Source organism: Mya arenaria, chromosome 3 (genome assembly GCF_026914265.1).
Source record: "Mya arenaria isolate MELC-2E11 chromosome 3, ASM2691426v1".
Classification (NCBI taxonomy): Eukaryota; Metazoa; Mollusca; class Bivalvia; order Myida; family Myidae; genus Mya; species Mya arenaria.
In genome coordinates, this window is record NC_069124.1 from 57,793,835 (window position 1) to 57,938,013 (window position 144,179).

A 144,179-nucleotide genomic window follows, 5' to 3' on the forward strand; every position below is an offset into this window, starting at 1 on the left:
TTATCCTGTGTTGCCAATTAATAAATCTGTCTATTCAGAAACTTGATGCTAAGTTAACGAGCCATGTTTGTTTTTTTTATTTTCACATTCTTGTTAACCTGTTCAGCCAAATAAACTGAAGTGTTGTTTCATCTATTTTAGCCAGCCTATAGGAGCTTGTAAAAAACAAATCGTCAGTCCACACAAGAATCAACTAGACTACTGTGAAGGAGATCTCATTAAACAGAGAATGAGAAAAACATTCTAAGCCATAAATTGCCAAATCCCTCAGTAAGTTGATGTTTTTTTAAAGCACATTGAAAGATAATCATCCTGATTTAAAAACAAATATGGCACATGTGTGGAACTTATTTGCTATGCACATAGGTGACACCCTATGAATGTACTGTCCATGACAAAATCAATAAAATTAAACATGATTATTGTGTATAGTTTGGTTATTTTTCCCTATCCTTTTTTTGCAGTTACCATTATTCATCAAATAAAACATTTTGGAGTGGGGGGTGACAGACAGGAATGAGAATATTTTTTAAAAAAATCAGACTCAATAGAAATGAGCTTTTTGGTTTGAAAGAATATAGTAAGCGATCATGAATTAATATACCTGTGACATTGAAATTCGCACTGATTTAATAACCAACTCACCTTAAGTTATTGGCATTTTTTTGCAGTAAAAAATAATATTATAAATATTTTTCAGGTTGGAAGATGGATGTCAAAGTCTCAGACATAAGCCTCAACAGTTAAGAAAACGTCATGGTCGAATCATCTTTGTCATCAAATGTATTAAGGAAACGGACTGCAGTCTTCAGAGACTAATTGTGAATGTCAAGGACTGAATAAAGCAATATAAAGGGACCTTACTAATTGTGTAAGACAACCGCCATTTGAGAAAGAAAATGAGGAAATAGGAGGAACATATTACCGCACTGCAGTATAGAATCAACCCTGTCTTACAACTTCCATGTGAGTTGCTGTCGGCATCAACATTGATACACTGATGCCATTTTGTTAAAAAAGTTATGCCATCTTAATTAAAGAAGAAGTGAAAAACAGTTCCTGTATAGGGTAGGTTAACCTAAACTAGATGCTTAAAAAGTTTGTCATGTTGCAGTGATAAATAAATATGAAACTTACAAAAGAACCCTTTCAGCGAAATTCAGATGATATTCAGACCATACTTTTTCATGAGGGAAGTCTAAAATGTATAATAACATGAAGAACACCCCTTTATGAATATCTTCATAACAAATCAGAGTACATGTAAACAATAATCATTTATATAATTAGTATTAAATGTGTCTACTTTAAAGTGTGTTTTCATTTGCATTAAATTATTATATACCAGAAAAGCAATTATAAAAATCCTTAAATGTATAAGAAACTGAAGACAACAAAGAATAACACCCATTTATGAATATCTCCAAAAACAAATCAGTGGTCACCTAAACAATAATCATTCATATAATTAGAATCAAATGTGTCTAGTTTTTGTTTGTCTGTTCATTATCTTTAAATGAGCATCTTTAAAGTGAAACTCTTATTTGAAATCAATACATATAACAGGGCTTCCATTAAGAATTTGAAACTGGAAGTATAAACTTCCTGTCCATCAATTTTGGAAGTTTTACACTGAAATGTGGAAGTTAAAAATCTCCCGAATACAATATATTTTTCCACTATTTTTCAATTAGAATGTTAAAAATCAAGTAATTTGTAACTTAAACTTGCCAAATTCAAAGACTTATATTATAATAAATCATTTTATCTTAAGACTGATTGAAATTGTGACCATAAAAGTAATATTGACACAAGGTTTGAATATTTTGAACTTCCAAGCTTTCTACTTTGGTGGTTTTCTTCAAAATTATGGAAGTTTTTGTACTTCCTAGAAGTCAATTTTGAAAGTTTTAACCCGTTTCTAAGGAATAATATACTTCCAAACTTCCTTTAATGGAAGCCCTGCATATAATTGTATCTATAACACACATCAAATTGACTGATTAAACAATAAATACTTACTAAATAATGCATTTACTGAAATATTGTTTACTGATTTATAACAAGCTTGTAACCCGGTTTTTAATAGCAGAAAGCATGACAAATATTAAATGATTGGTGATTGCTAAAAGATTTACTGTGGTCTACTATAGTATCACAAGGCAGAAATACCATGTTTTATGTTCATTCTTATTAGCAAATTGAACTCAAAATCCTTCATTAGAAACATTGTTGTTGACATCTATCAACCCATTTTGTAAAATCAAAACAATAATATTAGTTGTGATAAGTCTTGTTTGGGAGTAAGAGTGCATCTTTAAAAATAGTGTGTGTGTTTTTTCACTTTATATGAAATATGTACCAATTCAATATGACAAATGAGACAAAAAATTTAAGTTAGGAAATAGAAGTAGTAACTGTACATAATACAAAACAACAACAAAATTGACAAAGCTCAATATAACAGGAAATCTATATGAAAACAAAAATCATTAAAGGCCATAATTATTTAAACTGAATTAAGGTATTTAAGTAATACACACTTTAATAAAAGCTTTCACCGACAACATAGTTATTATCAAGGTACACTATGGGACTTTTATCCAAATTTTGATATTTTACCGTGAATTAAAAAAGTTATTTAAGTTTCATTACACCCAACCCCAAACTCCAAGGGCTACAAAGAGCGACGAGTAAATATTTTGTCTATATTTGATTCTTGTTTCACATTATCAGAGCTTATGAAATAAACACGTCAATAGTTTCTGGTGAAATAAACTTCAGTTAACAGAAAACATAAGTTCAACCGAACAGCATTATTTATACACATGCAAAAAAATCATTTTGATTGATCTTGTGAGTCTTCTGAACAGAGCAGTATTTTGATGTTTGAAAATATAAAGCAGTTTTATAAATTCATAAAAAATAATTAATAATAAGACAACCTGCTGAAATCATTTTAAATATTTTCTATGATGTCTAATGAACAATTTTAAAGACAATTTATGATAGTTTACCGTTCAATTTTGAAGAAAATATACATAATGTAATGTAACCATACATTTTTATAGCTAATAAAATGCTTAAAAATCAGCCCTTTTCTTGTAAAAATTGATAAAGCTTTATTGGACTTATTCATGTAATCATTCAAATAAATTAATTTTACGTATGATACTAACAAAAACAATGAATGTAATTTCAAATTAAAATATGTAAAGAAACAAGAACACTATGTACATGTAGGCGGCAATGCCCCTCCAAAAATGTCAGAGTGAAAGTTCTCAACTAATTTGTCTTTTTAATATTATAACATGTAAACAGTCTCTGTAGGTAATCGATGTCTATTTGTTTTATTTTGTCAATGGTATTCTTACATTTATAATTTTTCACAATAAGTCTTCACTCTTCAACATTTGAAGTTTGATCTGTTCCCATGCGTTTGTACTTGTAGTGTATGCCCAGATGATAATTACTCAATGCTGAGGCAATGCTGATTTGGTTTTTATGCCCCTTCAGGTTCTTTACCCATCTAGAATGTTTAGTGTTGTAAAGGAAAAAAAATACTTTAAAAGCCTTTCTAACTTATTAGTATAGATAATAATACTGCCATACATATACAAAATAAAATATAAACAGTTTAATATTTCTCAACATCATTTAAAAAAACAACAACAAACTGATACATACATGTAGATAATATATAAAGAAAATTACTAAATTTATCAATAAAATTCATCATCATCATCATCATCATCACCACCACCACCACGACCACCACCACCACTTGATTATTGAATACAGTGAGTTTATAAAACAACAAACACCAACTCAAATATGTTTTATATGAAATACTCATATCATCTCTATCAGATGTGACTGCCTTGTGGATGACATGGATGTCAAATCTGTCTCAATGATCCAACATAGTATTTAATGCAGGCTGGAATTCTTCATATTAAAACCCCAATTTGTTGACTAATATTCAGTCATATTCCTACCTGAAAGAAATTAGACTCCTGATTATCAACCGGCAGAAACTACAACTGTGAAAGACAAATGCACATGTATCAATTATACATTCTGCACTAATACCCGTTTTAGCCAAGAGTAAGTTGGTAAGCACAAATGTGTAGTTGTGTAGCTGTGCATATGGTTGATAATGATTCACAACAGTATGGGGTTTTAACGAGACCTACACCAAGCAAATGAATGTCGCTAGTGTCAAAGCTGTCGTGGCTTCCAGCCCGAAACCATGTACGTCTTTTCTTACAGTTTTTTTTTTTGAAAATGTGCAGTTTGTAAACAAATAATGGGTATGTTCATGTATTATGGTATGTTAAAAATAGGTTACATACCAAAACACATCATGTTTAAACAAAATTCTAAGTCTTATATTTGTCTACGATAAAACAATCAAATAAAAGATTACATACTCATATCATATACATAAATAATGTGCATAAGTACATTTAAAAATATGAAACATGTACGTAATGCGCCGTCAATTGTAACCATGGCCCCCCAGGTCCGGGGTTATGCCGGGGATAGCCGGGGAAACGGGCTGTGTTTTTACCTTTCAGGTGGCCCTGCAGTGCCGGGTGAATGCGGTGGTTTTGTCTTCGAGCAAAATATAGCGGGGAATATGCCTTACCTAGGCTCCCTGGGGTGCGGGGGCATATGGCAGGGATTTGACCACCAGTTCGACCTTGCAGGACGAGGATTTTACCTGGGGTTGGCTGGACCGAAAGTCAAAGTCCCGGCTATTCCCCTGACCTGGGGGGGGGGGGGCGTGGTTACAATTGACTGTTGCATAAGTAGATGTAACATGTATATTTATAATAATATATAATTATTGTACATGTATGTAAAAATATTAACACGCTGTCTTAACATTTAGCAAATAAAAATGATTTAAGAATTCCAAAGATAAATTGAAAAACAAACATTTTTGAACACATCAACGTACAAAACTACTCAAAGATACTTACATACATAGCCCTTTGATACGAATATCCCAGTTCCATGCCGAATGTTGACATTCGTTTTTTCGACAGAAAATCTTCTCTTACGCGTATAATTCACTTATAATCCATGTTTTACTGTAATCACTCAAATTGTTAGGTGTATCGTAATCAACTGTCAGTGTGCACTTTTAGTGTTTACTTATTTTAAACGTATATTCATGATAAAATCATCACCAGAGTTTCCAACTACTACGATGTAGAAATTCCATTATTGACCTATGAATAGGCCTTTCTTAATATTATCTCATGAATAAAACATGAGGTGCCCAGAACGAGGCTCGGATGGGTCAGATGCAAATATTGCTGATAAGCAGAATGGCTTCCCATAGTAATCATGTATTATTCCAGACATAACCTTTTCTTTTTTTGAAAGATATAGAAAGGAAAATTAAATTTCTTCTGAGAATGAATTAATACATTCTAGCTACAAATTTTTCATCGAAGGATTTGTCCATAGTTTTAAAGGTAAGTACATTTCTTAAATCCTTAACATGTATACATAATGGAACTTTATTCACTAGACAATCTTATCATATTTAGAGAAAGTGGATGAGTATTTAGTTGTATTGATACAAAGCTCTAATCTCAAAATAAATACCATGACTAATTAGTGGCCATAAACCATCTATCTGATAATCTATTTACATTGAGGGCCTTGCAAATTGAATATTAAGGATATTTATCCTTCAATTAATCCAACATTAGAGTCTTGCATCTGCTGTATGTTTGTGTTAATAAATCACATTTCCATACCATTCAAATGCCATTTGTGTTATATCTTCCTTTCAGTTTAGCCACTTGAGTCAGTATGGAAGGTTTAAACTGGACGTCGTTACAAATCAAGAAGAAAGTCTTAAGATCCATATTATTGTCAGGTAGTTTAAATGTACATGTAGAAATATTAAAAGAAAACTGAGCGCTAAAATTGTTTGATATATATTTCAAGTGTTATGATATAAAATGAAATTTTACTTTAGACTCAGTATATCATTATTTTAATTTCAGATATAATTAAAGGAAAATGAACATGGCTCATGTGTAAATGTACAGTGTGAAACGGCGTCATTGCCCTGAATGTTTGCTGTGGACATGACTTTTTCATCTAGTGTGGAAACGACAATCACAATGAAACAATATACATAAATTCAGATTTGTGGGAAAATATGAAAAACAAAGTTGACATTTTCTTTTTCAATTACTTTATTTAGCTATCTATACATCGCCCGACGACCATGATTGAACAGTGAATAGAAGCGGATGGTTCTACACATTGATAACATGTTAGAAGCATTAAATATGAAGAGACTCCTGTATAAGTTACTTAGTTTGTCAGTAGTGCTCAGCATGTCATAAATCTCTCTCTGTTGATTATTATGTAATATTTATATTGTACCGGTATTTAATGTGAACTTTGATGATTATATATATAAACATGTTGAATAAAATATGTTTAAATCAATGTGTAAAGAGGTTGCTGTGCGAATGTCCTCCCTGCTTCCACCAGACTGAACATCTGATGTCAATGTTGCATTATCATCATCATCCAATTTTAATCTAAAATAACAGTGAATTGTCAATCAATGATGAAGTAATAAATACCCAGTTCTTGAATACAAGTGCGAATTGAATGTTATCCTTCAAGTGCATGATTGTAATTTACTGTTTGATAAAGGAATAGTTGCTTTGTGTTTATAAAAGGAGCAAAAATTGCAAAACATTTTATAGACTGCCGTTTGTTTTTACTTATAAAAATGTTTACCGTTAAGTTTTGGGTTATAATGTGGCAGTGGGCTCTCTCGTCAGCAATATTATTGGTGTCGTTTCCTCAATCCAGTCAGAAACTTTATGAACTGTTTCTTCCTTAGCCTTTGTGTCTATGAAGGTGTTCATCCCATAAAATCCTCTGTCTTAAAATGACAGATGGCTGTTGTTTTTGAAATCTGCGAGGAAAAAAGGACCAAAGTTGGATATGTATGTATAGTAACTGTACAACATTATTATTTTTTAATTTAAAGAAATAACACATATTTTTTAAGAATTTCTTTATCATATTTGACATCTGGGATAGCCAGCTAATACATATTGTCAAAGACATACAATATCCTGAATTGCATTAACCTCAAACAGTCAAAGTAATTGCTATGCTATTAATGAAAGAGCTTACCTGAAATTCTTTGCCTGCATCTCTTCTTATTTTCACCATCCATTGTTTTCTTTTATTCGTCTTATTCTTTTGAAAATTTATAATAGCTGATTCGTCCAATAGTATTACAGTTGTAATACACAACAATGATAATTAGAAATCTTGCAATCTCGCACACAATTACTCGGAATCACAACTTCACCTGAAGTAGCCATTGATATCAGTGACCAATGTTTACATCTGACCCATCTGAGCCTCGTTCTGAGAATGGAATGTTAAGCATGCATAAATATTGATAAAGGCCTATAGCGGGGAAATACCTTCTGGTTCTAAAAATAGCAACATCCGGTATGTGTTACAACTCGGTGACAATCGTAATAAATTTTTACTAATGTTACCTTCAACACATTAACAAATAAAGTTAGGTGAACATTTAATTCCAATATCGATTAGATTAAAGAAAAAAGATTACCTCATGGTTTATCAATGCAGTAAACATAACAAAACAACATAAAACATAATTATTCCCATTCACATAATTACCGGTCCACACATTTTACATTTCCGGCACATGATATTTCAGATATTTCAGGTAACCAATCGGAAAACGTAAACGAATCGGGAACAGTTATTAAACTTATTTGTCGTTCTTCCGAATTAATGTTTTGAAGATAAATTGAAGACTATCTATTCAACCATAAAAAGCATTTTAACACTCATGCAATTGCCACCCATTTGCATTTTTTAATCATTATAAAATAATAGTAAAACCCAACTGTCAACCAACTTAAAAACCGCTCCTACCACTAACTTAAATAAATTCCCATTCCATAATTGGCGCGCACTTCAGTGCGGCGCCAATAAGAACATTGAAGCCAGGTCTATTATGCTTGGGCAATTATTCTTTTTTGGAACCACTTGCTCTGAATGAGAGTGTATTTCTGATTAAAGTATCCCGTCTGTGCCATCCCTTAATTGTCTTAATTAATAAAAAAAAATATGTTTGGCAGGAACTGTAATGCAATAGGAAGCATAATATTGCGTATATTTGCCATTCTTAGCATCTATATATAAGAAAATGGCTGTTACACATTCTACAATTTACTAGATTGTGAACATAGTATTTATGTTCAGAGAGAGTACGGAACATTTATGCATGTTTCATTTTAAGTTAACAAACTATATCAAGAACCATCTAAACTTTGGTTTATATATAGTAACTATATACACATTCATCTAAAACAATTTTTAACAACTTGAAATATGTCATTTTAAACATTGTCTGAGTACATATTTTTTACAACGATGAAAGTTATTGGTATATGATATACTTTTATGTTTCTATTTCATTCCATTCCATCCAAAACATATATAGTTTATTATTTGTTATTTATTTATCATTTAATATTATTTATATTTATTAAGGGTAATAATTCACGATCAACACATGGATAGATGTGCCCCAGACGGGATAATCGAATTGTTTTTGACAACACCTATTTATTGCATATAATATTAAATCGCCTAAAGTTAATATTGCATGTAGGATACATTAATGAAAGTGGTCAGTAAAAAAGGTTAATGCAATTCATGAAATGCACGTATAAATTGTGCAGGACAATATATTTGCGTAAGCAATTTCTTTTCAATATGAATATCTCAGATCAATAATTCATTCAAATTGTTCACAGATGTAACTTTAGGCTTAATCGGCAATCAAACTTCACAACACCTCCTCACAAAGATATGCTAGGCCAGAGTAAAAAAAAACAAAGTTAAAATTTCAGTCAAATATGAAATGTAAAAAGCTCTGGAAAAACCCCTCTTTTTTATGTATTTTCAATTTAAACATATACAGAGCGGCATCAAATTTAAAGCACGTTATATAAATAATATCCATAATTTTTTTCGAACTCTTTGAGCACACCAAAACGCTCTTAAGGTTAAAAAGCGCAAACGAAGTCGTAAATCATGGCAATTTGATGTCTCTTGAAGTTAGAGATGTCTGTCACTTTTAGCGTGAATTCTGACGGCGGTCACTTCATCCATTCAAAACCTTAACACCGAGGAGTATTCGTACAAGATAGTTTTCGTCCACATAGGTAATGCCGACGTTGAAATGTTATGTTCAACTGAAACGAAACTAATTCAACCATTGAGACACTTGTTCTATACAATTCGTTTGAACTGTACCAATATGTGGTTGTCTTCCTCAGTACTATTTACTGGTTCCCTAAAATATCGGAAAACAACAACCACAACAACAACAACAACAACAACAACAACAACAACACATTAATGTATCATTAATGTTATAATAAATGCCAAGCTGAAAAGATTACATTGCAATAGACATGAGACAGGATTCAAACAAAGTATGCAACAGAAATACCATGTATTGACATTCAAAATCAGAGAAATTTGACAATTTGCAATACGATGTGTATTGTATCCCGTCTGGGTGTCGAATGACCAATTCAATACAAATGATCCACGAGGAAACCTTACCACCGCACGAATCTCCGAACCGGTTGTAATCCTATACCGCAGATATAATAAATGCATTTATACCAAAATCAAATGATTCGTTCTTTAGGAACAATATTGATACAGTATATACCAAGATCTCCATGCAGCATTATATGAGGTGTACGTTTCAAATGTAATATGTCGGTACGCAATAACAAATTGCATCTGAATAACCCCAAACTTTACATCCATAAGTCGAAAATTATCCGAACTTAATTACACACAGATTCCAATGTTGGTTAGGTTTTTGGAGTTTTGTTCTTAAAATATCCATTTTGTTGCTGAAAATGTATTGCAGTTGTACATTTTCTGAAACTGAATACTATTCTGAGAAGAATGCATGATGTTTGGGGACAATTGGTTAAAAAATAAGTTACGAAAACACCATCGTCTGTACGAGGGTCTTAACATGTCAAACTTTAGTTAGAATATCAGTATTTTGGGGGGAGAATATCTTTGTTTTTTTGGTAGACATTTAGAGTTTTGTGATAGTTGATCATGTTCCAAATAATTTTGGCCTTGAAAAAAATGACTAATTGTTCAAGGAATGGTGTGGCCATAGAGTGGGTCATGTCAACGCAACTGCCGCTTGTGATAAAAAATATTAATTTCTAGAATAGTTTACTTGACATATTAATGTAAATAAATTATGAACAACAATTATGTCTCGACAAGATGTTTCATTACTAGAAACTAGCTAAAATAAAATTGCAGTAAAATATGTTCGTACCATGAGCAAGACTATAAAGAACTGTTATCTTTTAGAGAAGATGATTCAGCTTCAGTAAAACATATATTTTGTTACCTCGTGATTGGTTCCTGTTTAAGCGAATAGCTGAAGAGCGCATCCCGGATCCGGCAGGTGTTGCATACTCAAAAGTACCTCCGCAGATCTGTGAGACGGTAAATAAACGGTGTTCTTGGCAGAGTTATTAAAGAAAGTAGAAAAATGCGACTAGTTAATGCTTGTTAAGCTAGTGCACCTTGGATATAACTTCCTTCTGAACGCCAAGTATACAGAACGTTGTTTTATTGAAAAAATCTTCTAGATCTGAGCTCGTATCCGTACATATATGTCTAAATCCGAAATCTGCTAATCTACATAACTTGTGAATGATAAAGATTGTATGAAATATTAAAATATTTAATATGTAAAAATATACTACCAAAAGTGGATTATGTGTTTATTATGTGTATCGTACAGTACAAGAACACATTTTTTTTTATAATTCTCATCCGATCTGCCTTTCTTCCTATGTATACCTCTATTAAATCGTGTTATTTGAAGATGTTTATTTTCATGGACAACTTTATTGGACTTTTAACATTCATTATACCATTAAATGATTTACACATAAACTGAATTGATAAAACCGGTGAGTAAACTTACACCAGCCCTTTTTCAATGCAGTACTCGCTATGTTCTTATGAGTACAATTTTGACGGTCTACAGAAAATAAAGCGGAAGTACCTCGGTCGCATTCTAACATGTAATAAATGTATCAACGACTTGAACTTGGTCGCCATTTACAAAGGTAAATCTATTTCTACGAACTCGGTCACCAAACACCATAATCTTAGTTTTGTCAAAAGAGTACAACACTTGTCGGTAGTATAACTATCAGTTTTGGGTACATAACTAGATTGTCATTAGATATAATTACATATATGTGTGGTGAGGTATATATTTTACAGATTATTCCAAAAAACAAGAAACAAAGTATCGGTGATGATTTTTCATCCTGCTGTTATGCATTCCAAACAATTTATAACGTTACTTTAGTTCGATTAGGTTGAATGATTCATGAGACAAATTTCTTGATGCGTTTTAGATCAATGCAAGTGCATTTTGCGTAATAATATGTAAAATGCCAAAGAATCTCAACTGGGCCAGAGAATATGGAGGCTATTATTTGCCAAAAGTCCAGACGTGTAATTCCCACAATGTGCTTCTTAATCGTACTAAATATCTCTTACATTTGTCAATGTAGACGTGCTATTTTTTGTTTCTATTCGTCAGTTTTTCCGTATTGATTTGTCATTTGTCATTATAGTAGTCAAAATGTATATTTGTCAGATCGACCCTGTATAAACTCACTAAAACATAGATCGTATAACTTGCCTTTAACAATATGATGATGTAATTTAGAAAGCCGAATCATGCATATGTAAAACTGCAATCCTACAGTCGACACTCGCATTCGTAAAATGAACATTTGCAGTCCAACAAGTCCAGGTTTACAAAAGTCAATTGACAAGTTCAGAATAACAAGGATGGACGATTTAGCCTATACCTTATACGGTAAATGTCACCGAAAGAAACGAAGGTGAATGGGCGGAGCTAACGAATCAGATTTTCTTTCGTTTATTTCCGTCGAAGAGCCCGAGGGATAACATCTTCGCCTTCCTCTTGTAAATTCCCGGTTGTAAGTCCGAGTACTCTCTCTTTATTTCACAACAAAAACTAAAATTAACTTCATCTTTTATTTTATTTTGACGATCAATGTTCCTAAATGAGTTAAAAATCACCATATTATTTAGTCAATTGCAGTTGGGTGGAGCTGGGCTCACGGACCCAGATTTATACTGCCACTGTCAGTTGTTTTTTTACCTATATACCCAAGCAAGCAAAAATTGTTCATTTATTGTATTTACAAGTGGACCATGGGCGGGTCGTTCAGAGGGGGGGGGGAGCTGTAGGGCCTGTGCCCCCCCCCCCCCCCAGTTGGCCCGCAAGTAAACTTAAAGGTTATTTTTTTTGTCAATATTTCTCAGAAAAAAAATACTTAATTACGCCATAATGCACCAATTCAGACTAAAAATATTTAAAATATTCTAGGGGGAGTACCCCTAAACCCCACTTGCCACATTTTAAACGTATTAATGTCATGCCCACTCGAGGGATCATGTCCAAAAAGTTGTGCCCCTAAGTAACGCCCCTCTAACGCAAGTCCCTGTTCAAAACCTGCTCCAGCAAACCCACGAAACTTTTGATGGACATCATAATGATATCCACCTAGTTTTGTCTGATGTTATACATTTACTATCTTAATAAGCATGTATGGTGTAAACGTGTAATTTCAATACATCATTGAAACAAAATATCCATGTGGATGAAAGAACAGCCCTCCAACCCACTTGTGTCCCCCATTTATGAATTACGGGAACTGCCACTGTGAACCATAACAATCAAGTGGGGGATTTCAAGAACATGAAAAAATAGATATCGTGAGTATTAGATTAGAAAAACAAACGCGCGATTTTTCCCCTCCAAAAGGGCTAGGTCCGCTTCACCTAAATGTGGAAAAAAGCCCTGACTGTTGAGTGTGGGTGGGGTATAAAAGGTAGCAGCAAGCAAGTAATAATTGTTTATTAGCAATAAATTGACTTCATCATTAAAATACTTTATTAATTACCTATAAAATAATATTCGTTACAGTATAATGTACGAATCATATGGAGTTGTAATCTAAGTGTATTTTATCCATACAGTTCCAGCTACCAGGTAAGAAACCTCTGGGGCATCTTAGTGAATAATTTCAACTTAATGAAAATTTAGATGTGTTTCTTCGTAAATTTAAAATTATCTAATATTACTTGCAATCTTAAACATTGCAAAATGGCAAGGAAGTGTCCTCTAATGGTAGAATTTAAAATAGTGTTTATAGTAATTTAAAGCTGCACTCTCACAGATTGACAGTTTTGACAACCTTTTTTTGTCCCAGACTCGGCTGATTTTGGCACCAATGCTTTCTATACAAATAATAAGATTACTCACACTAAAACAGATCTAAATTGTTTGGAAAACTGCCGGCATTTTTCATTTTTCTAAAAACGTTACTGTAGTATCACTTTTAGCCATAAAGCATCAATTTGCGAACGTAAAACTGAAAAACTGTATCTGATCTTTTGTCAGCAGTCTTATACCACTGGTATCCAGACATTTACGCAGAAATTGGCTAATTCCAAAACAAAAAATAAAAATAGTTGTCTACACGGTCAATCTATGAGAGTGCAGCTTTAAAAGAAAAATAAGACAATGGGACTTTTCATTCTTGAAGTATATTTAATGCTAATGACTTACACTGGGGATGAGCAAAAAAAATCACGTGACCACAAATGCAAACGCCAGTAGTATTTTGGCTCGATTGATCGTCAATCAAGGTAAGTTTCTTATCGATATTTTTGTTATAAGCGAGAGTTCGTTCAAATGACAAAGCGCAGAAAAGAATGCATTGTTTTGTCTTTCGATCGGTGTATTGATCACCATTCATGTCTGCATAGTTTCCGAGAACACTTCGATACAAATTGTGTCGATGAATGCAAACGCACGTAGGTAGTGATAAAATGTCACATATTAAGATAAATTGCCACATTTTTTCAATTGTTCTGACTTTCAGCTGTTCAAAAATGGCTTTTATTTGTTTTATGAATATTTTGTGCGATGCAATTTGTACAAACAAATGCATTTTCTGAAGTATTAAATTTGGCAAACGGACGTTGGCATTTTCATAAGGCAAACGCACGTAGTATACATAAAATGACAAACGCACGTAGGCTATTGCTGTAAGATTTTTGAATTTATATTTAATTATTATTATGATCATAATGCTTACGGTCATATGCATAAGGGAAAGTGAAACGCTTTATGTCGTTTTACTTAGCTAGATAAGCCATCTTTTAAGATATTAATAAGCGTTTGTTTGCACGAGACGTATTTTGCATGAAAATGCCTTTACAGATGATATTCTTTTAACAAACTACAATTTGTGTAATATATTTTGCGAAGTAAATCAAGTGGCGCTTAATTAATTAATGACAGTGTCTGTTTCAGTGGTGTCATTTGTTTGCCACGTTTGTGGGAATGCGTTGAAAACGACATGGGGGCTGATATTGCATGAGCGCCGCCATGACGATGTCAAAGCATTTTCATGCTGTTAGAAACAGTTATACACCACGGAGAGCTTGACGCGCCATATGGAAGTGTATTACAGTATTAAAAAATGCTTATATTATTCTTGTTTTATTCTATATCATTCTATAATGAAGCAATTATCTACCAGTCACAAGCTCAGGCGTTTTTTATTAAAGGTTACCAAAATATTGCAATTACAAGTACTTTAATTGCATACTTTTAAAGCATACATGTATTTATACAGGTACACCACACATGAATCAAATAAGCAGTTTCTGTGCCCGAAATGCATGCAGGAGGTCACCACACATACATACCTGAACAGGCATTGGCGAGGAGAAGATGGCACGACACGTTATACGTGCGAAGTGTGTGGGATTTCAATGGAGGAGAAATAGTCCTGAAGGCTCATATGGACGGCCATACTGGCGAGAAATCATACCAGTGCGCTGAATGTGGGAAATGTTATCGGCATAGAAGTAGATTGTGCAAGCAAAAGTTATTAAACACACCAAATAAAACATCAAATTTTAGATAATGAGTATCTTTCATGGCCGAGAGTGCAAGGTTCATCCCAACCTGAACATAGAGTGTATTGCGGAAGCGGGGTTTACCGTGTTTCCGCAAAACACCCTGCGAGAGGGGTGAGATGAACCTATCTTACACGAGCGGCGATGATCCTGGAAAAACCTGGAAATCTTTTGTGCGTAGTGAATATAATGCGCGTATAGATTTGTAATAATTCGTGGTTGTTATGGATATGCGTGCAGTGATTCAGATTATGTTTATGTCATGATTAAATATTTATAGTTCTAAAAAGAGGACAGCGTTATTTCTTAAATGGAGCCGAAATATTTTCTATTGCTCCATTTGAAGCGAGAAATAATCAATTTTGATGTTTAAAATTGCCACGAGACAATGTTTGCATGATGCTACAAACGACAGTCGTCTACAAGGGAGGTAATTGTGTGATGACGATTGAAAAAATGAATTTCATACGGGTACTTGTTTTATCTTGGCCCTTGACAAATTTTAAGGTCAACTTATCTGATGTGGAAGAAAGTAGAATCTCAGGCAGATCATAACAAAATTGTTTATTAATTAATCGTTATGTTATTTGATTATTTGAAAAGTCACCACCATACAATGTACTTTGTAGAACTACGAACTGAAATCTGTCTTCTTCACACCGCAATGTAAAAGTCGGCAGGTGACTTTCACAGAATGACGTGTGTTTAACATACACAACTTTATAAACACGACTGAATCGTCTTTTGAATAGATGCAACGAGAATAAAACTCCAATTGGTACAATGAAAAATGAAAATGTGTAGTGTAAAATGTAAACATACAACCGATGAGTTGGCGGTTGTAAAATGTAAATTGGTAAATCATCAATGTTACAAACCCAAAATACACACATACACGTTTGGACTTTTGGCAACGAATAGCCTCCATACGAGAAGGGGTGTCCTAAAATAACACAAACTTACTCTCAATAATAGACCTCATTTCGGTGATTTATAGATACTTGCCTGTGTATCAATAAATATTCGTTGAATATTCACGTCAGAGGTAATTTTTCAACTTGAAAATTTGCCCTGATAGAATTTGAACATTAGATTTCGTTCAAAACTGATCAGGGGGCCGTGGTTACAATTGACTAGTGCATTATGAGCGGGGGGTAGAGCTAGCGCGTTTTAGCGCATTACCGATCGACCACGAACATCCTCTAATTACGAATGATTCGGCGCTAGTCTGGTAAACAAAAGAAATACTAGCTTTTCACGACGTTTGTATTCTAAACAAATACAAGTATTTCAAACTATATCCAAATCCCTTTCGACATTGGCAAAAGTTTAAAAGCCCTAACGCTCTGCGAGACTGAGAACATATATGTTCCGAACTTCGGAAAATCATAGCAAAAGGGAGAAACAAGGCTAAATTGGTTCGTTTTGTAGATAGAACCCCACTTTGCTTCACTTAATGTTTAGTTATATACCTTTGTTAGTTTATCTGATAGCCTAGATACTAATGCATACAAATCATGCTTCCTTTTTTCCAGACACTAATTCCTGAGTGTACGAATTTTGTATCCTTTTAGTCGGTAATCTAATACATTATAAAAATAATAGAATGCACAGCGACTATTTTTCCGGTCATCGAACTAAACCAGGGGCGTAGCCAGCGTTACGCACTTACGCATGTGCAAAACATCAATTTGAAAAATGGCATCAAAGTCGAGTGCTATGCTCAAAATTGATAAAAGGAAGATCGGCTAAAGTAAGCATTGCTTCTCTGTGCTAGAAAGCTTTCTGAGCCTTAATCAAACACTTGGTAACTACAAGGTCAGCGGCCTCGAACCTATAAATCCACCCAAATACACATCAGAGCTCAACATGTTAGTTCCATTTGTCACTTTTTTCCCCCTGGGAATCCCCCGAACCCCACACTGGCTACAGGGATATCCCCACACCTCCCCCGTTTCGTGCGTAACATTCAGTTAAGCCTGGCTACGCCCCTGTAAACTGATCATTCATTTCCATAAGGAGTAATGTTTGTGATATGGCCCAATATAAGCTAAAACATAATATCAGCTTGTTGCATACTATTTCAAAACAGCTAATACTTACAATTACTATGCAAATGTTTATCGAATGAAAGTTGTACCGCATGGTCATAAGTAGCACGGTGTCAGTTTCCATACGAAGAAACATGATCTGAATACAGAGCAGTTGATATTCATGATAAGTCTTAATTGGATCTAAGATTGGTATAGCCAATCGGACTGCGTAGTATGAATATCCCATGTATACAATTGATAATTCAGTGGCTTAGGTTTGACTAAGTTTGATATAGAATACCATCTAATGTCACTTTTCAACAAATCTCTACTGTTTACTCAACGAAGGGTCATTAAACAACGGTCGGGTCAATTTTCAAAGTTGAAAATTCATTCCCCACTTTGCCTACATCCATTAGACTAGATGTGGTATTCAAATACCAGAAAAAAATCTGCGGGAATATTGAATATGAAAAAAGTTATCAAACCAATTAATCTATTCTATTTATGATTGTTTCAATTTTATATATCTTTAAAATCTGTCTAACACATACAACTACTTGTGGTGGTTTTTGGCAAGTTTTTGTTAAGGTGTTACGATTTGGCATTTTCACTAAACATTCTTACACAGTGGTAGGTGCTGATATTGTCAGGACAGTGGCCGGGCAGGAATTTGGATGGGTACCTGCAGGTAGGAATCGGCTTGACCCAATTATAGCTACTGTTTCTGATAATATCAGCAAAATCTAGACAGTAGTTATTAAAGTGACACTCTTATTCAAAATCAATACATGCACATGTATAACAAACATAAATTTTGACTGATAAACCTTTAACTACTTACTGAATAATGCATTTATGGAAAATATTAATTACTGATAACAAGATTGTAACCAATCTGAACAATTGTTTTCGACATGTATTCATCCTTTTTGGAATATTAAACAAAATATATATATTGTGGTAAATCTTATCTGGGAGTAAGAGTGCATCTTTAAATAACATGATAAATGAGTACCTCCCTTTATACCAACAACACATCACTGTAACATACTGTAAATCCCATGTGCATAATGCTACTTGCAATTTTGCTGTTTAAATTGTATCTAGGCTTATCTTTAATTAATACTCTTGAAGAAGTTGAGCGCGTGGATTGCCGGTAGAGCCAGGAAAACTAGTTGATGTTATCACTGTATACAGTGCTCTAACCCATTTTACTTTTTCGTGGTTTTATTAATGTATATATTAAGAAACGGCTTTTTCTTAATTGTACCTATTTAAAACTATGTGATTTTATTTCCTGGCTACCAGCTCTTTGTTATGTTTTGATATGCTGCGTATGTTTGTTATTAATGTCGGAAAATAGTTCATTGGGCTAATGTTTCTGGTAAGATTTAAGATTTAATATTGTATCTTCTAACCTGTCATGCGTTAAACAATGACTCAAAGGTTAATATTCATCAGGGACAAAATTGACTGTAACACCGGAAACTGAGCGGTCCTGACTCACATGAGGTTGCACTTCCTGCGGTAATAAAGACTTGAAGTGTCATATAAACGAACACTGGTATAATTAACTATAATGAGAGTAATTATTCTTATCTCATTAATTAGAAGATTCCGACCTCTCCGCATCAACACGCCAGTGGTTATAAAGCCTAGGGCATCCCGTCTCTGTATACATTGATAGGTCAGTGTTATTTTCGATACAGGCGAGATACTTAGTATATAGTGAACGGACCGATAAGGGAAACTTCTTCGTTAGAGATCATATGTTCAAACAAGTGAGATACTTAAGTTTATAGTTGGAATATACGAACAAATTGTATTGGATACTTCAGTATACAGTTGGAACATATAATGAACTAATGGCTGCATGAAAAAAGTGGTCAATACAATATGTATTGAACACAGCTGTGCGTATTGGAGTTATATGTTTTCGTGTGCGTTAGATATGTGAACATCATCACCAGCACAGTTGGGAATATACTTACAAATCAATCGTTAAAAGCTAAACTCATTCTACATTAATTAATCTGAGTAACTTTCAATACTGTGATTGATAACACGTGTCTTTGATTGCTTACTTTCTCTTATGCTTGCGTCATCGGTGTGAGATCCGTGTTATGGTTATACATATACCAGGAGGTTGACATTTCTTATACATTTCCCCGTCATGCGACATTGATATGTTACACTATAACATTTGGGGATTGCTGTCATCAGGAAGGTAGGACATGTTATGTTTTATTTATTATGTTACCGTAGGCATTGTAAATCAAATTGTGATCAACTTCTTTTTCATCGTCGTTGGCCAGGAAACCGTACTGTATTACGGTGTTTTTAGTTCATTTTTTGGTTAATTTACGTTTGGCTATTAATTCATGCTTAAATGTCAAGTTCACATGATAAACTGACACTTTGAACTTCACAGTCCTTAGTTTGTTTTGGTTTGTTGTTTCCTGTTTAATAAGACAAAACTAGTGCACCACTATCTCGGTTGAGTTGACTCAAGATTAAAAATCATTTGACATTGGACGAAGTACATGACGGACATTTGGTAATAAGTTTCATTTAAACTGATCTTTTCAACTGATAGAGCATTATTAATGTTTTAACAATCTTCATTTTCATTTCTATATAATCATTATATTTGACTTGATAATGAAAATGTTATTACGCAAAGATGTAGAAAGCATGCTCAGGTGTCAATTTTAATAACTTCCAACTGTCCATTAATTACCATGTGTGTTTTTAATGATGCTGAATTTTGTTAGATTAACTCAGTGTGACCGACAACTTTTTAAACTATGTTTTATCGTGCGTGAAATTATGGTTTTAAAATTGTTTTTATTTTGGAGACTTACACGCCCGATGAGCTGGATGTATTTATTGTGTATAAAATTCAGGTTGTTGCAAAATGTCATATTGTTACATTTACATACATAAATCACTTTACCTGTTTATTTCATGTATTGCAGGTGATATAGGTGATCGTGATTAGGAAATGGTCACCAGTTCACCGCCAGACGCTAAAAAACATTATGATTTTGAGCCGGAAGCGGAAGCGGTTGCTGCTAGTATTCCTTTTGTGTTCGTCGGCCATATACATATTCATATTGGCGCCAATGGACACCGGATATGAGGCGGCTGACGAGAGATCTTGGGTGGACTTTCCTGTCAACTACTCGCACTTGATAACCCGTTTTAATTTTGACGTCACAAAGGAAATAAGAAGCGGTGATACCGGGGAGAGAAATTGGGCTCTCGGGAATTGCTCACTGGAGAGTCCAGAGTCTATCCGTAAGGATGTTGTGGATTTGAGGGTCATTGTGATAACCTATAACAGGCCACAATCTCTAGATAGGCTTTTGCAATCCCTAAATAAAGCCGAGTATGATAACGACAACGTGAAGTTTGAGATTTGGCTGGACAGGTCAATATATGGCCAGATATCAAAGGATACCCTCACAACAGCGAGGAATTTTCGGGTATCTTATGGTCGCTGCTCCATTATCGTTCATTCTACACATGTGGGCATACAGGGGCAATGGCTCAATGTAAGTATGTATTAAACTCTCTCCACCATGCCCGAACTAGTATAGATCCAGCTACCAATCCAAATCAGATTGCAAGTGCATGAAATATTCAGTGTCGTTGTGTGGAAATTGAGGTTGCATTTCTTCTCATCTGTGAAAATACACGTTATGTATCAGGTTGAATAATGGGATGAGCTATTTTAAAGTATTGATCACTGTTAAATGATTTGAATATGCATTTAGGGGCGTTAGCTCAAATGTGAAAGAAATTTAGAATGCTGAAAAAATCGAAGACAATTGTTTGTTTAAGTGTAAGCTCGCAATTATATCTTCGAGATAATTTACTTTTTGTGCCCACGAGGTGAGATATATTGCGGTCCTACACTGATATAAGCTTGTATTTGTTTTATATGCCTGAAAGGGATATAAAATTATGCGAGTAATCGTAGTAAACAAAAGTTAAAAGCATGCCCCATATAGATTCACATTTAATCCTTAAGAAGAGCTTTAACAACAAAAACTCTGTTAAGCAGATTCAACAACCGCCAAATTTCCATAACGGCATTTAATTGCTTTATTAAGTGAGTTATTTAGAAGCTTGCGCATGCGCACAAGCTAGTTGCGAGGCACATGTTGCTTAACACTAAGGAAGTTTACATTTATAAATGGTCTTCGAAACGATTAAATCATTAAGGAAACACTTACTTTTACTAAGTGATGCTATTGTAAAGTCGTTGAGAATGGGATTGCGAACCATGGCGATCTTAAAACATTTCCGATGTCTCGCCCGTCATAAATGGCTATATACATCTAGAAACAAACGTATCATAAATTGCCCTTACACTCGGCGGCTTAGCGTGTCGGTTTGCTATCGAGTACTCCAGCTAAATCCCATGGCACATCTTGCCATTTTCGTCATTAAATTATATGTCTCTTAATGCCATTTATACGCGGCCTGAATCTTAGTTAATGTAATTTAAATAATACAGTTCTGGGTCATTTTCGAAAGAAGTTAAGTCTATCTTTGGACTATTGTACATGGCATTAAGGGTTTCATAAGGGGAAGTGGGTGCGGTGGTTGGGGAGTGTAAACAAAAATGGCAATATTATATATTTAACAGTAACTGAAATGAAAAGGTTGTTCTCAGTGAACGGTTGTAGTATTAAATTTGTTTAACGCATTTGTTCTTGAAGTTAATCAACATAAATAAATTTGAATCAATAGCTTTAGACTCACAATCAACATATTGTTACCCATCTAGTGTCCTGTATGTTTGTCGCAGATGTCACTAATTAATGCACCAGTCAATTGTAACCACGGCCCCTTATCTGGGATAGCGGGAAAAATGGGATGTGTATTTATCTTCTATATGGCCCCGCAGTGCCGGGTGAATGCGGTGGTTTTGTATGCGCCAAATACAGCGAGTAATGGGCCTTACCTAGGGTCCCTGTGGTGTGGGGCATTGTAAACGCCACCGCCACACTTATCGGTGGTTGAAAGAAAATGAGCTGTCGACACTTCCGTTGTGCAGCTGTGCCTTCTTACTGGGTACCATATTCATCGATTTTGGATATCTGACCTTTCAATAAAATAATCAAGTAAAATATGAATCACTTTCATGTGTGTGTAGAAGTAAACACAAGGCAAAACTGCACCACGAGAGTTTTCTCATTTTTTCCCCACATCTTCCTTGCGTGACAACCGATAAGTGGTGGAGCTGGCGCTTATCAGGCGTGTCTTAATTCTTATAAAATCGAATATTAACCGTCTTGAAACTCATATGTAAAGGTAGACGTACATTATTTTCAGTCCTGATCTAATTTCAACATGAGCGTATGTGTTTTCATCTTTATCAAATTATAAAAAAGAACAACAATAAGTCGACAACATTGTATGTTCAATATGATATCGATCCTGATTCCCAAAAGCAAAAGTCATGCAGAAGACAAGCGGCGAAAGTAAAAACGTGGTCGCATTGGGGGTTTGAACCCCAGACAGAGAAAACACCCAGCACCTGTTCCAATTAGAGTGGAGTCGCGAAAAGCTTTTTAGGCCTGGTGACCTCGCATTAAATGGGTTTAAATTTCGTGCGCGGTAATTCGTGCACCACGTTTCGCTGATCGTGACGTCATACGTAATCTACTTCCCTAAGTTTCAAGTCGGTTATAGTTCACGTGTTATATATAAATTTGGTCGATTGATCAAAGTTTGCAGTAAATACTTATTATACGTAGTAGTCCTCTGAAAGGAAGAGATATCGACGAAAAGATCAATTTTAGACATACAAACTTCAAGGATTTATATTTCTCCCACCTCAGATAAGTAGATCCAATAGTTTAATCATGCTAGAAATTTTTATCTTGTCCACGGGCGAAGATAAAATGCCCGTATGGAACTCCTTTTTAATGGTCACCACATTGAAGTTACCTCCTTTGTTGAAGACAGTCGTCTGTAGCATCATAGAAACCTTGTCTTGTGGCAATATTTAGAATGCTAATTAACTATTTCTCGCTTCAAATGTCAACATAAAAATGTTTCACGCACCTTTCATGAAATAATGCTCCACTCTCATCAGTACTATTTAAAGACCGCTTTGATTATTTACATAATCTGAATCAATGCGCGCATATCCATGGCAACCACGAGTTATCAAATATCTATACGCATTATTTTAACTACGCACAAAAGAGTTCCAGCAAAAAAAACCATTTTTACTTAATTTTGTTTAACTGAGGTGGAAGAAAAAGCATCTACTATAGCCGGACGTGTAAGATAGGTTCATCCCGACCCTCGCGCAGGATAAACCTCGTTTCCGCAAAACACCTTACGCTCGGGTCGGGATGAACCTATCTCTCTGCCATGGAAGATACTTATAATCATGAGTCTTATATATCATGGTATGCTCCAGGCCTTTCTATGTGCTATCGATTCTGATTTCCAATTAATCACGCATACTTAAATAACGTTCTCGTATTTGTGGGAAATGAAAGCTTAATGCGAATATAACAATGTTGTTTTATTATAGATAAGCCTTGCAAAATGAATATTCATTGGTTTCGATTTTTTGTATCATATTTCCACGTTTTCCTAGTCCCTTGTGAGGATTGTAACATTTGGAGAAAGCATATTGACATTTGGAGAAAGCATATTAAGAGCTCTAGTTGCTTTAATTATATATGTACTCGCGGTCTTGGAGTGGATTTAAAAGGGCCTGAAGGTTAAATACATTAAAATTTTATTATTCAATCGCTTATATACAAATACTATACATCAGCCGGCATGCATCCTCGGCACGCCAGCGTATTCGTAACCTATATGATATTGTTTATAACCTATATGATATCATATAGGTTATGAATAAGCTGGGGTGCCGAGGATGCCGGCATGTGGCATACACCGGAATGCATCATGTTGAATCTGAAAAATACAATCTTCTAAAATCTTCTTAATCCTGCGTTTCATCATTAGGATTAAAATACATAAAAAATACAATTGCGTTTAGGCTGAACCATCTAAAAGCCGATGGCAGGCTCAGAACTTATCTCGCAGCCTCGCACTTGCATCGTCCGCCTAACATCTGTGCAAGCGTACGGTTCAACCGTTCTGCTCCTCGACAATTTCTTTCAACGAATCCGCCTCAACCTCTTTTTTACGGAATGCCGTTAGGGCCATCGCCTATGAAGCTGTTCATCTGAAACGCGATACTCGATAGTACGATGATGAAAATGTTAAATCACGAAACTACGATAACGAATACGCGACAGTACGATGATGAAAACGTGATAGTATGATAACGAAAATGCGACAACAGGACAATACGATGATGAAAACGCGACAGTACCATGATGTAAACGCGACAATATGATAACGAAAACGCAACAAAACGATAACGAAAACACGACAATACGATGATGAAAATGCGACAACACGACAATACGATGATGAAAACGCGACAACACGACAATACGATGATGAAAACGTGACAGTACGATAACGAAAACGCGACAGCACGACAGTACGATGATGAAAACGCGACAGTACGATAACGAAAACGCGACAGCACGACAGTACGATGATGAAAACGCGACAACACGACAATACGATGATGAAAACGCGACAGTACGATGATGAAAACGCGACAGTACGATAACGAAAATGCGACAGCACGACCGTACGATGATGAAAACGCGACAGTACGATAACGAAAACGCGACAGCACGACAGTACGATGATGAAAACGCGACAGTACGATAACGAAAACGCGACCGCACGACAGTACGATGATGAAAACGCGACAGAACGATGATGAAAACGCGAAAGTACCATGATGTAAACGCGACAGTACGATAACGAAAACGCGACAACACGATAACGAAAACGCGACAACACGATAATACGATGATGAAAACGCTACAGGACGATAACGAAAACGCGACAACACGACAGTACGATGATGAAAACGCGACAGAATGATGATGAAAACGCGACAGTACGATAACGAAAACGCGACAACACGATAACGAAAACGCGACAACACGACAATACGATAATGAAAACGCGACAGTACGATAACGAAAACGCGACAGCACGACAGTACGATGATGAAAACGCGACAGCACCATGATGAAAATGCGGCAGTACGATAATGAAAACGCGACAACACGACAGCACGATGATGATTATGCGATAACCTATATTGTTTTCACCATCGTATTGTTAAACGTCATAACAGTTTTTAAACGTGTCAGCATTATTGAGTTAAAGTATAAAATCCTGTTCCAAAACAATAGAAATGAATTGAATTATTGTTTTATTGCATGACAACAAAAAGAAAATATATGGGAGGGGTAAAACAAAAAACGAACGCCCCTGATGTCAGACAGTTGGTTCTTGTTTCAATAAAAAGTTAACGATTATTTACTATGAAATTGAAAGCTTTCATCATGTTACATGTATTTTGATATGTTTTCAGACATGGGAACCAAGCGCACAGAGCCGGGAAATGGCTGTGATATTGGAGGACGATTTGACGGTGTCCCCATTTTTCTATAAATATCTCAAACTGGTGCATAATAAATACGACAGCCGTCGTGACGTCAGTGGGTTTTCCCTTCAAGGGACAAGTTTACGCCACAGCGACGGACACTGTTGCTTGAACGTTGCCACGGAGAACAAAGTATTTTTATATCCAACGTTAGGAACTACGGGATTTTCTCCTAAACGAGACAGCTGGTTTATGTTTAAATCATGGTTAAACCATATCACCAGTAATGGGCAGCGACCTCCTTTGATTAAAGACCACGTGGCAGTAACGTGGTACGAAGATCTCAGACGCTTGGGCCACGAGGAAAGCATGTGGGAGATGGGATACTTGTACTATACGCGGATGCAAGGGGAATACACGCTCTATCCAAATTTTAAAGGTACGGAATTATGTTTTAACAATTTTCAGTAATGCACCAGTCAATTGTATTGTAACCACGCCCCCCGGTCCGGGGAATAGAGGAGACTTTGAATTTCGGTCCAGCCAAGCCCTGGTAAAATCCCCGCTGGCCTGCGGGGCGAACTGCTGGTTAAATCCCCGCCAAATGCCCCCGCAACCCAGGGACCATAGGTAAGGCCCATTCCCCGCTATTTTGGGCGCAAAGACAAAACCAACGCATTCACCTGGCACTGCGCGGCCACCTGGAAGGTAAAACACGGTCATTTCCCCGTCTATCTCCGGAATACCCCCGGACCTGGTGGACGTGGTTACAATTGACTGGTCGATAGGTTTTGAACCTTCAAATTGGTTGTCTTTTGTATTTTACCAATAGAGACAGTATCATTGTTTAAAAGTGAGTGCGCAAACCGCTGCGCTAACCGGACAACCTTTAAATGATGAAAGGGTTGTCCGGTTAGCGAACTAACTTTTGAATCTCGGTCTGGGTGCATATGAAATTGATTTGTGATCACCAAACCCATTCTCATTCATCAGAGGTTCGATAATGATAAGTCTAACAATGTGTTACACATAGCATCACCGCTCTGGTGTACGAGAATGACCAAACCAGACAAGTTGGATTCCTCCGGGTACGCCGGTTTCTCCAACAACTGAAGAACAAGCTCCAATATCACGAAACATACTTGAGTCTACCTCAACTAGTTCACCACATGGATCATAATGATTCATTTTTTCTACGTTTGCAATACTTTTTAAGTGCATTTTCCTCATAAAATGTGTTGATAGAAATCTATTTTCAATAGTTCAAAGAAAAATAATCAAGCAAAACATTTACTTTAGTAATTGCTCAAAACCAATGAGTTGTATTTAATTAAAATTATTTGCTGTAGAAAGTTTTTCTTATTATGTTGATCAAAGCTATTGATCAAATGGGATTATGCACTTTTAAAAAAAAATCTTGATATAATATTGGGGCTCAATCTAAGAAATTAAAGCTATTGACTTTGAATATTAATACGCCATGAAAGCAATTCGATATAGTATATCCTTCAAGAGAAATTGAAGATTAAGCGAATTTATGATTATAAGAGTAATGTAAATACTATATTCATTAGCCGCTGACCGATAACACGATTGATTGACATGTTTAAACTTATTTACCGCAACTTGTTTTCAAATTTCATCTTAGATCATTTAAGAAATAAAAGCGTTGAAAACGGTCATCAGTATGTTCTCTCTGTACGTTTATAGACTGATTTACATGTAATTTAAAGGGAGTTATAAAAATAATTTGTCATTTATTAAACAATTATCAAACAAACATGTATACTGATCGATCACTCAAACAAAATGCAACATGTTTGTAGTGTGTAGCCGGCATTGCAATCCTCACGACTTAATATCTAACGGCACCAATAATTCGCGAACGCTGTCATTTTCTAAAAATTGTTAAACCGAAATATCGTTATTCCGAATTGTGACTTCGGATTAACGGTGTTTAAATGTATACTGATAAAGGTTTTGTTACATTACAGATCATCAAGGATTGACCGTTAACTGGTTTGAAGTTGGTCTTCATAACAAAGGTAAAATGGAGGAGGATTCGAATGGTAAACCGGAAAATGGACTTCTTCGATCATGGAATCCGCAATACGATCAGCTGCCTGATGAGCCCATCTACGTGAATAATAATGGTGACGTCATTAGCTGATGTCTAGCATACTGTAGACTATGCTCAGTGATATTCGATAGTAACACTTGAATTCTTAAGCCTGAAAATATGCAACTTTTACCTTGTCTCTATTCATAAGTTCATGTTGAATTGAACTTATTATGGCTTTATATACATGTATCAAGTTCACGTTTGCCTATTTTACCGTCTCGTCAACTCAGCCCAGCGCTACATATTTGTTGCGTTTGTTTTCTTGTGTTTTCTTTACTTCATGTGCACATAATGCAGCTGCCCTTTACAGCATTTTCCTTCATTCAGTAGTTTAATTTCTTTATTTTTATTCGCCCTTAAACGAAATTTAATGGCAGAGGGGTAAAGGAGCCACCATAATTTCGGTTTCTTTGTTGGTCGGTCGGTTTGCTGGCAAAAGTTAGTTAAAGGAACTTCATGTACTCCCACAGTTTTAAAGTTATGACTCTGATGTTTGTCACACATCGTGACCCACAGACATTTGTTCTGTAAGAAAGTGCCCATGAATTAGTTCCACACTTCCGGGTTTTTCGAGTTTGCGGGTGAAGAGGTGTCGACCTGAGACTAAATGTGTCAACGTTATCATGGTGTGGCTAGTAGCGAATGGCTACATTTGTGACCTACTGCCATTCATCTTTGAGTGAAGTGCCCTTGAATATGATTTTATCTCGTTTGAATACATCGGCGTTTGCGGATCGAACAGAAACTTGTACACTACCAACTTTATTGCTGATAAAGCCTGACATATTTTGTGTGACCTACAACCAGGTTAACTTAGTGTTGTGTGACCGTGAATAAAACTTTTATACATTTGCTTCTTTCGAGTTTTGGAACGATCTTCTCCGAAAGATTTATATTCGGGACACCTCGGCCATTTTTCACCGAAAACAACTGTATGCCGGTTCCTCTGTAGAAGTAGTTCGTGAATTATGAAATAATAGTATTAATCAATTGTATCAATTGTATTGTTTTAATGTGAATTATGTATATATAAGTTTAAATGGATTGCTAGTGAAGTGTATTAATGCATGACATATTCAGATTCCAAAGAGCACAGTCATTAATATTAACTACGAAATAGAAATGACTACCCATTGTAAACTGTCCATATACATCCAATCTTGTTTTTGATGGAAAATGGCGTTTCAAAAAATGTTTTCCTTAATCCTTTGTATAGCTCGTTTAAACTGAGACCGGCCAACCATTTCTGATGTATGTGCCTTTGAACATTTAGTTCAACACTTTTGCTATATCGAAGATTTTTTATTGATATTGTGACACATAAGAATTACTTTCTTTTATATAATCTTAAAACATGTATTATGATTTGTATTGCAATACTTTATTCACATGCTTGTATAAGTAATTTCTGTGTAAAGGCGGCGTGGTGGGGTAGTCATCACGTCTATGGTAGCCCAAGTTGTATATCGAGGGGTGAATGCGAAAAAGTTCTAAGTGACATTAAATAAAGAAGAATATAAAACCTTTTCGCTTACACCCCTCGAGATGTTTAGTGCAATTGATACCATTGGTTTCAGCAGTAAGTTGAATTATGACTTAGCTTCTATCGAAGTATCATGTTTGTATAAATACGCTATGTGAAAATAGAGATTAAATAATTAATATGTGTATTCCTTATAGATCAGCGAATGAGCAAATATTGTTGCAATGTAAGTAACCTCGGAGCGCATATAAGTTTAATTATGGCTTTGCTTCTATCGAAATATCATGTTTGTATAATTACTCTATGTGAAAATAGAGATAACATAATTAATAAGTGTATTCCCTATAGAGCAGCGAATGAGCAAAGTATTGTTGCAATATAAGTAACCTTGGAGCGCATAAGTCGGGAGTGGGGAGGGGTGTGTAGGAGTAGCTATATATGGATCGCCATGAAGATTGTGATATTTTATTTACAAAGACTATTTAGTGTATACTGCCAATACATCTGTCAATACTCTTCTATAATATTGATGATATTGTGCCATGCCAGGGTTCCATGGTTCCATATTTAATTGTACATTTTTCAACATTATTCAATGTATGTGTTGCACCAAATTGAACCATTCAGGTATTCATAACCATATGATGTTTTACTTTGTAAAGTAGAGAAAATAATGTCAATTATCATCTGTGTTTTAATGTCTTCAAAGAAATTATTGTACTGTACTTAGTTTGTTTTCGTACATTTTGAGATAAAAAAACTCACACTATGTATTTAAATTCTCGTTTGTGTAAATCAACTAGAATGTCATTTATGAACTAAAACGTTTAATGGCCATTGCCAGCAACACTGGCTCATCTTATATGAACGAACTCTAATGGCCATTGCCAGCAACACTGGCTCATCTTATATGAACGAGCTCTAATTGCCATTGCCAGCAATACTGGCTCATCTTATATGAACGAGCTCTAATTGCCATTGCCAGCAATACTGGCTCATCTTATATGAACGAGCTCTAATTGCCATTGCCAGCAACACTGGCTCATCTTATATGAACGAGCTGTAATCGCCATTGCCAGCAACACTGGCTCATCTTATATGAACGAGCTCTAATGGCCATTGCCAGCAACACTGGCTCATCTTATATGAACGAGCTGTAATTGCCATTGCCAGCAACACTGGCTCATCTTATATGAACGAGCTCTAATGGCCATTGCCAGCAACACTGGCTCATCTTATATGAACGAGCTCTAATGGCCATTGCCAGCAACACTGGCTCATCTTATATGAACGAGCTCTAATTGCCATTGCCAGCAATACTGGCTCATCTTATATGAACGAGCTCTAATGGCCATTGCCAGCAACACTGGCTCATCTTATATGAACGAGCTCTAATGGCCATTGCCAGCAACACTGGCTCATCTTATATGAACGAGCTGTAATCGCCATTGCCAGCAACACTGGCTCATCTTATATGAACGAGCTGTAATCGCCATTGCCAGCAACACTGGCTCATCTTATATGAACGAGCTCTAATGGCCATTGCCAGCAACACTGGCTCATCTTATATGAACGAGCTGTAATTGCCATTGCCAGCAACACTGGCTCATCTTATATGAACGAGCTCTAATGGCCATTGCCAGCAACACTGGCTCATCTTATATGAACGAGCTCTAATGGCCATTGCCAGCAATATTGGCTCATCTTATATGAACGAGCTATAATGGCCATTGCCAGCAACACTGGCTCATCTTATATGAACGAGCTCTAATGGCCATTGCCAGCAATATTGGCTCATCTTATATGAACGAGCTCTAATGGCCATTGCCAGCAATATTGGCTCATCTTATATGAACGAGCTGTAATTGCCATTGCCAGCAATATTGGCTCATCTTATATGAACGAGCTGTAATTGCCATTGCCAGCAACACTGGCTCATCTTATATTAACGAGTTCTAATAGCCATTGCCAGCAACACTGGCTCATCTTATATTAACGAGTTCTAATAGCCATTGCCAGCAACACTGGCTCATCTTATATTAACGAGTTCTAATAGCCATTGCCAGCAACACTGGCTCATCTTATATCAACGAGTTTTAATTATCTCTATGAGGCGTAGAGCTTACACGTTGATAAGATGGGTCCTTTATCTGTATACGGCGTCTCAGAGCTTACACGTTGATTAAATGTGTCCTATATCTGTACACGGCGTCACGGATCTTACTCGTTTATAAGATGGGTCCTATATCTGTATACGGGGTCACAGAGCTAATACGTTAATAACATGGGTCCTATATCTGTATACGACGTCACAGAGTCTAGACTAGCTAGAGATCTTGCAGACTCCAAAAGTATTTTTATTTTTTAGCTTTGTTTATTGTGTACAATAAGTGTTGCCTCTGTGTATGCGTTTAGTACTTACTTTATGATAATATGCCAAAAGGTAAAACAATTGTTTATAGCCTTTGTATTTATATGTACTTCAGTCTTTTGATAAAAATGATTTATTTATTGTTTTAAAATCATTTACTTAAAAGTAAAAAAGTAAAAATAAAATTAAAAAAACTGCAAATTAACTCTCGTTGTTTAAATGCCCTGAACTTGCGATATTGAAAAAGTCAAATAAACATTTTAGAAAGTTTTGATAAACGATTCCAAAAAAAATAGAAATAAAATCAATTTAAAAATAGCTAAACAGAACATAGAAAAAGAATAACAGCAAAACTCGACCTCGGAACTTCTGGTTTACTAGAGGTGGTTTGTGTTTGGCAGGGGTGGGTCCAGAAATTGACGTAAGTGGTGGCGTGAAGGAAACTTGGACGATTTAGGGCGCCCCCCTCCATCCCCCTCCCCCTAAATTCGTAAGTGGCTGAACTCAAGGCAGCCATATTTATAACGCTATAAACTTTAAATTACTTATCAGTGTATCGGTATTAAAGACATTACTGTAGCAATGCTACAGACATTACTGTATCCGTGTAACAGACGTTACTGTATCCGTGTAACAGACCTTACTGTATCCGTGTAACATACGTTACTGTATCAATGTTACAGACATTACTGTATCGGTGTTACAGACATTACTGTATCAATGCTACAGACATTACTGTATCCATGTAACAGACGTTACTGTATCCGTGTAACAGACGTTACTGTATCAATGTTACAGACATTACTGTATCGGTGTTACAGACATTACTGTATCAATGCTACAGACACTACTGTATCAGTGTTAGAGACATTATTGTATCAATGTTAAAGACATTACTGTATCAATGTTACAGACATAACTGTATCAATGTTACAGACATTACTGTATCAATGTTACAGACTTTACTGTATCAATGTCATAGACATTATTGTATCAGAGTTACAGACATTACTGTATCAATGTTACAGACTTTACTGTATCAATGTCACAGACTTTACTGTATCAATGTCACAGACACTACTGTATCAGTGTTACAGACATTACTGTATCAATGTCACAGACACTACTGCATCAGTGTAACAGACATTATTGTATACAGACATTACTGTATCAATGTCACAGACATTACTGTATCAATGTTACAGACATTACTGTATCAATGTCACAGACACTACTGTATCAGTGTTACAGACATTATTGTATCAACGTCACAGACACTACTGTATCAGTGTTACAGACATTACTGCTTCAGTGTCACAGACACTACTGTATCAGTGTAACAGACATTATTGTATACAGACATTACTGTATCAATGTCACAGACATTACTGTATCAATGTTACAGACATTACTGTATCAATGTCACAGACACTACTGTATCAGTGTTACAGACATTACTGCTTCAGTGTTTGAGACATTGTTGTATCAGATATACAGATATAACTGTATCAATGTTGTTGTATCTTAAAGGTACACATGCAAAGAAATCAAACATTTTTTTGTATTTTTATTCATTTAGCATATGTTTCTTTGTTACAAACACTGTTTTCACATTCGCTAGTGGGTATATCGTTTTTCGAATATCAAACTTGCAGAATGTAGAAAAATACTGAAATAAAACAGTGTTTGTCAGGAAGATATATTTGTGACGTGATTTCTTCACATGTGTAACTTTCAACCATAAAACATGACAAAATCTGAATTAGTTGTTAGATATTCGCAAATGAAGAAGTGGAAATGGTCGAGTAGCTAAATATCAACATCTTACTACACTGTAGTTGATTATTCGAATTCAAAATTGCCAACAAGAAGGTACATGTAGTTGAATTTTCGAATACAAACTACCAACTAGTAGTTAGATGGATATTCGAACCCACAACTGACAACTAGAAGGTACATGCAGTTCAACATTCGTATAACTAACTGCCTCCCAACTTTAATACCATGTACAACAGCTTTCGAAAGTATCTCAGATTGCTGATAATATACCATAATCTTATCTTTGTAATCTTGTAAATCAGCAACATGATGGACCTGTGGTGCATTTTAACTCACCTTGACTAGTAATTAGGTATGATGAAGCATGTACTTATTTTCATTGTTATTATCTTAATCTGTGTCATTACTTTCAATGTCCTGATGTGTTTATATATAACCTACCTGATACGTGTGTCCAGACCGTACATAGACGACTTTATTGAGACCTTGACGTTATCAAATCTGAAAACCTTTTGAAATGTACTGTGTTTTGTGGGATTGAACCGTAATTTTCACATATACATGATATATTCATACAAATACCTCAGACGTGGGTGACAAATTCGTACAAATATATTACAAGTAGGCGTTGTGGCATATTCGTACCCCCTTTTGTCACTACCTCATAGTACAAACGAATTTTTCACCGTGATTTCGTTTTAATCGCTCGTTTATTAATTTAAGCTACCAGCCGCCGAATCTTATCAGCTCGTATGTGTTTCCTAAATTAAAAAGCACACCTCTATCTAAGTAAGTGGTGCACCTCTTTATTAAAAAGTGCAGTTCTGAAAACAGAGGTGCTCCTCAAATTTGGAAATACAAAATAGAGGTGTACCTCTATATTTAGAGGTGAGTCTATATATTTTAGGTGTTAACGTGTGACGCATTCGAATGTGTGAAAATGACGTTTCAACAGTGCTGTATAAGTTAAAGTTTCAGGAAGCTTAAGTCAGCCGCACGTGTTGGAAACTTGATACTTAAAACCAAAAGGCACAGCTGGCAATAAGAAGGCGATCGATTTCCATGAACAACTTTGATATAATTCATACTGATACAAATTTAAACGCTTCTTTGTTGAGGGAGACGGTGATTTATAACGCAAAAATGTTTAATGAAATTGGCAGTTATTTATTGCATGATAATGAAACTTTCTGATCTTATTCATAAATTATATCTTTTCAGCTGAAAGCAAATACATTAAGTGTTAAGCCTACACGTAACAACAGAACAAACTTGAAACGAACATAAAATACTATTTACCTTTGTATGTTTTAATGTTTTAATGATGTGAATATTTGAGATTTTATTTAACGTTTTCAGGAAATTAAAAAAATCTACGCATTTCATTTCAGTTCATTCAATAACGACGATAACGTATTAAAAAAAAGATGTGCCTTTAAAATTGATATACGGATGTGAAGTAATGAAAAGTTAATGTCTGTGTGAAAGGTTTCGTGTTTAATTTAATTCCCAGTTTTCAAAATATAAAATTTTCTTTCAACGATACTTGTGTTTATTATTCCGAATGTAACCGGGTTGTTGAAATGTACATGAAGTAAAAGACGACCCGGACTTTAAAGCAACACCCTCATTGGAAGACCTTTTTGACAATTATTTATTTTTCTATGATATTGACATATATTATATCTGATATAATGAACAATTCTTTTTCAAAAAGGATTGTGCTTGACCACATGTCCAAAACCAGTTTCTGAGAGTCTCTGGTTCCTTACTACAGGCATTTCATGTTGTTTGACTATCCGAGTAAGTTCAGTTTAAGTTCACAAACAACTTTAGGTGTACACATTTGAAATAAAGTTGTTTGGCTTTAGGATAAACCTGTGTCTTGTGAAAAAATGTTCAAAAGAAGCTCACGCGAGAGAGTATTCTTCAATTTGGTTTCACACACGCACGCACGCACGCACGCACGCACGCACGCACGCACGCACACCACACACACACACACACACACACACACACACACACATATATATATATATATATATATATATATATATATATATATATATATATATATATATATATATATATATATATATATATATATACATATATATATATATATATATATAATATATATTTGAACTTCAGTTTGAAGTTTAAAAAAATGCCAAAAAATATCGAGAGGCCACAGCGAATTTACTGCAGATTAAAAATGTCAGAAAATCTCAAAAAGGCATAAATATCTATCGCGAGACTCTTGACTAGCACAATCAAATAATCATTCATTTCAATATTACACTTCAATTCACAAAATGGTAATCCAGTTGACGTGCTAGCTGCTTCTCTCCATAATAAATAAGGGTAATATATAAATGTCGTCAAAATTAGATTATGAAGTTTCTAACATTAATAACAGAGTCTCATAAGCTGAACCATTTTCTCTAATGATTGACAGCCAGTTACAGTCACTATTCACATTTTTGTAACATCTTAACATATACAAAATACAATTATTAACATAGCCAATTATTAATTAGATCATGAAAAAGGACTTTTGGTTGGAGCACAAATAGTTGTCAACTGATATGTAAATGTATGTAGTGCTATCCTTCAAATTCAGATATTATCTTTCTTTCATATTAATCCATATGCATTTAGTTTTTGATATTCGATATTAATTTTCTTATTAAATGTTTATTAGAATACAACCTACATTTACAGCTAATGAAATTGTTGATAGGTAATCATAAAGTAATAGGCTTGTTCATTAAGAATTTCAACTTTCGCAGGTGTTTAAAGGTCCGCCCACTGTCACCCATCCGATACAAAATCCCTGTTTCAGAATTTGCCTTGACAATGTGTGAACCAATGAGGTTGTATTCTTGGTCAGTAAGATGACCTGAATTAAAATCTCAATGATTGAGAAGTACCCTTCGCTGCGCTCACTCCGTCCATTCTTAATCATGATGATTTTAATCAATGTCATTTAACTTTTACATATTACATATACATTTCACATACTCCAGAAGATTAACTACAAGCATTATTCCTCCTTATAGATCAAGTTGAAAACTCATTGCTATAGTTACAACGCGTTTTTTGCAATAAAACAGTACCAACATTTTAATTCCAGATATAACTGAATAGTTTTAATCGTGTGTTAGCTCCCCTCTTTAAACATAACGTGAATTCTTTATAGATGTTCCTTGCGGTAAGACCCTTTGTTTGGACCACGAGTGCTGGAAGTTCTGCTGCAGTTTTTACGGAATGCCGTTAGGGCCATCGCCTATGAATGTGTAGATCTGGAACGCGATACTCGCGTTTTCATCATCGTACTGTCGTGGTTTCATTATCGTTCTATCGCGTTTTCATCATCGTGCTGTCGTGTTTTCAATATCGTACTATCGCGTTTTCACCATCGTACTATTGCGTTTTCATCATCGTACTGTCGTGTTTTCATCATCGTACTATCGCGTTTTTATCATCGTACTATCGTGTTTTCATCATCCGGTACTTTCGCCTTCCGGTGCGCATGCGCATAGAAAAAATGTCGGTTTCAGGGGTATAAGTCATTGAATCATGTCTTCAACTGAAGCTTTTATCACGCATTTTGATTTGATATGAAATACAGTTCATTTAAAAGTTTATACAACGATTGACACAATAAGGATTAAATTATAACTTGTCTTTATAAAATATTATTAAACCAAATAGTCAAAACAGTGTCTTCGAACGTTTTCCAAATGCAATACCTTTGAGATCCTTATATCACAAAAATACTCAAGATGCGAATGCGGCGCCAGTTTTGTCATTACCCGATTATCAGCCACAGTGTTGCGTGTGTAGCCATCGACCGTTATTAGAGAGCCGTCGGACGCCTGTGATTCGTTGTCTGACTCAACTAGATTGGGTTTTCTTCCCTCAATGATGTCGGCCATGTACAAGTCCAACAGTCTTCCAGGGCATTGCGCCTGAGAGTGTCCTTCTTCGTAGCAAAAAACTGCATATTATGTTTTTTTAGGAAAATCCATTTCGATGATGGTCGACCTTACAGTTCTAGCAAACAAAATGCATTGAGCTGAACTTGTCTTGTCTTTGGTTTTCACATTTAAAGTACGAATGGGGTACGACGTGTGGTACAGTTATTGTCAGCAAAAATTCGCAAAGGGTATATTAGACCAATTCGAAAGTGACTACCGTACGCACTGTGCACAATGCAACTAATCATTAAGTTTTATAAAAACGAAAAGGGGGTTTTCGTAAAAATAGCCATCACCACGTTACTGCTAAATACTAAGTACCATGATGTGCTCAACGATGTCCTTTCTATATTTAAGATTGAGAATGCAACTTCAGATTTATATTTTGTTTTTAAAGTCTATTTCAGAGTGATGCACACAATTTATTATAGTTGTTATACTTTAAATTCAGTCCATTACCTTTACTCATATATATATATATATATATATATATATATATATATATATCGAAAATTAATGCTAGACTAGAACTCTGATGTCTTTCGGCCTGATCATGCAATATTGATTGAAGTTGTAAATCAAGTTAACGCCGGCGGTGCTCAACTTCAAAGTGAGTGAATTTTCTTAGGAGAACGCGACATACTCTTTTTACTGTTTAAACCAATTGAGTTTAAATTAGCTTAACATTTTTACAACGATTGAAAACGAAGAATGTAGTGATAGTTTATACTAAGTCACTCTCGTTGATGTAGCGCCAAGCTGAGGCTGAGAGTGTGGTCTTCACGGTGCCAAGTTTTGGGAGAAATCGGAATATCTGGAGAAAACCCACATGTCCGGCATGGAAATCTTATGTTTAAATTGATTTTAAGAAAAACAATGGTTGCCATACATGTAAAAGTGAAACGGTAGAAATGGCATTTTTCCAATGTCAAGTACTGTATGTTTTCTGGGAGAAGGATCGGTCCAAGCTATTTTGCATTACAATGTATGGAAAATAATTAGTAGTGCATAACCTTACGACAAACACGGTCGCAAATTTATTTTACGTTGTAAAAATCAGTTTCGCCAACGAAGCAAAATCAACTAGTTATTTTGGTATTAAACGTTTATCAAATGTCTTATTTTTTAATATGCTTGGGTAATCCAATAACATAGAAGTTTAAATAAAGTCACGTTCATTTTATCTTTAATATTAAAACTTCACTATTTTGTTGACTATAAATTCGGGTAGGATCTGGTTCGGATACATTATTAATAAACATTCTTTGCTTATGTTTCCGTGTGATTTATCTATATGGGATCTTTTTATTTACCTATGAATAACGGAATTTTCCCTCACGATAACCAGTTTTTGTTAAATAGTTGTTGAGATCCATTAATGATCTCTGCTAGGACCAATTTGACGAACCTGGAGATATTTCGACTTGTTGTCACTATCTCAGTCTCAAATAAATAATTCAAAACACTATGTAAGGTAAATGTAGGCTGTTTACCCATTTCTGACTGAGTTCAAACCTATGACTATCTAAATTTGTAATTATGAACATGCAAATTGACACTTCTGCGGTTCAAGGTATTCCACCTGTAACGATGTCATTTAATCTCTTTAATATTCTGTATAATTAGTGTGGCTTGCTTAATACACTCTTTGATTACCAAAAAATATGGTATCATTTAACTGCGATATTTGTACATGATCAAACACATATATACTTACGCATTTTATCTTGAATCTAGTCCAAATAATTTTAGGTGGACAGATTTTTTGTACGTCAAATCCTTCACGTACAAATTGTTTTGATGCATTTTTCGGCCATTTGTTCTGATTGAGATTCTGGGTTAAATCGTATTATGTCTATAAAAGATCATAAAAACATACTAAATCCTTTAGATATGATTTCATATCAGTTCCTTGTACTCAAAGTGAATATCCAAGAACAATTATGAGTTTCAGGTGATTTTTTCATGCCTCACTGTCGAAACATAATGGTATGTACTTGAAATAGACAGCACTTTTTTTATGTAGTTCACATATGGAAAACTGTTGTCAGTTTCATTTGAAGTTTTGTTTACGGAATTTAAATAAAGATGTAAAACATGTTTTTAAGTAGATTTAATGCTTATTTTGTGTGAAATTACTTTTGCAATTACATGGTAATATATGAACATAACCTGGAATTATTGAATTCAATGGTTTTAAATCTTCGCCCCCTTAATCATTTTGCAACAGAGAAAGACATTCTAAGATTTACTGTTTTTTTTTTAGTGATCACCCTATATTTTGTGCATCAATTAAAAGGACTATACACCAGATTGGCACCAAAAAAAGTTGATATCATAATTGTATTTTTTTTTTACCAAAATGTAAAAAAAAGTCGAGTCGGACACTGGCTTCGAACAAGTGTTGCCAAAATTGCAGTCCAGTGTTGTATCCGCTGTGCTACCAAGGCTTACACTTAACCATTGGAATATTTATTAAAAAAATCTGTGACAAATCAAGAAAAAACTTTTAATTTATGTTATGGGTCATGGGAAGCATTGAAAAAAAAAATTGTCTGCCACCATTGGCCAGCATGTTTGTTGACAGTGACATTTTTTTTCGTGAAATGGTGACGGTTATTTTAAACCATGCAATACTAATACAAAGCAAAATATTCTTTCTGACAGTGTATCGTAAACAACAACCTGTGGAGAATGAAAAAAATTGTAAAGCAAAATCTTATATTGTACGTGTTTGTTCTCAAAATGTCAACACCTACAGGAAAGTATAAAGAACGTATCAAAGTGCAAATATATCGGCCATAATCTTAACGTTCTCAGATGAAGATTATTGATTATCATTTTTCTGATCGTACATGGTATGTTCTCACCAGCCCTGAAGCGAATCAAGCAAATGGTCGTCTTAAGCTGATGGTTGTGATCTTGTCACTTTTATTAGGGTGTCATCAACAGACAATAAATCGGTCAGTTGTATACTGTATGTTGAAAATTACAGATTCTGATTTTCTGTATTTCTTATTTCTAAAGAGCCAATTTAGGCCTGAAATCGACCTCAGAATGAAAATGTCAAAATGCAGGCATTTTTTTACATCGAAACTGAGAGAAAAAAATGTGTGTTATAACCAGTCATTTACGGTAGCCCCTTAAGGCATATTCTTTTAAAAATACATGTTTGAAAATCATGCATATCTTGTACAATTTAAAAAGGTTGAAACAGATTTGTTGGTAGGAACATGATTATAAAAAAATTATGCTACCAAGAAATTTCAAATCTATTTATACTACTACTAGTTACATATAATTCTATTATATTGCAGTTAGTCTTCACAGCAGTAATGTCTGGATTTGGGCAAGATGACGGGTTTTACAGTGGAGGTTATGACAACCAAAATCAAAACCAAGATATAAGCTATGGACAGTCTGGGTATGCCCAGGGTCAAGATCCGTGAGTTCTTTAATTATTCAAATTGATCACGCCAACTACATCAAAGCTTATTTAGTAATTATTATAAAGAGTACTGTCATAGTCTTGGCGGGATTGTTGTCTGCCTCAACATGAAAAACAACTATAACCTCAGCCACTGCTCAAAACTGTTGACGATAAGTAAAGCTTGGTACATGTTTTCAGGAAAGCCTACAACTCGGGCATAATTTATTATTGAGTAATCTCCTTTTTAACTAAAAATTAATCATGAGTTGCAGTTTGCTTTGTGGCTTTGGTGCTCCACGTACTGTTGTAGTCATGCTTATTATGCTCAGAACTGTTTCTTTGGTAGAAAAGCCAGTACAGTCGAAACTCGTTGGGCTTGGTATCTCATGGCTCGATATCCTCGTTGGCTTGAACCAGATTAAAAGGACAGATTTTTTTTTACTCTTTGTTCATATTAATTTCGATCGGATGGCTCCATATCTTGAGGGTCGATATTTCTCCACGCTTGAAGTCATTTTCGCAGTCCCAAGTAAGATTTTTACACTTTGTTTTGTTTGCTTGGGTCGACGTCTTTTTTTTTGCGGGTTCAGTTAAGAATCTCACACCTTGATTTGTTTGCTTGGCTTCATTAAGCACAAGGCGCTAATCGATTTGCTTGACTGGTATTATAATTATTATCAAATTTAAATGGTTTAACAGTTTGAATAAACATGCCATCGAGTTTCGACTGTTCATGTATTGGTGTCATTTATAAGAGATCAAGAGAAAGCACAATTTGACAAGTACATTAACAGATGGAGATACATTACATGTGATTTCAGTGGTGATTAGCACTCTTTAGGCCTTCAGGAGTTCACTTATCAACCGGCCCATATTCTTATATTTGTCTAAATTGGCTTATAAGTTTGAAAGCCCTGCTTTGTTACATTCATAGTGTTAGCAAGCCTGTCATCCATTTTGCCATGGCACAGCTTGCAAACTTGTGCTATATTAATTGCTGGACCTTTTTCAGCACCTTGTGGCAGCAGGTTTACTAGAACTTATAATGAGAGGAAAGTTTGTTAAATTTCAGACAGTTTTCTTATGATTTTAACCAGGGGAGGTAAGACAAAACAGATTTAAACCAGCAAACATTTAGATATCCTTACTAGCTATTGGTAGACCTAAATCCACATATATTAATTTTTACCATTTCATCTGTTGTTGTTTTCCGAAGAAAAAAAGGCAAGGCTGAGTCATATCCTTGATGTCGTTGTTGAAGTAAAAAAGGGTTTAACTTTCACGGTCAGCATTACTCAAGAATCAAAGTATGCTCTTGTTGCAAGAGAGAATGTGCATATATGTGTTTAAAGGCACAGCATTCTGGCTTTATACATGGCACAATATAGCTTAACACTTGATAGATGTACGAATGAACGTATTTAAAATTTTAATGCATTATTATGTTTAACTCATTTGACTTAAAATGATTAACACAAAACAAAAATGTATGCTTTTTGTACAGATTAAAAAGATGTTTACTATATTTTGGCCCTTTTTCCTGGGGAAGTTGTGACCATGTAGCTATTAATTGAAAACCCCATTTATAAAGGCTAATATTTTATAACACAAGCGTTCTGGAACTCGCTCTTGATCTTTTTTTCCTATATTTAACAACATACACCATTTTAGTTAAACTTTATATAATAGCTGTGCACATTATAATTATAAAATCCTAGTACTTAATGCTAGATTGTGTTATAATGATATGATTGTGTTAACACAAGAAAAGTTAATCAGATCTAAGTTAATCATAACACTCCTGTTACATGTATCCAGGCTGCTAACTTATACAAGATGTTGCTGTATTGTTAGCACTGTGGATTTTTAGGCCATCCAAAAAAAATGTTTCTTTGCAGTTGCCCTGCCTAAATTCAGTGGTTAGGTACAGTCAAGTTACCCTTAGCGGATCAGTATGGAAACAATGCTGTGCATTGAACAAACGTTTTACATTCTGAGATTGCAACGTTTACAGTTGAAAAGAAAAATATTTCCTCTTTTGATTGACATAAAATAATTCAATTTCAGTGCAGAAACAGATTAACTGACCGTTGTTTGCATGTACGAGTAAATGGGGCATTAGCGAATCAAATTTACCAATAACGGATCACGTGACATTCCGATATTGGGGGTTCTCTCAAGCGATATTTTAGCTGTCAAAACTGACAATCAGTTTGTTTATCTTTTCTGTTAAATATATTTAGTCCCTCTTTTATGCATTTTATATGTGATATCATGATAGGATGCTTATTCGGTGGTCTGTATCACGTCAAGTCCGTAGAGATCGCTTTTATGTATTTAAAGATATCCGATTTGTTAAATAATTTCAACAAATTTCAAGCTGAAAACACTCCGGTCCAGTTAATTTTGAGAGCTTTTGGACTTTTTATAACTGTATAAATTTTTCAAAATGGATATGAATAATAACTGTGTATGCATACATGTGCTAGTAAATCTGTGAACTGTTTATGAAAAGGATTTACTAATTCTATGCATAGAATAAACTCATTCTGAATGAGATCATTTATTTTCATTTAAAAATAATTTGACAATGATTGAGGATAACAGAATCACAGTAAATCACATCATAATCAAGAATTAAATCACAGACATTTTATAAAGTAAAATATGAACAAATATATATAAACACATAACAAGTTGACTAGAAATTTTGACCAGCTAGCCTGAGCTAGGTGTTGATATTATGGTACTAACCTATCATCCTATGCAATGATATGAGGTAATAGGTTAAAAGCTGTTAGAAATAGTATGAGGTAAATCTATTTCTTAAACCTGAACAAAATACACAGACATCACAAAAACTGGAGTGAACAAGATTGATGGCAAGATGCAACAATTTGAATCAAAATTCAAGCTACTTTGAGTATAAAACATTGAACAACTAAACAAAACCACAACCCATATAAAGTACTTATTACAATCAAAATTGTAATTTGGAGATTCTTTGATCAATAACATCAAGCAGTTCTATTGCAGGTGAGAAATAATGAGCAACGAATTATCACTAGATTTGTTGAAAACAAAACTATGCCAATTAAATTCTAAATACAAGACATATGAATTAACTGATTACTTTATATATCAGTTTTAGTCCACCTTATTTTCATGGCAATAACAAGTATATCAATGTCAATTAACAACTATTTTCATCACATAACCTTCGGGCATCTTTTTGAGTGTTTCTCTTAACATTTGTATAGTGTTCACTTCATCTTCTGCTGTAAGTACATATTTACATGGAATCACAACGCCACCACCACTCTCAGATGGAGCAGGCCACGGTGGGAAACTGGGCGTCGGTTCACCGGTCATGATGGCACACACGTGTCCACCCAAATCAAGTACATTGTAAAAACAACTTGCAAGAATGCGTGGTACGTGGCCAATTGGAAGTGCAGCTATATCTGACAACTTCAGCTGTCTTTTATCATCGGTTACCATGTCATGTAAAGTGACATCAAACTCAGAAAGTCCAGGAATCCACACAAGGCATGCATCTTTATCCTTGATGTTGGTATATTCCCTATCTACAACAAGCTTTGTCACAGGGTCAGTTATTGGGGGTTTTATCTTGTACACATGGTACCCCTTTATCACTGAGTTCTCTAATGTGATAGATGTGTAACAGCTTGCTGAAGACTGTGGTTCATCATGGGCTTCCTTGTCTGTGGAGATATCATGGCCTCTTCCTCTTCTGGCTTTGATGGCAGTTATATTAGGTGGTGGTGGTGGTACCTGAAAGAAAATCATTTCAATTAAATACAGAATTTGTAAAAAACATACATAAATAAACCTTAATGTTAATTTGATGTGTCTTCAAACAATATTATGTAAATGATTAATTAACAAGAGCCTCTGCAATCAAGCTACAAAGTACATAGGCTTTTCCATCAAATTAAATAAAATAAAAAATATTTACTTTTTACATGCAATCTGGACATATGAATTGCTCATTCGTGTCAATTAACCCAGAAATACATTCAGCATGCAACCAGCCATCACACAGGTCACACTGAACCCAGAGACAGTCACTATCTGATTCAATGTCTTCATCCCATGTCACTTGACACCCTTTACAAAATTCCTTTGATGTGCCCTGTGTCAGTACATTATCAGGATCAGTTTTCTTTGGCATTTTTCCCTTCTGAGTATTGGATTTTGACTTTCCCTTTTTTTGTGGTTTGTTCTTTTTAATGAACGAAAGTCTTGCTTTCCTTTCCCTTTCAGCAAAACTTTTAACTTTTTCAAGTTCTCTGAGTGAAAGGGTACGAATGCTTTCTGATGAGGTTAGATTGTCAGGTAATGTGTTAACCAATGTCTTTCTAACAGGTTTTAATGATTCCGGTGCCTTAGGAAAAACTAACAAGTCTCTTAACACAGGTGATATCAAACTTGAACTTGGTGGCATGTCCTCTGGAAGTACAGCATGTCTGTCTTGCAGAGCAGTATCTGCAAGTAAGTCCAATCCTGTTGCCTGACTAGTTGCTTTGCTTGGATGAGCCTTTTTATGGAGTTTTCGGTAGACATCAAAACATGGTGAAATGCCTTCCATATCGTATCCTTCCTCAATCCTGTTATTGTACTTGTCACGAACAGGAGTGGCCAGAGTTTCTTCAAATCCACTCAGAGCTCCTTTTGCTCTTGCTGTCTCATGCAATTCTTCCTGATGCACTACCACAACAGCTTTTTCTTCCTCAACAAGTGACTTGCCTGAAAATGTTAAACCAGGCTTTAACATTTCACTTGTGATCTTCATAGAGTCAACTGGGTATATGCCGGATGACTTAAACGCATTTATTACAGTGAGAGGTTTGTAGAATTCTAGGTATGCTACATTCAGTTTCTCTGCAAAGTTCTCCTTTCCAATTGTTTTTCCAGGGTTTTCACGGCTGTATCTTCTAGAAACTAAGTTCCATTTTCCTTTCAGAGGACCAAAGACTCCTTTATCAAGGGGTTGCATCAAATGTGTTGCATTTGGTACAATTCTGTATATTTCAATCCCCTTAGCTTTTGCATGCATGAACACTGTATGGTCAACATGACTGCCTACACTATCAATCAGTAAAACTACAGGACGCTCTTGCCCAGCATACTTATCAAAGTGATCAATGAATTTATCGAATGTTTTAGAATCCATCCAGCCCTTTTTTGTGTATGCAATGGCACTACCCTCTAAAGAACCATTCAGTGGGTTGTATGATCTAGGTTTAGGTTCAGGGAATACGAAAAAAGGTGGCATCATCTCTCCAGTTGCTCTGCCGCAATACATCACGGTTAGGCGCTGCTTTCCTGCAGTAATGTGTGGTACTGCAAGGTCTCTCCTTGTAGGGCCTATAACCTTCGCTGAAGCACTTCCCATGTTAAAACCGGACTCATCTGCATTCCATATGCGGCTTGGTTTGTCCAGACAGTCAATGCTTATCAGAAAGTTCCTGTATTTACTGTACCACTCGTCAATAACAGATTTTGACAATTTTGACCGCTTCAGCTCCAGTGGCGTTTCCGTCCTTCTGTCAATGATGTTGCCATTTCTGTGTTTGAATGCTGTAAACCTCTGGTAACTAGGTCTACCATCTTTAAAAGGTGTTTGCCTGTTTTCTTTTTGGACTATATCTTGAACAAAGTCAAGGAACTCACAAACGCGTAAACCCATTCCGCGCTGGGCCATTTCACTTAGCCATTTGGCCATGCTTTTTTCCTCAGCTGATGAAAAGACAGTTTCCAGCCCCTTAATCTTTTCAATGTCTACTTCCCCTGAATACCTCCTATAAAGAAACCCATACGAGACCCCATATTCTCTAGCTGCTTTTCTTAGTGAAAGTTTTTCATTACATACACTGTATAATGCTCGACGAACATTAGCCGCTTTCTCTGGAGTCATTTTCTTTCCCCGATACTTCTTTGCTATGGCTTTGGCTGACTTCTGTGCTGGGCTCCTACACGAAGATGCCGCACCCCGTCGTTTAGGACCCATATTCTGCAGTACAATCAGAATTTCAGTTTGAATCATCATCTTGTTTTATAACAGAAAAAAGATAATTTCTTTAAATATGAAAAAGGCACCATCAAATTAATCTAAGTGAGTTTATAATTTTTATGGACCAAAAATTAGTTTTCCTGGTAATGCATCTGAAAACGCTTATTTTATTATTATTATACTCTACTACAAGATATCAAAATTGCAGAAAAAATACAGTTACTGTAATAGCATAAAAAAGTATTTTGGTTTTAGTGGGGTTCAAACCCACACAGGTAAAACGAAGAAAGAGTAGAAGACAGCTGGCTAGTCCACACGGCCACCCAAACTTGAACTAAAGATTTTACAAACCATGAGCGAGTAACTTTGATATTTGTTTCAAATAATTTATTTTAAGTGTACCCTGCTACAATATGATAATGTAAATGTGATGGTCTGTTCCAGATTCAAATGGTTACTTACCTCCACCAACTCTTCTCAATAAATTATGTTGTCAACTCTGCCCAAATTCAATCTTCATTCATCTGTAAAACACAAAATATATTTTGAATACAATCACAAACTGCATGGTATACACTTATGGAAGTGGCAATTCTTGATACCAATTAAAACACAGGCGTCTTTTAAAAGCTGATAAATATCAGTTTTATGATATTAAGTGAGTACAGTACTGTACATCATATTTATGTAGGATAAAAAATCAAACATTTGAAACTAAATTAGATATGTGTGTTATAATTCATATTTTAATCATAATTAAAGTAATATAAGTATCCAGCAATGTTTGTTTTATGTTTAAAAAAATCGGCAATGACAAACTGGTACAAATTCACTATTTTGAGAGAACCCCTCAGACTCACTGCATGAACAAAATGGTGGTCCGCTATTGGTTAATTACCCACACGTAATTATGACCGCCAAATTCTAACAATTCATTGATGAAAGAAAATAATGTTATGCATTTTTAAGAGGTTATATATTGGCCTTTCATAAAATGTATAAATTGTTCACTTACACATTGTAGTTGGACGAAAAGTTCTCAGAAAAAGCACATGTTGCAATCAAATTGAGGCCGGAACAACTGGGTCACGTAAACAGTTGCATCGAATGTTCGTATGATACAGATGATTTTGAAGTTCGATTAAAAAAATATTTGTTGTGATTTTCACAATCACTTTAAAGTACATAACTGCCAATTTTCAGAAAAAAATACAATTAAATTAATTTTATAGCGTGTATTCAACAAGAGAGTGATCCGCTATTGGTTATGATCCGCTAAGGGTAACTTGACTGTACAAAGGGAAAAAAAATAAAATTGTTTTACACTTGACATGATTTGAGATGGGGCATTTTTAGCATGTCTGCAGTGCTGTAGCTACAATAATGAGCGATCAGGGATACTTTTTTATTATTTTGACATTTCATGTGTATCCCTGGCTCAAGTCTGCCTTAGTCTAAAAATCGTCAAAAAACTCGTTGACAGCCAATTAGGTGGATTAAGCAGGGCTGATGCAATCACATTTTTTGAAGAGTGGCCTTATTTAAATCTTTTTTAATCTATCATTAAAGTTTTTCAAAGAATCTTATGCTTATTAAATAGGATGTGATTGTGAAATGGAACCATGCAAATCATTGATCATTCAATTATAAAAGCAAATTATTTGTTAGCTATAGAAATTTGCCTTTAATATTCCTTTTACAACAAAAGTTAAAAAATGAATTGTTTTAGGTTTAGCATTTATTATAACAATATGATACAATAACACCTTTATATATCACAATAAATGGGGCTTAGTTAAACATATCTTACTAGTTTGTATAATTAATATTAAATAATATTATAATAATTTTATTACATTTGGACTAAAGTTTGGTTATTTTATCATGATTTTAACAAACTCATTGAACCTAATGAAAAGATCGTTTAAAACATATGAAAATGGAACTGAAGACATGATTAGTACAATTTTGATATATATTAGACAATGGGAATTTAATTCTTCCTGTACATTTTGCGCATAAAAATCAGATCAAGTTGTAATGAGTTTTTTTTTATTTGCAGCCAGTTTGGTCAATTTGATTACAACCAGCAGGGCTACGGGGTGGACAGTAGCTACGGTCAGTCTAGTGGTCAGCCGGGCTACAACCCGTCCATCCTCACACCTGACCAGTCTGCCTTTGCTGCTCCGCCAACTGGGGATAACTACGAGGATGAACCTCCACTCATGGAAGGTGGGTTGTCTCCCTTGGTATTTCTGCTTAAAAAAAAAAAAGATTATCAGAGAAATATTCTAATAATAGTGTTTAAATAGCATAATTTAGTTTGATTTGGTTATATCATACTGTTAGAAGTTATGTGTTGACTTATTTTACCTGTTTTATGCTCCCCGAAGGAAAAGCATATAGTTGCCACTTTGTCTGTCCATCCTTCCTTCCGTCTGTCACATCCTTGTCTGGAAATATCTTCACAACTACTCAGAGGATTGAAATAAAACTTGGTATATAAATAGATGGCTATAAGAGGAAGTGCAGTGTACTTTGACCATAACTTTATCATGAATATTTATTAAGTTATCTTCCCTAAACAACTTTTTTCATAATAGGTGCACACCTTGTCTGGAGGATTCCTTCAAAACAACTGAGAGGATTGAAATAAAACTTGGTATATAGATAGATGGCAGTTAAAGGAAGGGCAGTGCATAAGAACTTATAATAATCCAATCGTGCATATTAATAAAGTTTTTTTTCCAACTTGGGTATAATAATGCTAAAACAATTTACTTTCTACCAGCACATGAATTACAATTTCTGTCTTTTTATAGAAAATGGGCGTATTTGAAGCATCCATCACTTCCAGCAATCCTGTTTTTTTAATGTATTTAATGTTATCTTTGGCAGATAATTTAAGAACAGGCTTTTGTATCAAATATGCAAAGTATTATCACAGATTCTTGATTTTTAGCTCTACTGGCCGAAGCCCAGAAGAGCTTATGCGATGGTAATGTGTACGTAGGATGTGTGTCCGTGTGTATGTAAACAGTTGCTTGTGAACACGATACAGTCTTCAGTTTTTATTGTATATTGATGAAACTCGCACAGTATTTAGATATCCACTAGAGCTCGGTTCCTTTCAAAAACCAGCCAGATCTGCCCATGCATGCCTAGATTATGGGCCTTGATAGTATAAAAAATCAGTGTGTCTGTAAACAATTGCTTGTGAACACAATGCATTCTTCAGTTTTGATTGTATCTCGATGAAACTTGCACAGTATCTGGATACCATTAAGGCTCGGTTCCTTTCGAAAACCAGCCAGATCCGCCCATGCATGCCTAGATTATGGGTCTTGAAAGTATAAAAAAATGCTATTTTTAGCTAAGTCTATTTTTAGCCAAGTCTACATGAGCGAAGTCTATATTAGCCAAGTTTACATGTAAAGTCACAATTGCTTGTGAATGTTTGTTCAAATTATGCCCCTGGGGGCATTACTGGCCACGCCCCTGGGTTTACAGGTTTGGTATACTTAAATTGGGAAATGTTCAAAACCTTTTTGTCTGAAACAGCTATGCAGATCCTTGCTATTTTGAACAAGGCTTACTTTAGTGGTCCACTACCATGGTTGTTCAAATTATGCCCCTTGGTTCAAAACTGGCACTGCCCCGGGGGTCACAAGATTCTTAGGGACTTATTTTAGAAATATTTTCAAAATCTTCTTGTTTCAAACCACAAGGCCCATAACTTTGATATTTGTTGTGGAGCATCATATGATGACCGTCTAGCAAAACATTTAAAAATTATGCCTCTTGGACAAAAGCTGGCCCCCTTTTGACTTAATTTTTAATTTTTAAAGCTACAGCAATGGAATTTTGGCCATGTGTACTGTTTTGCAAACGAGCATCAATGTTGTCCTCGGATGACTTGACTTTGACCTTTTGACCAACTTTTTTATTTTTTAAGCTACAAAAATGAATTCTTGACCACGAGTACAGTTTTGAAAGCAAATATTTTTTACCCTCAGATTACCTTTTCTTGGCACATATTAAAATAGTTCATGCAACTAATCTGCTTACAGCACTTTCTGTCCTCAGATGTTGAACATGCAGCTTTTTCAGCTAATCCAAACACAAAAAGTGAACTAAATATTTGTTGCCTATTACTCTATGTACATGCTCTGGATTGAAAATGACCACCAGAGCCATGCCAGTAGAGCATAGGCCCTCTTGGGCCACTTGTTTTTTCATAGCGTCATAATATTTCTGTCAAATTAGTGTCCCTCCATGCCCTCTATGATGCACATGAGTGCTGTTTCCTGGTGGGTAGAGATGTCAAAAGCATTTCATAATCCATCTATTTTTCCTGCTTTCAGAACTGGGTATAAACTTTGACCACATTGTGCAAAAGGTAAGTGCTGTTGACAACTCTATCATACAAAGTAAAGGTCACATATTATTGTGCAATTAGAATAGTTTGGCTTGCCGACGTTCCAGAAACAGCATTTTGAACTTGATTTCAAAACTGGTAAAACTGATGGTAAAAAATGTTGATCAAATATCCATGAGTAAAGGGCACCATTTTCAGAAAACTGATGTGAAGCACACTTTCCAAACAATATGTGTATGGAAATGATTTCAATCTTTATTAAGATTGCTGGGAATTCCTGAATGTTTTTTATAGGTCAGATACCAGTAAAACACTGATTTCTAGTGCTTCACAACCCGCAACACCATATATGGGAAGAAAAATCCACTGTGTACTGAATATTGAACAGCGTTATAACTTTTTATATGTTTTTTATAATAAAATTATAAATTGGTTGAAGGTAGCCACTGTGTATTCCATAAAGTGACCATATCAGTTGAAGTACAAACATTGCACTGGAAATGTTAATGAAAAAAATAGATCAAGATCAGCCGTTTTTGATATCACAAACAATGAAGCCAATGGTTGGATATGTAATGCACCAGTCAATTGTAACCCCCCCCCCCCCAGGTCTGGGGGGATAGTTGGGGGAAATGGGCCGTGTTTTTTTCAGGTGGCCCCGCAGAGTCAGGTGAATGCGGTGGTTTTGTCTTCGCTTTAAATATAGCGGGGAATGGGCCTTACCTAGGGTCCCTGGGGTGCAGGGGCATTTGGCGGGGATTTTACCATCTGTTAGTCCCCAAAGGGCGGGGATTTTAGCTGGGGTTGGCTGGACCGAAAGTCAAAGTCCCCACTATTCCCCGGACCTGGGGGGGCTGTGGTAACAATTGATTGGTGCATAATAACCATGCTTTGATTCACTGTCATGTGTTAATAAAAAGGCATGTTACAATGAGTAAGCACTTTGTGTAATTTTCCCTTTATCTTAACTCCTACAGAAAGTATGCTATCTGATTGGTTAATAGCAGTCACATGATCAAGATGATTATTCCATATATCATAACCAACTTTAAATATACCTGAAGGTGGCAGATATTCTAAATTTATGGCGAATTACTGGTAAAAATGATCCCATACACCAACAGCTACTAACATTTAATAATGAAAAGAATAAAACACTATAGAACTTTATTCTGTAAAATGCAATTCCGTTAATAAGTAGCATTCAAGGGGTAAATAACTTTTGCAGTACTAAATAATTTTGTCCTGAATTTATCTCCCTTACAAATTATTTTTTTGTGTGTTTTCTTTCTTTTTTTCCAATGCAAACCAGAGCCGACCAATTTGTAAACAATCTGAATAGGGTTGCCATTTGCACAAATTGAACACTTAGCTGAATAAACAATCTAGATTGCCTGTTAGATATTTTGCCTGGGAAATAAATCCAACTTTGCATATACATTGATTTTAACATCATCCCCAAGCTCTTACATGTGGTATGAAATATATTTTATATGAAATTCATAAACAGATATTTCCTCCATTGAACATGTAACAATCTTATTCTTTAGGAATAAATCAAAGGAAGCTTATCTACTCCTGATAATATTGATAAATGTGTTGAAAAAAGCTGGTTTCTATCAGTTCTACACTGGTCGAAATTAGCGAAAGTTAAGCCCTACACTGGTAAAATGATTGTTTGGGCTTCTTCAAATTCTTCATTTTATAAATCAGGGCTTCTTGAAAATGTTTGATTCCATGCAATAGTGTAAGAAATGGGGCTTGTTAATCCAAAAGTCAAGTTTCTCTGACTGTTTTTAGCCTTTCTGTTCAGTGAAGGAAAAATAAAGGCTTGGTGTTGTTATGGTTTGTGTCATGTAATGTCTAAATGTGGGCCAAAAGAAAACTATTAAAGATGTTTATATGAAGTTGGCAATTAATTAATACATTTGTGTGGGAAGTCATAGTGTTTGCATAATAAGTTAATTGCTCCTTGATCAATGGAAAAAAGGTTAATTTTATATTTCCACTCCAGGAACATTTCATCATACAGAGTAATTCAGTAAATGTTTTGGCATTGTCTTGCTATACACTCTACTGTAAGTGCTTTAAAGAGACATTAACAGTTACAATGTTATGCTTCGGTTAACTTTTCTCTTAATGATGATCAGGGTATGATATTCTGCTTTATGATTGTTTGGACAAAAGCTGCTCAATTGGATTGCTTTGAAAAAGAGTATCATTCTTAATTAATATTGTCATCTTTTATATGATCCTTAATTCAAATCCCAATCCTTCCATTGTGTAATGCCTTTAATCTATTTTGATGTATTTTTTAAGAAAAACTTTCATTTTATGTAGATGGTTTGATTAATGGTAAAAAATAAATATTAACCAGGCTTTTGTATATTAGGATGCATACGCACATGATAATCATGATTTTTCATTTTTATTTCCTCATCTTTATATATAATGACACATAAATAGCACAAACATTTTGTAACATGTAGCAGTATTTATATTTGTGGTTTTATAATTGAGCAATTTGTTAAACAAATACAATGGCTTCAGCATGTAAGAAAGCTACACATAATTTCAATTATTGTAAGCTTGGAAGGAACGTACATTTGAAACTGAACTTAGAGAAATACTTGTCATATATGTCATCTTTATAATGTTAAGAGAATCATATAATGATTAATGAATATTTCTAGTCATAAGAGAATGATGAATGTATATTTACAGAGATATTTCTTACACAGCAGTTCCATATTTATCTACTGTTCCTGGCTTTGGAAGCGATAATTTCAAACCACCTTCTCTCTCCCCCAAACTGTTTTGTGAATACAATGACACAGTGTCACGAGAGTTAAAACTCCGAGGTGGCTTTTTGGGCGGACTTATTCCAAGATGGCCGACTGATGCACTCATGGGATTGATCGAGACACTGTTACTCCTGACAACGGGTTCCGAAGCATACTCTGTCATGTGTTGGGCTGAATAGCCATGTGGAAGTGTTCTGTTCCGATGGGGAATGTACTGTGGCTCGCTGTGTAATACATGGCCGTTATGTGGGAGAGTGGCTGATCTATACGGCGTGTTATATGCTGTCGACTTACTTGGTAAAATAAAACCATGTTCGTCTCTAACGGGAATGAACTCACTCTCAAATCGTTCTATCTTTCTTTGTTTGTGATATCTCGGATCATCCTCATAATCACCATTATGAGTCGAACTTAAATAATTATTTGTAGAAGCATAAAGTCTCGGCACATAAAGATTTGCTTCGTAGAAGGGATCATTTGGGTCAATGAGTATTGGTGAGATATTTTCCAGCAGGGGGGATGTCGATTCACACTGGGATCCGTCGCTTCCCTTGGAATGACTGCTTGTTGTTTGCTGGCCTTGAGTACACATTTGTGTCACATCCTCGGGCTCAGAGAATTCTGTTTTAAATGAAATGTATGTGTTGGTGTTTGTGGAACTTGGGACACTAGGCCGCTGTAATGAATCATACACAGAGTCTCTTTCTTCCATGTCATCATCTATAGATAATGTCCCATCAGGCACACTGTCGTAAACAATGGGCTCATTTTTAGGATTAGGTTCTATAATTCCATTAGCTTTTAAATGCTCTTCAAAACTCATTCGAATTGACTCTTTCTTTTTATGCTGATATCTTTTACACCTCCTGACACAACAGAAAATAATAACGAGAATGACTAGAAGAAACACAACACCGCCTATAGTAGCAGTAGCGATAATGGCGTTCCTGATCCTGTCCTTACTTGCGTCTTCATCCTCCATTGAAGGCTGAAGGACGATGGCTGGATCTACACCTTGTAGAGTCACCAGACAGGAATCAAAGGCACGCCCTAGTTTGTTTTCAGCATAACACTCATATTCGCCTATATCTTTGTACCTAAAGTCATAAATTTGTAATCTACTTGTGGTCATTATAACACCCTTATATTCTACTTTGAATTTTCGTTTTTTGTTAAGGTCAATGGGAATGCCATTTTTTAACCACTGAATGTCCACATGTGGGTCGGCAGTGTATTTACAGAAAAGTTCGACATCTTTTCCAGGAATGGTTTCAATATTCCTGGCTTTTGAGTACAGTCTGATGGGACATATAAACCACTCTCCGGTCAGTGAGGAAAATGACCTCTGGTCCACTATAGAAGGTCCATTACACATGGGCTCTTCCTGCGGATATTTCCACTTAAGTCGTTGAACACCAGTCTCACTACTGTTCTTTAACCAGTGTATCAACCATCGCAAATTACAGTCACAAAACCATGGGTTGTTAAACAACTTTATTTCCTTTAAGTTTGTGTTAAAATTGTCAAATGTGGAATCATTTAATTGTGATAATGCGTTATTTTGCAGTTCTAATTGCTGTAAACTGCGCAATCCACTAAACGCTCTGGGATGAATACTGTAAATATGATTGCCTGACAAGTAGAGATTCGTCAGCTTTGAAAGGCCATGAAATGCATCAGCTTTGATGGAAGTAATTCGGTTGCCGAGTAATGATAGGGTTAATAGAGATCTTAGGTCCAAAAACGAAGTTGATGGAACTTGGTCCAGGCTATTGAAGGACAGATCCAGATACATTACATTATGTAATCGACCAAATACTCGTTTCTCAAGTCTAGACAAGCTATTATTGTGAATATGCAATACTTCCAGAAACTCATATTTTGCAAAAGCGTTATCCTCCAGTTGTGTTATTTGGTTGTTCGAGAGGTCCAAAACACGAATGTTGTGGGGTAAGTTTGGTGGAACATGGACCAGCCTCTGGGCAGAGCAGTTTGCTACCCCAGTATCTTGGTTATTTGTCGGAATACACTCATAGTTTAACGATTGTGCGTGATTAAATACGTCCACAATAAATAAAATGCTAAACACATAAAGCACCAAACCATCCATATTTTCCTCCTGTTCAAAGTGTTGAATTATTTACTAAGAATAATCCTTCTTCTTTACAATAAACTAAAGGCTATCCTGCACATAGCTATCATAAAGTCATTCATTCCCTGTGAACAACATAAAATCACCTTTCAGCATCATTTTCATGATATCTGAACTTTTTATGACAATTGATGTCAATGAGAAATTCATCAGAACATTTTCACAACTTCTTCTTATCATACAAAGGCTTGTAAATTATTTTTCTCTTCTATCACTGAGAGATTACTTTCAAATGAAACAACTTCCCATTCATATTTCTGTGGATTCTATGAATTAAATCCTTTGCAGAACAATAATTTACTCTGGGTGTAGCCACTACTGATATGCAATTGGTGCTTTTGTTTATTATGAAATGGGTAATGTAATTCATTGACAAAGCTTAAGGTATTGAAACAGTCCTACAAAACTGCTTCTGTCACTGTCCGTACAACATCTTGAGTAATTGTATCCATATTGATTAATCCATGAAGCATGTGTCACAAAACAGTATTAGTTCCATCCATTGAACAAGAAATCCACAATATGTGACGGACACAGATTTTTACGTAATCTATGTCACAAGACAGCTTCACAGTGTCGGAATTGGACTGATTGAGAAGACTGCTGTCAGTAGCTGGCTGTCTGTATCAGAGTAGCAGTTTTGTCACAGGAAGGCAGAATACACTCTATTTGTTTGAAGTTTTCCAATAACTTGCTGATTCTAGCACTGAAGCCACATCTTGGTCGGTTTACTTTTTGCCAAACTTGTTTATAAGCACATTCCCCTACACAAAATGTTCTCATCAGATTCTTTTCCTTAACTTTTATGATGTTAGAAGTTCTTAACTAGTACAGGCTTTCCAAGGTGTATTTTGCCCCTTCTTTGTGAAGAGTTCCATGAAATACTCTTCAAGGAGTCTTCAATAGTTGCTTGCTAAAACCTCACTTCCTGTCATAAAGTGGTGGTTCTCTTATCCTTGGTTGATATAACACCATCTGTAAATATAAAAAGAAGAAATATGATTTCAAATCCTACTTATATTAGCTCATTTACTATTTCATTAATCATTACAGTAATATTTGGCAAAAAATCCATAACAATAATGTGGCATGTTGTTTGATGGATGGCAGTCTTATAGAAATAAATAAAAAGGTATTCCACTGTTTTTTAGTTAATCAAATATGCATATGATATCGTTAATTGACAAATGTCAAGTAAAAAAAACAGCACAGCATCTGTATTCAATCTTAAGGGCAGACATGCCATCATTAAGATCCATATTAATGTTTGTTCATATGTAGAATTCATGGGTAATATATACAAAGTAATGCCATTATACTCCTAGAAGCTTGATCTGTTCTATAGATTTCCCCTTGTACATCAGTAATGGATGTTCATTTTGTGATCTGCCAGTGAAAGGGGTCAATATTAAGACATTTTTATTGAAGAATATCATGTTGGAGCTGGTAGCATTTGGGAATAAAGGCAGACCGAACTACTTGATAGCAGATTTCACAGATGAAATATGTCAGATGTTAATATCAGACTTTCCTACTGCTCTGAACAAAAACAGAAAATATATTTGCTAAGGAAAGTTTTGAAGACTTCTGGGAAATCCAAGCTTTAATGCCCCTGAGAAAGTTTTTGCTAACAAGTATTGAACTATTTTTTATGTATTATGATAGAAAAAAAAACTGCTGGTGTATATGCCTCAAATAAGAAGGGAAGCCCCATTATGTAAATAATTGATATCATACTGCTCAAATTATGCTTTTTCTTCATTTCCGGCCAATTATATAAGATTTCAAAATGAGATCAATTTTCTTATCATGGTTTATTACATTAGCTGATAATCTTTGCCTTAAAAATGCATTAATATAAAAAAAATAACTGATCAACCAGCATTAGATATTGTCCTGTGGATAAAATATTTATAATAAAACACACTGTAATGATAAGTCTTACGAAAAAATGGCTCCATATATTTTGCTTTTATTATTCAATACTGAATAGTTAACAAACAATTGAATAGATTTGACCAATTATGAGTTGTTATCAAAACTGTACCCATAACTCATTTGATATATGTTAACACAAACATTTCATGCCTTTATGTACAGTTTACATGTCAGTAACATACATTATTATAATACAAGTGTATATGGGTTTATTGTTTTACTGACGAAGAATATACTGTCATTTATATGGAAGCTTCCTTGCAGTTATGTCAATGTTAACAAGCCAACTGTATCATAATGGCATCTCTGACAAGGGCGCAAACATGTATCGGCCCATGATCAGACTCATGCAGGAATGAGGAAAAAAACACAACAGTTTAAATCTGCTCATTCCAATGGGGAACAGATGTTTCAGCATTTTTTATGTCAGTTACACTCCGATTTCTCCCGAAGCATTACATATAGGAGCCCTGGGGAGGGAAAAGAGTTCGGAGCTGAACATAATGTTACTTACAAACTTGGGACGAATAATTATTTATTTGAAAAAAATGTTTCATTAAGACCTTTAGAACAGCTGGTCACATTGGTGTTGTTGCTGGTATAATTATAACACTGTGTTTTATGATGTGGTAATATACTAAGTCTTAAAATGTGTTTCAGAAGTGGCTGTGCTTTTTAACTGCCACTTTTCTTTTTTGGTCTTTGTAGTGTTTTGTTCTTTTAGAATAGAAAAATGATGTAAATAGATTACTAAAACTGTGAGTGAAGCAATGAACAGGGCTGTCTGAAGTCTTATTCCTGATTGAGTGATCCAACGAATAAGGCTGTCTAAAGTCTTATTCCTGATTTAGTGAACCAACGAATAGGGCTGTCTGAAGTCTTATTCCTGATTCAGTGAAGCAACGAATAGGGCTGTCTGAAGTCTTATTCCTGATTCAGTGAAGCAATGAATAGGGCTGTCAGAAGTCTTATTCCTAATTCAGTGAAGCAATGAATAGGGCTGTCTGAAGTCTTATTCCTGATTCAGTGAAGCAATGATTAGGGCTGTCAGAAGTCTTATTCATTATTCAGTGAAGCAATGAATAGGGCTGTCTGAAGTCTTATTCCTAATTCAGTGTAGCAATGAATAGGGCTGTCTGAAGTCTTATTCCTGATTCAGTGAAGCAATGGATAGGGCTGTCAGAAGTCTTATTCCTGATTCAGTGAAGCAATGAATAGGGCTGTCAGAAGTCTTATTCCTAATTCAGTGAAGCAATGAATGATTCAGTGAAGCAATGAATAGGGCTGTCTGAAGTCTTATTCCTGAATCAGTGAAGCAATGAATAGGGCTGTCTGAAGTCTTATTCCTGATTCAGTGAAGCAATGAATAGGGCTGTCTGAAGTCTTATTCCTGATTCAGTGAAGCAATGAATAGGGCTGTCTGAAGTCTTATTCCTGATTCAGAGAAGCAATGCATACCATGTAGGACTGTCCGTAGTCTTATTCGTGATTTAGTGGAGCAATGAATAGGGCTGTCGGTAGTCTTAATCCTGATTCAACGAGCAATGAATAGGGTTGTCTCTAAGAAGGCGTATTTCTAATTCAGTGAACCAATGAACAGGGCTCACTGTAGTCTTATTCCCGATTTAGTGATGCTAAAATAATTTGTGTTGAAGTTGGACTTCTTTAATTATCACCATAAAATATAATGACAGAAGTCTGATGACATTTCAATGGATGACATTTCCTGTCATCCATTAATAGTATAGATTACCATTGCAACTTTTGACTTGTCAAGGTTGCCTTGGAGGGTTTCATATGGTTTAAGTCTTGTCTGACAGATGTTCCAGTGGCCCTCAGACAGAGTAGGTGCCATCACTGATGAATTTACCAGAAATCTGCCAGCTTCAATTTGTTATGATTATTATTGTTTTCATGAGGCTTTGTGTACCTGTGTTGTGATTAAAAATCTAGGATAGGTTGGGCTTGAAATCTGGTTTTGATTGTGCTCCAGCTTTACGAGTACTTTTAATATTAAATAATTCCTTCAGTTATAACTCTTATGACTCTGATTGTATTTAATTGTTGTTGCACTGCTATAATTACCCAAAACCTATGAGCTTAGTATTTATTTTGATTTACTTTTTCACCTTAGGAGGTTAATGTTGTGGGGCTAAAGGTGTGTGTGTGTGTGTGGGGGGGGGGGGTGCTGTTAGGGGCTGTGCACATCCGAAGCAAGTGAAGCCCCGATGTTGCGCCTCACTAATAGTATTATTAGCCTTGGATCGGCTTCTGTTTCAATGTAATATCCCTGAGGAAATATTTTAATTTAAGATTTTTTTTTGTTACCCCTGAAGATATTTCCGCAATTTCATTATCTTTGACTTAAATAGTAGCCGTAATTACTTAGTTTGACAAAGCCCCATCCTTAGAGAATTATACAGTAATTGCTATAGACGTTTGGTGTCTTATATGGTATCTTCGAATTATCCTTTCCAGAAATACCGTTATGTAACATACATACATTACTTTTACTAGTTAAAAGAATGTAGAATTATTGTGCTAGAATATCTTACAAAATCAGAACAAATTGTACTGTGAGTGTAAAAGTATGTGCAATATTGCCAACATTGCAGAAATATTATAATCATTAAAGAGACAATAACCATCACACAAGTGTCTAAATAGTCTAAAATGAGGTATCATCAAGATCTCTTTCAATACCAGTTATACACTGTTCCCAATCTTTGACATGTAAGCTTAGCATCACATGGCATTGTTCGTCCTGTTCCCATGTTATTCCTGGACAGAAAATATGCTCCCCCCCCCCCTCCCCTTTGCATGTTAGTCAATTGACTGGTATTTTTGTCAATAATTTGGGCATTAGTAGCTCTGTGATAGCCCTGATGGCACTCTTACTTTAGTCCCCTCTGAGTGGCGCTGTACATTGCATTCACAGACATAAAATTGGCTGTGTGTAAGAATCAAGACTTTAGTTACTTCAGGTTAGAAATCTGATATATATAATTCAGAAATAGTAAGACGCCTAAATGGTCAAAATATCGGAGCCTGCTAGAATTGCTTCACGTGGCTTTAGGCAATTCAGTCTTTCAAGAAAAGATCTAAATAAGTACCTAATTCATAGCCTTTCTCACCGAAGTGTAATTATTAACTCCCAAAAAATGACAGCCTTAATTTACGGCTGAGACAGCAGCTTTTGGCGAAAATATCGGAAGCCATGGTAACCAAATCTGTCAAAGACACGATTTTGATGAAGTAATGTCCGGAAATAGTTCTTCTTAAGTGTCTTAAATTATCAGAGACTTTAAGTAAAAAATGTGTAATTTTGGAACATAATTGTAATTTTGGGAATAAATGAGAAATTAATTGTTAAACATCTCTTCTATATTGCTATTTTTTCTCCAGTGTGACTTTTGTTTCCTTTCAATAAAATAGAAATAAATGAATCATTTACAGGTTTTATCAATTACTTTGTATTTAAAATTCACTTACTTCAAATGAAGGCCAATCCCTCTTCTTGTGAGAAAGAGAATGATCACTGTTTATGTAAACATACTTGACAATGTAGTAAATATAGAACATGCAAAATGCATTATTAGACAACCTGAAATTAGGCATGAGTCAGACATTTTGTCATTGGCTTGTTTGGTGACATTGAAAATTTAAAACAAGGTGATGATAAAACTAAAATAGATTAAATGCTAACATGGAAATTAAGGTGACAATTTGAATAGGTACATTGCATTTTAAAGTGTAATTAAAATATATTTATACCATATGGCCTTTAGATGGAAAATAATGAATCTTTTAATTATCCGATAATATGTATCTAATGTCTGAGTGATATTGAATTTACGGTAATTATATGTTATTATAATTAGACAATCAGTAAGTGCATCTAACTGTTAAGATCTGTATCTGGGGCTCTTGCGCAACATGGAATGTTAATAAGACGTTTAAAATTGTCACATGCGAGTACATTCAATTTTTGTCTGGGCACAAATAAATGTACACTTCAAACACCCGTCACAACAAAATTGCAAACATGATGCAACCTCCTCGCAATTGATTTCATTTGCATTAGATTTGCAATTCTGCTGGGACGTCTCAGTGCAACCATTTCTGCCCATACTTGGAATAAGGGTATAATCACCAATCATTCAGTGACAGGTTTTGCAACTTGTCAGTGATCGATCGGCAACATATTGGCAACTGCATGTTCACCATAAAAACAGCGAAAGGCTTGAAACAAGCTGAGACCAATTGGTGACGTATTTGTCACTAAATGCACCTGGGCAGAGATTTAGTGTTGTCCATCAATCGTAAATTCGTAATACAATGCGTACAAAAAGGTGCTTTTCATAATCAAATAATTTTTTTGCTAGTTATCAAGACTTTTACAGCAGAATAGTTAAAATGCTGCAGATGCTGCCATGATAATGTACAGGCATTTCTTTGTGTTTTTTGCCTTTTAAGCAGCACAATGATATGTGTGGAAATAATGGATATAATAAAAAATCGTTCAAGTCATCTCTGTAAATACTTGAGGCTGTTGAAGGCAGCTGACAGGTTATTTATGAGACAGTTACAAAAATGATCTCCAGCATACTTGGTAACTGTACAGATCAACATCCTGTCGCAGAGGAAACGCCAGTCAGTCAGAGCCTGAACACTGATCTGTCACAGACATGTCGTCACAATGTTAAGGTTGCAAAAGAGTCAATTCATTTGTCTGGGCAAATTGAAACACGCACAAACTCAAAACCAGTCTGCAATAAAAATAGAACCAGTTGAAAACCTATAGGGGACCAATGACACTTCTGAGCTTCCAAATCAGTTGAACCCAGTCTTTTAACCGAAAGTCAAAAAACCTCACTATGTCCCATATCTGGGATGGGGGGGGGGGGGGGGGCGGCCGTGTTTACAATTTTGACTGGTGCATAAGCAACTTCTGAAACCTCTTTTGATTTTTTGTCTCCACTATATAAACATGTTAAATCACAAGGTCGCAATGTTAAAGTGTGACTGTGGCTTAAATTTCCCAATTAAGGTAACGTATAAATAAATATTTTTTATAAATAAGTTATACTTAGTAAACCTTCACGTACATTAACTGTTCAAATATAGACAAAAACAAAAAATATATACAGTACACTCGAACAATTGGTACAAGCCATGTAATGACTTATGTATGATTATTTTATGCAGTTTGACTTAATTATTACCCTGTACATCATTCCGATTTCGAATTTGATCATGTGTCAGACCTTGCCTTATCAGTCTACAAAGGACTGTTAGCAGTAAAAGATGTTTTGAATTTAATATTGATCTGTAACATTTATGAAATTTCTGTATAAAATTATTATCTAAAACTGCAAACAATTTTGATGTAAATATTCCATGCAATTTCACAAATGTTTTTTTTCATTTGCCTATAATGTTTTTGGTAAATTATAGCTGTTTGATGATACATACACTTGAAGGTAATAAAAGTCACAATGTTTATGATCACTTAACAAACAATATTTTAAAGCCTGAACTTTTAAGAGAGCTTTTATGAATAATTTGAAAACATACCGACAGTATTATATTGACCTTTATGTCACATGTCTGCATATTAGTCCTTTAATTAGCTGCATGTATTTTCAAAAATGATTACAATATTTATCGGCATGAAAAATGTAGGTTCGTTTTTATCTTATGTAACTAGAACAGCTGATGAATTAATTTGAGTGACAGTTTACTGCACTTGTTAAAGGGTGTTGACAGTTGTCCCTGTCATTTATTGACATGTATATCATCACTTGTATCATGTAGGTGACCAACAGATAGATAGTATGGTTACTCTAAGGACAGAATAACTAAGTGCTTGGTTGATTTATTTGACATACATGTGAATGATTGAAATTAATCATCCAATACAAACATTTCAGTCTGTTTCAGAATTCCCTGCCAGCAAAAAGGCTCAAATTCTTCTTCTGAAGCTTGGATAAACAAAGTGGTGGATTTAAGAGTAAATTCATTTAATAACTTAAATTTCTTACTCAATTAAAAAATGACCAAACATGTCATGGGAATGTGGCATCTTTACTGACAGTCCACATTTTGTCATTTGTCTGTAAAATCTTTGGAGTTGATTTTGTTCTGGCAATTGTATTTACTTTAGACAAATCTGTGGTCAAAACTTCATCAGCTGTCAGTTCCTGTGGCTTATCAGGCTCCAAGTCTGGCTACTGTGTACCCATGGACTTTGAGAGGTTTATCATTATGATAAATGTTTCAGATTCAGATATCCCTTGTTCGCTTGTCTGTGATGGACAGTTGATAAAATAATGTGTGTCTTGTGCATGTCTTCATGGTTTACATTTGGGGATAACCAGCTATTTTCACACACACGTCTGGCTGATGTACTTCCTCTTGTTATCATGAGGACATGTAAAGTAATTGCTACTGCACCAGCACAACCCTTGTTATTGAAATTATCATGAGTTAGTGTATAATGAAGTAAAAACTACTGCACTGACATAACCGTAGTTATTGAAACTATCATACGTTTGTGTATAATGAAGTAAAAGCTACTGCACCGACATAACCGTAGTTATTGAAACTATCATATGTTTGTGTAAAAATGAAGTAAAAACTACTGCACTGACATAACCGTAGTTATTGAAACTATCATACGTTTGTGTAAAAATGAAGTAAAAGCTACTGCATTGACATAACCCAAGTTATTGAAATTATACATGAGCATGCAAGTGCATAATTTCAGTGAAGTGGGTGAAGTAACTGTTTTGTACCACGTTGTCAAGGACAACGTTCAATAACTAGCATGCTGTAAAAGTGAATAGAGTTGAAGTTGCAGTACAATCAAATGAATTGAATAATATAATGATCTGTTCAATTTTTTACACTTAATGTTAAAAACCCAGCCCTGATCTGTGTGTAGCATGATAGAACAAAACAGAAAAACATACCTTCACAAAAAATAAATAACAGTCCTTGAGACTGTTTTTGCTAACACTTCATTGTTTGGAACAATCACTAACTGTGATTTGGTTTGTTTTGTCAACAAAACACTTATCTAGGAAAACTATTAGATAATTCCAGTAATTCCACTCTTGCATGTTGTATAAATTGTTCACATTGGTAAATATTGCTGTAATGGCATGTTGATGAGGCTGTAACTACCTCTTGTAAAATAATCATAAGCTTCTATATACCAGCAAGGTAATTACACTTCCAATCAATAACGGTTTACTGAGAAACTCTGGATTATGGGTCAATGGCCCAGGTAAAGCTTGAAAAGAGCACACATAGGGAGATATAAAAAGGTCAAATATGTATTAAAGATTGCTTATCATTTAAGTTAATTTCAGCTGGTGCATTTGCCAGTTTTAACGAATGACATGAACTTCATGAAGCTGGTGCATTTACCATATTTAAGGTCATATGGCATTAATGAAACAGGTGCAGTTGCCAGATTGAATAACATGGCATAAATGCAGCTGGTGCAGTTGCCGGATGACATTACATTTATGCTGCTGGTGCAGTTGCCGGATGACGTTACATTTATGCTGCTGGTGCAGATGTCAGAATGAATGACAATAAAGCATTTGTCATATTTCATGCCATTACCGTATTTTCTCGACTATAAGACGGGGAAATTGGGTCCCGATTTTTACCCCCAAAGTAGGGGACCCGTCTTATAAGCGGGTCGATAAAATATTAAAAAAAGATTCATGTCAAAATCAGTAAAATTTTACATAGGATATTCGTCTATCCAGTATATCGTCTGCTGATACAAGTATGGGGCAATTAAGTAAACAACAACACGAAATCTCTTCACCGCGCGTGCTCTGACGTCACACAGTGTACCGTTATTTCTGCATTTTTTCTCATGGCGCGTGTCAGTATAATTAGTTTGACAGATATATCAAATCAATAAATTGGAATCTTAATATGATGTAGGTACCTAACTGTCAATTTGATTAAGCAAACAAATGACAATGCGAATATGAATCCTTTATGTTCGTCGCCAATCAAGGGACAATATTGCCTAAAGCATTATTGCTAAACAAACACCTATTCATGCCTCGGCTTTTCGCAGTTATGTTATTGAAGCCATTTATTTTGCCGAAGAACTTCATTAGTGTCTTCAATAAAAAAAACTAAAACATACATATGTTGTTATTGATGAATTATTACAATTCCAATAAGTAACGACCTGTCCTGCAAACTTATGTACTCATTTTTAACCTACCTCCAAATAGAGAGCTCACAGTTGACCGCCATTTTCTTTGAGTAAAACAAAAACAGTTACCGCGAAAGTCGATAATTGTCCGTTGAGCTTGAACATTTTTACACATTAGGAAGAATTTTAGCATTTTAGATTTGCTTAAAAATTGACCCCGTCTTATAAGCGAGTCGAAACAAAAAGCACCAGATTTCATGGGCAAAGTTAGGGGGCCGTCTTATAAGCGAATCGCCTTATAGTCGAGAAAATACGGTACATTATATAATGCTGATAATTATTTTGCCAGATTAAATGACATAACATTAATGGAATTGATGCATTTGCCAGGTTGATGATATTAAACTGAATTAATTTCTGTTGGTGCATTGCATATGATAAATACAGCTGATGCATTTTCCAGACCAAATGGTAACTTGTTAAACTAATACATAATTATCATGATATTACAAGGAGAAATATTTGTCTCTTAAATTCAAATGGTACTAACCTTCCTGAGTAGGAAGGATGGGGTAGACTTAAATGTAATTAATCAAATATTTATATATCTATTTTGTAAGATAACTGAAAAATGATAGTCAAATGGACACAATAAATGGCAAATGAAATTACATACCTTTATATGAAATGATTTTATTTATAGCTGTATCATCTTAAAGAAAGATGATATTTTATCTGATTCATCTGTGAGATACAGTTATGACAATTATCTCCTGTAGGAAGTGTCCAGCATAGTGCACTCTGTTGTCCAGCTATCTTGACTATCATGATATTTGTAAATATTATCTGCGTAATCAACATAATCTGTTTGATGGCGATAACTTTATTGTTGACTCTCATACATATTTACATTTACATTCAATAGATGTCATAGCCAAACATATTTATCACATGTTTTAAATGTTTTTGAGTTACATTGATTATCTGATAGGCACATGATGATCGAAGCACTTTCTGATACCTCTTCATACTTATGTACATTTATGAACATTTTGTTCACTTAAAAAAAATCTTCACTTAAGTTTTGTTCTCTTCTATGTTAAAAAGACCATTGTTTCATACAATTGAGTAATACAAAGTTTGAAATAAAGAGGACTTCGGGGTTAAATTATGATGTCATAGCTGTATAGTAACTGCATTGTATTATACCTCAGCCTGACATAAATGAATCTTTAAGTATAAAAATGAGCATTTTGGTACACTATATCATAATGTGAACTATTAAGTTGCAATTAATTTTCTTCAAAAGAAATAATTTCTTGCAGTGAACAAATATGTACATTAGTTTGTAATTAGTTTTATTCAATTTTTAATCTTTACAAAATAAGTTTAAATAATTAAATCGCTTGAATGTGATATTATTAGCAATTTGAATAGTGTCATAGATTTTTGAATATATATACACACAATAGACCATTGGCTGAAAATGTCAGCCTTTTTCATAAATTTGAATGATGATTACATTGTATAATATAGAACATTATAAGTCTCCTCACTAAAAATGGCATAACATTAAAATTTGAGTACTCTGCTTAAGCTTTTACATAAATTAAAATACAAACCTTTTTCTAAAATCCTGTATTTCAGACAGCGGTTTAATGTAGTTTAAGCTATTTATACTTTCAGTCCAAAGACAACCGTTTGATTATATCCTGAACATAATAAATTCCCCACTGCTCATGTAAACGGACAGTTGACAATACCAGTTGACAAGCTGTTCAGTTCGTTATCTCCGAGAAAAGCACCTTATGTGGCGAGATTGATCAAACACAAGCGGTCTTGTCACAGTTGACACTAGTCTTTGTAGCGGTCGGGCCTGCTATGGTGCACGTTACAGACGGCCGACACAACCACACTTGCACCATGTTAAATCACTGACTTCATAATCACTTTTAATCTTTTTGTACATTAAAAACCCTGACTGCTTTATGGCTTTGTAATGCGTTGATTCTGTATTAATTGTGGTGAAAATACCACACAGTGTTACGCATTGAAAATTGCATGATTTGTTAATAAAGCATAAATTTTGTCAAGTTAAATCCGGATATAATTTTATACTTTGTTTACTTTCTTAATCATATTTACGAAGGCACTTTAAAGGCTTAATAGCCAAGTATTAAGAAAGAAAGTTATGTAATTGATAGCTTTAAGCCATCCTTCTTAACAGTTCTCACATAATTTCTTAACCTTTTATGATTAAATATTGTATAATTCACTTTGATATTTGCAATATTATACATAACAATTATGCATTAAATGGAGATTTTAAATTATTGTTTTGCAGTGGTTTATTGAAAAATAACACTAGTATATAAACTAGAAATATTATTTTACTGACAGTGAAGAACATAAAGACAATGCACAGTCCTGGGAAGAAAAATCAATTAATCAATAAATTTTGGTAAATTCCAATCAAATTTCATTATAAGTGATATTTTTAGCATGAAATATATATAAAAAAAATATTTCAGTGTAAGACGGCAATATATTTCACCTTGTGAACACAAAAGTAAATATGTTGTAGTGGCCAAATAGCACAACGAATTTGACTCAGGTGAAGTATAAATGTTGGTGCTCAGCATTTGGTGAATTGTAATATTTGATATCAGAGATTTACACCGAAACAAAACAATTATCCTCTGTCTAAGTTTATCACATCTTCAACTTACCTTAACATAAATTATTTTTTATCCATGTAACATCCACATCAATGTTGGTTTAATTCAATAATACTGAAAACAATATTGAAAATGTACATGTCAAAACCACAAAATACAAGTCATTTAAGGATAAAAGTACTATTTAAACACTGTGTATATAGTGCTTGGGGGATTGGTACATCGATACATCACGTTACTGTTAAACTACTGTACATTTGCACAGCCCATTGAATCCTCCAGTAATAATGATCGAACATTATATTGACTTGTATCCCCCAAATTACTTTCAATAATGTAGCAAGGGCTATCAGACACAAAAACCTTGATGAAAGCTGTAGATAACATTGAGATTGGGTCCCAGTTGTAATAATATTTGTGAAAACATAAAAACATTAGGCAATAAATCAATTTTATTTGCTTTGCGAATGGGTTTCAATATTTAATAGGAACGCATTACTGCATATCCTGGTGCGAAAAAATGTTAGATATTTCATTTCATAGGCATTTAAATTAGTATATTTAAATTTTTACAATTTCAGATAATTATGATTTCTTAAAAGACTTATTTATAGCAGTATGTTATTTGTGTTTTGAAGCTTTGATGGTTTTGCCTTGAAGGGATGTGTCCTTCATAAGTTAAATGAGAAAACATCACTTTGAAAAAGATCCTGAATTATTTATAATTGCCCTGTATTTCCCATAGGTCGTATTTCCATAAGCATCATGCAGAGTCAGTTCAGATTTCACAGGTGAAAATGGAAAACAATTAGTGACTGTGTTATTGATATAATAGCTACATAGTTCTAACCTCAGGGGCATGGAACAAGGTATTCATTGTACAGAGGATTGTGTCATCCCTTTGTTTTCCTTTCTAGATTTCAAACATGACACCTATTTGAGGTAATGATACCTTGTCAGTCAACCAGAATGCAAACAATTTGCTCTGATTTCCATGCTAAGTGAGTATAAATATTTATACGAAAAGTCAATACAGGTCTAAATGATGACGGAATATAAAGCGGTTGTGAGACACTTAACTTGTGTGGGCATCATGAGTGTTGGCTTTTTTTTGTGCACCATGAACCAGTCAATTGTAACTACAGCACCCCCCCCCCCCCCTCCAGGTACGGGGAATTAGCAGGGACTTTGACTTTCAGTCCAGCCAATCCAAGGTTACAAAATCCCTACCTTGCAGGAACAAACTGCTGGTAAAATCCCGGCAAATGCCCTCTGCACCCCGGGATATCCTAGGTATTTAAGACCAATTCCGCACTATTTTTGACGGGACAACAAAACCACCACATTCACTCGGCCATGCGAGACTGCGGGGCCACCTGGAATGTAAAAACACGGCCCATTTTCCCCGGTATACGCCTGAACCGAGGGGAGCCGTGGTTACAATTGACTGGTGCACTACATCCAGTTTGTGCATATTGCACAAGTTTAGAATGTCAAATTGCACCATAGCATGAGTATACTACCCCAAAACACACGATTTTTCCATATCAGCAGACATTTTCTTTTAATCTATATCAAAGAATTTGCACACAATGTTCATTTTTTTTAATTTGCCACGCATACCACCCCGTTATAGGTACTTTGGTATATATATTTTGTGCAGATATTTCTTGATGACACAATCTCTCCCGCCAAGGCAATGCATTTTTTGCAAGAAAACACATTGTTTGTAGTGTACAAGTAGCGTTTTGTAAAATCTCTTTTTTCTTAATAAGCCAAGCATAAAAACAACCTAAGTGTCAAGCATCTGTCAGTGCAGAATAATTTTTTGATCACCTCATCTTGTATTTTAGGTGTCTTCCTTTCATCTTAGGAGTCCTTGGCTTGAGCCAGACCATCAACATTTTTACAGCAGATTCGGTATGCCGCTCCTGGCGCCTCCTATTATGTTCTTTACCCCAATGCAAAGAATGCCTTAGATAAAATGTTTTCTCTGTTGAATTTAGATTGTCACTAATTTTGTAAGACATGCCGCTGGCATTCAATCTTTCATTTTCTCTCATAAATTTATTGTATTGATTGGCTTTACCTGCAGAGGTGTTTTCTTTGTATATTAGTTGACTGCATGCGAAGGTTTATCAGTTTATCACAATTTTTTTCCCGCAAAATGCAAAGCACTTGAATTTTAAAATGAACAAAATATATTTTCTTTCTTTCCTTTAAAGATGTAAACAGTTGATGTCACGTCAGCTAGATTTGTAACCTTAATTATTGTCAAAAGCAGTTTGTCACAGCTAGATTTGTCACCTGAGTTAACGTCAAAACCAGTTTGTCACAGCTAGATTTGTAACCTGAGTGAATGTCAAAACCTGTTTCTAGTATTGTATCCTGAATTAATGTCAAAACCAGTTTGTCTCAGCTAGATTTGTAACCAGAGGTAATGTCAAAACAAGTTTGTTACAGCTAGATTTGTAACCTGAGTTAATGTCAAAACTGTTGATGTCTAAGCTATTGTTTTTTTATGTCAAAGGAAAACGTTTTGCAGTGCATTTATGTGAAACAAAAGGATAATTTCCAGCAGTACATTTTTTATGCTTCAAAAACATAAAGAGCACACGTCAAATGGGCCTTGCTTGAGAGGGAATTTATCTGAAATGAACAATTGCTATTACAAAGTTTTAAAGATGGTAGAGAGCATAAGGTTTTTAAGTTGACAAAAGGATGCACAGGGATGGCCTGCAAAGTTTGTAATGTTTCATCCAACCGAACAGCTGGATTTCCATAAAAGTAATTAAAGAGTCCTGCAATCTCTGATGGAGTATTCTTCTTTCATCATGCAGTAGTTGTCTTTCACCATGTTCTAGTTGTCTGTATAGGACCAGACTTGGACCATGTTTCCCACCACATAAAATGTACTGGCCAAAGTAGTTTTATGTTGGTCCTCAATTAAACAACAATAAAACAAAGGTTGTGAACAAATTGTTTCCAAATGAAAGGAGGATAATTATGCTTTCATCTTTGATTACTGTGCAGCTTGTTGAGAGGAATGTTTATTTGGGGTCATTTGCAGTGAAGCATTATATATCTTAAGTTTAGTTATGGCATCATATAGTGCATGTATTTAAATATTTAATTTAATTTTGATTCTTCACATTCAAGTATGCAAAACAGTTTAAGCCTGTCTTATTAAGTACTATAATACATTTGTTAAGCAGTTTAGTGACGTAAGAACCAAATTTTCTTTTAGAATAGCAGAAGATAATGGATTATGTTACATCGATAAATCATTTAACAAACATCTTCTATATGTAACTTGAACTTTAAAAATGAAGTTTGCATTTGTAAAATTTGCATGTCCTGTTATGTTTTAGCTTATAAACAATACCAAATAGAAAAAACATCCTAACAAGAGCAGTACTGTCAATGATATTGATGTTAATTCTTGAGTTCTACCAACTTAAATAAAAAAATCTCAGTTTTGAAGGTCCAGGGGTGCTTAAGTGTTTCAATAAAGGTCTTAATGAGTTGATTGAAGTCATACATTGAAATTATTTAGTGCCATATTTTCGTTACTTTGTTACATATTTGAGTGAATTGAACTTTATCCCATGAATAATTTAAATGAAATCAAAGTTGAGGAAATGAAAAAAATCAATGTGGTGCAATTTGTGACATTTATACAGATTTAAAGGTATTGAAGTTACAAATAAAACCCCTTATTTGAACAGCCCCCAGGGGGTTAAGAGAAACAATTTAACCAGAAATGCACAATGTATATTTTTAAGTCCACTTTAATGATGGTTCTCAAACCAATATAAGTCAAGAATGTAGACTAATGATCTTCTCCCATAAATCACGGGCAGTTCAATATGAACGTGGAGGCTGTCACAGGTTTGCCGTTGGGCATAATTACCCCCTGCCTTATCCTTCTTAACATTGGCTGCTAAAGTGTTCATCACCTTTTCCTCAAACATTAGCACTTGAAGTATCCGTTTTATTCATTTTTGAACACTTCTTCTCAACTTTAATCATTATGGCTGGAGTCAAGCACACAATAGATAACTAATGGAGATGAAATAGTTTTGTAGTTTTTATAGTCTTTGAAATTGCAGGGTTAATAGATAGTCAATCTTTACTGGTCCAATTGACAGACCAATTTTCATTGATTTATCATTTTGGGCATTCAGTTTTTATTTAATAAAACAAAATCATTAATTGTCTGTTCTCTTGAAGATTCATTTGGTATGGCAGACCATGAACATACTATTTATGGTAGGGTTTTAGCGAGAGTTATGGAAGGTTGATGCACCCTGTCCTTTTTTGGCAGAATTTACCCTTCCAACCTTAATAGACAGCAGCATGCATGGGCACACTTCTAAAGTTTCTTTTGATAAGATTAAAACTGATTATACCTTTATAAATATATACAAACTTAATCATAGCAGATGAAACCATATCACTTCAATTTTACAAATATTCTAAAATGTCAGTGAAATTCATATTACGTTTAAATTCTTCACAGTGCTTATATTATACAATGTGCCCTTTTCTTCCTTAGAACCCTGTCCCTTTCCTGCAACACCCAACCGAGCGAAAACCCTCTTTATAAAAATAAAATTAATGTTTCAACGGCATATATTTGAATAAATGAATGTTTTATCAATTGCAGGACTCTATTGTGCCTGATATTGCATAACACTCTGTGGAATTCTTAAAAGGCTGCCAGTGCTGATTAAAACACACATCAATTCAAATCCTCTCAAAGCTGAGAGACATATACTTAAGAATCAAGCATTGTGTCTAGTGGAAATTTAGCATCCTCATTAATTTACAATATTTAGCCCTTTGGATATATATATTTTTGGTCAAAGCTTTGGCATTCTGTCCTGTCAATTTTTGGAATGTCAGTGGGTTTTCCTCTTGGACGGCCCTTAGGCCTTACAGACATTGAATGTTTTGTTCATGAATTATTCATGAGGTTGTAATGTATTGATCAGGATGTCATCCTTTTATGTGCTTTACATATAAAGAGGATTATCTCCAGAATTGCTGATGCAGGGGAATTCTCTATTTACAGAGAAACATGTCTTATCGGTGACAATGCATAATTAAGTGTTTAATCTTTTACCCTGGTGGAAAAGATTGTCTGACTTTCTAAGTGCTCCTAGATTGGTTCTTGCCTGTTAATAAAGTAATATTAGCCTCTGGAAGGCATATAAGCTTGTCTGTACAAAGACTAGATTACTTCCAAAAGTAAATTGGTTTGAATGTTTAATCATGCAATTGTTCTATCTAAGTTAAGTACCATCCTGAGAATCTTCTGGTAGGAGGCAGACATATACACTTACAAACAAAACATTAAAAACACAGCTGCAATGCCAAAGGTTGAATGTGAGCAGTTGCAATTAATGCCCATGAGTGATGTGAGCAGTTGCAAGGCTGTGAGAAGATGCAATGCCAAAGAGTGATGTGAGCAGTTGCAGTTTGTGAGCAATTGCAATCCTCATGAGTGATGTGAGCAGTAATGTTGCAAGGCTGTGAGAAGATGCAATGCCAAAGAGTGATGTGAGCAGTTGCAGTTTGTGAGCAATTGCAATCCTCATGAGTGATGTGAGCAGTTGTAAGGCTGTGAGCAGTTGTAATTCCCAAGAGTGAATGTGAGCAGTTGGAATTCCCAAGAGTGAATGTGAGCAGTTGTAATGCCCATGAGATATGAAAGCAGTTGCAAGCCCAAATGGTTGCAAGGACAAATGTTCATTTTATCAGTTGCAAGGACAAATGTTCATTTAAGCAGTTGCAAGGACAAATGTTGGTGTGAGCAGTTGCAAGGCCAAAGGTTGGTTAAGCATTTGCAAGGCAAAAGGTTGGTTGAGCATTAATGTAAGATCAAAAGTAGGTTTGATCAGTTGCAATACCAAGTAATTGATGTAAGCAGTTATAAGGCAAATTGTAGTTTCAGCAGTTGCAAGGCCAAAGGTTGATGCAAGCAGGTGCACGGCTTAAAGTTTATGCAAGCAGTTGCAAGGCCAATTGGTACTTTCAGCAGTTGCAAGGTCAAAGGTTGATGCAAGCAGCTGCATGGCCAAAAGTTTATGCAAGCAGTTGCAAGACCAAAGGTTGATGCAAGCAGTTGCAAAAATTTTAAGGCCAAAGTGTGGTTCGAGCAGTTTCAAAGCCAAAGGGTGGATGTGGTCAGATGCAAAGCTTAAGGGATAGTTGAGCAGTTTTTAGGTGGAAGATTAGTACTAAACTACTAAAAAATGTTTGGTTTTTATTACAATTTTTATTCTTTAATATTTATTTGTGATTCCCGACCAACTAAAACATTTTAAAATATTCACTTTCTAAACCTTCATCTTATGTCTGCATAATTATCTGGCTTGACATTGACATTAAACATACAGACAATAATATTGTTTTGTTTCAGTGTGTGATTTGTATTATAGCAAAAGCTATATTATTTATACGTTAAAATGACAATTTATTGTAGTTTTTCAGAAAAGCGCCAATTAAATTGTATGTGAATGTAATGTCATTTTGGAAATGACACTTTGAAATTGTGACCTTGCCCCTTTTGTGTGGACGTTTGATTTGAATGTGAGAGCGGACTTAAAAATAAAAACAGTAAATAGTATGAAATTGTTATTATATTGCTATTTATTGTTTTTTAAAGCAAGTAGTTCAATTGGTTCAGTTCCAAGATTCTAACAACTTACAATGTGAATGTAGGTTTTTGTTAACAGATGTCAAATCACTTATAAACTGAGGTTGGCAATTTATCATGCCTAAAGTTTGGCCAGATCAAGGATAAATATTTGGCTACCAAGTGTGAGATCAATCAGAATTTCATAAGTTCACTAATATTGACCTATTAAAGAAGATATGACCTGATAGTTTACAAGCCCTTCCGATCTCATAAACCCATTAATATGCATTTATTGCAATAATTTTATCATTGGGAAACCTTCAAAATTGAACCTAGTCTCACCTGTGAATTGACTTAGGCTTTTCTTGTATCATTATTTTATATTTTAGGTATTATCATATGTACCATATTATGTGAACTGAATCGATGAATATTTGAGGTTAGGCAGGATTGAAAATCACCCAAAACTTCTGATTTGATATTCAACAGTGGCATCAAATACTGAACACAAGTCATTTTATAGTTTCTACAGAAGTATCTGAGGCCCGGACTGCAGGGCAGCAATGTCAGTCTTCATTATGAAGATCAGACTATCATGTTATAATAGTATTTTAAGTTTCAACCCAAGTATAAGAGGCCATGCATTGCAATGCAACAATTTTATTGTTTTCATTTTGAAAATGGACTGTCATGTTATATTATAGTAAGTTTAAACCCAGGTAACATCATATTAGGTCATTGCATTTAAGCAGCAATTTCATTGTTGTCATTTTGAAGACCATGCAGAATGTTGTGTTCGAGTGCATTAGGCAGCAATGTCATTGACCAGCATACAGGTATGCATGAATGAAAGTCTTTCAGAGACATGAAGAATTGATTTAGTTTTGTTCTTTCCTAAATCTTGGAAAAGTATTTTGCTGGTTGGATTATTGATTGATGTTAATTGCCAGCATTAAGTTAAGAGAACAAAAGTAAGTTTACAAAAAAAAAAATCTTGCAAGTTTAACTTTCGTGTCAAAAGATATGGGTTATTCATTTTACTGGAACATTAAAACTAATCATTTCTCACAGGAAAGAGCAATAATTTTATGGCATTTTTGAAAATAATCTAAATCTAATGTTAAGAAAATGGCATTACAAACCTGTATATTGGTGATAAGTATCAAATTCTAAATGAAGTTGGAAATCATTGTTTTTACCCTTAAACTGCATTATGAGCTCCTTTCAGAGTGTCTTTATAATATAAATATAAAAGCTTGGCCTTCTTAAATTGTGATGTTAAAAAAAATGAGTTGTAAAAACTTGCCAGAAAAAACGTCAAATTAACTTATGTTTTATGAACAGGTTCAGAAAGTGTATAAAAAATTGTTTGTCATGATGATGTAAGATGCCATGTTATCCTCATGAAAACGATTTAACATGCAATATTTATTGCATGAAGTATTAATTAAAATACTGGTTGCATGGCATCCTGTCTTTATGTCTGTTTTCTTTAATTGAAATATATAGTTTGTGAATTGATTGTGTTTATATTTTTGCATAATCAGTTGGAATGCAGCTGATGATAGTCATCGGATCTCAAGAAATGAAGGTTACTAATTACCTCTTTGTCTAATTAGAATTTCCTAGACTAAGTCCTGTAATATCCCGTATAAGCACCTAGCTATTAGCATATAATCTGTATTCAGAGAAAATTAGCTATTTTTTCAAGCTAGATTCAATAAAATACAGCTCAATATAACACGATAAAGTATAAGCAAACTGGTAGTTTTCTCGGAAAATTGCTCTCTGTCCTATAAATGAGCTATTTTCTAGTCCTGAGTTCTTAATATGTGACTTCTGTATCCTGAGTGTTTTGCATAATTGTATACTTAATAAGGAAATTTGCAATCTATGACTTTTTGTTCTATATTTGGTAAAAAAGATGTCAAAATCTTTGACTTACCTCATTAAATGTCTCATTTATACCAATTTATGCAGAACAAGCCATTTCACAACAATAAATCCTCAGCATTATATTGGCTGACCACAAAAGCTTCATCGGTCATCAATGAAAAAGAAGATCCAGGTTTTTACAATACAGTAACTTGACCATAAAAATGCTACTGTATGATGTCAATCACCAATACACTGGGCTTGAGTTTCTACTACTACTAGCCTTGGCAGCCATCGATTTTTCATCGCTTGTCTGTTATTTAGCAAGACTCTTTTGACCAAATATGGAATGAAATAGTGATATTGGTTAATATCTTCCAAATAGTCTTTTGTATGATTATTTGTTTATGTTTAGGCAAAAAACATCATAATATTTCTATGTAGGCCTATCCCGTATACATGCGCTAAAGGGTTATCAAGGAGTTATTTTAACTAAGCAGTTTTGGAGTTAAATGGGTTTATTTATTAAACTTGTTGGCTGAAAATTGCTATGGTTTTACTGTTTATTGTGAATAATATATATTTTTTAATATATTAATAATAATAAGCTTTTGAAAACTGGCTCTTAGTAAAATCAAGCTCAAATTTTCTTTCAAACAGAGATTATAATAAATGCCATTTATTGCATAATATCTAATTGGTGTTCTTTAGCATATACTATTAATGCACTAGTATAATTCACTTCCAATTGGCTATGCAAAGTGCAAAAGAGCTTCCCTGTAGACAAGACTTGATGTTTGAATTCAACCAAAAGTGAAGAGGTTAAAGATTTGGGCTGTATAGTGGATGTGGCAAGACTTGGAGATTGTGCGGTTGCTGTAACCAGTACAGAGCGATGCGTAGGTGCATTATCATGCAACAGTATTGCACTAATGGTATTATGGTGTTCAATGACACCAGAGAGAACATGATCCCTATTAAATATTCCTCAGATGCTATAGTATGATACCTATTAAATATTCCTCAGATGCTATAGTATGATACCTATTAAATATTCCTCAGATGCTATTGTATGATACCTATTAAATATTCCTCAGATGCTATAATGTGGCTTCTAGAAATCATTGACGCCCATTATTTTCACCCACCCTCAATATTTTATTTTCTTGAGCTGGCGGATCACAAAAAAAGTTAAGTCATGTTTCTTCACCAATGACAATCTCTCTTCTAAGCTGCAAAGAGACTGAAATGTCTTTGAATTTAAAGAGCAATGCAGACACCTTTTCAACAGGTGCCAGCTTCTGTTTTGGGGTACAAGTGTGGTACCAACTTGCACTAACCAGTGTACGTGCAATTTTTCTTTAAGACCAATTATGTATAACTGACAATGTAAACGCTGGTATGTCTCCAATCTCTTTTACATTAATTTGGGCATCTTGCAGCACTATGTATCTGTTCCCAGTATCTTTGTCAGAGACTGCCAAAATATGGCCAGCCAGTCCACAACTTATCTTTAAGGCCCTTTCTATCGTCCTTGAGCAAGGAAAGCAACAGTACAATATTGAATAGCCTTAATTGTACTCATACACATTACCATGATCTGTTTTAGTTACTAACACACTTTTATCTTGTAAGCCCTATATCTAACAATACACTATTTTCTCTTCTCCTATATTTTCACCGGATTCAGACATATTTCTTTCAGATTGAAATGGTATGTTGTCTTTAAAATTGCATTGAAATACCTTGGTGTGTGGAAAACATGTAGAATTTGGATAGTTTTAAAGGAAAATAGATACCCTTTCAAGTGGTATGCTAAAACATATAATTGTACTTGCATGAGGAAACTGTGATTTTGCAGCTATGTTGCCTCTATAACTATACTTAAACGCTTCTCATATTTAGATAATGAAGCAAATAACAGTTATTTATAATCATATTATAACATGCTTTTCATATTTGTCATCCATTAAATGATTGCATCTGCTAGATGCTATTTAATCACGGTGCCCCATAACTGGTTTCCCCACTTATTGTAACAATGTAATGACATTTCCAGGAATGTGAAAAGTTCAAGGTCACAACCCAAATATGAAGATTCCAGAGATCCCTAAATATCCCCAGTATTGATTTGCAGACTACCACAGGGGCTATTAACATATATCATCCCTATCGGAATCGGATCCTTGCAGTCATACATGACTCACGCCATTGATGCTGCCTTTTAAATTGTATCCTAGCAACAGATTATTTTAAAATCTTTATTAAAGAATGTCTCCAGAGGGAAACTAGATTGTCCTGTGAAGAGCCTGCTGTAATTAATTAAAGAAAAAGCTTAAGCATTCCAATGAAAGGACTTTTAAAAGAAATTGAAGCATTGCAAGTAATATCAGCATCCATACTAAAAAAAAATTAAAATGTTGAGTCTGTTTTTGATTCTCCAAATTTGACTAAGACTGTAATTTTTGCAAAATGTGTCTTTACAAAAAAAACTTAAATTTAAAGAATTGTTTTGAAAACCACAGTTCATAGTCACTGATTGTTTTGTGCAAAATAATCTCATTGTCCATCTACAGTTTCTAATTATTCCAGCCCTGTGGTGTTGACAGCATGTACATGAGTTCCATTGTCCAAGAAAACTTGCTGGCAGATGGCTGCACTCATATGGACGCTGACCAGCCATTACATTTATTGCTTCCTGCCTCCTGACGTGATTGCTTCAACTTCTTCTTAGTTGTATGACAACATTTCCAATACAGAGAGTAATCTGCTTGTCAAGTGCTATGCAAATTTGTCCTGCACTTTTTGTGTCCTTCGTTTCCAATAGCTGTTAAATTTTGATTTGTGAATGGTCATTAAAGTTTGCGAGTAGAATATTTAAAGCTATTAGTGATCAGTTTAGTAGGGCTTTAATTGTTTGTTCAGTGAGTCCGATTTAAGAGAATTTAAATGTTTTTTGACAATGAAACTAATTCTACATGTGTCAGTGTCTAACATTGAGGAACATAATCATGGTTTAAACAAGTTTAGAGATTATTTCAAGTGTTTACCCTGAGATGCTTGACACCCATTGTGATCTTGGTCAAACAAAGGCATGATAAATGTCATATGCCTGGTGACCTTATGCAAAAACAAAAACCTCCAAACTTTGTAATTTCATTTAGGTGTTGCTGATCTTTGCGAATCATCAATTCATCAGTTTTGTTATCTTTGCAAACCCTTACCATGGTAGTGTGTCATCTTTCAAGAAGAAGAAAATGTGTTTCATTGGTGTCATTGCTGTTGTTGTCAAGCAACATTTTATGCTTGACATTACTTGGAAACATTTTAAGATAGTTATTCACAATGACAATAGCAAGCTCCACCACTCTACTTGAAATAATTGTTGAGTTATGCCCCCTGAATAACTGAGGAAAGAGGCCAATATAGAGTGCTGGCACCCTCCAACAGCGCTCATGTTTTCCAGTTTTAAAATTCTTAATTCTCTCACAGATTATATTATGCACTGCAATACTTTTGCAGACTTAATTACAGTATCTTTACAGTGCTGCTTTTGGTTGCAACAACCATCTTGTTTTTCACAATCTACCCAGAACAGAATGACCTCGTCCTTCTATCTGGTTTAGACATTTTTAGACTCCCCTGAATGTTTACTTTATTTAGCTCTAGCAGACTGCTTCTATCCAAAATATGAAAAGACAACCTTCATCATTAATTTCTCATGTGTGTTTGCTAATCAGACGGCACAGTATTTACATATTTGCAGGTAGATTTTCAGTATGATTGTTTCCAAGACTTATTTTCATTTCAAATTTTTAAAGTCAATCCCTTATATTCAATGAAGGATCTAGATTTCTTTCACAGTGCTGCATTTATCATGCTTATCTTGTAATCTTTCAAGTTTATTCAGACACATTTGAGTACAAATCATTTCCATTCTAGTACAAATCATTTCCATTATGTGAGAGTTGCATTGCAATATTGTATTCATCTCCTTAACTTGGTCCATCTATTTTTATCAAAAGGTAAAGGATACATGTGTCTGATGTGTCCTTTTTTAAAGACTTTTTTTTTTTGAAGATCTCAGTCTCTGAAGTAATATGCTCATGCATTTATAAGCTTATTGTAAACCATTTGTATTGGTTTTCTCACCCTTTTATAAATATATCTATTGTGTACTTTCTTTTGCAAGCTATTGTAGGGGTATTACAAAAAAAACCCAGCTTCATTTGCTTCATGTAGTTCACAAAATTTAATGCAGTGATACCTCTTAGTGTTCAAAATTAAAGTTGTCCCATAAGATTGCAGTATTTTTAAATCTGCCATACAGTTTTTCTAGAAAATCTGCAATCAGCGGTTATTGATTTGGTAGATTTAATTGAAGGCTGGGTCAGTAGACAAAATCTTATGTGAAACACTAAGCTACTTAATGATTGTTTTTTTGTATTAGTACATGTAATTGTTTTTAACGAGTGAATGGGGATGCGACTGATGTATTTAACCATTTATTTTAGAAAATACATACTATTAACCTTTACCAAGTTTAGGGGCTGGATAGGAAAGGATAAGAAAAATATATTGCACCCAGCAATGTCTAAGGATAAGGGTTTCATCCAAGCAGTATAAGGGAGTTTTGCCCACATTTTTTATACTAAGGATAAGGGTTTCATCCAAGCAGTATAAGGGAGTTTTGCCCACATTTTTTATATGTTTTGCTCACATTTTTTATGTAATGTAGTATGTATTGCTAACCATTTATAGCAAGTTAATCCAGCCTAACATCTTATTCTTAAATCACTTTTTTATTTTAACTGCAAAAGAAAGTTCTCACATTTTGTATTTTGCAATAAAATCATTTGAGTTTTGAAGTCTGACAACAATTATGTCTTTGATAATAACTGTTGATACTTGATATGATTGTGAGTTTTTCTGATAACACAAGCTAGGAGTGATCAAATTATCATAAACCCCAGTTTTCTGTGAATAGCCAGGTGCACCTAACACCTGAAATATGTTGCCATGGTAACACAGACATAGATTCCCTAAGGACTGTTCTCAGACATAAAGTGAATGTTACAGTCATTCTAGAACATCTCCCTTATTAGCAAAACAAAGACAAATCTCATCTAATTCCATTTGCATTTACAGCCGGAGAGTGATATGAGGAGTACTGGGTGTTTGATGGTGCTAACAAGAGCTTGACCAATGTACAATTGGTGATACATGTAACTTGTTACTCTCTTTGTTTTAAATGTCACTGATTCTCTCTTTGGTAAAAATCTTACTGATTCTCTCCTTGTTCAAAGTGTCACTAATTATCTCCTTTTTGTAAGTGTCACTGTTTCTCTTCTTGTTATAAGTGTTACTAATTCTCCTTGTTATTAGTGTCACTGATTCTTTCCTTGTTGAAAAGTTTCATTGAATCTCTTCTTGTTATAAGTGTCACTGATTCTCCATAGTATTCTCTTAAAAATGTTATAAGTGTCCCTGATGCTCTCCTGAGTCACTGATTCTTTCCTTGTTATCAGTGTCACTGATTCTCTCGTTGTTAAGAGTCACTGATTCTCTCTTTGTTATAAGTGTCACTGATTCTCTCCTGAGTCACTGATTCTCTCCTTGTTATCAGTGTCACTGATTCTCTCTTTGTTAAGAGTCACTGATTATCTCTTTGTTATAAGTGTCACTGATTCTCTCTTTGTTATAAGTGTCACTGATTCTCTCTTTGTTATAAGTGTCACTGATGCTCTCCTGAGTCACTGATTCTCTCCTTGTTATCAGTGTCACTGATTCTCTCTTTGTTAAGAGTCACTGATTTTCTCCTTGTTAAGTGTCACTGATTCTCTCCTTGTTATAAGTGTCACTGATTCTCTTGTTGTTAAGAGTCACTGATTCTCTCCTTGGTATAAGTGTCGCTGATTCTCTCCTTGTTAAGTGTCACTGATTCTCTCTTTGTTATAAGTGTCACTGATTTTCTCCTTGTTAAGTGTCACTGATTCTCTCCTTGTTATATTAAGTGTCACTGCTTCTCTCCTTGTTATTATAAGTGTCACTGATTCTCTGTAATGTACTTAGTCACTCATTTTATCACTTTTTGTGTGTTGTTTTGATTATGGCTTGTCTGTTTTTTAAAGAAGAATTATTTTTAAGGTATTATCATAGCTCTGAGTAAAACATTGGCCATACAAAAAACATTTATGATCAGTGTAAATGTCTTAGCATGTCACTAACATTTCTTATGTTCACTTTGACAATAGGCACATGTGTAGCAAGTCTCAAGTTATTTTTTTTAACTTATTCCTTTTGATTACCGAGAAAAAGGGACATGCTTTAATATATATGGTGTGGTGGTCTCCTAATGGCAATATAATGGTATACATTTGCAAAGGATAAAATTTTGATAAAGTTCTTAAAATATGTTTGTACGAGTTTTCGAGCAATGTTAATTCAGATCTGATTTCATCTTCATCTTTCAAAATGTTTTTTCTATGTGGTCCCTGCTTCCTAAGATGGCTTGATGCAGTGGGAGGTATTGCTACCATCAGTCATCCTTTAAGGCGATCGATGATGTCACATCGTAGTTCTTGTAAAATGGAAATCATGTTTTTAACTACAGGAGGACCCAAGTTTCTGTGTAAATGTAGACATATCTCATGAAATTGATCGGCCATTTGTCCTTCATGAACTTTTCATGAACTATTTCATGAACTCCATGAACCTTTAGTTCATGAACTTCATGAATAAATTGGCCATTTTTCCTTCATAAACTTTTCATTAGAAAGTTCATGAACCTTTAGTTCATGAACTTCATGAATAAATCGGCCATTTGTCCTTCATGAACATTTCATGAAATATTTCATGAATAATTCATAAACTTCATGAACCTTTTTCGCCGGGGTACTGGCTTTAGTACCATAATGTCACGGTGATATAACTGTATTTCATAGGATAATGGAACTCAAACTTAGCATGATCGTTGCCATTAAAAATATTGATTAGAACTTGTTGAAAAAGAAATTTTTACCCTTTTGCTGTTGGTTTCCTGCTATGAAGAATTGGCTTGATTATTTACAAATAATTTAAGTGACAACAGGAACTTTTGCCCTTGACTTCTGTAATGTTCAAAGCGGATGAATGATGTATTGATTTCATTAGAAACAAGCCAGCCAACTACTGTATAGATTGCATTCTGAGGTCAGACTGATTTCATTATAGAATGACCATAATCTTACTTCATGGCCATAATAAGCCTGCCTGTGTCTGGGAATATAATACAAACTTGAGACCTAAAAGGCTTTTCATCTAGATATTCAACTAGAAATTCTCTTGTCTGCAGTCAGACTGATACTTAATTTTATTTGAAAGACTTATACAGTAATTCTCAATAAGAAGGTGCAATTAGTGTCGCCAGCGGTTTTGGGCGCGATTTATCAGATTCCAGAATCGTTAGTGTATGCATATAATGTGCTTAATGTTTGTTAAGAACATGTGCAAAGAAAATTATTTGAAGCTTTAAAGTAAGTGAAAAAAAATGATTTCATATGTGCTTAAAATGACATGTTTGTTACTGTCGCCAGAGCAAAAGGCTCAACGTTCCTACATATTAACTTCATATTATTAAAACACATAAGGAAATAAAGTGTTTATTCTCATATAATACATTAACACAACCACTTTGCTCGTTTAAATTACGTCAGTGCGCCAGGACTAAAGTCAAATGCTGCCCTTTAAATGTAGAAAAAAACAATGTCGCCGAATTTACTGACATGTTCATTACTATAAATTAATAAGGTTAAATGATTACTATAAATTAATAAGGTTAAATGATCCTCAGGTAATCTATTACAGATTTACACTTTTCACATATTTCACTTTATCAAACATCGTTCAAATCATAAGCAACATATCAGTTATTTAGCGAAAAAAGTGTTTGTTACATGTTGTTTTGCACAATGCTGACTGAAGAATTCCATATCAAACTGACATGTTTGTTTGAAGAAGATATGGAAGTAGAAATATCCTTTATGGAAAGGAAAAAAGGTTTGTTCCAGTGGCCCAGCCGTCCTGACATTATCTGGATAAAATGTTCAGATATCATCACAACATTAAATGAACCAGTTCCAACCGGAAAGACAAAGAGGCTATTCAAACTTTCCTATGAAGAAAAAATGGATGTTGACCAACTTTTTAATGAACAAAGTGAAAAGTAAAACTTAACATGTGTTACAGAACGGAAATGTTCGTTACGACAATGTGACTATGTGCAATGAAATCATTTATAATTGTTTACTTGAACAGTTTGCCTTTATTAACAATTACAGACAAGTGCAATGTTTGAGCAATACTCTAAGGAACACTGTATATAGTGTTGGTTTGCATGAATTACATATTGCATATTACCATGGAAACGGTAAGGGACATATCAATGTATAGTTGGAACCATATTATGTCATATATGACATATTTGATTTAAATAAGTTATCAATTAAGTTAGTTTAATGTTGTTTTTCTTGTAGGGACTGTAAGCTGTTTTAATATATCCTCTCATGTTTGAATAATCTTCAATATAGACAGAAATAGGGACTGTTATAGAAGATAGAAGCATTTATGTTGGATGTTCGAATTTGCATTTAGTATTATCAACTGATAAAGTAATTCAAAATCATGGTATTAAAGCTTTGTGAACTAACCAAATGTATTTAAATATGTTGTATTCCTGTTTCATAAGCGTTGTTTAATTGTTTTCCGCAATGTTCAATTAACACATTTTACGAAATGTTCGTTACTTTTTGCCTTATGTTAAAAAGCTTTATAAACCAAACGTTGAACCATTGGTTTCACAGTTACAGGCCAACCACTCATTTATGTTACATTTGTATTTTTTCTCGCGAATGTAGTGAGATATATAGAGTTAAGTTTCAAACTTTCAACATTTAGATAATTAAAATCCTTTTCACATTTTACAACAGAAACGACGTTGTATTTAGCTGCAAGTTTGAGGCTTCCAATTTTTGAAAATAATGCCTTATTTCAATTACATTTTATGTCAAACATACGCTCAAGGCATTATCTGCTTAAAGACTATGTTTTAGCTTGTATTTAACCGTAACAAATCAAATTTAAACGTATTTTAAAAAAGAGAATGTCATGTAACGAACATTCTATAATGAAATATTGATTATCATGGTCACTATTTTCCGATCCTTAAATTGATGTAACACAATGTTGTCTTGATGTGTTTATTGTTATTTTCTTGTTGACAAAGGTTCAAAGTTATAAATTCTTGATATAATAAAATTATAAGAACATATTTGAAATTTAGTTATTTGCCCCACTGATTTGCACCTGCTTATTGAGAATTACTGATTATGCTTATCTGTTTTTGACCTCCATTTTGTTGAAAATGTTAAATTAGCAAAATGAATATGGTTGCTGCATTTCATTAAGTAAAAAAAATCCCCATGGTTAATTAAAAAAAATGCACAACGTGTAGAACTGTAGATGTGCCGTAATGTTAAAATACTAAGGATTTCATTTGACTTCAATGTCAAAGGGTGTCACTGTGTAGCAATGCTTAGCGTCTGTGTGGCACTGTTCCCCTGAGGTTGTCTGAGACATAATTTAGTTCAGAAAAACATAATGTAAAGGTACTTTTCATCTAATAGACATACCAGTAATAGACAAACATCACAACATTCTTCGGGGAAAGGTTTCCTTAAAAAGCTATCTGGAAGAAGCCCCTTGAAGTATATTCCATTAGCAGAGCTATTTGCGTCCCATATATCACTTGACATGATGGAAATTGTGACGCAAATTAACAACTAAAGCTTCTTCCATGACCTCTTATTACTCAAAATATTTTTTTTGGTCTGAAATGAGGATGCTGTCTCCCTTCAAAAGAGTGATTGCATTTCTACTTGTGAGTTTTCACTTTATATTTATTTGAATTGGCCAAAATGGCATTAGGGGAGGCTTCAGTTTGGATATTCAAAATCAAAAGTGTTAAAAGAAAACCGTATTCTAGGGAAGTCATACTTATTTGGCTTGTGTTTGATTTTGATGCCCAGTTGATAATCGAGTTTGAATGTTGGGATGAAAGTAATAAACAGTCATGTTTATTGAAACAATATGTGTTTTACAATTTCAAAATTGGCCCAACAAATTGAATGACTTAACACTAAATTAATAAAAAATGAATATAGCCCATGTTGGGCACCCATTGATGATTTTTGATTATATTCCATATTCTTGCCATCACTTTAATTATGCTCATCAGACTGTTTGGCAATCAATGGATAAGTCCGTGTGTTCTCGTTGTTGAATATTTGCCCTGACTTGAGATTTAAACTATGAGATTTATTCTATATGGAACTGAAACTGAAACGAAACCCTGTCAGTTTTATGCAACTTTATATATAGAACTGTGTGGCCTCTGATGCCGATAATAATTGTTTCTTGACCATTTCAGACACAAGGTGAATTGAACCCCCTGAAGCAGACTGACCACAGTATCATGTGTGATACAGACTAGACAATCATGGTTGAAATTATTCCATTTCAGACATTGGCAGTGCTAAACCCTCTGAAGCAGACAGACCACACTATCATGCAGGATACAGACCTTGCCGGACCCCTTGTGTTTTGTCTTGCATTCGGAGGATTTCTTATGCTGGTATTTTTATAACCCTCTGAAACATCTTCATAGCAGTTGTACCAATATGAGATTATGAAGTCAAGAAATGCCACAGCATGGCAAGCAAGGGGAACAACTACTACTATCACTGTCTGAGAATATGGTTGCCTTCTTGCCCTTTGAGAAATATTGAAAATGATCAGGATGTGTAACTCATTTCCTTACATGTTTTTCATGTGCTGATTAGAGTTGTTGCCCTTGTAATCCATTCCAGTAAGCTCCATTTTAGGTACCTATATATCTATGTTTTTGGCAAAATAGTGCTTGGCAAGTTTTCCTTCTAAAACCTGATGTCGATAACAGATATTTTTTATGTCTATCAGCTGTATTAAAATATTAATCATATTTCAGTTTGGCAAACTACATTTGTCTACATATTTATGGTAACAGCTATGTTGTGTGTCTGGTGATGTATTCCCTTGTGAACTTGATTTTGATTACAGATATTTCTGGAGGCTATAAAAAAATAAATCACTTAATACTTTTCAGTCTGGCAAACTACATTTCGGCTACATATATGGTATTGGCGTGGTTGGGTGCCTGGCAATGTATGCCCTCCTGAACCTGATGTCTATGACTGGGGTATCTAGCGGCTGTATCATCTCTGTTCTCGGATACTGTCTCCTCCCCATGGTCATCCTCTCATTCTCCTCCATAGTGTTTTCGCTACAGTGAGTACATGTATAGGAAAGTTTTTTTTAGCTCATTTAAGCACAAATTCATCAAAGTGCTCCATTGTCCACCTTGATCCATAGCAACCAGTGATTTTTTTAAGGTAAAAGTACCTTAACAACAACCTTCATCCATAGCAACAAGTGATTTTCTAAACAACCAATAAGTATCTTAGTAACTACATATTTCCATAGTAACCATTTACTTCCGTTTCAACCAATGACTTCCTTGCCATCCATTGACTACCTTAGCAACCAATCACTTCCTAAGCTACGACCAACTACTTTAACCACCACTTACTTCTTAGCAACCAATTTTCCTTAGCAACCAATTTTTTCCTTAGCAAACGATCATTCTCTTAGCAATCACTGTCTTCCTTTGACTTCTTTGACAACCATCGACTTCCATAGCAAAATTCAACATTGATTGCTATCAACTATCAACATTGTCCATGGAAACAACCAGCAGACAATGTTTTGAATTTCCTAGAAATACTAATGATTTCGCTTTATGTGGACAAACCTCCTTATCAAAAATCAAATTACTCAACGACCGCTTACTTCCTTAACAAACAGCAACATCCTTCATAACCCCTGACTAGTTGATCATTTTAATCAATTAAGCAATAAAGGGCCAAAATTCTTGTTCAAATTATGATGAAAATGTTGTCTAACAAAGGTATTGAACTTGTTATCATACATATTGAAACATTATTTCAGAAGATTGAAAGAATAATATGTTTTTACTTGAGGATTAAGAGAAGATATTTTACTAGCTCTCAATGAGAATACAAAAGTTGAAGACAGTTATCATATCATGGTCAAGCATGGTTTTAATCTTATATGTGTCAATCTCACAATAAAGATATCAACTATGCCTGCTGTCAAGCCCTGCTGTAGACAACAATGTTTCTAAACCATTCCTCTCAACCTCTCTTTAACAGGTCTTTACCAACTTATACCAACTTTGTAAATAGTGATGTAGAGCAGCGTATCAGTCTCAATGCTGTTTGTATCAGCCCTTGATATGCGTGTTCATCATAAACATATATTCTAACATGTATCTAAATATTTCTGTACAGGGGTTTACTTGGGATCATTTTGACATCGGTGACGGTGATGTGGTGCAGCGTATCAGCCTCAAAGTTGTTCGTATCGGCCCTTGAGATGCACCAGCAACAGCTCCTCGTTGCCTACCCTTGCTGCCTTGTCTACGCCGTCTTCGCTCTTCTTACTGTGTTTTAGAGACCTTTTATGTTTAATCATTATAATTATGGAATAAGGCTATACTACAATACTTAAGCTTTGTGAACAATAATAAGCTGTACAACACTGACAGAGCCAGAAATGGTGTAAAGATCAAGGAGATAACTTAAGGTGTTGTTACTGATTATCTCTCTCCTTGTCAAACTGATTCTTACAATATATGGTCAGTACAATTGAGTATTAATTGACTTAATTATAATGTTTTTTAGAGGTCAAGTCGTGTTTCAAGAAAAATTTTGGGTGCAAAGGCAAGTCCAAGTCTGTTTTTTTTAGTCCTTTACTCAAAAATATATGCGACATGCCTGAAATATTTTGAAATTGTGCTACGGGTTAGTTTTCAATCATAAAAGTGGTTATTTTCAAATATTGTACCAACATTACAGACATTTTGCATTTTTTGTTTTGAACTTTGGTCAAATTTCTCTCTTACTGTCAATTTATCAAAAGTTTATATGTTAAGTATTCATTTTTTTCATTTCAGCTTGATTGTTTTTTTGTTTTTTTTTGCATAGTGGTTTATTAAATCCATGTTACGTAAACAAAATAACAAAGTGTCAAACATTTCGAAGAAAAAAACAAAAGTACAAGTCACATATACTCCTAAAGTGGGGTTTGGCCTTTAATCTCATGACCTGAGTCATGAGCTTCAGCTTGGTAGTTAGGAATGGCTGAAATTAAAAGATTTGTTTATTCTTATACACTTTATAAGTGATTTTAACTTAAGCTTTTAACCTTGAAGTTTAATCTGTTGTATTAAAATATTCCTTTTTCCAACAGTGAATAAATTTCTTTGAAATAGGATATTATGACGATTTTAAGCAATAGGTTACTCATTTTATATGTAAATTAGATCTGCAAAAGTAGATAAACTGTTACATTTGCATGTTTGTGCCAAAGTTGTATTTATTTATGATTGGGCTTAAGTAGATTTTCAGTCTGAAAATGCTTGCTATTAAGAATACAAGTCTGCGCATGTTAAATGCTGCTGTTTCGAATCATTGTGTCATGATATATGAGCCGCTTACAGCAATTGTGATTAACTTCAGTTTAGCACCACAAAATAATTATTGTAAATTGTGGAAAAACAAGAGTGTTAATAATTGCAGATTGGTCAAATGGAAGACTGTTTATTAGTGCAGATTGGTACATTACATGACTTTTCTTTTTAACTTTATCTTTGTATGAAGTGCATCAAAAACAATTTTTCAACACAAATTTATAATTTGATGAATTTTTGCATTCTGAAATTGTCCTTTGTTTATAAATGTTTTTAAGGTGTCAGCGATGTTTTTTCAAAATGCCTTTACTCTTCAGAACATTATTGTTACATATCAGAGCAAAACTCTATTTGAAAGTACATGTTCAAGTGATTTAACAGCACAGTAGTCATTTAATGCTGTTTAAGTTTCAATAAAAAGGAAACACATCTTCATTTTATTTCTGTTCATTTATATAAAATAACGTTATAATATATCAGTCTGCATGCAAATGCAAAACAATATCGAAATCGAAAGTATCATGCAAGTATGTTTACATTATCATGACAATAATTTCTGACCAATAAAATGTACAGAACTCAACATAACTCTTTTTTCATGCTTTTCCATGACATATGCAGTTTTATCACTGAAATAACAACAGTGAAAATATAAATTTTTCTCTGCAAACTAAGGAGTGAAAATATCAACTGTAAGAACTACTTTTACAATCCATTGTAGTTACGGTACTTCTCCTTTTGAACCAGAAAATGTTGGCAAAAAAATAATATGACATATTATATCCTCTATCTATTTTACTTCGAGATATTACTTAAACTTTTAGGTGGCAATATTCTGCAATAAATATAAAAACATATTTGATTTGCTTGGAGGACAAACTAATCTAAATTATTCAGCGATATATTCTTATTCCAAGACCATTAAAGAAAAAAAAAAGCAGTTAAAAAAAGTACTTTTATCATTCACAACTCCTCCCATTATTGAATTGCAACGTTGATCATAACTGATATTGGCATAATTGTAGCAAGTCCTATCTTTTCTAAATATTCTTCATACCAAATTAATAGGAAGTGCAAACAAATGTTCTCACAATACTTGCCACAGCAAATAAGTATGGATATGATTTTGTAGTTCAAGCGAAGTCTGACAGAAGTTTTGTCTGATAATGCCCAGTTTTCTAAGATAAGCTAGATGCACTCTAACACCTAAAAACTGCTCTCATGACAATACAAACACATGTAGAATCACCAAGGATTTGACTCCGATACAAAGCTGATACATGTAACAATAATTCTGAGAAATCGCCCTAATTGGCAACACAAAGACAAATCCTATCTAATTCCATTTGCATTCTAAGTAATAGCCTGAGGGTGTATATTCCCTAGAGTAACAAAAAGGATTACTGGGCATTTTACGGTGTTATTAACAAGAGCTACCAATGTACAATTTGTGAGAACTTGTTTCTCTCGTGATTATGCAATTTGTCATTCATTGATTTATTTTGTGTATTTGCTGGTCTGTTTTTTTGTTGACCCTGCTGTCACAATTGCAGTTCTGTCCATGTGCGTGCTTGTGTCAGTGTGTTCTTAAGTGCTTGAACTGAAACTTGTCCGGGCTGCGCATATATCTTGGCCATGCATTTTAGGTTTTTAAACGAAAAAACTTGCCATGAAATTTCATCATTAACATAATGTCACTGTGATGCAACAGTATTTCATAGGGTTATCAAACTCAAGTTTAGCATGAACATTGACAGTATATATCATGCCGTCAACATTTATGATGCAACGCCATTCATCCTGGATTGGTCACGTGGTTACCCCATTTTTGTTTATATTGGGTCACTGAATTATATTATAACAAAATGGCATCTATTTTCCACTTCCAATAGTAAATTAGGGAAAATAAAAAAAATGGCAAAAAAAGCACTGAATTAATTTTGGTGAATTTGTGTCATATCAGGAACCACATTTAATATACTAAAAGTATAGAACACATGGTGCAAATTGTGGTTTTGGGGGTATTTTTTTTTTTAAATAAACATGAGAATTACTGGAATTTGTCGATACCTGTGTCTAATTTTGTAATAAAATTATTAGAATTACTGTATTTAATTGACATTTTATAACAGTATAATACAACTTAAGTATAGAAACATCAGGTGTTTTTTATTAAATATGATTTTTTGGAAAAATGTTTGAAAAATTAAATCAAAATAAGGATTTCAGGAATTTGACAATAACTGTCAAATTTTGCAATAAAAATACAGTATTAAGTAGATGTTATATTACAGTATAATATAACTTTAGTATAGAAACTACGTATTTTGTGAAGTATATATGTTCTGAGTAAAATGTTTGAAAAATTTAATGAAAAAAAGACTTTCTGGAATTTGACAATAACTTTTGCAAAAAAATTACCACAACTACTATATTAGATAGAATTCATATGACCGAGATCCCTAAAGTTAGAAAATTTGTATTTTGAATATTGTGATTTTTTGGGGGGAAAAAACTTTAAAAAAATGGAATTTTTGGTATCAGTCTGAGTCAATATCTTCTATCACTTTACATGTATATTTTTCAGAACATTTTTTCAATGAATGTTATATTGTAAAATAAAATACTTAGAGTATACTAAGAAACAACTGATTCTTATGAATGTAATATTTATTTGTAAAATATTATGAAAAAGTACATAAACAAATAAATTTTTGGCGAATTTCTGTAATTTGGCTTTACCTGGATCTAAAACTGAACAATTTATTAATGTCACAAAAATGACAAATGCTACATGTTATCATGCAATATCACATTTGATAACATTCTGGTATAAAATTAAACAAGAAATCTTGTTTTGAGGTTAAAAGTTCTGAAAACATAAACGAAATTGCTGATATTCGGAATTTTATCACAACACAAGTAGTACACACCCAACACATGTACCATTTTAGATTTTGTTACATACTTTGTTTTTACATACTTTAAACTGTGTATTTAGTTAATTACAGAAGCCGTAAGATGTAAGATGTAAGTGCCCTGTTGATGTAGTATTAGATATGCCAAACGTTTTAGTCATTTGCAAAATCTGGGCTGATGGCATTCTCACAACTGATTCCTTTACATGTGGAGCAGGCTGAACTACATTCAAATCCCATTTTCTTGCAGCTGCATGCTGCTGTACGGCAGCCAGATTGGCAAGTGCACCCTACATCTTTCATGATGCGAGTTGGTAATAGCTTGTTACCCACTTGTTCCCAACCCCATTCTAGCTGGTTCTAAACATTATATCCTTTCCAGTCCCGTATTTGTAAAAACACCCACAAACTGTGGTACTTAGCAGCATCAGATGTTGGTAGTAGTTACTTTGGGTCAATATAAAGTGATAACTTTGCCACCATTTCAACAAACTTAGAAAATCGTATACTGTATTATGTATATATATAACTTTTACCTGGCTGACCCTTTTATAATTGCAAACTTATGCTTGTCACCCTGACTGAATTATGGACTCCATGGTGATGTTGACTCTGCTTTTAAAAGCTTTCACAGTAATTCAATTATACTCTTCTACTGTAACATAGACTTGTCATACTTTCATTTCTTACTTTATCACACTACTCTGTAATTTTGTCCTGAATAGTTCTAATCACTGAAGCTTCATATATAGCATATCAAGCCTTACATCACCAGTTGGTACACTGCTGAAGAGTTTCAGCACACATTTCAGATCAGTGTCAATTATGTTCTCAGTGTTATCGGTCTCTTCCTTGTTCATTTCAATATATTTCAACTTCTGATGCTTGATCATTGCTTTCTATCTTCTTATCCTCCTCCTGTGTAACTTGAGTAACATCCAAATGAAATACCTCACTAACAATAAGTGATTGAAGGGCCATATGAATAATTCCATGCCCTCCTAATGCCCTAAAATCAGCCTTTCCTTTTAAGATGTTAAGATATGACCTACTGCGTTCTCAGCGTAAATAGTTTACATCACTTCCTCTAGCCCAGAATAATTCATTATGTTTCCAATTGCCCCAAGAAAACTCATTTCTGTATCGAAAGTTCCCCATCTGACGATTTTTCTTATAATATCACTTTTTTCAGGCTCAGCACTTATCATCTGATTAGCCTTATATCATAGGGGTTGATCAAATGTGATGACAGGGGTCATCTGGTAGTGCTTTGCATGTGTCCCCACCCAGACTAATTTGGAATAAGTACATGCCTTGTCACTTAGATTCGGATCTTTCATATGCAGGAATACAACTCAAGACAGATCAGGGTATTCAACTATACTGTAGCGTTGATCATTTGCATAGCTCCATTCCATGATGTTTTGTCATCTTTCAGTAGCCATATTGTTTTCCATAAAATGTCAATATTTTGTCTTTCTAGTCTGCGACATTTTGTACAAACTAGTCCGCCTTATATCCAGGATTTTCAGAATTGTTCGTGGCTGCAGCATTTCGTTCAGTGTTGAACCTCTTTGTAACTACAGCAGAATCGTAAAGTGTGTTTCAATCAGATGTTTGTATCCAAAGTGATGGTGTAACTTGACACCAAGATGCAGTGGTAATGGAGCTATGAGGACACTTGGTCGAGTTGGCTGCATTATAGCTTGCCCAATTGCAGCAACCTATATGTCAAGGCTTTGACCAATAAACATCCCACTGAGTAATACTTTCAACAGCTCTGGCAAAAATTCAACACTTTCTTTGGGCAGAGTTATGTCAACTGATTTAGGATATACTTTGGCTTTGCTTGCTTGAACTCCTTTTATGAATTTATGTCGCTATTGATTAGTTCTGCAGCTGCTTTAATTATTTTCATTTTTTTCTCGTTTTGGGTCATCATAGTTAGGAAGTTTTGTATGGTGTAATATATCATTAAGTGTTCATGCAAATTCATCATAGATAACTAGAGGCCATCCGAGTACTAGTACTCTTTGAAAAAAAAAGAAAAAAAGGACCATACTTTAACAATTTTTTTGCTAAATACACTGCCTTATAAATGTTCACTGCCATCATTACGTTATTTAAACTATGTAGCATTTTCAAAATTCCCTTGTTAGAACAATATCCGTTGTCATATTAAAGTTTAGTAAAACAGTATTTTACATTATCAGTTTATATTACAACATCAATATTCTGCATTCTACAGTCATGGAACAAGTTGTGGTACAATATAAAATAATTTTCTTACCTGGAAATGTGCAGCAAACAACGAGTTCCTTTAAAACATACTCAGTAAAATCATGTCCCGAAACAGTCTGCTAGAAACAAATGGTAAATTTATAACAAGGGGAAATCACTGTGTTATAATATTACATTATATTAAAGTACACCTAGTAATCTTTCATATATAATTGTTAACACTTTATTCAAATAATAATCTTTCTTATTGCAAAAATTTCGCCTGTGTTAGAGTTGTAAGATAGATGCAGTTAATTATAGGTAATTGTAATTATAGCTAAATTGTGTCCAGTTATTGACAAACAACAGAAATTCCCACTTTGATTGTTAGTTGTTCAATATTTTAAAAAACAATCAAAGTTCACGGTTATTTATGTTGCTATACATAAGGTGCTGTGTAATATGTATTATTATTTTTTATAAAGTTACTCTGGTATTTGTATTGCTTTATCTAATTTTGATCTAAACAAATTCCAGAAATTCATACATTTGTTTACATTTTTCTACATTTGACCCAAAAAAATAGGTGATGTGTCTTAACATAAGGTATATTCTGGTGTTGTGTAATACATTTATTCTGGTATTTATGTTGCTAAATCTTATTTTAATACAGACTTGTTCCAGAAAATCAGACTTTTGTTTTTAAACATTTTTCACCATTTTACATTTCCGTACATTTTTTCCTTCATTTGCATTTTCAGCCGCAGGGGCACTCGACTTTATAAATAAATGAAACACTTCCCATAAATTGACCAATGTAAACAGGTTGTTCACGTGATATGTACGTTACGGGTTTAGTAGGTGACCATAAGGGATGCGTGCGCTTCGCTCTCGCCCGATATGGTTTCCATTAATTGCCCTGTGTAGCCCATGTAGGGTCACCTACTCATCCCCGTAAAAAATATACATGTAGTGGTTTGGGTCAAAGTTTTTTCAAGCATTTGTTTATAAAGACATGATAATTTTTTGGTTTTGGTTAATTTATAAGCATGCAAATTTCTACAGAAACTCCGGTACTTTTTCCTCACTTTTCTAATATTTAAGAAAATGAGGATATTTACTGATAACGTACGAAACAAGCCAGCCAGCTATAGTTTTTTCCTACTGTGGTCTAACTGATTTCATTATTGAATGAACCTTATTTCATGGCCATAATCAGCTTTCCTCAGTCCGGGAATATAATACGAACTTGGACATAAAAGGCGAACTAAGACAGATATATTCTCTGGTCTGTATCTAAGACAGATATATTCTCTGGTCTGTAACTAAGACAGATATATTCTCTGGTCTGTAGTCAGACTGATACTTCTTTTTTCATAAAATTAAAAACGCTTTTCTGTTGTTGTTTTTGCCCTCCATTTTGTTGAACGCGCTGCATTTCATGAAGTATGAACTTGAAAATTCTCAGTGATCAATACAAAATGCACTATGTGTAGGTGTGATACCGTGTGAAAATACTTGAGAGTGCATTTAACTTCAGGTGTCGCTGTGCTTTTTAAAAATGCTTGGAGTGTTATGACACTATTCTTATCAGGTTGTCGGAGTCATATTCAGATAAAAAACAATAATGTAAAGGAACTTTTGCATCTAATAGTCATAACAATTATAGACAAACATCGTAACATTATTTTTCCATTGCCCCCCGGTTCTCCTAGCGGAAAGGTTTTATTAAAAAGCGATCTGGAAGAAGCTCCTCGAAGCATGTTCCATTAGCAGGAGCTACTTGCGTCCTACGCATCAATGGAAATGGCTCTACAAAGCTTCTTCCATAAACTCTTATTAAGTAAAATGTGTTTTTCCTGGAATAAGGATATTGCCTCTACTTTGGAAGCGTGATAGCTTTTCTAATTGCGTTCTTTCACTTAATACATTTGAGGTGGTCTGAGATGGTCTTATGGATGCTTGAGCTTGGATATTTAAAATACTAGTGTTATAAGAAAACTATTTGGTATGGAGTTTATACTTATTTGGCATGTGTTTATATTTGATACCAAAATATCCATCACAAAATTTAATGTAGTCTAAAAGCCCAACTACATGTATAATTGCCAATATATTTTACAGCCATTGAAAAGCCTGAATGGTATTTAAGTACATCAAGTCCATTGGTTGCCAAAAGATCCTTAATCTTACATAATTGATAATCAAACAATCCATACTTAATATTTGGATAACAATAACAGTCATGTTTGCTTTACCAATATCTATGTCTTACATATTTCAAAATTGGCTCAAAATATCGAAGGAAAAATACTCCATTTAATAATGTACATCGCCCTTGTTGGTCAAACATTGACGATTTTCCAATAATATTCCATCATCTTTGCGTCACTTAATTCATAAATACTCTTACTGGTCCGTTTGTCAATCAAATGATGTTTCTGTTTGTTCTCTTTGTAAAATACGTTTCCTGATTTGTGGTTTACACTATGAGATATCTTCTATATGATACTGCATGTTTAGTGGCCTCTCATGCTGGTTGTAATTGTTGAAAGTTTTTCATCCAATTCAGATTATCAAGGATTGAACCTCTTAAAGCAGACCAGGCCTTGATGGACTACTTGTATCAATATTTGAAACTACTCTATTTCCGACAATAGTAGTGCTAAGCCCCTGAATCACACTTGCCACATTATAAAGGAGGACCAAGGTATTGGTGGACCTCCGGTATCTATGGTTGTAACTTCTCCATTTCAAACAATAGTAGTGCTAAACCCCTGAAGCACGCTGGCAACATCATAAAGGAGGACCAAGGTATTGGTGGACCACTGGTATTTATGGTTGTAACTTCTCCATTTCAGACAATAGCAGTGCTCAACCCCTGAAGCACGCTGGCAACATTATCAAGAAGGACCAATATATTGGTGGACCACTGGTATTCATAATTGTAATTTCCCCATTTTAGGCAATAGCAGTGCTACGTCCCCTGAAGCACGCTGGCAACATTATCAAGAAGGACCAATGTTTTCGTGGACCACTGGTATTCATAATTGTAACTTCCCCGTTTTAGGCAATGGCAGTGCTACATCCCCTGAAGCACGCTGGCAACATTTTCAAGAAGGACCAAGGTATTCGTGGACCACTGGTATTCATAATTGTAACTTCTCCATTTTAGGCAATGGCAGTGCTACATCCCCTGAAGCACGCTGGCAACATTATCAAGAAGGACCAAGGTATTCGTGGACCTCTGGTATTCATAATTGTAACTTCTCTATTTTAGCCAATGGCAGTGCTACATCCTCTGAAGCAGACGCTCGTGTTTTGTCAAGCGTTCGGAGGTTATCTTATGTTGGTATTAATCGGGTCCTTATTAAATAAATATTAATAGAAACAGTGCCCATGATAGGGCTTTGAATTAGGAGTTAAGAAATGCAACAGCTTGATAACATGGCACGCAACCAGGGGCGTAGCTTGACGAAAATATATGTGTAGGCCACGTTTTAGGGGGCCCGGGGACATGCTCCGCACCCCCCGAAAATTTTGCTTAGCTAGGTGATTGTAGGTGCGTTTTGGCGTATATTTCGTTGTTGTAAAAACATTAAAGAGAGCAACAAAATCATTATGCTTTACCTTAAATTATTTTTGTACGTATTTTAGCTAAAGAAGACAGGCCATAGAAGTAAAACATTGTACAATATATTAATTAAATTTCACTCAATATTAATGCATTTTGTTGCTAAAATCAAAGTCAATCATATGTGTATTTGCACAAACAATGCCATATATATATATTATGTCGCTTTCTACAGCACAGTTGACTTTCCGGGATCATTAACAAAACTCTAGCTTACGGCATTTTCGCGACGCAAACATATTGATGACATCTATAATCATGCTCTTGTGGCTGTGGATTAGGGCCAAGAATGACAACCTGTCGCTTTTCATTATCGTTTGCAGGAAGTTTTTTATTCGTTTCATTCCACTAAACGACCTTTCACAAGAGACTGATGTAGGTGGCATAGTAAGAAGAACCTGGAGTATTGTAAATATGCTAGGATACAAGTCCTTGTTGGTCTGCTTCGTGGTCTCTTGTAGTCTAGATAAACTTGCGGCTGCGATGCTCCATCTCACATTCCATTCTGTTTTAAATGTGTCAAATGTTTTGTGGCGATCAGGGGCCTTAGCAGCATAAATTGGCAGCATGTCGTCCTGCAGAATTTCCAGTTATGGAGACAATAAATGTTGTGCACTGTATCTGTCTTTGAAGACATTGTACAAAGGTTAATCTGAAGTAGTCAGATGGTGTTTGCACCTCAGGATTTGCGAGCGAAGCTTAGTGCGCCGGTTCATTTCCTCTTTCGTTGCGACTTCTATAGAAAGCTCGTCCTGAAACGCTGCTAGACGATTTGCTGAAAAATTGAACAAGAATCCAATGTCCTGAACTGTGTCCATCATAGTTTCGACACTCTGGTTGAAACTGGTACTGGAGGCATGATTGCCAAGTTCCTTCTAGCAGTTGTTGTTTGGTATCTTTATCTATTGAAGTCAAAGTGAGACTATCGAAATCAGGATACGTAGGACTATGTTCGGCAATATTGGCACCAGACCGTTTACAATTTCAAATAATAAAGCGCCCGCAAACTTACCAAGCCGATTGGAATTGTTTAATGTAAGGCGTCAACGCGCAGTCTACTGGTATGCAACTTTCGATAAATTATATACGGAACATTAATGTCGTGTGAAAATGTACTTTAGAGCAAAGGAAAATGATATATTTGAAATACCAGGTTTCCGATATATTAAAGCGCATTTGTCGGAGTTTCATATTTTAGCCCCCACCCACCTATGCCTTCAGTTTTTATTGCAGATTTGGCATTTTTAATTTTTCGGGTTTTTTTTGAAAAATGTTTAGGCCGCGGCCTACACGGCCTATAGGAAGCTACGCCACTGGCAACGGGAACAACTACTACTATCACAGTCTCAAAATATATTTGCCTTCTTGTCCTTAAAGAAATACAAAAAATATGATAAAGATGTGTAACTCATTTTCGTACATGTTTTTCATGCTGATTAGAGTTGTTGCCCTGTGATCCAGTCCATATTTTCTGTAGAACGTGATGTCGATGACGGATATTTTTTATGTCTTGTAGCTGTATGAAATATCAAACACAACTAAGTTTGACAAATCAGCTATTTTTGGGTGTCTGGTGATATATTCTTTTTTATTTTGATGTTGATGACATATATCTAGCGGCTATAACAGATGTATCACGTTATACATTTTAGTCTGGCAAACTACATTTCGGCTACCTCTATGGTATTGGCGTGGTTGGGTGCCTGGCAATTTACGCCCTCCTGAACCTGATGTCTATGACTGGAGTATCTAGCGGCTGTATCATCTCTGTTCTCGGATACTGTATCCTCCCAATGGTCATCCTCTCATTCTCCTCCATAGTGTTTTCGATACAATGAGTACTTCTACAGAAAAAGTGTAAACTGTTTTTAATTAACCAAATTACCTTGAAAAGAATGTTGCCATATACCGGCAATAAACTTGTAGTAATATATGTTGAAACATAATTTTACAATACTTAAATTGTAATATGCTTTTACATGAGCATTAGGAGAAGAAATTATCCTAGCTATATGTGAGAAAAAATGTGAAGCCAGCTATCAAATCATGGACAGACATTGTTTAGGTTTAAATCCTATAGTCTCACGATAACGACCATAAGTTTGCCTGATGTTGAGCCCTCATCTAGACAACAATGTTTCAAAACCATTCCTCTCAATCTTTCTTTAACAAGGTTTTACTGGGCATTATTCTGACGTTATTAACGGTAATGTGTTTCAGTGTGACAGTCTCCATGTTGTTTGTATCCGCGCTCGATATGCATTTTTGTCATCACATACAAATGCGGGGTTTACTTGGGATCATTTTGACATTGATTACGTTGCTGTGGTGCTGCGTATCAGCCACGAAGTCGAAACAAAAACCAACAGCTCCTCATCGCCTACCATTGCTGTCCTGCCTTCTCTGTCTTCCTTTTACTCACAGCCTTTAAGGTTTTAGAAACATTTTATGTTTGATCATTATTATGGTACAAGGTTATACAACACTACTTAAACTTTATGCACAACAATATATTGTACAACGCTAATAGAATCGGAAATAGCGTAACAGTAAACGAGATAACTGAAGATTTTGTTATTGAAATGCCTGCATACCTCCTCATAAAACGTATTATTATTATAATACAGTATAAGTTGACCTTTTTATGATGTTTGTCTTAAGTCAAGTCATTTTCAATATATATTTGTAGTAAAAACACAAATAATGTACCAACAGTTATTTTACATTTTTTTAATTTTGTGTCAATTTTCTCATTTTACTGTCATTTTTCTTTCTATTCTGCTTGATTGAAAGAATTGGATAGAAATGAAATATTTGTTCAATCTTTAACAATTTTAAAGTTGTAATCAACTTTAATATGTGCATTCAAAAAATTACTTTTGTAACAGTGAAGAAATTTCTTTGAATTAGGTTAATATAACGATTTTAAGCAATAGGTTACTCAATTTATAGGGAAATTAGATTTGCAGTGGAAGATAAATTGTTACATTTGTGCCAAATTTGTATTATTTATGATGGGGATAGTTGATTTGGAGTCTGAAAATGCATGCCATTAAGAATTCAAGTCTGCGCATGTTAAATGCTGCCGATTTAAATAATTGTGTCATTATATTTGAGCAATTTGCAGCAAATGTGATTTACTTTAGTTTAGAACCTCATTGTTTTATTGCAAATTGCTGAAAACGAGACTGTTTATACATGCTTGATGGTCAAATGGACGACTGTCGATAACTGGAGATTGGTTAACGGCAGAACTGTTAATAAGTGCATATTGGTTAAATGCAAGCCTGTTAATTTAAGTGAAGATTGATGAAATGCAAGACTGTTAATTTAAGTGAAGATTGATGAAACGCAATGCTATTAAGTGCATTTTGAATAAATACAAGACTGTTAATAAGTGAAAATGGATTAAATGCAAGACTGTTAATTATAAGCGCATATTGGTGAAATTGACGGCTGTTAAAAGGTATATTTACATTATCATGAAAATAATTTCTGACTTATAACTTATAACAAGCTCAATAGCTTTCTTTATTTTACTTAATGTTTCTTAAACATTTAGTTGGCAATTTTCTACATATATTTATTGGATAAGCTTGAAGGTAAGTTATTTTTATTCATTCAGCAATGTATTCTAATTCACATATGCTACTTGTCGGAAAAAATACAATTACAGTATAAAAAAAGTATTTTGGGTTGGTTTAAATGGGGGAACCCACGCCGGTAAAGTCAGAGAAACAATTAGACAACCAGCGCCTAAAAGACTTGGCAACTAAGACTTATAAAAAATGACGGATATTTTTACCTATTAAACAATACATTGATAACATCATGTGATATTGTTAATCAACCAATCATGCACCAGCAAATCCGTTAATTGCGTTTTTAACGCTAATAAAAATGGTGGTCTTCAAAGACGATATTTGAGCAAATATCAACATTTGCTGAAGGTTTCGAGCTTTTGGCATCTTATTTTTAAAACTTCTTATGATTTGGCACACTTGATTTCGTGCATTTTACAAAGACATGACCGATTCCCTTTAAACAGAAAAGTTAACATCGAAATAAGCATATTATCATTCACAACTCATCCCACAATTGTTTATCATTCACATCAAGTAAGATGCTTGCCCTTGTGATGTTATTGTTGGCGGCATCATTGTTATCGAGGTCATGTGAACACTTCAATGTTGGCCTTAACCGATAGTGCACACAATTGTTTATATACTAATTTATGAAACAGAACTTTATATCGGTCAGATTTTGAAATTCAAGTAGAACTTATGTTTGGTAGTTTGAAAGCCATGTAAAAAAATGTTATATCTGACTGTAATTTTGTCTTCGAAATTGGTACTTCAGATGATTGTGAATTAAGTAAATAAGCTACCAATACGCCCAAGCTATCTATGAACAGACAGGTGCACTCACGCACCTGAACACTGTTTCTATGGTAAAGATTCACCCAAGGGCTTCGTCTCAGACACAAAGTTAATTTAGCAGTACTTATGGGAAATCTCTCTAATTGGCAACAAAAACAATCGCATTTTATTCCATTTGCATTTTAACTAACAACACGAGAAGCATTTCAGACTCGTTATTTCCAACAGAAACAAAAAGGATTACTTTGCGTTTATGAAGGTATTAACCAAGAGCTACCAATGTACAATTGTACAATTTGTGATTACTTGTTTCTCTCCACTGATTCTCTGTTAGGTACATTCATGTACATTGTCCTTTATTAATTCATTTCATGCTTGGTATGTGTGTTAGAAGACGAGCGAAGGTATTGCTATAGCTCTGTACAAAACTTTGTCAAAACTTAATTTCGTTCAATTTATTAATATGACACTTCTAGTTATCATGGTATCTTTGACAATATGCACATGTATAGAAAGCCTGATAAGACTTTTGTACAATTATTCCCGTTGACTGACGGCGCAAAAATGGACAAGCTCTGGCGTCAGTCTCGATATTCGTGTTTAATATGTTGGTAGTTGTTTTTGTTTACAATTAGCAAAATGTTGGCTAATGATAACTTTTTAATAAATTTCTTAGATTTGTTTGTATGATTTTACAAGCATTTTTTCAGTATTTATGCAAAAAGCTACAGAAACATGCTCAGTAGCAAACAGTTTAAACATAAACCCGGTTTAGTGGCAATGGGCAAACGCCAAAGACATAGAACACAAAATCACAAACAAGAAACATAGAACAGCACAAAACTCTACAAACAGCACAGTGCATAAATACTATATATATATATATAATTATTAGTATGTTTATCAACAATTGTTAGGTATCGCCTTGGAACGGTCAGTAAAATGTAAATTTACTGGGGATATAAACCAGTTTATGTGCACAAACCTCACTCTTATCCCAACAATCCTTAATAAAGATAAAACGCAAAAGGTAAATCTTATCAAAGTATGCATTAACTTGAGGAAACTTATCAATAAAACAATTAATAAAACAAAAGGCCTGATTATGTCTTTTACTTAAACTGTTTCTCCTGTGTGGTCCCTGGATCCTAAGATGGCTTAGTGCATTGGGAGTTATTTTTGACAGAAGTCTTCCTTTAAGTCAATGGAAATTGTCACATTAAGCCAGTCAAACTATATATTGCCTGCCGAGGTCAGCACGCTTTCATTATAGAATGGTCATAAGCCATAATAAGCCTGTCTCATTATAAGCCTGCCTCATAATAAACATGTCTGTATATTGGAAACTAATACGGACTTAAGACATACAGGGTTATCTAAACAAATATGCTTTCGTTTGCACTTAGATTAATACTTTACGTTTTTCTGTTGTTTCTGTTTCCTTAGTTTTGTTGAACATGTTAAACGATACTCAGATATAATATTACCACCTTGCTGTTTTTATATCCCCATCACACCCATACAAACACACTATTTGTTGAACGTGTTGTAAATGGTTGCCGTGTGTCACCCAGTGGTACAAAATGCACTATGTGCAGCATTGCCGCTGAGTGACAATAGATGGAGTACCTGTAACTATTTTCAACAGGTTTCTGAGATATTTTTAGTTCCATTGTTATATATATATATATATATATATATATATATATATATATATATATATATATATATATATATATATATATATATTGGTTTGTGCCTCTTGACAAATCTGCATGTAAAGCTCTTGTGTTTTTGTTTGATTATAAAATGGCTTTTGGTGATTCGTGCATAGTTTTTAATTCACCAATTACTTTTAGGGTAAAAAAATATGAAAACTCACATAGCGCTTTAAAAAAAAAAAAGATAACTGTAAGCATACTGCGACTTGAAGCTAGTAATTCAATCATTGACAACACACTTGTTATTGTTATAGTTGTATCCGTTGTTCGCACCAGTCCTCGAGAACAAGCGTCACTCTGAGGTCGTTTACGGTGATGTTGTACAACGTATCAGCCCTCGAGGTTGTTTGTATCTGCCCTCGAGGTGCATACTCATCGTTCTACACACAATAATTTCTCACTCAATATTTCCCAACAAGATTTACTGACCATCAATCTGACTTGACTGTGATGTGGTGCAGCGTTTCAGCCTCAAAGTTGTTTGAATCGGTCCTCGAGAAGCCTTTTCAACATCACATATAAAAGTGTAACTCGATATTTCTAAGGGATTGACAAGACGTCACTATGATGTCATTAGCTTGGTAAATAGCCTTAAATAGACAATTTCATGGACTTCATTTAGAACGTGATATTGTAATAAAAATGGTAATTAGTGTACACCACGTACAGACTCTAGATGTCTTACCTTAAATGTAAAGTTTGTCTGCAGAAAAAACTATACATTTTATATATAAAAATACGTCTGTCCACATTGTATTTTATAACTTGTATTGTATGTCTTCAAATATTTGAATCCATATTGACCGAATCCAGACAAATGAATTGTAAATATTGATACTGAATAAAATTTTCTTCGCTTGTTTGTGCATAAAGTGTGTGAAATAGGGGTGGGGATTTAAATCTAAACATGCATGCTTATAAGTATTCTTGCACTTGTAATCATACTGTTTTGAAGCATCACATTTATATTCGTTTAGCCTGTGGGAACACTTACAGTGTGGAATATAAACATGGAGATAAAGTACAAGACTTAGCTGTTACCATTCTCTTGTATGGAACAATAGAAGGCGATTTAAGTAAAAAACAACATTGAAATAAATTTAATTAAATTTTGCACTTTGAACAGATTTCTGAAAATTGCATTGTAATTCTGAAAATTGCATTTCATAAATTATTTGAAAAAGATGTAAGCAATACGATTTGTATAAAATATTTATTTGGTGATATTTTAGATTTAAATTCTTTAATAGTATATATTGATGTGACTGGTACAGTAGTCATTTTACGCTGTTTATGGTGAAATGAAAGGGGGAAATGTTAATTTAATTCATGATATTAAAATCTTGATAATATATGTGCATGCAAAATTATATTCGCAAAACCATGAAGGAAGGTTAACATTATCATGACAATAAATTCTGACTAATAAAATGTACAGAACTCAATAGAAGTCTTTATTTCACTTTGAGTTGTAAGTTTTTAGCTGTTAATGCGATATGATATTAATTCCTTTCCTGTGATAGACACACTATGTCCATTTGATATGGATTAATGAGGGAAAATAGTTAGAATTAACCCAAATGAGTTCTAATTTACATCCTTGTTGACATAAAATACTTTGCGTCTCAAACAGAAAAGTTCACAACCCATAATTTATTATAATGTCATATATTCATTATATGCTTGTCTAACTGTAGCTGCTGTTGTTGCTGCTGTTGCTGATGATGATGTTTATGTTGGCTCAGCATAGTTGTCTTGGCCATTCTTTTCGAAGCAGTGACACCTTATGCCGCTCATCATGTCCTACGTCTATTTTCTATAAGTAAAGGTATGCAGAAAAAAGATCAATCATGGGTTTATCCAATCCGGACCCTTGTTCGATAAGTTCCCCTAAAATTTAACATTTCGCTTTGCAGAAGTGATTAAATTCAAACTGAACATATACGAAGTGACCAAATCTATTACATTATAAATTATTTGTTCAGCAGCGCCAGGATATAGTCAAAGGACTGAGAGTTCCTTGCTTTTCATTATAAAGTTAGTAGATAACAGCCCAATCGTTGCTGTTTAATGTTTATCACACAATAATTAATTTCACTTTCAAACACGTTCATAATCAGCATAATTTGCAAAGTGTCCAAAAAGAAAACTCTTATATATTTGTTAAAAAACCTAGCCCCAGCATATAACAAAACTTCCAATTTTAAGTTATCCTCTTTCTATTTCTTTAACAGTTATTTAACATGTTTTATTACTTAAATTTGATGTTTTCAAACTAATCATGCCTTGACAAAAATAAAAAGATTAAGTATTAAATATAAATATGCAAGCCTAAGGAAAAGCTTCATCTACATCACAAAAATGCACTCTTTCTTATTGTGTAAATATACCGCAAGTATACAAATGTACTCAAGTTTTATCGTTTATCAGCCTGTGTTTATAGTATCATTGCATCATTATAAAAAACAGATCTTCATCGAACTGTGATGAGATGGCTGATATAATAGATATAAAGACTGTTCTTCTTGTTCATAAAGTCTTAATTAAGAGGCTTCGGTAAAAAACTTTTTCATGTAATATCCCGTCTATCTGAAGGCTTCAAAAGTAATCAATAGGTATTAGCAATAAGACTTGGTAATAACATGGATGGTTATCTGAAGTTTGTATCTTAAGTTTGATTGTTTGCCTCGTGGAAATGATATAAAGATGTCTGAAACTGCATTTAAAATGTTCACCGTTGTCTAGGGTTTACGAGTTTACCATGTTCCTTAGTTCACTGTATTGTTAATTATATTTCATTTGAACTCGGTGGACCAGTCGCCAAGGCAATTATTGTGACAAGTCGAAATCATTTGGTGGAGGTTAACCAGTTAATCCATTGGATAATGCAACCATGTGCTAATATATATTTACAAAATATAATCCGATAATTGGTCAAAGTAAATGATTCTTTGATGACAAGAGGCGACTTGTAAATTGTAAGGACAGCTAGAAGCTGGTGTAAGTCACTCTTGAGTCCGTTTCCAGGTGATGTACACTCTTTTAAAAGCTTAAGAGAACATGCCACTAAAGGGGGTTTAACAAACAGATAGCATCTGTGGAGAGAGGTAAATACCTTTCAGTGAACACAATTGCAATGTTATCAAATAATGAACAGTGAACATTAATACGAAATTGTTCTTATTTTGTCTTGAACCGAAGTAGAAATGTTCATAGTTTTTAAATGTTTATGAATATGCCATAGGCAACCTATGTGCAATGTGGTTGTCAGTCAACATACGAGTAAACGCTATTGTAATATTCTACTTTTAACATGTTTATTTTGTGTTCTGATATCAATATATTGCACGTGCAAAGAATATTCTGTTTTGCCTTTATTGCATAGTGTAATAATTGTAAACGGCTCGTTGACCCGAATGCACCTCGTTTCAAAAATGTAATTATCTTGCAAAAACACTGAAGCACTTTATTCCGATTCTTGTATTGGTTTTCCTTGCTGTTTTTGATTGAAGATATCGGGTTTATATCTTATTTTACATATCCTGCTGTGTATTTAATAGGTTTTGAGTATGTTGCTTTCACTGTTAAACCCAACAATGTCATAAAATTAATCAGATTGACATTAATCTCAATATAACAGTGAGTGTTTAGAATGCCTCTTCAGGTTTTGTCGAATAAACACTTTTAAGAGTGCAATCTATTTAGAATTAACATCAATCTGTGTCATTACTTTTATTTTTACTCTATAGCACATATTGAATAACAGTACTTTTGAACTCGGCAAATCATCATTGTATTTGCTTAACAATAAGCTAATCTGGGGTTGTATTGAATATCGTTCTTAAACTTATCCTTAGACAGATTAACTTAATTTTTTCATCGCGCAATGATACGTTTATGATGTGACGTCAGCAGAGTAGAATACGGCCGTATGCAATACTGGAGTGGAATATTGACTACCGTATTTTGAGACACGTATTTTGCCGTTGGAACTATGATGGGTGTATCATATAAATTATCTGTGCAATATGTAAAGCTCTGCTCATAATCTAATCTAGTTGTAGTTAACTGGTAAACGCTTATATGCACCGTATTACTTTTAAGACTGAATTTGTAATGCTCTAGTATTTATCAGTTATTTAAAAACAGTTTGGTGATGTAAGCCAACATGAAAATTACCTCAAACCACAAGCGTACACGCTTAACACAGCAATGTATGCAACCTATGTATTAACTCTATGAAGATACCCCCAGAGTCACTCTGTATACATCGGGGATGAACAAAAAAGTCACGTGACCACAAATGCAAACGCAAGTAGTATTTGGGCTCGATTGATCGTCACTCCAGGTAAGTTTCTTATCGTTTTTTTTGGTTATACGCGAGAGTTCGTTAAAGTGACATAGCGCAAAACGAATGCATTGTTTTGTCTTTCGATCGGTATATTGGTCACCATTCATGTTTGCATAGTTTCCAAGAACACTTCGATACAAATAGTGTCCAGGAATGCAAACGCACGTAGCTTGTTTTAAAATGCAATAGCATTAGACAAAAAGCCACATTGTTTTGAAATGTATTCCTTTTAACTGCTCAATAATGATTTTTATTTGTTTTATGAATATTTTGTACGATGCAATTGGTACAAAAACGCGTTGTCTGAAGTATTTCAATTTTGGCAAACGCACGTTGGCATTTTCATGAGGCAAACGTACGTAGTCTTTCTAAAATGGCAAAAGCAAGTAGGCATCTTATAATAAGGAGTTAACGTATTTGTTGTTAGCCATTAAAACGTAGTTGTTGTTTTTTCTTCTATTCCAATATCCATTACTATTGCGGTAAGATTTTTTTGAATTTATATATTATAATTATCATAATGCTTACTGTTATAAGCATTAGGGAAAGTGAAACGCTTTATGAAGTTTTACTAAGCGAGATCATTTTAAGATTTACTTACTTTTTCTTACTTTAAAATCCTTAAATGGTACAAACTGAAAGAGGATCAAAGCCAATACTCAACTTGATACTTGGGAAATATTACATTTCAGGCTATTTGAAATTTGTGATTAATTAGTTTTGAAATTAATTTCTTATACCAAAAAGGCCGTAAAACATAATTTGCTAAAACGCAACCAAATACCATTCACATGGCAGCAATGTGCAACGATTTCTTCCGATGTGCACATGATTTACATCATTATGTTAGTTTTTCTGGGCGTATATCATTCTGTGCTGTAAATCTTGATAGCATTCATGTGATGTATCAGATATCATGCATAGTTGTGTTTTTAGGTAAATATAACTTATATATTCTCACTAATATGAGATATTTTATCTTTGGACTGTATTATGTAAGAAATATAAACATGTCTTGTTGCTGTTGTAGTGTTTTCAAATGTCGCTGCCTGCAATGGTATGCACATGTATTTCAGTATTTACAAAACGAATGTTATGAAGATGTTCATGCAATTATATTTACAGACGTTTTAGAAAAAAAATTACTACAGATTGATGGTTTTGCATATATATTTTGGCAGCAATGATGGTAAAAAGGCGGTTTTGACTGCCAGGAAAGTATGCAGGCCTCATCATCTTTAATGATATTGCAGACGTTTCAAACTGCAATGACATTGTAAAAATGTTTTTGACTGCACTTATGGTGTACATATGATTTCGACTGCTCTGATTTTAACTGGCTTCGAAGACGTTGCACTTATGTCGTTGACAGCAATAATTGTGTATAGATGGGTTTTTGTGCAATGATATAATGCAGACGTTTCAAAATGCAATGATGTTGTACACATTTGTTTAACTTCACCGGAAGTGTACATGCACATGTTTTAGCTGTACCAATAGTGAACAAATGTTTTGACTACACTGATGTTTTACGGACTGCGCATATACTATAACATATACCAGTCACACAATAAGAGATGAAACAATACGGGTTATATTTCCTAAAGGAATTTTCTGTTGTTGTTTTTCTATGAAACTTTGTAAAAGACTGATACGACACTCGACCGACTGAATTAGCTTTGCAATTGACAAACATAGTGCTTAGATGGCTGGAGGGGCATTATATTTAGCAGTTACTTAATTTACTGAATGATCCAAATGTTTCTGACACATTTCTATACTGCGACGAATAATCAAAATGTAATTTGCCATGATTAAATGGATATGAACAGTGTTTATAAAGTGAATAATGTTATGTTTACCTGTAGTTTTCATTATTGTCATATGTTCCAGCCATATAGGGTAATTAAAAGCTGTTTCGGACTGCAACGATATTTTTTAAAAGTGTCTTACTACAATGGTGTTATACAATTAATTCAGTCTGCAATGATATGGAACAGATGTTTAAGGGTGCTGTGTTTCATAATGAAGATATGTTTGAGGCTGAAATACAACTGTTCCGTACAGATTTTTATAATATACATGTTTCTGACTAAAATGCTATTACACATATGTTTTCTTCTATTCGATTCTATTATAATGTTTCTGACTGCAATTGTATAGTGACTGCAATGATATAGTACAGATGTTTATGACTTCAATAATGTTGAGCAGATGTTTAATTATGCGAAATATGTGTTGTTATTAACAAATATTGTGCATACTTCGATACATACCTTATCTTAATTGTAAATTATACTGCACATCATCTGTGGGTAGGAGAAAAATTGTTACATTTTCAATTAATTTTACAATGAACATTGTATCGTATAACTTATATTGAATGACTTCAAATATTTGAATCATGGTTCATATTGTCCTTATTCAGATATTGATACTGAATACAGGCATTTTTCTCTTGTTCATGTCGAAATTGTGAGTCATTATAAACGGTGGTGATTTAAATCTGAAAATTTATTGTAAATATTGCATTAAAATACTTGAACATGTAATATGTCTGTATTGAGTCACTAAATGTGTATTCATGTAATCTGTGGGAACACTTACAGTGTGACATATTAATACGTAGATAATTGCAGTGTGTTGAAGTACAAGACTTCGAAGCATAGAAGACAAAATTTAAAAACCATTGAAATCAATTTTTAATTTAATTTTGCGTTCCAAAATGATTTCTGAATATTGCATTTTATAAATAATTGTAAAGGTGTCAGCAATAGGATTTAAATAAAACATTTTAGGTGATAATGTTTATATAAATATTTTTAAATCTTAGATTTAAACTTTTGAAGTGTACGTGTTTAAGTGAATTAAATGGTATAGTAGTCATTTAAGGTTATCTATTGTTTAATAAAAAGGAGAAAATGCGAACTTTATTTTATGATATTAAAATTTTGATAATGTATGTGCATTTAAATTTATGTTTGCTAAACCATGAAGGCAGGCTTACCTTTTAATATTATAAATTCTGACTAATAAAATGTACAGAAATCAATATAGTTCTTTATTTTACTTTGATATGTTACTCAAGGATTTAGTTGATAATACGATAAAATATGTTTTCATCTGCTGTAAAAGATACACCCTGTCCATTTGTTATAAATTAATAATGGAAATAGTTTTGATTAACCCTTTTGTGTTTTGATTTGATTGACATATTCTAGTTGACGTGAAATACCTTGCTTCTCAAACAGAAAAGTTCACATCCTATATATTTAAAAATGATTTCATATAAAATCCTAGATTTATCATATGCTTTTCTTTATTTGCACTCGCAAATATATGCCATTGAATACATTATTGACAAAAAAGCCTCTTCGTTTAACCTATTATTCGTGTATATGTTCTGTGCATCAAAAGTGCATCAACATCAATGATCAGACATTTTAAATGTTTTGGCACAATTCAAATACTTGTTAACAGTATAATGTTTTACTGAAAATGGTGGGCTCTTTTACGTCCTATGCTTTTCATTTTTAAAGTTTGGGGTTACAGATATAGTAAGGCATATACTTTTTACAAAGTGGGGAAACGCTATTATTGAAAACATCTTGTCATTTTAATCAATGTATCGTTTGTATATATAAAGGTTTAATCTCTAAGTAACAATTTTTACATGAACAATAGATTTGATAATGAAAATATAAGAAATAAAACAGTCAAATCAGTTAGAACCATTTTATCCGATCATAAGCAGTGCTCGGACGCTACTCCGCATTCAAGTGGTCCTCTTTAAAGTAGCGGGACGCGATTCCTGATACGTCTTCTACACTATCTGACGACAAAAATTCTTTGCCGAGCATACACATATACTGTCAAGTGATTTCTTAATTAGAAATAGACAGGTATATATACGTATTTACAGGTGTATTTTGCTCTTTTAAAATTTATGAGATACCACAAATTTCTGAAAACATTACAGACATGACACAAAGTGCCATTAAACAGGGTTTACACTTGAATTTGACTACTGAGTTTGTTCCTGTAGTTTTCATTGTATTTTTGAAAGCAAGCCATTTTATTCTTTGCAAGGAATGTTATAAACGGCTTATTGAATTTATATTTTTATATATACATTTTTGAAAGCGGCAATTTTTGATATTTCTGAAACTTTAAGGGCATATGAACTAACCAATTTTGATAGAGAACTCTTTTTTTTCGAAGCAGTAAATCCTTAGGCTGTGCATCATTTTCTACTTCCTTTTCCGATATGAATCACGTTATGCAAAAAAGATCAAACATGTGTTTCCGGTCCGGCACTCTGCTTTGCGGGTAATTCTGCTAGCCTTGTATCCGGCGAACGCACATGCTCTCGGCCGAAGTTTCTTCTGAAGTAGAGCTGTTATATATTTGTGCAAAACCTAGCCCCGGCAGGAGAACTCCATGTTTAAAGTTATCAACTTTTTATTTCTTTAACAGTTTTTTTAACATGTTTAATTACTTTTATTAAGAGTTATGATACTTATCATACTTTTCCCAAAACATACTTATTAAAGATAAACATGCAAGACTGATGGAAATTTTCACCTACATCAAAAAAATGCACTCTTTGCTATTGCGTAGATATACTTCTCAAGTTTATCGTTTATCTACCTATGTTTTTAATATCATAATTGCATAATTATAATTATACACATATCTTCATTGAACGGTGATGGGATTGCTGATAGTATTGATATAAAGACTGTGATACTGTTTATAAAGTTTAATTAAACGGATTCAGTAAAAAACATTTTCATGCAATATCTCATCTATCTCAAGGCTTCATAAGTAATCAGCAGGTATTAGCAATAAGAGTTTGTAATAACATGGATGATTATCAGTTTGTGTCTAAAGTTGATTATTTGCCTCGTGGAAATGATTTAAAGATGTCTGAAACTGCATTTCAAGTGTTCACCGTTGTCTGAATTGGAGGGTTACGAGTTTATCATGTTCCTTAGATGACTGCATTGTTTATAATATTTTATCTTAACCCAATGGACCAGGTACAAACGCAAGTATTGCGACAAGTCGAAATCATTCTGTGGTGGTTGACGAGTTAATCCATCAGATAATGCAACCATTTGCTTGTATTTATTTACAAAATATAATCCGATCATTGGTCAAATTAATGATTGTTTGATGACAACTGGCGACTGGTCAATTTTAAGGACAGCTTGAAGCTGGTGTAAGTCAATCTTGAGCCCGTTTCCTGGTGATGCCCACTCTTTTAAAAGCTTAAGAGAAGATGCTCCTAAAGGGGGTTTAACAAACAGATAGTCTCTGTGAAGAGAGGCGAATGCATTCCATTGACCACAATAGCAATGTTAGCAATCATAATTCCATGTTGATTCATGAACAGTACTACAAAATTGTTCTGAATTTTTTTCTTCAACCGAAGTATAACTGTTCATTTTTTAAATGTCCATGAATATATCACAGGCTAAGAAATAGACAACCTATGTGCAATGTGGATGTCAGTCAACATAGAGTAAACACTATTGTTATCTTCTACTTTAACATGTTTTTTTGTGTGTTCTGATACCAATGAATTGCACGTGCAAAGAATATTCTGTTTGCCTTTATTGCATAATAAAGTAACATTCCCATTTGTAAACGGCTCGTTGACCCGAATGCACCTCGTTTCAGAAAAAGAAAAAACGGTGAAGCACTTTATGCTGAGCCTTGTTCAGTTTCCTTGCTGTTTTTGATTGTAGATATTGGGTTTATATCTTATTTTACATACCCTGCTGTGTATTTAATAGGTGTAGATCATGTTGCTTTCACTGTTAAACCCAGCAATGTCATAAAATTAATCAGATTGACATTAATCTCAATATAACAGTGAGTGTTTAGAATGCCTCTTCAGGTTTTGTCGAATAAACACTTTTAATAGTGTAATCTACTGAGAATGTAACAACGATCTGTATAATACATTTAACTTTAGCACATATTTAATAACAGTACTTTTGCACTCGAAAAATCATCATTGTATTTGCTTAACATTTTAGCTAATCTGGGGTTGTATTGAATATCGTTCCTTAACCTACACCTGGATTTATGATGGGTATATAATAAAAAAATGTCTGTGCAATTTAAAGCTATGCTCATAATCTAATCTAGTTAACTGGTAAACTGTGCACCGTTAAACTTTTAAAAATAAACTCATGCTCTAACATTTATCAGTTATTTAAAAACTGTTTTTCCTTTTAGCCAACATGAAAAATATCGCAACCCACTACCGTGTACGCTAAACGCAACAAAGTATGACAATTCTTAATTAACTTTTTAAAGGTACCCCACAGTCATTCTGTATACCTACATAGGTTAAGTAACTAGGTTGCAAAAAACTATGTATTACTCATGTTTTTCTTTGTTTGAGGTTAGATAGGGCACGAAAGAAAACCATTTGGTATTTTAACTTCTTTTTATTCTTTCTGCCGTTGGGATAAGAGCAATCTTTTAAAACAAACAGCCTGTTAACCTTAATTATGAAATCCGTAGTGTTGGACTTTGAATTATTATTAAAACTTTCCTCCTCAAATCAGCATTTTCTAAAATGTCAGAAAAAAATGAAATACAACCTTTGAAACACTTATTTTAAATTCCTTTAATGGTACAAAGATCAAGAGGATCAAAGTCAATACTCATCTTGATACTTGGGACATATTTCATTTAAATCTAATTGAAATTTGTGGTTAGTTAATTAATTTTGAAATTCAATTCTTATAAAATAAAGGCCATAAAGCATACTTTGCTAAACCGCAACCAAATATCGTTTTCATTGTCACAATGTGCAATGATTTCTGTCGATGTGCACATGATTTACATCACCATGTTAGTTTTTTGTTCGTATATCATTTCATTCAATTTGCGATGTAAATCGTTATAGCATTCATGTGCATGAGTATCAGATATCCTGTAAAACAAGCATCATGCACATTATGTTATCATATTAATAGAACTTAGAAATATGTCAATGACTGAGTTATACAAAATTGTTTAACTTCACCGATTTTGTACATGAACATTTTTAACTGTACTGATAGTGTACAAATGTTTTGAATGCACTGATGTTTTACGGACTGCACATAAACTATAATACATACCAGACAAACAAGTAAAGATGAATCGATAGGGGTTACATTTCCTGCAGACAATTTCGTTGGAACAACTGTTTTTCCCATACAATTTTATAATAGACTGATACGGCACTCCACCAACTGATTTTGCTTTGCAACTGACAGACCAAGTACTTAGCCGACTGAAGGGGCAATATATTAAGCAGTTACTTAATTTAATGACCGATCAAAATGTTTTCTTTATTTTTTTATACTGCGACGAATAATCCATATGTCATTTTCCATACATATGTGGTATTTAAAGGTGGTTTCAGATTGAAACAATAATGATCAGAAGTGTCTGACTACAATGGTATTTTACAAAAAAAAAAAAACTAGTCTGCAATGATATGGTACAGATATTTCAGGCTGCAATGATATGGTACAGATATTTCAGGCTGCAATGATATGGTACAGATATTTCAGGCTGCAATGATATGGTACAGATATTTCAGGCTGCAATGATATGGTACAGATATTTTAGGCTGCAATGATATGGTACAGATATTTCAGGCTGCTCTATTTCATAATATAGATATGTATGAGGCTGAGAAACAACTGTTCCGTAAAGATTTTTATAACTGCAATTGTATAGTGACTGCCATGTCATTGTACAGATGTTTATCACTTCAATACTGTAGAACAGATGTTTAATAATACAAACTATTTGTGGTTATTAACAAATATTGTGCATAATTGTACATCACGTATAGATACTTCTATAAATGTCTCCTCTTAAGTGTAAATTATATCTGCAGATCATTTGTATTGTAGAAAAATTGTTGCATTTTCATTTTTATTTTACAATAAATATTGTATCGTATAACTTATATTGTATAACTTCAAATATTTGAATCATGGGTCAAATTGTCCTAATCCAGATAATGAAACTGAAAAGAATCTTCATCGTTTGTTTGTGCTAATATTGTGAGTTATTATGGTGGGGATTTAAATCTGAAAATGCATTGTATTGAATATACTTGCACATGTAATCTGTCTTTTTTTGAATCACTACACTTACAGTGTGGCATATTAATATGTAGATAATTTAAGAATGTTGAAGTACAAGACTTAGCTGTATTTATTAATCTTTGCTTTGCATCGAGTGCATAGACGCATACTGGTAGAGGGCAATTTTGATCACTATTGAAATCAATTTTAATTCAATTTTCAAAAACAGTCAGCAAAAGGATTTGAATAAAACATTTTTAGTGATAATATATATAAATATACATTCCAATCTTAGATTAAACTCTTTAAGAGTACATGTGTAAGTGATTTAAACGGTAAATTAGTCATTTAATGCTGTTTATGGTTGAATAAAAAGAGGAATTGTTTTTTTATGATATTAAAATTTTGATATTGTATGTGCATGCAGATTTATATTTGCTTAACCATGAAGGCAGGTTTATATTATCATGTCAATAAATTCTGACTTGTAAAATGTACACAACTATAGCTCTTTTACTTTTTGTAGTTGGAAGGTTTTAGTTGACATTATGATTAAATATTTTTCATCTGCTATAATAGACGCACAATGTCTATTTGATATGAATATTGGTATCAGAGCACAAATATGGGAAAATAGTTACAATTAGTCCAAATGTGTTCTGATTCGATTCACATATCCCAGTTGACATAACATACTTTGCTTCTCAAACATAGAAGTTCACATCCCATATATTTGATAATGATTTCATATCAGATCCTTTATTTATTATATGGTTGTCTTGCTATTGTTGTTGTTGTTGTTGTTGTGATTATTGCTGCTTCTGTAGCTGCTGCTGTTGCCGATGCTGTTTCCATCAAGCATGGTTGTCTTGGGCATTGGTACCATGTGGAAATCTTTATTGTTGATCATAACCGACAAAGCATACAGGTGTAGCAAGGCAAATATCTGTCTTATATTTTCTTTAGTTATGCAAATTGCATTTGTGGTGACGTTCGTTTAAGCCATTGTTGATATCCTTAATGGTTTTTTTTATTAAATCCATAAATTTGTCTATTTAAGGCTGTTTACCTTTTTAATAACACTGCTTGAATAAAGGATTTGACACATGCAAAAAAATGATATTGAATACAATATTGACCAAAAAGACTCTTCTCTTGAAATATTATTCGTGTACATGTTATGTGCATCAAACGTACATCAACATCAATTACCAGACACTTTTTAATGTTTTTGCACAATTCAAATACTTGGTAACAGTAAATAATGCTTTACTGGAAATGGTGGGCATTATAATGTCCTTGGCTTATCATTTCTTACGTTTGGGGTTGCACAATAGTACGGCATAAGCTTTTTACAAAGCGGAAAACACTATATTCTTGAAAACATCTTGTCATTTTAATCAATGTATCATATGTATAGATATGATATAAAGTTTTAATCTTTAAGTTACACATTTTACATACACTCTGGCTTAGTCTTAGTCAATATTTAAAATCACAATATACTACTGTGATTTCCCCCTTAAAAATAGTTCTCATAACATTCAAATTTTATTCAATACGTTTATGCAATTTGCATTTAAATGCGCCAATATCAATTCAACGCATAAACTATATCAAAAGTAATATACATGGATCAGTCACCAAACATTATCTGATGATGTTACAAATCCGCAAGTCACAGACAACCGTATACAGGTCATGGTTCAAAATCACGAGTGTTTACAAACAATCGTTTAAGGCTTAATGTATTTAATTCATGTTGATATTAAAGGATTAACTGTTGGATGTTCAGAACTGCACAGACAAAGAAATAATTCATTTCTGTTGTAAGTAAGATTTTGTCATTCACCATAGAAATGGAATTAAATATTGTTGAATGCTGCACAATTTTCAGCATTTGCGGGTAGGGTAAGTGCACATGTAGAAAAACCTTGCCCCGGCATGTAACGGAACTCCATATTTCAAGTTAACCTCTTTGTATTTCTTTAGATCACATGTTTAATTACTTTTATTTTATGTTATAACACTTATCATATCTTGCAAAAAAACAAACTTATTAAAGATAAACATGCAAGCTTAAGGGAAATTTCATCTACATCACATAAATGCACTCTCTGTTATTGTGTTAATATACTTCTCAAGTTTTATCGCTTATCTTCCTGTGTTTTAAGTATCATTGTATTAAAAAAGAACTTATCTTCATCGAACTATGCTGAGATGGCTGATATAATATATATAATGACTGTTCTACTTGTTCATAAAGTCTTAATTAAACGGCTTCGGTAAAAAACACTCCTTTCATGCAATATCTCATCTATTTAAAGGCTTTAAAAGTAATCAACAGGTATTAGCAATAAGAGCTGGTAATAACATGGATGTTTATCTATAGTTTGTGTTTTAAGTTTGACTGTTTGCCTCGTGGAAAATGATATAAAGATGTCTGAAACTGCATTTAATATGTTCACCGTTGTCTGAATTTGAGGGTTCACGAGTTTACCATGTTCCTTAGTTCGCTGTATTGTTTATTTTATTTTATCTTCGCTCAATGGACCAGTTGCCAACACAATTATTGCGACAAGTCGAAGTAATTTGGTGGATGTTAACCAGTTAATACATTGGATAATGCAACAATGTGCTTATCATTTTTCATGATTATTGGATGACATTTCGCTACTGCTCAATTGTAAGGACAGCTTGAAGCTGATGTAAGTCACTCTTGAGCCACTCTTTTGGGAGCTTAAGAGAACATGCCCCTAAAGGGGATTTAATAAACAGATAACCTCTGTGGAGAGATACGAATACCTTCCAGTGACCACAATAGCCTTGTTATCAATCACAATTCCATGTTTCGTGCATGAATAGAACAACGAAAATGTTTTTATATTTTCTTAAACCGAAGTATAACTGTTTACATTTTTATGTAAATGACTGTACCACAGGCTAAGAAAAAGACAACTGTTGTGCAATATGTGGATGTCAGTCAACATACGAGTACACAATATTGTTATTTTTTTACTTTAAACATGTCTTTTTGTGTTCTGATACCAATAAATTGCACGTGCAAAGGATAAACTGTTTTGCCTTAATTGCACAGTAAAATAATATTCAACGTTGTAAACGGCTCGTTGAACCGAATGCACTTCGTTTCAGAAAACGGTGAAGCACTTTATGCTGACTATGCCTTCTTCTGGTTTTTGTTATTGCCTTGATTGAAGTTATTGGGTTCATATCTTATATTTGATAGGTTTTGATGATGTTGCTTTCACTATAAAAACCAGCAATGTCATAAAATTAATCAGATTGACATTAATCTTAATATATTAGTGAGTGTCTAGAATGTCTCTTCAGATTTTGTGAAATAAACGCTCTTAAAAGTGCAACCTTCTAAAAATGTAACATGCATTTCTATCCTTACCATTAACTTTTGTACATATCCAATAATTGCGCTAATAATAATAATAATATGAAACTTTTATGTTATTTAATTTCCATCGCTTTGGGCAATATTGGTTGTTTGCCAATTCGTCAACTGAGAAATATAGACATTAAAATAAAAGACTTGTTGTTATTTCCATTATATTATTGCCTTGGAAACTACTGAAATGTGCATGTAATCATTGACGTGTAATTACTGTTGAACACTTAAATTAAAACATATTTTAATAATACAAATATTGAATAGTTGTTGATTAACATCTACTTTTTTGTCCAAAATAAACTATTTTTGGATGATTCGGATTATTATCTCTCTTTTATTTCAAATTTCGCCTTTATAACTAATCTGTTATTGAGGAAAGGGGTCAATCTTTGTTCATAGTTGTTGTGCAAATTCGTTCAGGGTAGTCATTTGAGTACACCCATTATCAGTGACAATGCAAATGTGGGAGCATGGTCTTGGCTTTAAAATTGTCCCTTTAAAAACAGGGCGAAATGGCTGTACTCATTGCTGTAGCACTATCATGTATAATAATTACCATGTTACTTATTTTGTGATACTTTACATGTATATCAAACTTTTGTTCTGAACACCATGTTTTTAAAACGTATTGTACACAACATATGGGTAATGGTTATAACACTGCAATTTGATGCGGGTACTAGTATGCAGTGTGATTTGGTATTTCTAAAGCTTTGGTAGCAAGAGAAAATATATCCAAATTCACATTGTGAGACATTTCTTACCCTCGGAAGAGAATTACTACTCTAGCCACGTATATTTTGATATAATAAGAAAATAGGGTTAATGATATTGCCTTTTGATTCGGTAGGTTGTATTCGACTCGATTGGACTTTTGCCGATTTTGATTTCACGAGGCGCTAAGACTACCGTATTTTGCGATAGGTATTGCGTGTGGGTTTATGATGTGTTTATACGCGAAACACAGCAATGCATGTCAGGTTATTTATTAACTCTTTGAAGATACCCCCTCATTTATTGTATATTCTTTATGTGTATTTTTTAAATCAATGCAATTATCTATTTAAGGCTACTTCCTTTTTAATAGCACTGCTTGAATATAGGATCTGACACTCGCAAATATATGCCATTGAATACAGTATTGACAAACAGGCTCTTCTCGTAACCTATTATTCGTGTACATGTTCTGTGCATAAAAAGTGCCTCAACATCAATGACAAGAACATTTTGAATGTTTTGGCACAAGGCAAATGCTTGGTAACAGTAAGTAATGCTTTACTGAAAATGGTAGGTTTTTAAGTCTTGAGCTTCTCATTTCTTACATTTAGGGTTGCACGAATAGTAAGGCATAGGCTTTTTACAAAGTGGGAAAACCCTATATTTTTTCCTTATATCGTAAGTATAGATATAAAGTTTTAATCTTTGAATTTTAAATTTTACATTAACTATGGAATTTCAAAGTTAAAGGCAATATCTAAATTCACAGTATACTGCTGTGATAATGAAAATATAAGAAATGGAACAGTCAGACCAGTTAGAACCGCTTAATCCGAGCATTGCCCAATGAGTATAAATATGGCAACTCGATCACGCTAAGCTGTGCTCGGACGCTACTTCGCATACAAATGGTTTAATCAAACGTAGCGGGACACGATTCTGGATACGTGTTCTATCCTACCAAGCGATAGATATTCTGACCCGATCATATACACATATACTGTCAAGTGGTTTCCCGTATTTTGCTCGTTTGAAATGTTTGAGATACTATGCCATTTCTGGAAAAAAATGCAGACATGACACCCTTTGCTTGTAAACAGGGTTTACACTTGACTACTGAGTTTGTTCCTGTAGTTGTCACTTTTTTAAATTAGCCGTTTTTCCTTTGGAAGGTTTGTAATAAAAGTGCTATCGAAATAATATTTCTATATAAACATTTTTTTAAAGCTGCAATTTTGAATATTTCTGAAACTTTAAGGCCATATATACTATCAAATTTTGATAGATTTACTTCTTTTCGAAGCAGTAAACCCGTAACATGCTCATCATTTTCTAAATCTTTTTTCCGAAATAAACCAAGCCATGCAAAAAATATCAATCATGTGTTTCCGGTCCGGACCCTCCGGCACTCGGCGTTGCCGGTAATTCGGCAAGTCTTATATCGGGCAAACGCACATGCCCTCGGTCGGAGTTTTCTCTGAATTAGAGCTGTTATATATTTGTAAAAAAACTAGACCCCTCATGTAACAGAACTCCATAGTTGAAGTTATCCACTTTTTATTTCTTTAACAGTTATTTCATCTATTTAATTACTTTTATTTAATGTAATGAAACTTCCCATATCCTGCCGAAAATATACTTATTAAAGATAAAAATGCAAACCTAAGGGAAATTTCATCTATATCACATAAATGCACTCTCTGTTCTTGTGTTAATACACTACTCAAGTTGTATCGTTTATCTTTGTTCTTCCTGTGTTTTTAAGTATCATTGCATCATGATTATAAAAGAAGATATCTTCATCGAACTGTGATGAGATGGCTGATATATTTTTTATATAATAACTGTGATACTTTTCAAAAAGGCTTAATTAAACGGCTTCGGTAAAAACCTTTTTCTTGCAATATATCATCTATCTGAAGGCTTCAAAAGTAGTCAGCAGGTATAAGCAATTAGAGTTTGTAATAACATGGATGATTAACTGAAGTTTATGTCTTAAGTTTGAATGTTTGCCTCGTGGAAATGATATACATGACATATTTTAAAACAAACTGCCAGATAACCTTAATTATGAAATCCATAGTGTTTGACCTTTAACTATTATTAAAACTTTCCTCCTCAAATCAGCATCTTCTTAAACGTCAGAAAAAATGTAATACAACCTTTGAAACACTTATTTTAAAATCCTTTAATGGTACAAAGATCAAGAGGATCAAAGTCAATACTCAGCTTGATACTGGGGACATATTTCATTTAAATCTAATTGAAATTTGTGGTTAGTTAATTAACTTTGAAATTCAATTCTTACACAATAAAGGCCATAAAGTATAATTTGCTAAACCGCAACCAAATATCGTTTTCATTGTCACAATGTGCAATGATTTCTGTCGATGTACACATGATTTACATCATTATGTTTTTTTGTACGTATATAATTTCATCCAATTTACGATATAAATCGTAATAGCATTCATGTGCACGAGTATCAGATATCCTGTAAAACAAGCATCATGCATACTTATGGTATCGGATTAATAGAACTTTACAAAATATGTCAATGACTGAGTTATGCTAGTACTAATCAAATATAAACATGTTTTTATTGGTGTTGTAGTGTTTTCAAAGGTTGCTGACTGCAATGGTAGGCAGATTTATTTCAGTATTTACAATTCGAATGTTATCAAGATGTTTATGCAATGCCGATTATAGACGTTTTAGATCAATATACAGATTGATGGTGTTGTGGTGTTGCATATATATGTTTTCGGCGGCAATGATGGCATAATGGCGGCTGCAATTGTCAGGGAAACCATGCAGGCGTTACTGGCTTTAATGATATTGCAGACGTTTCGAACTGCAATGCTATTGTTCAAATGTCTTGATTGCAATTACGATGTACATATAATTTTGACTGCAGTAATTTTTGACTGTCTCAAATGAGTTGCACTTATGTTTTAGACAGCAATGATGGTGAATAGGTGGTTTTTGTTGTAATGAAAGTAAGCAGGCGTTACTAGCTTCAATGACATTACATACGTTTCAAACTGTTATGATATTGTACAAAATTGTTAAACCGATTTTGTACATGAACATATTTTGACTGTACTGATAGTGTACAAATGTTTTGACTGCACTGATGTTTTACGGACTGCACATAAACTATTATATATACCAGACATACAAGTAGATATTTAACGATAGGGGTTATATAACCTGTAGTAATTTGCGTTGGAACAACGTTGTTTTTTTTCCATACAACTTTGTAAGAGACTGATACGGCACTCCATCAACTGATTTAGCTTTGCAACTGACAGACCAAGTATTTAGCCGGCTGTAGGGGCAATATATTAAGCGGTAACTTAATTTACTGACTAATCAGAATGTTCTTGACAATTTTTCAATCTGCGACTAATAATCAATATGTAATTTTCCATGTTTAAATGGATATCAACAGTGTTTATAAGGGGAATACTGTTATGTTTACCTGTAGTTTTCATTATTGTCATATGCTCCAGACATATATGGTATTCATAAGTTTTTTTGGACTGAAACGATATTTCTCAAAAGTGTCTGACTACCTTGGTATTTTACAATCAATTCAGTCTGCAATGATATGGTACAGATGTTCCAGGCTGCTGTGTTTTATATTGTAGGTATTGAGGCCGAAATACAACTGTTCCGTATAGATTTTTGACTACAATGTTATGACACATCTGTTTGACTAGAATTCTATTATAAAGATGTTTCTGACTGCAATTGTTTAGTGACTGTCACGATCGTGTACATATGTTTATAGCTTCAATATTTTTGAATAGATGTTTAATAATGCAAAATATGTGTTGTTATTAACAAGCATAGTTGTCTTAGCAAATGGCACAATGTGGAAAACTTTATTATTGATCATAACCGACAAAGCATACAGGTGTAGCAAGGCAAATATCTGTCTTATATTTTCTTTAGGTATGCAAATTGCAGTATGTGGTGACGTTAGTTTAAACCATTGTTTGTATCCTTATTTTATTTTTTTATTAAATCCATGAACTTGTCTATTTAATGCTATTTACCTTTTTAATAACACTGTTTTCATATAGTATTTGACACTCGCAAATATATTCCATTGAATACAGTATTGACCAACAAGGCTCTTCTCTTAACCTATTATTCATGTACATGTTATGTGCATCAAACGTGCATCAACATTAATGACCAGACAATTTTTGCACAATTCAAATACTTGGTAACAGTAAATAATGATGTACTAAAAATGATGGGTATTTTTACCCGGGCTTCTCATTTCTTACGTTTGGGTTGCACGAAAAGTAAGGCATACGCTTTTTACAAAGTGGAAAAACGCTATATAATTGAAAATATCTTGTCATTTAAATCAATGTATCGTCATTCAAAGTATAAAATAGTTCAAAAGTGCATAAACATGGATCACTCACCAAACATTATCTGATGATGTAACAATTATTCCACAAGTCACAGACAACCGTATACAGGTCTTGGTTCAAGATCTTGAGTGTTTCCAAACAATCGCCACATGCTTAATGGATTTAATTCATGTTGATATCAAAGGATTAAGTGTTTGGTGTTCAGAACTGCACCGGCAAAGAGATAATTTATTTCTGTTGTAAGTGAGATTTTGTCATTCACCATAGAAATGGAATTAACTATCGTTGAATGCGGCACAATTTTCAGCATTTGCGGGTGGGGTAAGTGCACATGTAGATTATCTGGCCAATTTTTGTTTGCCAGTGTCATTATTATGCAGAGTGATGGGACGTCATGAGCGAGTGATTGTCGAGGTCGGTTGTTGGCGGACTATTGATAAGGTACTGAAACATTATTTGTGTTTTTCCTCTGACATTACAGAATAGAAATAAGTTTTCACGGTCACATGACCAACTCACAGTAGATAAACATCACGTGGTCTACTAGCCTTATAAACTTATTACACGGCACCTTGTTATGTGACCGATTTGTATGCAAGTGACAGGATAAATTCTTACCCGAGCATATACATATATACTATCAAGTGATTTCCTTAATCAGAAAAAGACAGGGCTACTTTCGTATTAACAGGTGTATTTTGCTCTTTGAAATTTATCAGCTACCACGCAATTTCTGTAAACATAACAGACATGACACACTGTGCCTGTTAACAGGGTTTACACTTAAAATTGACTACTAAGTTTGTTTCTGTAGTTTTCATTGTATTATTGTTTAGTCTTTTTTTAAAAAGATATGTTATAAAAGAGTTATTGAATTTATATTTGTATATCTACACTTTTATGAACGGGAATTTTGAGTATTTCTGAAATTTTAAGGCCATATGAACTAATCGAGTTTGATAGAGAATTTCTCTCCGAACAGTAATCCCTTAGGCTGCTCATCATTTTTTCTACATCTTTTTCCGATAAAATCAAGTTATGCAAAAAAACACGTGCATCCGATCCGGACCCTCCGGCACATACGTTGCCGGTAATTCGGCAATCCTTATGTCGGGCAAACGCACATGCCCTCGGTCGGAGTTTTCATCTGAAGTAGAGCTGTAATATTTTTGTGAAAAACCTAGCCCCCCAGGCACATACATATCGGGCAAATGCACATGCCCTCGGTCGGAGTTTTCATCTGAAGTAGAGCTGTAATAAAGTAGGAGTAACGGAACTCCAGATTTGAAGTTATCCTCTTTTTATTTCTTTAACAGTTATTTCACAAGTTTAATTACTTTTATTTAATGATATAACACTGATCACATCTTGCCAAAAATATACTTACTAAAATTAAAGATGAACATGCAAGCCTAAGGGAAATTTCATCTACATCACAAAAATGCACTCTTTGTTATATTGTTAATATACCTCTCAAGTTTTTATCGTTTATCTTCCTGTGTTTTAAGTATCATTGCATCATTATAAAAGAACATATCTTCATCGAACAGTGCTGAGATGGGTGATATAATAGATATAAAGACTGTGATACTAACATCATAAAGGCTTCATTAAGAGACTTCGGGAAAAACCTTTTCATGCAATATCCCGTCTATCTGAAGGCTTCAAATGTTATCAATAGGTATTAGCAATAAGAGTTGGTAATAACATGGATGGTTATCTGGAGTTTGTGTCTTAAGTTTGACTGTTCGCCTCGTGGAAATGATATAAAGATGTCTGAAACTGCATTTAATATGTTCACCGTTGTCTGAAATGGAGGGTTTACGAGTTTACCATGTTCCTTAGTTCACTGTATTGTTTATCCTATTTTATCTTAGCTCAATGGACCAGTTGCCAACGGAATTAATGCGACAAGTCGAAATCATTTGGTGGAGGTTAACAAGTTAATCCATTGGATTATGCAACAATGTGCTTATCATTGGTCAAAATTAAATGTTTGATGACATTTCGCGACTGGTCAATCGTAAGGACAGCTTGAAGCTGATGTAAGTCACTTTTTGGCCACTCTTTTGAGAGCCTAAGAGAACATACCCCTACACAGGGTGTTTAATAAATAGTTAACCTCTGTGGAAGGAGACAAATACCTTTCAGTAACCACAATAGACATGTTATCAATTACAAGTTCATGTTCATGAACAGAACAACGAAATAAATTTTATTTGTTTCTTAAACCGAAGTATAACTGTTCATTTTTTATGTTAATGACTGTATCACAGGCTAAGAAATAGACAACCTATGTGCAATGTGGATGTCAGTCAACATACGAGTACACAATATTGTTGTCTTCTATTTGAAACATGTTTTTGTGTTCTGATACAAATCAATTGCACGTGCAAAGAATATTATGTTTTGCCTTTATTGCATAGTAAAATAATATTCACAGTTGTAAACGGCTCGCTGACCCGAATGCACCTCGTTTCAGAAAACGGTGAAGCACTTTATGCTGATTATGCCTTCTTCTGGTTTTCGTTGCTGCCAGGGTTGAAGACATTTTGTTCATATCTTATATTTTACATACCCTGCTGTGTATTTAATAGGTTTAGATCTGGTTGCTTTCACTGTTAAACCCAACAATGTCATAAAATTAATCAGATTGACATTAATCTCAATATAACAGTGTCTAGAATGCCTCTTCTGATTTTGTTGAATAAACACTCTTAAAAGTGCAACTTACTGAAAATGTAACATCAATCTGTATCCTTACCATTAACTTTTGTACATATCCAATAACAGTACGTTTTTCACTCTATAAATAATATTTAACTTGCTTAATATTTTAGCAAATATGGGACATGTTTTATATTCTTGAACTGTTTATTACGCATGCCTCTGTGCATTCCATTCACTCTATTGGCCAATTCATATTTTATTCCAATCTAAACACATATATTCTACTCTTGAAATTAAGTTAAATTTAAGGTGGTTAATGAACAAGGTCACAGGTCTCGTCATTTTTCAAAGAAATATTGTTTTTTTTTTGCAAAATTCATAAACTGAGAAATATAGATAGTTCAAACATGGACTTGTTATTAATTCCACAATATCATTGTCTTGTATAACAGACTGCACAAATTGCTATGTGCACCTGTCGGGTTTTGAGCCCACGACCTCTCGCTAGGCAAGCGAACACTCTATCGCGTCACTATGAAATTAGCTCTATAGCGAGACGGTATATGTAGCGCTTTATACGCATCGAATACCCGGTTACACATTCCCCCTCCATTTTTGAAATCGTCTATCGAATTTCGGAGAAAATGTCAATTTGCAATAACCTTAAGGTCTAACGGGCAACACGGGCCCCACGTTGGGCGCCAAATGTAACAAACTGCACAAATTGCTTTGTGCACCTGTCATGTTTCGAAACCACGACCTCTCGCTCTGCAAGCGAACACTCAACCGCGTCGCTATGAAAGCTATCTCTATAGCGAGACAATATAAGTGCCACCATATACACATCGAATACCCGGTTACACTTGGAAACCACTGAAATGTGAATTGACTTATAATTCCTGTTGAACACTTACAATAAAACATATTGTTATAATACAAATATTGAATAGTTGCTGATTAACATCTAAAGTTTGTCCCAAATAAAGTAATTTTAGATGTTTCGGATTATGTTATCTTTTTTCAAATTTCATTACTTTACAGCTTATCTGTTATTGAAGAAAGAGGTCAATTTATGTTCATAGTTGTTGTGCTAACTCGTTCAGGGAAGTCATTTGAGTTCATCCATTACCAGTGACAATGCAGATGTGGTAGCAAGGTCTATACATCTTGACGTTAAACATTGTCCTTTTAAAAGACAGGGAAAGCATGACTGTACTCATTGCTGTAGCACTATCATGTGTAATAATTACCGTGCTACTTATTTTGTGAAACATTACAAGCATATCAAACTTTTGTTCTGACCACCGTGGTTTTAAAACGAACTGTACAAAACATATGACTAGTGCTCATAGCACTGCTATGTGATGTGTGTACTAGTTGTCAGTGTGATATGGTATTTCGAAAACATTTGCGGCAAGAGAAAACCTATCCAAATTCACAGTGTGAGAAATGTATTGCCTTTGGAAGACAATAACTACTCAAGGTACTTATTACTTGATATAAGAATAAAATAGAGTTATTGGTATTGCCTTCTGATCCAGGTTGTATTCGATTCGATTGGATTTTTGCTGATTCGGATTTCTTTGTTTGAGGTTAAAAAGGGCACGAAAGAACATCATTTGATATTTTTAACTTGTTTTGTTATTTCACACAGAATTGCCGTTGGGATTAGAGCATCTTTTTAAACTAATTGCCATTTAACCTTATTTATGAAATGCGTAGTGTTTTACTTTGAACTATTATTAAAACGTTCTCCTTAAATCAGCATCCTCTGATATGTGAGAAAAATGTAATACAACCTTTGAAACACTTACTTTAAAATCCTTTAATGGTACAAAGATCAAGAGGATCAAAGTCAATACTCAGCTTGATACTTGGAAAATATTATATTTAAGTGTAATTGAAATGTGTGGTTAATTAGTTTTGAAATGGAATTCTTCTACTAAAAAGCCCGTAAAACATAATTTGCTAAACCGCAACCAAACATCGTTCACATTGTCTCAATGTGCAATGATTTCTGTCGATGTGCACATGATTTACATCATTATGTTAGTGTTTTGTACGTGTATCATTGTCTTCAATTTGTGATGTAAATCTTAATAGCATTCATGTCATGTGCAGTATCAGACATCGTGTCAAACCAGCATCATGAATACTTATGTTATTAGATTAACAGAACTTATATTTACTCACTAATATGAGACATTTTGTCAATGACTGAGTTATGCTAGTACTAATTAAATATAAACATGTTTTTGTTGGTGTTGTAGTGTTTTCAAAGGTTGCTGCCTGCAATGGTATTCACATGTATTTCAGTATTTACAAAACGAATGCTATGAAGATGTTCATGCAATGATATTTACAGATGTAACAGAACAAAATACAGATTGGTGGTGTTCAATGATATTGCCGACGTATCAAACTACAATGATGTTGTACACATTTGTTCAGCTGCACTTAATATGATGTTTATATGTTGTTGACTGCGCTGAATTTTTACTGGCTCCGAAGATGATGCACTTATGGTTTAGGCAGAAATTATGCTGTATTGATTGGGGTTTTTAATGCAAGGAAATTATGCAGGCGTTTCTAGCTTCAATGATATAACAGACGTTTCAAACTGTTATGATATTGTACAAATGTGTTAAAGGCACCGATATTGTACATGTATATGTTTTTGACTGCACTGATAGTGCTCCAAATTACTGAATTTACTGGAAAATCAAGATGGGCATGACAAATACTGCGACGCATTATCAATATGGGAATTACAGTTAAAAACCTCTACATGAATATTGACAGTGTTTATGCAGTGAATAATGTTATATTTACATGTAGGTTTCACTGTATTTATCATTTTCATATGTTCCAGATAGATATGGTATTTAAAAATTGCTTCGGACTGCAACAGTATTGGTCAAAAGTGTCTGACTACAATGTTGTTTTACAAATCATTCTGTCTTCAATGATATGGTACAGATTTTTCAGGCTGCCGTGATATTGTAGATAAGTTTGAGGCAAAAATACAACTGTTTAGATGTCCTTTTTTATATTTATTAAATATGTTTCTGACTACAATTATATTATAAAGATGTTTCTGATTGCAATTGCATACTGACTGCCATGATGTTGTACAGATGTTTATAACTTCAATGATATTTAACAGCTGTTTCTGACATCAGTACTATTGTACAGATAATTATGTATGCACATATTGTTTTAAACTGCAATGCTATTGTAAAGATTTTTTATGATCACACTTATCAACTAAAATACTGAAGTACTCATTTTTCTGACTGCAATTATATGATCAAGGTACAAAAGACATAAAACATATATTCGATATGAATGGGTAATTAGCTAAGACTATCACCATCACCATATAGTACATTCATAGCCGATACTGCACATATATGTAGCTAAATATGTAAGAGGTAAATCCCTTGTCTGATATGGATTATGTCATTGTTTGAGGTCTAACTAAACAGTGTGTGTATACCACGTGATAAATAACGTCATTCATATATGCTACGTCGGAAGGCAACATTTTGCTTAAAATGAACACTTAAAACAAAGATAACTTTCCTTTTTCTACACGATTTTAAATGAAACAAAGGCAGTCTATGCCGCTTAGCATTTATTTATATTATAGCAGATATGGTGTAATTTGCATGCTTAATAGCACTGCTAGAATGTAGGATTTGATTGTCGCTTTAACATGCCTTTGAATGCAATATTTAACGACAAAAGTATCTGCCCTCAGTTTTGTTGTTCTTCTATTCCTCGAACTGTGCATCAAAAGAGCAGATACTTTAAAGAGTTTCAGTTCATTTCAAATACATGGAAAAACTAAAACGCATTTTAAAGGATGCTTCGCTTGCTTTAGTTATAACCTTTCCACTGCTAACGTTTAGTGTTGCACACAAAGTATGACATAGGTTTTTCTTAAAGGCCTAGTTTAATCCTTCTTTAAGTCACCCCCCCCCCCCCAAAAAAAAAAAAAAAAAAAAAGAAGATCCAAAATAAATCGTGTATTGTATACAACCTCTGTGTATTGATCTTTATTTAATTGCCTAATAGTCTTATCAGTATCCTGCTGTGCAGCTTTGGAGGAAGAAATTGACCCTAAATGGGCCTGAGCCAATAAACAGGAAATTGGCCCCTACTGTGACATCAGTGCAATTAGTTCATCAGAGGATTGGCATGCCAAACATTCCTTAAATTAGGCCTTTAAATGGGAAAACGCCGCTATTTTAAAAACATCTGGCAATGCATTGTATGTATGGAATAAGTTTTTAGTCTTCCATTTTATAGATATAGAATATTCATTGTCATAGTTCTAGACTTTCCTTTGCAAAGTAAAGTGAGATAATGAAAGTCCAATATTTGCTGCGGGTTTTACGTTTATTGAATAAAAAAAAAAGTTTTTCACTTTTTAATAATTTCCTAATCAATTGGCAAAGTGGCCAAGAGGAAACTTATATATATATATATATATATATATATTTTAAAAAGCTACTCCGGCACGTTACTGTACTTCATTTTATAAGAAATCCTTTTTATGTTGTTTAACACTCACAAAATGTTTTATTACTTTGATTTAATGTTATGATACTTTTTATATCTCGCTCAAATTATAGTTATTCAAGATGATAAATCTGCAAGCCTAAGGAAACTCTTGACCTACATCATAAAATAGTGCACTCTTGGTAACTGTGTTAATATAACACTCAAGTTTTATCGTCTATCTACCTGTGATTTTGATATTGCTGCATCAATAAAACACCAATATATTCAAAGAACTATGATGAAAAGGCTGATTTAGCTTCATATAGAACACTTTGATAATTGAAATCATATTTGGACCAATGGAATGACAGTATTCTTCCAATACTTTTCATTTCGATCGATGTTTTATATGCCGTATGGATAGGTTGAATCGCCAACATATTTGTCGCTCTTATTGAAAGAGAATCTTGATATTAAGTCTTTTTCTATGTGAGTAATGCACCAATCAATTGTAACCCCCCCCCCCCCCCCCCCCCCCCCCTGGTCCGGGGAATAGCGGAGACATTCGGTCCAGCCAACCCCGGGTAAAATCCCCGGGGACGAACAGATGGTAAAATCCCCGCCAAATGCCCCCGCACCCCAGGGACCCTAGGTTAGGCCCAATCCCCGCTATATTTTTGCGAAGACAAAACCACCGCATTCACTCGGCAGTGCGGGGCCACCTGGCAGGTAAAAACATGGCTCATTTCCCCGGCTATCCCCGGTATACTCCCGGACCTTGGGGGGTGGGGGCGTGGTCACAATTGACTGGTGCATAATGCGTACAATACAATAAGAATTGCACAGGAAATATAACAATCCTGTAGGACGTACACGGGTCATTTTCGTAGCGGCTAAGTAATAATGTACACCATGAATAGATTGTAATTGACATACTACATGTACTTAATATATAAAAACCTTCATGCAAACTTCTTTAATTTCCGCTTTTTTACGAAAACACATGTCAGTTATAGTTTGATATATAAAGCGAAAGATAAAACACGCCTTAATGTCAGTAAGGCTGCGCTTTGTCAGTAACATAATAATTTCCACCATTATATACGTTATTATGGCTGCACCAGACTTGAACAATTAATTTTCATATACACCTCCGAATAAACAATACCATACATAACAAGATATTCTTAAGAAACCTCATCCCCCCCCCCCCCTGACTGCTTCGAATGAACACCAACAGGTATTAGCAAAAATAGTTTGTAATCACATGGATTTTTGTCTGAAGTTTGATTGTTTGCCTCAAGGAAATTATATAAACTTGTCTGAAGATGCTTTTCAATGTTCAGCGTTCCCTGGATAGGATGGTCTTTGAGTCTACGGTGTTTCTTAGTTTACTGTATTGTGTATACTATTTCAGAAATATTACACACCACTGAGGGTCATATGACATTATAAGGACCGGCAAGTCAGCCACCAAAGGTGTATATGGACCGAGGCGTTAGCCGAGGTCCATTCACCTTCGGGGGCTGACTGATCTTATATTATACCGAACACTTTTCATAACAAGACAATATTTTAAAGCGATTTAAATGTGTTTTATTTAACAAACCTGATGATGTTTACTTGCGACAAATTTTCGCCGTTGTGAATATAGCAAGCCGCACTAACCAATCGCATGACGTCAGCGGTCCATATAACATTTTTGGCGAGGTCCGGACCGGCAAAAATATCATATGGACCGCTGACGTCATAAAACTGGATTTTCATCAAAATACATTGATATACGGACCGATCGAGATTATATAATATATAGAAGGGACACATTTATACGAGGTATAATATTTCATTTGAGCTGAATTGTGAAGACGGCTTAAAGATGATATGGATCACTCTCTGGTCCGTTTTCTTGTGATGTCCTTTTTGAGACTCCAAGAGAACATGTTACCTAGTCTGGCCTTTAACCTATTGCCTCTAGGAAGGAGGTGTATACCTTTACCACAAGATTGATTTTCACAGGCACATGTTCGTGTTTAGTTTATGAACAACACTTCGAAATTGTTCATAAATTGTTCTTCGTCCGACGGTGAACAATTTATTTTTTAAAAAGTCCATGAATTTCTCACTGGCTAAGAAACAGACAGGTATGTGTTATATAGCTGTCATTCAACAAACTCGATCAGCACATATTGTTCAAATCTGCTTTAAACATGTTTTCTTGTTTTCCAAAAAGAATGCTTTTATAAAAAGTAAATGCAAGGAATGTTTTGTTTTGCCTTTTTTGCATAATAAAATAATATTCAAAATGTAAACGTCCCAATGAGTAGAATGTATCATATTTCAGAAAATATTTATATTGCCAAAAACATTCAAGCACTCTGCCTTGAAATGTTTTTCCTTGTTTTTATGCTGCCTGGAAACAAGACATAGGGCTCATACCTTGTTTTTTGCATACCCTGCGTGTATTTAACAGGTTTTGTTTATGTCGATTTCACTATTTGCCCCACGCTATGTCATAAAGATAATCAGACTGACATTACACTCAATGTAACAGTGTTGAAAACGCCTATTCAGATTTTGAGGCATTAACACTCTTTAAAGTGCAATTTTCTCATCATCTGAGAATGTTACATCAATCTATTTTTTTTCTATTAAGATTATTATTACATGTTTATTACCGGTACTTTTTACGCGAGTCAATTCATCATTGTTTTTCTCTAAATATTAGCCAATCTGGTCTCGCTAAGTGCAAACTCTATATTGTTTCCATCACTTTGAGCTGAATAACGCCCATTTGTCAACAGAAACTGGACAGTTAAAGTCTATCGACCCTTGTTATTATTACCTCAATAGAATTGTCTTTGAAAACCACGGAACATGTTATGGTTACATTGATTTATAATAAGTATTGTCAAACACTTAAAATAACAAATAAACCATTTTTATTAACTCATAAATATTGCTGCTGTGATATTCACATTTTTTTTTAAATACACTCTTTTTTTAGATATTTCAGATGCTACCGATTTACCATTTAATTTGTATTACATGCTTCTTTATAAGTGAAGCCGAAATTTCGTCGCCGACTTGAACAACGTGGTTTCTACAGCTAATTCCATTGCGATGCGTGTAAAATTATTCAGTGTTTCGGAAACGTTCATGGTGGCAAGAGAAATCTTCAATGTGTGAGAAATAATTGAGCTTTGAACGAGAATGACTCTTCCAGATACTTAAAATTTAATATACAAATAGAAAATGTTTGTGCAATTTGTTAAGCCCTGGTTATAAAGAAGTTTTCAAAGATAAATTGCAGGTTACTGCGTATAGCTGCAATGACACAGATTGAACGTTTTGAAAACTTCTTTATGTTTTGTCTAAAAACGAGCCATTTTTTTATGAATATCCATGGAAACCAGTTATACACGACTGCTAACAAAAACATAGATTGCAGATTTTAATATATAACTTTAAAAAATGGATGTTTTATGCATTTTTCTTAAACCGTTAGTAACGGTTTAAGCCATAAAACATTAATTTTTGAACGCTAATATGAAAATCTGCGATCTGGTTTTTGTCAGCAATCTTTCATCATTGGTTCTTAGATATTTACGCAAAGTTTTGCTCTTTTCAAGACAAAAAATAAAAAAAAAGTTGTAAAAAAGGTATATCTGTGAGAGTGCAGCTTTAAAGCTCATATGCATTTAGAATTTGACATATTAATAGAAATTGTTGTGTGCAATTTAATGAGCTCTGGTTAAACACTTATTGCAGTTTACTATTAAAAGCTAATATGCACTGTTATACATTTAAGGATGAGCTGATAGTATTCTTGTATTATAATTAAATAACTTTTTGGTCTTGTTAGTAGAATATAATTATTAGTTTACTCGCTGTAGATCCTTAGTCGTCCCATATACATGGATGCACATGGAGCAACATTGTTATCTAAAAATCTATCATAAAAGATGCTTTAATGTTGTTGTTATTTTTTGTTTTTCATTACGTTAGACGTTAAACAAAATATAGCATTATTTGATTTTCTTAGCTTGATTGGTTCTTTCACACAGAATTGCCTTTAGCTTAAAATCATTTTTTTTTAAAATTGATCAGTAAACTGTATGTAACATTCTGAGTTTTATGTTTTTAAAACATCATTATAACGTTTTTTCGCTCCTATATCAGAACAATGTAATGCAACCCCAGAAACACTTACTTTAAAGTCCTATAATGTTTCATAGATCAAGGAGATCAAATGCACCACTCATTTTCATCTTGGTAATGATTTTATCTAAGCGTAATTGGAATTTTTGATTACTTTATTTTGAAAATTCAATTCTTATACTTAAAAGGCCATAACACATTTCTTTTTACACGCATCCGGCAAATATAAAATTATATGAATTACATTGTTGTAATGTGACGGACGATTTCTGTTGATGTGCACATGATTTATATCTTTACGTTGTTTTTTTTGTGTGAGTAAATCATTCCGTTCAGTTCATAATACATTCTTGTGCAGTATCAGATACACTGCCAGATCACAACCAGCCACTCTTCTTAAATCAGATTAACAAATATTACCAGAAATATGAGATATTTTGTCTATGGACTGCATCATGCTAGAATGAGTTTTTTGTTGTTCTTTTTTCAAATGTTGCCACCTGCAGTTGTGTATTTCTGTATTTACTATACAAATTCTATAAAGATGTTTATGCAATGATGTTTCAAATCAATATACATATTTATTAACCAAACTGCAAAGATCTCATGTACAATTTTCTGACTTGACTTCAAAGATGTTGCAGATATGTTCCAATTGCAATAATGACGTACATGTTTTTCAGACAGCAATGTTGTCCTACAGGTGTTTTGATTGCAAGAAACCTATGCAGGTGTTACTGGGTGTTACGGTACTGCAGACGTTTCAAACTGCTATGGTATTGTAAAAATGTTTTGGACTACAGTAATATTGTACAGATGTTTTTGATTGCACTGATAGTGTACATATCTTTCTAATTACAATGATATATTACAGATGTTTATGACTGCAATGATTTTGTTTAGAAACAATACTATTTTCTTTTAAGTTTCAGACTGCAAGGATGGACATTGTATAGATCTGTTTACTTGTAAATTTACAAATGTTTTGATTGCAAAATTTAAACATTGTACTGGTGGTTCGGACTGCAATGAAACTTTACAAACTATTCTGAACGGAATGATATTGTACAGATGTTTCAGGCACTTTTATTGATTTTTTTTATATCAGCCTGCATATTTTTACATTCGTTTTTCAGCCCCATCTACATTTGTTCTTTAAACAATGCACGTATATTTAAGAAATATAACACACCACTAAGGGTCATATGACATTATAAGGACCGGCCAGTCAGCCACCGAAGGTGTATATGGACCGAGGCGTTAGCCGAGGTCCATTCACCTACGAGGGCTGACTGACCGGTCCTTATAATGCCATATGGCCCGAAGTGGTGTGTTATATTTCTTATATTATACCGAACACTTTTCAATTCAATATTTTTAAAGCGATTTAAATGTGTTTTATTGAACGAAGCTAATAATGTTTACTTGCGACAAGTTTTCGCCGTTGTGAAAATAGCAAGCGGCACTTACCAATTGTATGACGTCAGCGGTCCATATTACATTTTTTGGCGAGGTCCGGACCGGCCAAAAAATATAATATGGACCGCTGACGTCATAAAAATAGATTTTCATCAAAATACAGTGATATACGGACCGATCGAGTTTATATATATAAAGAAGGGACAAATTTATGTGAGGTATAATATTTAAATATATATCATACATACAGCTACTGGTATAACAATAAGGCTTGTATTTTGTACAAGAATGTTCGTCTTATGTCTAGAATATGATACAGGTTTTACATTAAAAATACACTCATCTGACAAAATAACATATTCAAGTTTTGACCAAGGCCTTCATTATCAAAGTTTTCAGATAGTTAATAAGCTTAAGACATCACGTACGTTCTACGGTTAGTATACATGGGACATTTTTGAAATACGTTCTTTCATCTTCTACAATATTAATATCAACATTTTCGCATTTATTATATATTATTTTTACGAGTGGAACATTGATATGCCTTCCAGTCTCTAACCGTATTGGACCTGTATTACTTCTAATTTATGCAGTGCACCTCTTTAAACCTCTTTTTACAATTAACGATTATTCAAAAACGATTATAAGCCCACAAGACATATTGTCTTGATTGGACGATGGCTAGCCATAATTATTATAAGTATCTATCATGTGCAAGAAAATCATTTCTAGATTTCAGCCGTGCTGGAATAATAATATCTGTCATGTGTTTTCGTTCCGGATCGAAAAATCCGACCCGAGGGCACCTGCGTTGCCAGGTAACGGGGCTTGCCACATAATCATATTTATGCAAACGCTAGAACCGGCATTTAACAGTACTTATTTATTCAGGAATTAGTTTTATATTTCGTTTATGCTTATTTAACATATTTTATAACATTAATGTACTGTAAATCTAAACGTGCAAGCCTAAGGAAACTCTTGACATACATCATAAAAAGTGAACTCTTGGTTACTGCGTTAATATACCACTCAAGTTTTATCGTTTACCTTCCAGTGCTTTTAATATTATTGCATTATCATAAAAGACATGTCTTCAAAACTTCTAAACACTGTGATGATTGTTGAACTATTTATTGAACCCATGGGTAGACAGTATTTTTTTCTAATAATAGGAATTACCTACATATTCAAGAGTATAAATGTCAGGTGTGGCCATGTTGCCTTGTTCACTGTTTGGGGTGAAAATACGTCTTCGCTTCAGTGAGTATTCGGTTTCTATATGTTTAAACGATATATTTTAGAAACGACCGTATGCACCGAATGGAAAACAAATGCCTGTTTACGATGATGCCTTTTTAGCTGATAATTATTTTTTTCTGTATTAAAATATCTCGTGAAAACAATTCATGTTCTTACTAGGCTTACCAATTCAGTCAATGCATTTTAATTTTCAAAACAACGATTTTATACCGTTCTTTATCGTGCAAACAATATCAAATACCTTGTTTTGGTCAATGACAGATATTGTTATGGGTTACCGAGTGCAGATCGACATTTTTGGGATAAATCGGCACATTTAAGAAAATGCCTACTGGTTCCTTTTGCGCATTTTTAGAACCCAGATTCATCCTTAATTTGGTAAATTTATGGTACACTCCAATAACTTTCCTAGTCCATGGACTTGTACTATAACACGTATATGAAGGGCGATTTTGATAAGTACTTTACAGCTAAAATCATTAAGGCGTTCAACTTCCGCGGATGTTTCAAGTTCCGCCTACTGCCACTCATCCGATACAGACTCCCTGTGTCAGGTTTTGTTCACAATGTCAATGAGGTTGTATTCTAAGTCAGTACGCTCACTCCGTCCATTTTTAATAAAATAATATCCAGGATGTAAATGTTTTGATGAGGAGAATGCATCTTATTGCAGAAAATATAAAAAGTTCAAGCTGTTTGCCTGAACATGCCATTTTCTCTTGTTTTTATGCTGTCTGGACTGAAGATATTGGGGTTATATGGTTCTTTCTACGTACCCTGCTGTGTATCTAATAGGTTTTGATAATGTCGATTTCACTATAAAAACCATGTTATGTCATAAAGTTAATAAGATTTACATTATTCTCAATATAACAGTGACGGTTAAATGTTCCTCTTCAGATTTGTAAAATTAGCACTCTTTAAGTGCAAATTTCTCATCCTCTGAGAATTTAACATTAATCAGTATCGCTACTAGTAACTTTAACTTTTTTCTTAAAACAATTGACGGTGGACTTGCACTAGATTCGAGCTAATCTGGTCTCGTCATACGGGTTGCAAAATCTTTTATTTTAATCAAACTCAAAACTTTTATAGAGGTTCACACAAAAATGTAATATGCTGAGAACTTACATATTTGTGATAAAACCATTTTTTCATGCAAATACTTCATATACATTCACCCTCGACAAAAACTGTTTTGTTGGTTAATGCCTCATCGTCACCTGAGAAAATGGACAGTTTAACAATTTGGCGCTCTTGTTATTATTTTCATGTTATTACTTTTCTGAAAAACACTAAATTTTTCATGGTTGCATTGAATTATTAGTATTTTCAAACACTTACAATACATAATAACACATTTTTTTATAAATTTTTCTATATTGCTACTTTGACATATACATCTTTTGTCGAATACACTATCTTTAAATGTTTCCGATTGTTTTCTGTTTTAAGGTTGTTTAGCTCAACTGTTTTCACGGATAATAGTCAAGTTATTGTCATAGGGTAATTTAAACTTGACCTTAACGCAAACATCGTTCCGTATAGGCATTTGGGTAGTCACATGCCTAGCAAGGTCCATACTGTAGCCTGAAAACTTTTCAAATGAATACCATTTCATTAACAGATAATATTTTGTTTGTAGCACATGTATAAGATTTACCATGTTATATGTTTTGCATGTGATTTTAATAGTGTACCGAGCTTAAGTCGCGGTTTTGAACAGCATGGTTTTACAATTTGCTGCACATATCATACAGCTAATGATAATTCCATTACGATGCGGGTAATACTATTCAGTGTAACATGATATATCGGAAACTTTGGTGGCTAGAAAAATCCTCTGTGTGTGGGAAATACGTCAGCTTTGAAAAAGAGCAACTACTCTAGACACTTAGAATTTGATATACTGAAAAAATATGCTTTGTGCAATTTGTTTAGCTGTGGTGATAAACTAGTTTATAAAGATTTATTGCAGTTTACTGCAAACAGCTTTCAAACACTTTGATATACTAATAGATAATGTTGTGTGTAATTTGTTTAGCTCTTGTTAAAAACTAGTATAGAAAGATTTATTGCAGGTTACTGTTAAAAGCCAATCTGTACTCTTATACATTTAAAAATTAGCTTATAGTATTTCTCAATTATTAAAGTACTTTTTTCTCGTAAGTAGATTATTATTATTATTATTATTATTATTATTATTATTATTCACTCTTTGTAGATACTCACACAGTCGTTCTGTCAGCCACTCCCAGTCACTATAAAACATTGAACAGACCTAAGCGTCAGCGTCCGTTCGTTCAATGTTGCTGGGCCAATGAGTCGGTCACTATAATGCAAAGATGCCCTCTGTGGTCTGTACTATTTTTTATTTATATAAGACCGCACTTTGCTTATAGAAGTACAAGAAAATGACAATTATTGCAACACAACAATGAAATTTATCAACTTACAACGTGTCAATTCTTTTTAAAGACAAATAAACAAACTGTTAAAACTATTTCAACGAGAGGTCCGATTCACTGTACTAAACTACATGCTTTTACCAAATAAAACGCTTAATATATTGCAAATTTGTTATCTGTTAGATTTCTAAACATTCAAAATAGAAAAATAACAGCAAAATAAACTTTACATTTCACTTGGGTATTTTCCGACAATCATGTTATCATGGATTAAATCTGAACACAACTGTGCTGTGACCTTATTAGGGAATTATTGAATCGGATTTATAGTGAAAGTAAACCGGTATTTAGCAGGGTTTTTGGTATTTAAATGTGTTTATCAACTACAATTTACTTTATTAATATATAGCGTTCTCTTCCCTCAGAACTAAAGATACTGTTTAGGACTTGTTCAAGTTAAAGGCAAGCACAGGGCATTGTCCATTTTATTTGTGAATTCAGCATGGACGTGAGCCATCCGGCGTTTTTGTTGTGCTGTAGTATCCGAAACATAGCTTCGTACACTTGCCTTATTTTTCAGTGTCATTGTCCTTTTCAGCCAAATACCGGCTGAATGTTGATACCGCAAAGATTGTTGTTTTTATTGTCCTTTTTGCATCTTTATCTGCCACTAATAAGGAACTTTTGTTCCTCAGAC

General features: G+C 34.1%; 5 protein-coding genes across 9 annotated transcripts; 2 read left to right on the forward strand and 3 right to left on the reverse strand.

Moving 5' to 3' along the window:
• Positions 1-10,582: 10,582 nt before the first annotated feature.
• LOC128226482 (protein YIPF5-like) lies at positions 10,583-91,790 on the forward strand. 2 transcript variants are annotated; one of them, XM_052936371.1, is made up of 7 exons: positions 10,583-10,708; positions 40,754-40,881; positions 48,966-49,135; positions 51,268-51,302; positions 88,124-88,234; positions 88,745-88,926; positions 90,009-91,790. In XM_052936371.1, exons 2-7 carry the CDS (start codon positions 40,772-40,774, stop codon positions 90,169-90,171), a joined length of 771 nt encoding a protein of 256 aa, XP_052792331.1. In that variant the 5' UTR covers positions 10,583-10,708; positions 40,754-40,771; the 3' UTR covers positions 90,172-91,790. The 2 variants fall into 2 exon arrangements, with proteins under 2 accessions (XP_052792331.1, XP_052792332.1); XM_052936372.1 differs by lacking the exon at positions 10,583-10,708 and adding an exon at positions 38,525-38,531.
• On the forward strand, positions 18,649-30,028 carry LOC128226481 (uncharacterized). Of its 2 annotated transcripts, none has more exons than XM_052936369.1 (4): positions 18,649-19,404; positions 20,156-20,734; positions 25,687-26,137; positions 27,693-30,028. In XM_052936369.1, exons 2-4 carry the CDS (start codon positions 20,219-20,221, stop codon positions 27,866-27,868), a joined length of 1,143 nt encoding a protein of 380 aa, XP_052792329.1. In that variant the 5' UTR covers positions 18,649-19,404; positions 20,156-20,218; the 3' UTR covers positions 27,869-30,028. The 2 variants fall into 2 exon arrangements, with proteins under 2 accessions (XP_052792329.1, XP_052792330.1); XM_052936370.1 differs by lacking the exon at positions 18,649-19,404 and adding an exon at positions 19,639-19,734.
• On the reverse strand, positions 43,493-44,753 carry LOC128226483 (uncharacterized). The gene has a single exon (XM_052936373.1). The coding sequence runs from the start codon at positions 44,674-44,676 to the stop codon at positions 44,056-44,058; it is 621 nt and encodes a 206-aa protein (XP_052792333.1). The 5' UTR covers positions 44,677-44,753; the 3' UTR covers positions 43,493-44,055.
• On the reverse strand, positions 44,849-47,999 carry LOC128226480 (uncharacterized). The gene is made up of 3 exons (XM_052936368.1): positions 47,919-47,999; positions 47,366-47,427; positions 44,849-46,903 (listed from the first exon to the last, which is right to left on the reverse strand). The coding sequence occupies exon 3, from the start codon at positions 46,898-46,900 to the stop codon at positions 44,849-44,851; it is 2,052 nt and encodes a 683-aa protein (XP_052792328.1). The 5' UTR covers positions 46,901-46,903; positions 47,366-47,427; positions 47,919-47,999.
• LOC128226479 (leucine-rich repeat-containing protein 24-like) lies at positions 53,696-69,303 on the reverse strand. 3 transcript variants are annotated; one of them, XM_052936367.1, is made up of 2 exons: positions 69,096-69,303; positions 53,696-57,212 (listed from the first exon to the last, which is right to left on the reverse strand). In XM_052936367.1, exon 2 carries the CDS (start codon positions 56,193-56,195, stop codon positions 54,015-54,017), a length of 2,181 nt encoding a protein of 726 aa, XP_052792327.1. In that variant the 5' UTR covers positions 56,196-57,212; positions 69,096-69,303; the 3' UTR covers positions 53,696-54,014. The 3 variants fall into 3 exon arrangements, with proteins under 3 accessions (XP_052792327.1, XP_052792324.1, XP_052792326.1); XM_052936364.1 differs by lacking the exon at positions 69,096-69,303 and adding an exon at positions 67,989-68,398; XM_052936366.1 differs by lacking the exon at positions 69,096-69,303 and adding an exon at positions 61,668-61,807.
• Positions 91,791-144,179: the final 52,389 nt, after the last annotated feature.

What these genes read in the sequence shown, in the direction of transcription:
- LOC128226481 (XM_052936369.1), top strand. Translation starts at nt 20,219, where the DNA reads ATGATTTTGAGCCGGAAGCGGAAGCGGTTGCTGCTAGTATTCCTTTTG. An exon ending in TACAGGGGCAATGGCTCAAT is followed by an intron (nt 20,735 to 25,686) that starts GTAAGTATGTAT and finishes ATATGTTTTCAG; the next exon opens with ACATGGGAACCAAGCGCACA. An exon ending in GCTCTATCCAAATTTTAAAG is followed by an intron (nt 26,138 to 27,692) that starts GTACGGAATTAT and finishes GTTACATTACAG; the next exon opens with ATCATCAAGGATTGACCGTT.
- LOC128226482 (XM_052936371.1), top strand. Translation starts at nt 40,772, where the DNA reads ATGTCTGGATTTGGGCAAGATGACGGGTTTTACAGTGGAGGTTATGAC. An exon ending in TTGACCACATTGTGCAAAAG is followed by an intron (nt 51,303 to 88,123) that starts GTAAGTGCTGTT and finishes ATTCCATTTCAG; the next exon opens with ACATTGGCAGTGCTAAACCC. An exon ending in TCCATAGTGTTTTCGCTACA is followed by an intron (nt 88,927 to 90,008) that starts GTGAGTACATGT and finishes ATTTCTGTACAG; the next exon opens with GGGTTTACTTGGGATCATTT.
- LOC128226480 (XM_052936368.1), bottom strand. Translation starts at nt 46,900, where the DNA reads ATGGGTCCTAAACGACGGGGTGCGGCATCTTCGTGTAGGAGCCCAGCA.
- LOC128226483 (XM_052936373.1), bottom strand. Translation starts at nt 44,676, where the DNA reads ATGATTTTCTTTCAGGTACCACCACCACCACCTAATATAACTGCCATC.
- LOC128226479 (XM_052936367.1), bottom strand. Translation starts at nt 56,195, where the DNA reads ATGGATGGTTTGGTGCTTTATGTGTTTAGCATTTTATTTATTGTGGAC.